Consider the following 144,179-nt stretch of genomic DNA (forward strand, 5'->3'; position numbering starts at 1 on the left):
TCCTGGGTCAGATGTAACAACCCAGTGTTTGGGTAGTTTTGTGTATAACACAGATCCTGGGTCAGATGTAACAACCCAGTGTTTGGGTAGTTTTGTGTATAACACAGATCCTGGGTCAGATGTAACGACCCAGTGTTTGGGTAGTTTTTATGTAACCCAGATCCTGGGTCAGACGTAACAACCCAGTGTTTGGGTAGTTTTGTGTATAACACAGATCCTGGGTCAGACGTAACAACCCAGTGTTTGGGTAGTTTTGTGTATAACACAGATCCTAGGTCAGACGTAACAACCCAGTGTTTGGGTAGTTTTGTGTAACCCAGATCCTGGGTCAGACGTAACAACCCAGTGTTTGGGTAGTTTTGTGTATAACACAGATCCTGGGTCAGACGTAACAACCCAGTGATTGGGTAGTTTTTGTGTATAACACAGATCCTGGGTCAGGCATAATAACCCAGTGTTTGGGTAGTTTTTGTGTAACCCAGATCCTGGGTCAGACGTAACAACCCAGTGTTTGGGTAGTTTTGTGTATAACACAGATCCTGGGTCAGACGTAACAACCCAGTGTTTGGGTAGTCTTGTGTATAACACAGATCCTGGGTTAGATGTAACAACCCAGTGTTTGGGTAGTTTTTGTGTATAACACAGATCCTGGGTCAGATGTAACAACCCAGTGTTTGGGTAGTTTTGTGTATAACACAGATCCTGGGTCAGGAATAATAACCCAGTGTTTGGGTAGTTTTGTGTATAACACAGATCCTGGGTCAGATGTAACAACCCAGTGTTTGGGTAGTTTTGTGTATAACACAGATCCTGGGTCAGGAATAATAACCCAGTGTTTGGGTAGTTTTTGTGTATAACACAGATCCTGGGTCAGGCATAATAACCCAGTGTTTGGGTAGTTTTGTGTATAACACAGATCCTGGGTCAGATGTAACAACCCAGTGTTTGGGTAGTTTTGTGTATAACACAGATCCTGGGTCAGATGTAACGACCCAGTGTTTGGGTAGTTTTTATGTAACCCAGATCCTGGGTCAGACGTAACAACCCAGTGTTTGGGTAGTTTTGTGTATAACACAGATCCTGGGTCAGACGTAACAACCCAGTGTTTGGGTAGTTTTGTGTATAACACAGATCCTGGGTCAGACGTAACAACCCAGTGTTTGGGTAGTTTTGTGTATAACACAGATCCTGGGTCAGATGTAACAACCCAGTGTTTGGGTAGTTTTGTGTATAACACAGATCCTGGGTCAGATGTAACAACCCAGTGTTTGGGTAGTTTTGTGTATAACACAGATCCTGGGTCAGATGTAACAACCCAGTGTTTGGGTAGTTTTGTGTATAACACAGATCCTGGGTCAGATGTAACAACCCAGTGTTTGGGTAGTTTTGTGTATAACACAGATCCTGGGTCAGACGTAACAACCCAGTGTTTGGGTAGTTTTGTGTATAACACAGATCCTGGGTCAGACGTAACAACCCAGTGTTTGGGTAGTTTTGTGTATAACACAGATCCTGGGTCAGGCATAATAACCCAGTGTTTGGGTAGTTTTGTGTATAACACAGATCCTGGGTCAGATGTAACAACCCAGTGTTTGGGTAGTTTTGTGAATAACACAGATCCTGGGTCAGATGTAACGACCCAGTGTTTGGGTAGTTTTTATGTAACCCAGATCCTGGGTCAGACGTAACAACCCAGTGTTTGGGTAGTTTTGTGTATAACACAGATCCTGGGTCAGACGTAACAACCCAGTGTTTGGGTAGTTTTGTGTATAACACAGATCCTGGGTCAGACGTAACAACCCAGTGTTTGGGTAGTTTTTGTGTATAACACAGATCCTGGGTCAGGCATAATAACCCAGTGTTTGGGTAGTTTTGTGTATAACACAGATCCTGGGTCAGATGTAACAACCCAGTGTTTGGGTAGTTTTGTGTATAACACAGATCCTGGGTCAGATGTAACAACCCAGTGTTTGGGTAGTCTTGTGTATAACACAGATCCTGGGTCAGATGTAACGACCCAGTGTTTGGGTAGTTTTTATGTAACCCAGATCCTGGGTCAGACGTAACAACCCAGTGTTTGGGTAGTTTTGTGTAACCCAGATCCTGGGTCAGACGTAACAACCCAGTGTTTGGGTAGTTTTGTGTATAACACAGATCCTGGGTCAGACGTAACAACCCAGTGTTTGGGTAGTTTTTGTGTATAACACAGATCCTGGGTCAGGCATAATAACCCAGTGTTTGGGTAGTTTTTGTGTAACCCAGATCCTGGGTCAGACGTAACAACCCAGTGTTTGGGTAGTTTTGTGTATAACACAGATCCTGGGTCAGACGTAACAACCCAGTGTTTGGGTAGTCTTGTGTATAACACAGATCCTGGGTTAGATGTAACAACCCAGTGTTTGGGTAGTTTTTGTGTATAACACAGATCCTGGGTCAGGCATAATAACCCAGTGTTTGGGTAGTTTTGTGTATAACACAGATCCTGGGTCAGATGTAACAACCCAGTGTTTGGGTAGTTTTGTGTATAACACAGATCCTGGGTCAGGAATAATAACCCAGTGTTTGGGTAGTTTTTGTGTATAACACAGATCCTGGGTCAGGCATAATAACCCAGTGTTTGGGTAGTTTTTGTGTAACCCAGATCCTGGGTCAGACGTAACAACCCAGGGGTTAAATTATTTATCACAGGCTTTTTGCGACCTCTTCAGGAGAGAGCAGTCAAATTGGTGCATGTCTTCGGTAAATTAAAGGTTTGTGAACATTTTATTTTATATTTAAATTCATTATTGTGCTGAATATTGTTTTATTGTTTTATGTAAAGCAACATACAGGGGCGCGATGTGAGTCACCTAAACGAGTGGTTTTTTTTTGTCATGGAAAGGCCTGGTGCCTTGCCCTTGCATAAGGTTTTATGATATTCAAGAAGATACAGAATATAAACACTTATGATGTTAAAACATGTTCTCAGAACTGTACACTGATTGTTTATGGACAGGTTATGGAGTCAGTCACCGTATATATTTTGGCTATGAGTGAAATGCAGGGCGGCGGTCTGAAGTTAAAAGTTCCCCCGCTGAATATGATACAAGCTAAATTTACGGTAAACTTACATTTTTTTACTTCTAATATCTAACAAGCTTAAATTTAGGTAATATGTAACAATTATAAAATATGCTATACTGTATCAAAAACAAAGGAATTATCATGCAGTGGTTGTGTCGAGTATTTAAAAAAATAGAAGATTTAAGTTCATCCGTAAACATTAATTATTGTATGAAGTAAAAAAATTAAAAAAGACTAGCATTAAAGTAAAAATTCATCAACCCATTATGATGGTTTAAATAAACAACCCAATTTTCTGGGTAAAATTAACCCAATATGTGTTCTGTCCTATATTTACCCAGCCCTTGGGTTGTTTTTTAAGTGTTTTTTTAGAATAAATCACAGTTTACAACACAAAACATGTTATTTTAAATTGTAAGGTATATATATTTACAATATTACTGCATTTTTGATCATGTAAATGCAACCTTGGTGAGCTTCTAAAACATTACAAAAAAATTGTAAATTCTTCCAGAACACTCTTACAAATCAAGGTTCTTTATTGGCATCAATGGTGCATGGAGAACCTTTAATGGACCCTTTCCATTCCACAAAAGGTTTAGAGTGGAAAATGGTCCTTTAGATTATTCAAATGTTCTTCACACTAATAAAAAAATATATATTTTAAGAATGTTTTACTGAAAGGTTCTTTATGGAACCCAAAAATGGTCCTATGGCATCACTGTGAAAAAAAAAAAAAACACTTTTGTAACCTTTATTTTTAAGAGTGTATGACAACTATTGTGGATCTATTTTTATTTTTCGTCAGGAATTTCAGAAGAAACAGAGTTGATACGTCCCTTAAATGTCCTGGGCTGAAAAAAAGCAATAACACTTTCCTCTGGGTGGGTGAAACTGTTTTTCGTGTGTTCATATCAGGCTCTTTATTGCTTCAATCATATCAGACCGCTGTCTGAACACACAGTGACCCAGCGAGAGGATGGAGTTGGTTGAGGGCCACGGCCCCTGACTGAACACAAATAAACAGAGATCTGGACTGCAGCTCCCTGAGCACAGCGAACACACACTCCTCTGAAGAACAACATCAATCACTAGTGCAGCAGCCAATACACACACACACACACACACACACACACACACACACGCACACACCGAGATGATACGCATTCCACAGCACTGTCTCTTCATTCACCGACTGAATGAAGCACAAACAAACACAAAAGAGTGCATAATTAGAAACTTGCAAATGTTAGGAGAATAGACTGAGTAACTGAGCATTATTAATGTGAATGTGTAGACTGACCACCACCAAAATCACATATTTATATGCACATATGCATATAAATCACTGTTACTGGACAGACAACTGGACGGATAGATCTATATTATTCTCATGGTTGATCTAGTACTGTTGGCCACTGTCCTCCTCAATTTCCAGTTTCAATATCAGTTTCCACAGCAACACTGACCCCTGCTGGCAGGGCAAAGCAGCAAACGTTGAGAGCATCCGTGGTTTTAGTTTTATTTTTTCTTATAATAATCTTGGAGGAGCCAACAATATCCACAGTACTCCGATGCTTTTGTAAACTTTCGATTAGATGTGTAAATGAAAAAGAAGAGAAATCATGTAAGAATATTCTGCTTTATTCACAGAGGCAGACAGTGCTTAAGTATTTTTACTTTCTACTCCAGTACATTTTGCAAGCATATATTTTATCAGTGTTTTTCTTTGGAAAACTTTTAATTCATTACATTCCAAAGCATAATTAATAATGTCATACTTTTTACTGCACTACATTTCATAAATAAAAGTTGTTGTTTTTTCTACCTTGAATACTTAATTACATTAAAACTATAGCACTTTCTTACTTGTACTCAAGTAAAAAAGTACACAATACTAAATTTTTAATGCAATTAAGTATTACATGATATTCAATATGAAACATAGTGCAGTAAAAAGTGCAATATTATGTTTTGGAAGGTTGTGAAGTAAAAGTTTTCCAAAGAAGAACACTGATAAAGTACATACACTTGAAAAATAAAATTAAAAGTAAAAAGTAAAAATACTTAAGTACTGTCCGCCTCTGTTTATTCAGCAGCACTAAATAAACTTGCTGACATTAACTGACAAATCTTTAGGAGCATGGCTGCTTATGTGATCTGAAAGAAGAAAATGTAATGTATTTCCAGCATCACGGTATACTGAAGCACATGTAATTTTAGAATTCTGCAAAACATTTGACAATAAAGATAAAATATCAAATAATGCAAGACAGACGATAAATAAAACACAAATGTGGTGGTGGGGAGTGTAGAATACATTCTGTAAAACTTTGTCAATTAAAATAATAATTATGTGTAGCATTGCAAGATTGGTTATTAAATGTTTTTTTTTGTTAAATATAAAAATAGCCATAGCACTCTGTCAAAGAGTCACTTTGTGTGACAGTAGACATGGTGTGCTTGACCTAGAAACTGTGAATTGGTAATTAACCCGCAAATGAAAACTGGTTAGAATGCATTAATTAGACTCTCCTCTGCCCGTCTCGCGGTGAAGAAGAGCTTTGAAAGCTTCCCGTGTAATTGATATTGAGAGAGATCATAAAGTCAGCCTAAATCAAATGAAAACGGCTAATTGGCAGAGTTATTACATTCAGAGTCCATCATTACCAACTACATTCAATAAAAACTCTTTACACTTTCCCTTTCACACGGTAATTGGATTCTTGATGAAGAATGAAGTTTGTAGAAATGGTCGTTTTTTCAATCAGAGCCTTTTAATTGAAAGTAAATCTTTTTTTTTTCCCCATCAAAAACTTTCTTATATACATCCCCGCGTGAAGAAATAGGACAGACGTGACATAAAGAGCCGACACGTGTCAAACAAGCTGCAGAATTACTGTTGCTATACAATCACAACGTGTCCATCTATTGTGTATAATCGGATATGAAAGACAGACGGAGCCTGTCAAACATTTAAACAGCAGAAGAGCTCAAAAGGAGACGCGGAAGTCCTGAAAAAACAACAACGTTTGATATAATTCTTATTCATATTTATTTATATTTTTTAAATGTCAATGTAAAATACTAAATCAACTATTCTATTTAAAATTTAATTTAGTCAAATTAGATAAATTGAATACCAGAGAAAGCAGAATTTGATTATATTATTCTATCACTTATGCATATTTAATTGGCTATATTTTAATTGAAGATATGTCATAATAGCACTACACTCTAAAAAATGCTGGGTTGTTTTAACCCATGGTTGGGTCAAATATGAACAAACCCAAGCATTTTTAAATGACATTTTTAAACCCATCGGTTGGGTATGCCCATATTTTACCCAAACGTGGGTTGAAACAACCCAGCATTTTTTAGAGTGTATGCAAATGTAATGATTTCACTCAACTAACTTGTATAGGTTTTAAAGGGCACCTATTATGCAAAATTCACTTTTACATGGTGTTTGACCATAAATGTGTGTTGGCAGTGTATGTACACAACCAAACTATAATGGAAAAAATCCACCCACTCTTTTTTTTTAAATCCCCATAAATCATAAGCAGTGTCTCAGAACAAGTTTGCAGATTCCTGACAAAGTGACGTCACATTTCACAGGCCCCGCCCACGAGTGTTGATGGACACTGCTGTATTAGCATAGACCCCGCCCTCAGAGAGCTGTACACAGTCCGCCATGTTTATCTCCTCGCCAGAGCATTAACAGCAGCATTCAAGTAAGAAATGCTACTAAAGTTCATTCAGTCAAGAGCAGTGAGATATTTTCTGTTTTTCTTTTGTTGTTTGATTCATATTAACAGCAGATATAGCAGTAGGTACTGTATATTACACTGCTTTCACTTTAGTAACGTTACACAGATCTAATATACACACAGGATTTCTGTACTTGCTGCATACGTGCACAGACATAACCAACTGTTTTCATGTGAACTTTGTGTGTTTCTGACACCTTGTGTGCATTTGACAGTTTAATCGCAATAACACATGAAAGAGAACTAACGTTAGTCTAGTAGTTTAATACTCACTGACGCACCAACATCCAGCTCTCTGTGCGCATGCGTCGGGTGTGTGCGCTCAAGTTGAGAGTGATAAGGCTTTAAAACGCATGCAGATGATAATATTTCATGGTGATGAAGAACTGCAATGTCACGTGAGAGTGTCCGCGATAGAGATGATCAACCAGATGTATAATGTTTCAGTTTTCATTCCTGTTCACGATCTGTGAAGGCTCCGCCCTCTGGGGCGGGAGCAGCAGTTAATTTGCATTTAAAGGAGAGGCACACAAAACAGCAAATTTTTCTCAAACCCCAAAATTGGCATTTTCCAAATGGTATATTAAATGATCTGTAAGGAATTTGGATCTGAAACTTCACAGACACACTCTGGGGACCCCTGAGACTTATATTATAAAAAGGGGCATAATAGGTGCCCTTTAATGGAAGTGAAGATGTCTGAAATGTACATCTAATTCATGGAAATACTAAAAAATAACCCCATTAATTACATTAATTATTACATTTAAAAATAATAACACTAGTAACAACATGCCACTCAGGACCTTCTGTGACAATTGTGGGTGGCCCATCTTACACCAAGGGTCTAATTTCATCTTTTTACTTCAAAATAAAAACTATAACTTTAACTCCACAAATCTAAAAACATTAACATGTCCACAAATCCCTCATTAACAAATAGACAAAAAAAAACCTTTGATACTCAATATAATATAATGTCATAGATCGCTAAATTAAATTAATAGGACATAAAATTAGATCAATTAACCTCAAAACTGTGTCGACCGACTAAATCCCACAAATGTTGATATTCAGATGAAATTAAAAATAGCATTTTGTGTCATCTCATTTTGTGAACATTCCATTTTATCATTCTGGAAACATTATGGGAATGTTACTTTTGAATGTTCTCTGAACATCCTAAAAAAAGGAGTACCATTTAAAAAAATGTTAAATGAACATCCAACTAAATGTTTCAGGGGGAAAAAGCATTCCATTTACTAAAGAGCAGATGAACACTTTGAACGATCAAACGTTTGTTCATGTGAGAGAACCTGTCAGAACATTAGGGAGGTTTCGAGAACGTTCCCTGTTAGCTGCGTAACTCTATAAAAATGTCTCATTTGTCTATTTTATTAGTCATTTTTGATATAATATCGATTACCTCATATTGCACTGGTGGGCGTGTCTAAATTAATGTCCAATCAAATGCTGTCTATAAAGACAACATCCCGATCTCTTTAACCACATGCATCTAATTCATGGTCAACACATGAGCTTTATGAAACTAAACACACACACTGTCTGGCTGTTTTATATATAAATATATAGTGCATAAGTCAGTTTGTTTTATGATTTTTGTTTTGTTTTGTTTTTTGTTTTAGAGCTGGGAAGATGCAGCATGAACATTTTTCATAAAGTCACATTGCGGGAATGACATGAGGGTGAGTAAATGATGATCGAATTTTTACAGTAGGCTAATACAGTATGCGGTTTTGCAATATGAGCTTGATTACATTTGATTGGTCTTATTGGACATGCAATGCTCCCTTGTAGGCCTACTGTGGCCAAAAGGGATCATGTCGTCTTCCTTCTGCCAACAGCCGTCACGTGGCTCTAAACATGCATATAGGTGGGTTTTTACTTTAATTTAGTCAATAAACCTAAAACACCTTTTTGAAACGACACAGATATAAAACAAGAAGGGATGTCTCCACTGCACAATAACCACACAGTCCGCGGGGAACAGGCCAGCTGTAATGCATTGCCGGCGCTTTAACAGAATCACTTTAATAAAGGGTCCGCGCTCGGGCCCCTCCGCGGGATTATGTCAACCCGAGGGCCAAAGCTCCCGCGCAGAGCACCAAGGAAGAGTGACAGCATGCAAACGGCAGCAGATAATCACTGCAGGAGGGGAGACTCGCGCGAGTTCCGCGCCGCTACGAAACAGCCCCCAAAACACGCCGAGCACTTGCATCTGATGCGACATGACTTCTGCTATTCTTAACCGCGCGCTCCTGTAGCGCTTCTCTCCGCGAGCCGTTTGAGAGGGTATGAGGACTGCTGGCGGGCGGTGACGTGACGAAGGCATGTCTGACATCGCCGTCTTCCTCTCTGATGCGCTCCGGGCTGTGTGAAAGCAAATCTGAGCATCTCCTTCACCCACAGCTGCTCGGAGTGCCGCGCCGGCCGCAAACAACGACTTCACACGGCCAGCAGCTTCCCGCGCTCGCGAACACGTGCGATTCTCACCGCTAACATTAGCACTGCTCATCTCTAGAGTGAATCGCGGTAGTTTCGTTTGGTGGCTGTGGGTAAATGTAGCGTATTTGTGACCGCGTGTGTGTTTGTTTTTGGGGGGGTGACAGACGGTAGGCCCTATCCTGAAATGTGACAAAACCTCAGGCCTCACACTGCTAATGTGAGAGAAGCGTTATGAAAAACACTGAGCTAAGACTATTAAAATCAGTTCCGCTCATTGAAATAAAATACTATGCAAGTGTTATATGAAAAACCTTGAACTTAAAAAAATGTAAATTCAAATGAGCAAGAACTAACTGAAATAAAATAAGTAGAAAATGACTAAAACTGAAATAAATAAGCTAAGAAAATTATATAAAATGACAAAAGCAAACAAACAAATGAAAACTGAAAACAAAAAATTATGAATAATTTATTATTAATATAATAGTAATAAATATAGGCCCATAATACTGATTAAGATACATTAATGAATCCAAACTTTTAAATTAAAGGCATTATAACTAATACCATCATCTATACATACATTTCACAATACAGTACAATTTAAATACAATATAAATATTTACTAAATGAGAATGTGGGAATTATTGTCACAATGCACAAAAAGGTAGTAGGCTTCATTTTTATTTAAGATGAATATGCTTTCTATTGTTTGGAATATAATATAATTAGTGCTGTCAAACGATTAATCGCATCCAAAATAAAAGTTTGTTTAAATAATATATGTGTGTATGTACTGTGTATAATTATTATGTATAAATACACACACATGCATGCATGTATATATTTATTAAAAAATGTGTTATATTTATATATTAAATATTTATATTTGTATATAATATAAATTATATATACAATATATACATGCAAAATATGCATGCATGTGTACACAGTACACACACCTATATTATGTAAACACACACTTTTATTTTGGATTAATTGTTTGACAGCCCTAAATATAATATATTATATAGCGCCCACCCCCCACATATTTGGACACTTCAAAATGCATCAATTTTGTTGCAAAATAAGTGTCATTTTCACATGAATGCGTCTCACTACATTATTCATTGTTTGGATTTAAATGTTTATTGACATTTGTTTATGTTGGATTTCTGCATGCTTGAAAGATTATTATTGGTGTTAGGTGTAAATATAACAAGAATGTGGAATATTCATCTCACGCATGAATATTCCACAGTGAGGTGCAAAGACATTGTTTGAGAGAAGAAGTCTCGAGTCCTTGGAGAATAGTGATGTAAAGCGTCACACATGTCAGGCAGTGGAGATGTCTGATGAAAGTCTGGCTATAGGACAGATGCAGACGGTGCGTTTCAGCCGGCTGCACTGGACACATGGACAAATGACAGTGTGAATCTGGACTTTGCATTGCCATTGCTGCATTCAAATTATTGTGACTTCATGTTTGAGCGTTTGGCTTTGAGTGAGGAATTTGATCAAGCTCAGACACTTGATTCTTTATACAATGGCAGTGATACAAACCACCTAACATCACAGAACTGATTGATAGTGCTGCTTATGGCTGTCATGTTGATTTCCCTCCAATATGATATGGAGGGTGATGACATTAAGAAACTGGCTTTTGTTAGTTATGGCCATTCTTTTATCCGCTGTTGTATGTTATATTTATTATAAAGGTTGTACATTTGCGATTATTTAAAAGACTAACAGGATGAAAAGTGATATTGAGGACAGAAATGTATTATTAAATCCATATTCATGTTTTGTTTGAAAAAACTGAACAGAAATAAAATGACGAAGATGAATATGAAATGAAAAAACAACCCAGAGATGTGACAAAAATGAACATCTATACTCAAGCCAAAGTAATTTATGATATTTTGCTATAATTAATATGATTTAAAATGTCAATGTCAATATATGATGGGGGCATGAAAGTGTCTTTTTATATATGTTAAAGTCAGGAAATGAAAAAGTCAGGGTTCACTGTGATTTACATTGTGGGCTCCTATAAACGGAGTAAAACACCTCGTGTGTGTGTGTGCGTGTAAGAGGTCGGTTAACCCGCGGCTCTGTGAACAGTAATGAACTCCTCCACATGTGGGAATTCTGACACTAGTTCTCGCTTACCATTTTTCAGGACCATTTGTTTAATTAAAAGAGCACTTTTTCGAGAAATTAATTGTCGGCTGCTGCCCCTGGCTCCTCTCTCACACGGGCTGTGCTGTGATGACATTCAGCTGACGGCTGTGTGTGTGTGTGTGTGTGTGTGTGTGTGTGTGTGTGTGTGTGTGTGTGTGTGTGAAGAGTAACTCTCTTCCTGTAGTGAGAGGAGACGTCAGTGCTGCTAATGTCCAGGATCAGGGATCGTTTGAGATCTCAATATGATCCTTTTTCAGGAAAATGAGATTTTGACTGAACCGACCAGACTATCTGTTTGGAAACCTGCATGAAAACTATGTTATTTTTTTGAAGTTCATAAAAGTAGCTGTTATCCTTCACCATGCATACAGTAGCAGTGTTGGGGAAGGTTACTTTGAAAAGTAATGCAATTCAATATTGCGTTACTCCCTTAAAAAGTAACTAATTGCATTACTTAGTTACATTTTAAGAACAGTAATGCATTACATTACTTTTGCGTTACTTTTTCTCATCTGGGGATCGTTCAAAGCTCAAACCGGTGCGCAACGTTTTGCTACGGTTTCCGGTTGAACGTCATGTTTCCTGTAAACGGTGTGCAACGGTGTGCAACAGGTTTGAGATGCGTTTTATCTCGTTTGGTGGGTGTGTCAAAAATGTCAGCCCAATCAGCAGCAGCATGTACACTCACCTAAAGGATTATTAGGAACACCTGTTCAATTTCTCATTAATGCAATTATCTAATCAACCAATCACATGGCAGTTGCTTCAATGCATTCAGGGGTGTGGTCCTGGTCAAGACAATCTCCTGAACTCCAAACTGAATGTCAGAATTGGAAAGAAAGGTGATTTAAGCAATTTTGAGCGTGGCATGGTTGTTGGTGCCAGACGGGCCGGTCTGAGTATTTCACAATCTGCTCAGTTACTGGGATTTTCACGCACAACCATTTCTAGGGTTTACAAAGAATGGTGTGAAAAGGGAAAAACGTCCAGTATGTGGCAGTCCTGTGGGCGAAAATGCCTTGTTGATGCTAGAGGTCAGAGGAGAATTGGCCGACCAATTCAAGCTGATAGAAGAGCAACTTTGACTGAAATAACCACTCGTTACAACCGAGGTATGCAGCAAAGCATTTGTGAAGCCACAACACGCACAACCTTGAGGCGGATGGGCTACAACAGCAGAAGACCCCACCGGGTACCACTCATCTCCACTACAAATAGGAAAAAGAGGCTACAATTTGCACGAGCTCACCAAAATTGGACATTTGAAGACTGGAAAAATGCTGCCTGGTCTGATGAGTCTCGATTTCTGTTGAGACATTCAGATGGTAGAGTCAGAATTTGGCGTAAACAGAATGAGAACATGGATCTATCATGCCTTGTTACCACTGTGCAGGCTGGTGGTGGTGGTGTAATGGTGTGGGGGATGTTTTCTTGGCACACTTTAGGCGCCTTAGATGGCGTCAATAAAACCATACCAATTTGAGCCTGAATCGGACCCAGACAATTTTAGTGAAGATGATCGAGCAGAACCTGTTCAGTCCTCAAGAATAAAGACTGCGGATCTATAGTGATCGCTACTGAATGGCACTGTTACTTTTGTATTTTTAGAACGATTATAGCCAAATATCTGTCGCAAGAACTATTAACCCAAAACGAACACTAAACATTGGCTTTACTATAGTAGACAAATCAAACACAGAACCATGTTTAGCATGCCCGTAGATAAACAATACATAAAAGCTCTAATCAAAGAATAATTTACACTAATGCCAAGTTCGCTGTTGAGATTTTTAAAAAGTTTGTAACGTTAGGTGTTTGTCGGATAACGTTAAGTATGAATGAGCATTTAACAAACTGGTTTGCAGAGCCAAACAGCGTTGTCATCTGTGTACTTCCTTGCTACAACGTACAATTAACAATACAAACTATTACAGGAAAACACATCAACGAAAAATAAATCATACTTACAGGTTGTGGCCCGTAAACAGCTAATGTTTTTAAATCCATCTTTCAGGACAAGCCGTTGTGCGAATCCTTCATTGAACTCGCGAAGATTGTGGAGACGAATATTGTCCATTCTGTCACATTTTCCAGTCTTCTCCTCCGACAACTGTCTGTCTCGTGCTTTGATTTATGATGGGCAGCATATATCTGCTGCAAATACGACCTGTTCCCCTCGGTCTCATACACACATGCATATAACATGTTGTATGTTAAAGGTCCTGTTCTTCGTGATCCCATTTTTCAAACTTTAGTTAGTGTGGAATGTTGCTGTTAGAGCATATATAATACCTGTAAAATTATAAAGCTCAAAGTTCAATGCCAAGCGAGATATTTTATTTAACAGAAGTTCCCTTTCAAAGCCTACAGCGAACGGCTGGTTGGGACTACAACTCTGTACATCCTGCTTTAATTACGTCAGTAGAGCAGTTTGTCGACTAACCTCCGCCCACAAGAATACGCGAAAAAGGGGGCGTGGTCTTGTTGCTCCCGCGTGGAGTAGAGGAAGTGTTGCGTTCGGTTGCGTTTGTATAGTGTTTGTCGCCATGTCGTCGAGACGCTGTTATTTTCAATCCGGATGAAAATAACAGCGTTTCGTCAGCATTGCGGCAACAACACTCCAGCCTACTAACTATACCACAACAACGCTTCCCGCAGCGATACAAAATGGCCTCACCCCCCCTTATTTAATATTCTCGGAGGAGGGGTTTATGTAAATATTGGGGCTGGTGATGTCAGAGACCCTGGAGGAATGTCTGTAGTCCCTACCGGCCGTTTGCTGTAGTCCTTAGAAATTGATTTCTATAAAAGCAAATATCTCCCTTTGCTTTAAACGTTGAACGTTGTAACTTTGCAGATGTTGTTTATGCTCAAACAGCAACATTACACACTAGCTAAAGTTAGAAAAGCGAAATCGTGGTTTACCACCCCTTTAAAAGATTGAGCTTGGTCTGGTGATAGCCAGATAAACTCAATGCCTCTGCACTTACGATTTCTCTCAACATTGGAACAAGAGAGCTGTCAGTCAATGAATGGGAAAACAAAGTAACTTGCGTTACACCGGAAGTAGTAGGTCATCTGAGAACTTTTTGCCTCCTCTTTTATGAGTACTGTGAATTCAGACATACTTCTTTTGTCACATACTGTTTTTGACTACTATATAGTAGGGAAGTATGCGATTTCGGATGCAGCCCTTCACTAAGGCTACTTTTGCTATGGTATTGCCATGTTTTTGTAGACATTGTACCATGGTAATACCATTCTCGGAAGTACTTTGGAGCTCAATGTAAATGCCATCCCTATATGAATAATAACTTCAATCAGCACATATTAAAACAAATGATATATAAATACTTTACAATTTAAATAATGTATGATTTTCAAGTTCTCCACGTTCAAGTAATGAGAATTAAACGCTGGACAGGTTTCATGCTGTTCATTTCTTCTTGACTTCTTTTCTTGTGTTCCCAGAGCTGCAGTAACACTGGCGGTGAAGGACAGAAAACGCTCTCCCTTCGTTTTAATTGCTTTCGCAGTGTCACAATAGAGTAATTTGAGAATGAACCACAAACCATCCTCCACTGACCTGTCCTACTTATCCTGTGTTAGAGAAAGTTTAATTCAAATTACCAGTGTAAATTAATTTTTTGATATGTAAAACAATTCCTTGCATACTAATAAGGCACTATTTTTATACAATAAAGAATGTTCATGGTGCAGTGATTAAATGGAGCTACCACCTTTTTAATATACAGGAACCACCAGGGATGGTTGTAACACTTTTTGTTTGAGCATCAGTAACTCCGTGGTTGTTTGTGCTAGATGTCTCAACGTTTGATACATGGTAGCCACATTTGTCTCCTACAAATATAACTCACTTGGACATGTACCACACAATCACAGATTGTGAGTTAATGTCAAATACAAAGAGTTCCGCTGTTGAGTAGTAACACTCGCTGGGGATAGATGTAACACTGAGAGGTCATTTGCTGAAATAACATCCACACTATCCAATTTTTTGCATTAACATCATTGAAGAACAAAGAAAAACCTGTTTTGAACAATTTAAACTGACAAAAAAAACACTTTGTGTGAGTGTGCTGTATTCTTGTCACATACAGGTTTATTCACTTGCTGTTTCCAAAATCCACCTGACTATGTGAATTTTGAGATATTGCATAAAAAACGCTGGATGGAAACATCAATATTAGCATAAATTCTAATAATGTGCACAAAAAACTTGTGCGTTTAATGGAGGCAGATAATTTTTTAGCTGGTAAGAAGACATACACATAAACTATAATAGAAACACATTTAATGAATAAATCCCTCGATACACAACAAAAAAACTCACATGATTTTTCCTCAACATATGGACTAATTGGAATCATCATAGGGATTGGATGTAACATTTTTAATAAACTGTTACAACTATCCCCACCCCAGCCATTAATGTTTTAGCATGTGGGTTTGAAGTTAGCATAAATACAAAGCATCAAATTAAAGAGAAATAGCTACTTAAGGTCGTAAGTTAAATAATGGTGTGCATACAATTCAATGATTGCTAGGCAAAAAATAATCTTGATGAAACATTTTAATTTCTTACCTGAAAATAATTTTTTTGGGGTCATAAAATCTACAAATTTGCTCACTGTCACATGCAATTCCTCCTTTCTTCCAACACTGATCAGGCATAAGATTATGACCACCTTCCTAATATTGTGTTGGCCTCCCTTTTGCTGCCAAAACAGCCTTAACCCGTCGAGGCATGGACTCCACTAGACCCCTGAAGGTGTGCTGTGGTGTCTGGCACCAAGATGTTAGCAGCAGATCCTTTAAGTCCTGTAAGTTGCCAGGTGGGCCCTCCATGGATCGGACTTGTTTGTTCAGCACATCCCACAGATGCTCGATTGGATTGAGATCTGGGGAATTTGGAGGCCAAGTCAACACATCAAACTCGTTGTTGTGCTCCTCAAACCATTCCTGAACCATTTTTGCTTTGTGGCAGGAGCATTATCTGCTGAAAGAGCCACAGCCACCAGGGAATACCGTTTCCATGAAAGGGTGAACATGGTCTGCAACAATGCTTAGGTAGGTGGTACGTGTCAAAGTAACATCCGCATGGATGGCAGGACCCAAGGTTTCCCAGCAGAACATTGCCCAGATCATCACACTGCCTCCGTCAGCTTGCCTTCTTCCCATAGTGCATCCTGGAGCCATGTGTTCCCCAGGTAAGCAACGCACACGCCCATCCACGTGATGTAAAAGAAAAAGCGATTCATCAGACCAGGCCACCTTCTTCCATTGCTCCGTGATCCAGTTCTGATGCTCACGTGCCCAATGTTGGCGCTTTCGGTGGTGGACAGGGGTCAGCATGGGCACCCTGACTGGTCTGCGGCTATGTAGCCCCATATGCAACAAACTGCGATGCACTGTGTATTCTGACACCTTTCTATCAGAACCAGCATTAACTTCTTGAGCAATATGAGCAACAGTAGCTCGTCTGTTTGATTGGACCACACAGGCCAGCCTTCGAACCTCAGGTGCATAAATGAGTCTTGGCCGCACATAACCCTGTGGCCGGTTCACCACTGTTCCTTCCTTGGAGCACTTTTGATAGAGACTGACCACTGCAGACCAGGAACACCCCACAAGAGCTGCAGTTTTGGAGATGCTCTGACCCAGTCGTCTAGCCATCACAATTTGGCCCTTGTTAAACTCGCTCAAATCCTTATTCCTTTTTTCTGCTTCTAACACATCAACTTTGAGGACAAAATGTTCACTTGCTGCCTAATATATCCCACCCACTAACAGGTGCCGTGATGAAGAGATAATCAGTGTAATTCACTTCCCCTCATAATGTTATGCCTGATTGGTGTGTATATAGTATATATACACACATTCACAAAACTGTCTGCTGGCATTTTTGATAGAGGTGAAAATATGCCAGTATAAACAGTATAAACTACTTTCTATAAAAGTAGGCTATATTACATTACTTTAGTATCTGATGGTGTCGACAGATATTGAGTGATAAGCCAGGAAACAATTCAGATAAAAGAAGCATAAAAATGCACCGAACACCTCTGAATATGTTGAACCAATTCACCTAAAATAATTCCTTGATTCCGAAATGTTTATTTTGCACTTCTGCTCTGTCTGTGGTTTCAATGTCTTTTCCATCCCTCACATTCACTTATGAACAAATGAATCACATGTGCACATCATGTTGAATTCATGTGCGTTTGTTTAATCACATGTGAACACGTGAAAATGATGTGAAACACGTGTAGTTTAGAAGAACTAAGGGAGATTCATCTGATGTGACGCTGTCATCTAGAGGCAGCGGACACAACTACAACAGTGTCGATTTAAAGGGATAGTTCAACCAAAAGATATTTCTGTCATTCACTGTCTATTCATTCTGTCTATTCAATGAAAGTCAATGAGGTTCAGTGTTGTTTGGACATCAACACTCTTCAAAACATCTTCTTTTGTGTTCCACACAATAAAGAAAGTTTTTTAATGACATGACAGCAACATTTGTGGGCAAACTGTCCTTCTTAGAGAGGATGTGCATTTAATTGTCTTCTCTCTATTGGTGTTGCTTCTTTAATAAGCTCTGAAAAATGAGCTCTGCAGCTTTGACAGTAAGTCTGCATTTACTGCTGAATATTTTGACACAGTCATTAACGCGTTCCCAAGGTGCAGCGGTGTGAATGAGTGTTAAGGCCTCTGTTTCGCACGTAACTCAACTCTTACATTTCATTCCATCTTATGTATCATTGCAGGTGAAAGTGTGAAAACAAGCTGCTTTTGCGATCCTCTCACTGATGGCAGGACTATTAAAGCCACCATGAAATCAAATTCTTTTATGGAATATTGAGGTATTTGTCTGTGGACATTTTTTTTAATTCATGTGCCTCGTAATCTTGAATTCAGTGCTTTAGTAGGGTAGAACTTCTTTACTTCACAAAACCTGGCAAAGGAAACACCCAATTACACCCAAACCTCCTAAATCTGAAAATAAAAAATAAAAAACTAATAGCAACAGTTAGTTACAATACGTGTTGTGATTTTCCCCAATTTGAAATGTAATTTACATGAATGTGTATTAATACTAATTTGACAAAATATTATTTTTTTAATGCAACCTTAAAATTTGCATTATATGAATAAAAATGATAGCAAGCTAAAATAAATAGTTTTAATTACATATGTATATGTTTAAACATGCTAATATTAATATAAGCTAATATTATTAATAATACCTTTTATTTAAAGGCACCTTTCAAGGCACTCAAGGACGGCGTACAATATAAAACAAGGCAATACAATACAAGCATACAAAACACAAACTTACACATCAATCAATCATTGCATTAAAAGCTATTCTAAACAGATTTTTTTTATATGAATCCCGCTGCACTCTAAAAAAAAGGGTTCTATATGGTTCAATATGTTCTATAAAAAAAGGTTCCCCTATGATTACGAGCCAAGAACCATTTTTTGTGCCATATAGAACCTTTTTTTTTAGAGTGTGGCGGATGTGCAGTGGTAAAGAATTCCAATAGCAAGCCTTTTTATTCATATTTATGTTTTTATGTTCCAATTTTATTTATATTGCAATTGCAACCCTGAACTTCAAAAAAGCTGTGTATGAATAAGGCTCAATTCAAATGTCTTCACTATTTTAGCTATTTAATGTGTTCTGTCCCATTTTATTGCCTTAAATTATTACTATATTATTTCTACCAAATGTTAATTCTTGGTAAAGAGACCTTAAGCTTGGGAGCGGCTCTATATAAATCAATATTAATAATCCTACTATATTACTGATAGTACTCTTGTCAGTAAAACCTGCTGCAGTCTGTTTCACAGCTGACGCTGACACCTGCACTGCTTCTGTTACACTACAGTCTGTGTGTGATATGAGGATGTCTGATCACTTTTTCCAGCAGAAGACGAGAAGTGGAAACACGTCCATCATAGATAGATAGAAGAGTGTGCAGTCCACCTTCCCAGAGGCAAAGCGCTGCAGTATGGCATCTTTCTGAGCCTCAGTGGTGTTGATCTAAGTACACACACACACACACACACACACACACACACACACACACACACACACACACGTTTCATGGGGACTTTCCATAGACATAATGGTTTTTATACTGTACAAACTGTATATTCTCTCCCCTTACACTAACCCTACCCTAAACCTACCCATCACAGAACACTTTCTGCATTTTTTCTATTTTCAAAAAAACATCACTGAGTATGAATTATAAACCGTTTTCCTCAGGGGGACCAAAAATGTCCCATATATATATATATATATATATATATATATATATATATATATATATATATATATATATATATATATATATATATATATATATATATATATATATATATATATATATATATATATATATATATATATATATATATATATATATATATATATATATATACACACACACACACACACATCATGATAATTATACATACGTATGTATAATATATTAGTATATAATGTATTCACAATATAATATACTGTAAACACCTAGCAGAACAATACTATAGTCAGTAGAAAAAATAATAATACAGACATATTTATAATTTTGCACAGTATACATTGGGTCTTTGTACACTATATTGCCAAAAGTTTTGGGACGCCTGCCTTTAGATGCACATGAACTTTAATGACATCCCATTCTTAACCCATAGGCCAGGGTTTAATATGGAGTTGGTCCACCCTTTGCAGCTATAACAGCTTCAACTCTTCTGGGAAGGCTTTCCACAAGGTTTAGGAGTGTTTTTATGGGAATTTTTAACCATTCTTCTAGAAGCGCATTTGTGAGGTCAGGCACTGATGATGGACGAGAAGGCCTGGCTCTCAGTCTCCACTCTAATTCATCCAAAAGGTGTTCTATCGGGTTTAGGTCAGGACTCTGTGCAGGCCAGTCAAGTTCCTCCACACCAAACTCGCTCATCCATGTCTTTATGGACCGACGCTTTGTGCACTGGAGCGCAGTCATGTTGGAACAGGAAGGGGCCGTCCCCAAGCTGTTCCCACAAAGTTAGGAGCATGAAATTGTCGCAAATGTCTTGGTATGCTGAAGCATTAAGAGTTAATTTCACTGGTACTAAGGGGCCAAGCACAACCCCTAAATAACAACCCCCACACCATAATCCCCCCCTCCACCAAACTTTACACTTGGCACAATGCAGTCAGCCAGACTCGTCCATCAAATTGCCAGACAGAGAAGCGTGATTGGTCACTCCAGAGACCACGTCTCCACTGCTCTAGAGTCCAGTGGTGGCGTGCTTTACACCACTGCATCCGACGCTTTGCATTGCACCTGGTGATGTAAGGCTTAGATGAGCTGCTCGGCCATGAAGCTCTCTACACACCGTTCTTGAGCTAATCTGAAGGCCACACGAAGCTTGGAGGTCTGTAGCTATTGACTCTAGAGAAAGTTAGCGACTTCTGCGCACTGTGTGCCTCAACATGCACTGACCCTGCTTTGTGATTTTACATGGCCTACACAAATGCTAGGTTAAAAACAAGTTGGGTCGAAAATGGATGAACCCAGCAATTGGGTTGTTTTAACCCAGTGATTGGGTTAAATGTTTGCTTAAACAATCGCTGGGTTTGTCCATTTTCAACCCAACTTGGGTTGTTTTTAACCCAGCATTTTTTTTAGAGTGTACCACTTTGTGGCTGAGTTTCTGTTGTTCCCAGTTGCTTCCACTTTGTCATAATACCGCTAACAGTTGACCGTGATATATTTAGCAGATGGCAACCCATCACGGTACCACGCTTTAATTCACTGAGCTCCTGAGAGCGACCCATTCTTTCACAAATGTTTGTAGAAGCATCTGCATAAACCTTTGGCCATGGAAGTGATTGGAACACATTAATTCAATGATTTGGAGGGGTGTCCAAAAACTTTTAGCAATATATTGTATATGCAAATATGTAATTGCCTTTTAAATTTTAGGATGGGGGTCCCTTGCACAAGGATGATTACATATGGCGGTCCCGTGCCTTCTAGAAGATTGAAAACCCCTGCTTTTAACATTGGTTACAAACAGTTACTGTTTGTACTATTTCTGGTTATTGAGGCAATTCAACCATACAAAGTATTACCACATTAGTCAGAATTAAATGTTCTGTTTTGTTCAAGTTCTGGATATTGCATCTTTACTATGTTACTTCTGATATACAATTAGTTAGCAAGCACTATCTAGCAGCTCACTTATGCTAGTTAATATAGGACAGATGTTATATAACAGCGTACCAAGAGCTTTGGTAAGAGATCTGAGTGGAGAAATATGTTGATGATGAGCTCAGCTTTATGGTGAAGCATGGCATAATCAACCTCGCTATACAAGCCGTCTGATGCCATCACATTGCCTGCGTCTGCCAAATGCCTGAACCTGTAAACTCAGAAAAGATCAGTAAACTACCTCAATCCCAGATACTAGACAGAACAAGGTCTTTGTCCTCCTGTTCAATTGCAAGCATAGAGCGCCCTCTACTGGACGACCCCTGACCTCTCACACTCAATGTAGAAGGAAAGATAAATGACTAAGAAGTCCACTACTGCCGTTATGTTGAAAATGTTTCGTATTTTCGGTTTAAACTTTTCTCCCTCGGTGTAGAAATCGGAGGTGTGCAGGGCCTTTGTGCGAACCACACAGGCTGGAGAAAAACAACAACAACAACAACAATGTATTTTACCTGCTTGCACAGCACTGATACATCTGAAGTAAACAGATGGAGCGTGGAGGAACTCACGGTCTGAGAAGTACTTGTAGTCCTGTATCAGATACTCTTCAAACTCAGCTCAGATCTCACGCTTGTCAATGACGGCTAGAAACCTCGAAACAATTTGAACGAACCTCCGTAAAGCCCTGAAATATTTTACCAGTTCCATCCCCAAGGGTCCTTTCAGGCTCAGTTCAGATGCATCAGGAGAACAAGTAGAAAATGATTCCTGTTATAGTTTGAACCTGTTTGAGATCAGATTTGAACTGTATGTAACCACTGTAAAAACCATCAAGCACACTCATAGACCTGGGTGATAATATAGATTTTTCGATGATTCATGCAATCAAGCAGTTGAGATTTGCTATAGAACACTCACCTAAAGGATTATTAGGAACACCTGTTCAATTTCTCATTAATGCAATTATCTAATCAACCAATCACATGGCAGTTGCTTCAATGCATTTAGGGGTGTGGTCCTGGTCAAGACAATCTCCTGAACTCCAAACTGAATGTCAGAATGGGAAAGAAAGGCGATTTAAGCAATTTTGAGCGTGGCATGGTTGTTGGTGCCAGACGGGCTGGTCTGAGTATTTCACAATTTGCTCAGTTACTGGGATTTTGAAAAGGGAAAAACATCCAGTATGCGGCAGTCCTGTGGGCGAAAATGCCTTGTTGATGCTAGAGGTCAGAGGAGAATGGGCCGACTGATTCAAGCTGATAGAAGAGCAACTTTGACTGAAATAACCACTCTTTACAACCAAGGTATGCAGAAAAGCATTTGTGAAGCCACAACACGCACAACCTTGAGGCGGATGGGCTACAACAGCAGATGACCCCACCGGGTACCACTCATCTCCACTACATATAGGAAAAAGAGGCTACAATTTGCCCAAGCTCACCAAAATTGGACAGTTGAAGACTGGAAAAATGCTGCCTGGTCTGATGAGTCTCGATTTCTGTTGAGACATTCAGATGGTAGAGTCAGAATTTGGCGTAAACAGAATGAGAACATGGATCCATCATGCCTTGTTACCACTGTGCAGGCTGGTGGTGGTGGTGTAATGGTGTGGGGGATGTTTTCTTGGCACACTTTAGGCCCCTTAGTGCCAATTGGGCATCGTTTAAATGCCACGGCCTACCTGAGCATTGTTTCTGACCATGTCCATCCCTTTATGACCACCTCATGACCTTATGACCTTATGACGTAACCATCCTCTGATGGCTACTTCCAGCAGGATAATGCACCATGTCACAAAGCTTGAATCATTTCAAATTGGTTTCTTAAACATGACAATGAGTTCACCAGATCTCAACCCAATAGAGCATCTTTGGGATGTGGTGGAACGGGAGCTTCATGCCCTGGATGTGCATCCCGCAAATCTCCATCAACTGCAAGATGCTATCCAATCAATATGGGCCAACATTTCTAAAGAATGCTTTCAGCACCTTGTTGAATCAATGCCACGTAGAATTAAGGCAGTTCTGAAGGCGAAAGGGGGTCAAACACAGTATTAGTATGGTGACCAGGACCACACCCCTAAATGCATTGAAGAAACTGCCATGTGATTGGTTGATTAGATAATTGCATTAATGAGAAATTGAACAGGTGTTCCTAATAATCCTTTAGGTGAGCGTATATAATAAGTTGGAAAATAAAGGTTCCAAAGGCAGTTTTCACAGTGATGCCACAGAAGAACCATTTTTGGTTCCTGTAAGAACCTTTCAGTGAACAGTTCTTAAAAGAGCCCCTTTTTCACTATAAAGAATTTTATAGGGTTTGTCACCAGTTACGCAACGTGTTTAAAATGACAAAATATATATACATTTAGGGTTTTATAATTAAAGGAAAGATTGCTTAATGCATACTGTCACTCTAAATGCTTTTTTTATGTGTAGTATCTCTATTTTACAACTAGATTATCTGCGTACGCATGCTCAGAAGTGTGCTTATATTGACACACATTTCTACGTATAAGTACAAGTTGGTAAATCCCACACTTTGCGTGAAACTGTTCTTAACCGTTCTTACGGTTGCGTACGCACCGTTGATAAATGAGGCCCCAGGTGTTTTCTATATATATTGAATTAGCAAGATGTTTCTCCTGAAGAAAACCCAGTAATCTCATGAGTTTCAAAAGAGATCTTTACATTGTCTCAACTTTATATCTTGCATTTTTCTATAACTTGCAATTAAATTTTTGTTCTCAGAATGTGAGGCATAAACTTATTAGTTGTGCCTTTTTATCTCAATATTCTGACTTTTTCCCTCACAATAAAAAGTGAGATTATATCTCAAAGGTGGAAACAAGCCTACATACTTATTTCCCTGAATGGAATTTTGGGAGAAATATCGGAGACAAAGTTGATTGTTAAATAAAACATAACTGAAAACCCCAAAAAATAGCAACCTCTGAGCAAATACATTATCCCATAAGTTTATCACAATACCATATGGCCTCGATTTGGCAACCAGATGCTCGATGGGGTAGATGACGTCCAGATGCGGAACCGTGTCCATCTGCACCACACTGGTGATGAAGTCAGCGCTGCACTGCAGGTAATCCGCTGCAGGGGGAGACAGACACCAAAACATCTTTTTATTTCATTATTTTTTTGGAGCATGCAAAACAATTGCTAATGTTTAAAGACCAGAATCATTTATTCACCCTCATGTCATTTCAAGCCTGGGTTATTATAGTTAACTTAAACAAAAACTATAAAGAAATATTGTTACTTGAAATATACTTGTTGTAACTGGAAATATAGCTGTGAGCAGCAATAAAGGGGCCCGGCACAAAAAGGCATGATACGTTGCACGCATTGGTTGGGAGCTTCAGAGCAACTGTCAGCAACAAGTAAAGAAATTTTTTGAATATTTGAGTCAAAATGGCTGAAAAATCACTAATACAATCATCTTGTAATATGATTAAATAGCTTATCACTTTTGACCAATAGGTGGCACTGTTACCAAATTGATGTTGTGTGGTCAGTGTGAGAAGCTTGGTGTCAATGTGGTCAAAAAGATTTTAATAACTTTTCCCGGCATGGTCTGAAAATGTTCTGAGACGATTCTGGCAACGTCTATCAGAGCAACGGTCTAGGAGTTAAAAAAAGTAGGATTTCAAAGAAATACAAAATGCCGAATAGCAAGTTAGACCATTGGTATCATTGTTCTTCGTAGGACTATAAGACCAGTTTCATTAAAGTTTCAAAGCAAAATTTATCAAAAGCTAATAGCATTTAATTCATTATACATTTTGACCAGTAGGTGGCGCTGTTCTGAAAATATTTGGCTAATTTCACAGTAGACACGTTTCCATTACAGATTTGCGCAAAACATTTGCAATATTTTCTAAATGTCGATAAAAAACAATTGCGAAATGACAGCGTTTCCATTGGGTGTATTTTTAATTAGCAATTTCAATTTGCGCAATTTGAAGGGTAATAGAAATGCGGCTTGTGTGTAGCATTGCACTGGACTGGCAGCGGCAGAACCATAGGAGGCTGGTACGAGCGGCTTTATTTTGTGCTGTCGTCGTGTTTCCATCACAGATTTGCGCAAAACTTTTGCAATATTTTGTAAATGTCAATAAAAAACTATTGCGAAATGACAGCATTTCCATTAACCGCTGTTATCCGACTAAAACGTCTTTTTTTTTTCTCGCGCGGTAAGTCATTCCAAACATGATGCCACGGATGTTGGTAGGTTTATTTATCTCATCCACCGCACTAGCCATTATTTTTAATCGGAGACGTAGGCATGTTATCCAAGCATTAATAGCAAGGAAAGCACCTTACACTTGTGAGCATCACGTATGAGGTGTTTGTGGGTGTTTCTCCCACATATCTGCTTCAAGGTCTTCGTGATAATGTGGCATTTCTTTGTTTAGAATCCAATATTCCTGTAATTCTATATTAATTCTGTCCACGTCATCTGTAAAGACGTAGGCCATACATCTTTACGTAGGCCAGGTGACCTGTAAATGCGGAAAAACTTTTCCATTGCAGTTTTGCAAAAATTTCCTTTTTTCGAATTGCCTGAAAAACCACCTCATGCAAGCATAAACACTTTGTTTGCGATATATGGGAATTTTGCAAAATTGGTGTGTTTCCATTGGGCGTCTATTCAATTTTCATTTTCAATTTGCGCAATTTGAACGCCTATTTGTAAAAACCACATTTCATGTGTTTTTTTGCCATTCACACTTGCGGATATGCACAAAAATTGAGAGTCTGAACGTAGTTTCGTAATGATACGCTAATGCGTCAATAAAATAAATTGTACGGCAAAAATTTTAATTGCAGACACCCAAAATGGCCATATGAGAAAATTGTATGCTTTGACACGGCCATGCTGCATTAATTAAAAGTTACGCTAAAAATACAATAGGCTTAAGCATTGCAGAGATATAGCCTTGAGTACATTTCGCTGTGCTCTTCTCCAAATTCGCTCGCATGTTATTTGAGAACGGTTGGGTTTATCAAAACTCTTTTAATAACTTTTTGCCATCATGGTCTGAAGCCAATTTGGGTGAAAATCAGACAAACCAGATGGACCGTTTATCTGAAAAATGGCGTCATAGGACGATTGAATCATCAAATCGGCTTGAGCCATAGCCTGGGAAAACCCAGACAACTTCCGGCAAATTTAGATTTGCTCTGCAAGTAGTCTGGCAAAGACCCCATTCAAACCCATTTCTAAACCCTAGAAATAGAATCGCGGCACCAATTAGAAACGTTGGGGCGGGCTTTAGACGATGACGACAGCGCAGCGACATTGAAGCAGATTTGCCGCTACTGTGGAGCGTCACTCTTTCGAATCAGCTATCGCGTCTGTTTTAAGCGATTTAAACTTTTCCTTTTCGTTAAAACCCGAGCAAAGAACAACACTCGAAGCCTTAATATCTATAAAGATGTTATCGCTGTCTTACTGACTGGATTCGGCAAAAGTCTGATACCAGCTTGGCCCTTTGGTGGCTAAACGAATGGGTCTTAGCGAGAGCCCTCTGGTAGTGTTAATGTTTTACAAAATATAGTTTTAAGTCCTTTTCAGGCGTGAATGTAGTTGTTTAAAGCTCAAATATGTGGTTTATTTATAAAGAGAGCGCCTTTTTTAAAATTTTATCTGCCGTTTTCGGAGTTGTGAGCGCCAGTGGTTCAGCGGCGCTCAATTGATCATTGAGCCCGCCGAGAGGCGCCTTTCCTCGGCCAGTCCTTCTGCCGTCTGCCGCTGGCTCTGATGTCTCTGTAGTGGTTAAACCGTCTCGTCTTGTGTAGATCTAACGGCTGATCTTTGCTCTCATTAATCTATAATTTGTTCCTAGACAGAACGTTTTGTCTGAGGGCAAAGTGAAGTTTCATAACTTTATATTTTTAAGATATTAAACTTTACCGTTGTAGTCTCCTAGCGCTGACTTTGACTGAATTGCTTTATTTATTGTATAGCTTCTTATACCTTTTACTTATACTTTTATGATTGCTATGGATGATCACGCATAAACTGACATTTAACAAAAAGAGACTGGGTTGTGTTTTGTGTCATATTTAATTTATTACAGTGATAATCATAGCCTATTGTGTGTGTGTGTGTGTGTGTGTGTGTGTGTGTGTGTGTGTGTGTGTGTGTGTGTGTGTGTGTGTGTGTGTGTGTGTGTGTGTGTGTGTGTGTGTGTGTGTGTGTGTGTGTGTGTGTGTGTGTGTGTGTGTGTGTGTGTGTGTGTGTGTGTGTGTGTGTGTGTGTGTGTGTGTGTGTGTGTGTGTGTGTGTGTGTGTGTGTGTGTGTGTGTGTGTGTGTGTGTGTGTGTGTGTGTGTGTGTGTGTGTGTGTGTGTGTGTGTGTGTGTGTGTGTGTGTGTGTGTGTGTGTGTGTGTGTGTGTGTGTGTGTGTGTGTGTGTGTGTGTGTGTGTGTGTGTGTGTGTGTGTGTGTGTGTGTGTGTGTGTGTGTGTGTGTGTGTGTGTGTGTGTTTTTTTTAAATGTAAACGAAAAGAGGCTGGGTTTTTTATATTTCGTTTTGTTATAAACATGCATTGAAGATAATATGCATTGCCTGCACTACATATACAAATACTGAGTGTGAATTAAATGTCAAATACTGAGAGTGATACTGTCAAGAACGCTGCTTGTCCATTAGCAGACTAGGCGGACTAGTTTTCTCCCGTCCTCGGGAGTTCATTCTCCGGAGTCAAACTTGGTAAGTCACGGAAGCGAGTCAGAAGTTCGCGTACGAAATATGTCATAAAAAACACCACTGCCTCATTTCATAAAAAAAAATAATAATAATTAAACATAATAATAGCCACACGAATGTGGTTCAGGCAACGCATAGCTAGGCCTACATCTTATATATTTATAATAAAACGAAGTATAAAACACCATGCCTCTTTTCGTTTAGCCTACATTTTAAAAATAATATATTAAACATTAATATGTGGTTTAGGTAAAGTGACCAGATTTCTGAAATGGAAACCGGGGACATTTCCTATTTGAGAACACAAGTACAGACAAGAACGCATATTGAGAAACGGCCAGAGTCTCAGATGTTTCTCCGTCGCTCTGCATACGTCATCTCCCTCATCGCTCTGATTGGTTTGAGGTCTATCCAATTGTGCCGAGAGGCATTTGAGCGACGCCCGTTGGTGACGCCCCTTTGGAAATGATTTGTCTATGAAGCTTTGCCAGACCATAACTCAGTTACTACTGAGAATGGTCTGGTTTTAACCAGGCTACTTGAGCCAAGGAATCAGAGGAAAAATGTTTTTTTTTTTCAAAATGTGTTGCTTGCCGTTTATTTGTAATTGTTTGTGAAATTTACCAGCAATTTCTGAGTGAAAATTATTTCTACACCAAATTATTTTCAGCCAAATAGCCTATATTCCCATGAAGATATAATAAAATAATACAATAAAATCACACAGGTTTGGAACGATGTGAGGGTGAGTAAATGATGACAGGTTATTAATTTTGTAGGTGAACCATGGGCGTCGGAAGCAAAAAAAATGTGGGTGGGTCCTCAGAAATGTTTTACTGGAGTAGATGCCAATTACATTAAGTACAAATATACCGCTTTACTTGGTAAACGTATAGGTCAGAAAGACAAAACTACGTAAATCGCCACATCATTGAGAGCGACTGTAGTGTAGGGGTAAGATGCACAGCATCTAGTTTTGACACCAGTAATCGACTCGCGGTTCGAGTCCGGCTTTCGCCGATATCAATCTTCTCCGTTTTCCCATCACATATCAAATCGGAAAGGCATTTATTTTCAATACAAATTAAGAAAATATTAGAAAAGTGCAAATAAAGCATTTAACATGTGTTTAATAATAAGTGTTTATCGATTAGGGGTAGGTAAACAGACATGTGCTGAATGTTAGAGACAATAAAAGTGAGTGGGTCCAATATCATTGATCGTAAAAAGTGGGTGGGTCTTGTCCCACCCACATACAATGGTTCCGACGCCCATGAGGTGAACTATTCTTTTAACATTGAATTAGAAAAAGTGTAATTATATCCATAAACAAAAGCAGTACTGGGATTTTCTCTTCGAAAGAATTTGTCTACGATGGCGCGGATTTTAGCCTTCTGTCGCTTGGGTTCGACGGAGCACAGAGCTTCTGCTTCCTGTATAAAGAGCAGCTCTCCATCCGCACCGTGCTCTCACAGAAACTGTTTGAAATGATTCATAGGCTAGTGAATTGTTATGATGGCCTCTTCAAATGACCTGGAATTCATCAGAAAACACAGACAACTTAGTCTCAGCTCAAGAAATCATTTACCCTGAGATAATTAAAATGCTTTAAGAAATATTCTTCCCACAAATATAGCTTTAAACTCATCTTTCCAAATAAGAACCTGGGTTTTGTAGATGGCTTTTCAAAAACAGTGGTGTCCTTCTTGGGAGTTTTGTTCTGGATAACCGTGGGTTTTTAGATACAGGCAAATCTGGACGTGAAGCATGCAATATAACACAATGTTTGCATACAGTCACTGATATCTGTACAAATAGATGACACTTAACGCCTTTGAGAATTTTGTTTTTCTTAACAGCATGTCCAAAAATCTGAGAATGTGCTGAAGTCAAAAATATTAATTCATTTGAGAGATTCAACCAACACAATAACAAATGTTTAGGGTCAAATCATGTATTCAACTCCTAAAAGTAACAGCTGCATGCTTTCACTTTTACAATGAACTAACATGGCAAAGTTTTGTTAAAAAAAACTAATATATATGCACTCTCAGGTGATTGATCAATGCAAATGAGTGCCAGATTTTCTTGCTTTCATTGATGCTTATTGCAGGATCTCAAATCAATAAAACAAAGGTTATTGAAGTAATTTTGTACTAAATACAATTTCAGATTTTCTGCTTCAAAATTTCGCATTTAATTCAGTGTGTTACTTGCCATTTCTTTGTAATAGTTTGTGAAACGTACCAGCAAGTTTTTTTCAGTGAACAAAGATGACTTTTTGGTCAAATATTTATCATTTACAAAACCTTGAGCAAGAGCTGTTATGATATCACTCTCTGTCATGAGCTTTGGCTCCTCGGATGCGTCTGCCCAATACAAACAAGAGAGAGTCATTTTGAGATTGTCATAAAAGTCAAGTAACCTTTATTTATATAGCGCTTTATACAGTGCATATCGTTTCAAATCATCTTTACTGTGATAAACATGAAAATAATGATCAATGATGCAAACAGAATTCAATTCTGCTGCAAAACAGCTCTAAAAAAAGACAATAGTGTTATTATTCGGTGTTGATTCAGTTCAGTTCAATAACTGTGAAGTTCATTTCATGTTACAACAGATCCAGCATCTGCTGTTTTCCACCAGGCCTTGGGCTCTCAGATAAGACCTAAAAAGGACCTCCAGCTTGACCCTCGGCAGTCAGGGCCGGCTGCAGATAGCAGTGGACATCTGATGGTGGAGTATGAATGTTCACACAGCAGGGAACCTGACACGCTGGTGTTTGGGCGCATGTGTGATGAACAATAGCTGTCGTATTCTCTGAGGGCTTCACCTGACAGTAAAATGTGTTAAATGTTTTGCCCAGTATAATATGGAAGCCCATTTCTGCCACATAAGAAAGATAATTATGGATAAGATAATTATATTAATATAATAAGATAATCAAAGTTAACAGAAAAAGTTGAAATTATGAAGGTCAAATTTTTAATTATGACTTAAAAAGTAAATTATGGCAAACAAAGTCAAAATTATGATATAAAAGGTCAAAATTATGACTTAATAAGTCATAATTATGACATAAAATCTCAAAATTATGACAGTCATAATAATGACGTTGAAAGTCAAAATATTTACTTTTTTATTTAATATCTCATAATTGTCATAATTATGACTTAGTATGTCATACTTTCATATTTTTGATTATGAATTAGTCAGAATGGTTTAGTATGTCATAATTTAACTTTTTATCTTATAATCATGACTTAGTATGGTATTATTGACCAAAAAGTCAAAATGATGACTTAGGATGTCATAATTTCATATTTTTAATTATGACTTGGTCAAAAGTATGACTTAGTATGTCATAATTTTGAGTTTTTATCTCATAATTATGACTTTGCGTGTCATAATTTATCAAAAATTCTAAAACTTACAAAACATTATGAATGAGTCAAAATGACTCATTATGACAACTATAACAGTCAAAATTATGGCTTAGTTTGTCATAATTTCATATTTGTATTTATGACAGTCAAATTATGAACTTAGAATGTCATGGTTTTAACTTTTCATCTAATAATTGTGACTAAGTATCTTATAAGTATGACTTAGTGTGTCATTATTTCACATTTTTAATTATGACAGCAAAATTACGTAGTCTTAATGTCATACCAACATGACTTATTTTGTCATAATTATTACTTTTTATCTCATAATTATGACTTAGTATGGCATAACTGACCAAAAAGTCAAAATTATGACTTAATATGTCATCATTTAATATTTTGAATTATAACTTTGTCATTTATCACATAATCATGACTCGTTATGCCATAATTTCGACATTTGATCTCAAAAATATCATTTAGGATGTCATAATCATTACGTTTAATATCATAATTAAGCATGATTTACCAAAGCATGATTTTTTTTCTTCTTCTTATGTGGCAGAAATGGCCTTCCATAAACAACTGTTATTGTGGTCTAGTTCATATTCTTATAAATAACACCCTACCTGAGCAAAGGGCACGTTTGGCCACATTAGCCACTTGTTTTCTTTGAGAATGTAGAGAGGGGTTTGTCCAAACACCTAAAAACAGGACGACATGCAGGATGAGTCCAGGAGAAGCTGCACATTCAAGGCATGGAGATGAGGAGCAGACAGAAGATTTCATCTTACTGGAAGACTTAAACATGTATTGAAGAAATCCACAAACACTTCATCTTTCAGGAGAAACTTGAGTTCCATGCTGATGCTGTCCTCTGCAAATATGAATGCAGTTGATGGATGACAGGGCCATTGATACATTTCAATAGCATTTATAGACATGATACTGTATATTAATGTTTACAACATGTAATTAATAGATTCGTTAATGTAGCTGTTGATTGTGTTTCTTGTCTGTTCTTAGCCTGCTGATTATCATGTATTTTGCTTTTGCGTTTTGGTCTCATTTCTGCCATGTTCAAAATTATGTTTAAACGGTAGCTTTTTTGTTGCCTTGACAACGCTATTATTTACTTGAATCGTTATACTTTTATAATTTGTATTGTATATACTGGCAAATTAAATACCAATCTAATAAATACAAATCTAATAAATAAAAAGTGTATCTGTCAAGTGCTATAGCCTACGTGGTCGAGATGTTTTATTATTAATAATACTTTTTATTATGCACTAATCATAAATATTTTGCAATGCTGTTATGCCAATCATATTTATGTAATTCTATATTTATAGCCAGTTTATTAGCGGGATTAATACATTATTATCTACGATTACGTATTTATGATGATGATGATGGAGGAGGAGAAGCGCGCACACGTGTGTGTCGTCACATCCGGTCGCGGCCTGCGGAGCGGTCTTCCTCATCCTGGAAGAAATCTGTACGCGAGCAGCGGCTCCAGAAACGAATTAAACACCATTTCAGCTGTTAAACTACATCTTCGCGTTCAGAGATCGATTTAAACATCACGTGTCTTCACACTGTGAATGGATCATGGAGTGTGTAAGTAGTGTGAGATTTAACAGGTTCAGGAGGCAGAGTTGATCTGACAGATTCAGTCTGCCTTAATGACACCGAGACAGTTAAACTAACTGCGGGGTTTCTTCAATTGTGCAACAATATTCAAAAATGACTAATAGCGATTAAAGTGTTGAGATTGAGCGTTAAGTGTTATTATTAGGGGGAACTATAGTGTCATGTAGTGTTTCTTATTCATATGAAGCCAGTTATACTTCTCCTGCGGTTTAACGTTAGTTCTGTGCTGCTAGTTTACTGCCATTACACTAAGTTAGTATGATAACAAGTTTACTGCTGTTTCACTAGTGCAATGTTAACAGGTGTACTGCTGTTACACTAGTACTGTTAACATGTGTACTGCTGTTACACTAGTACTGTTAACATGTTTACTGCTGTTTCACTAGTGCAATGTTAACAAGTGTACTGCTGTTACACTAGTACTGTTAACATGTGTACTGCTGTTACACTAGTACTGTTAACATGTTTACTGCTGTTACACTAGTACTGTTAACATGTGTACTGCTGTTACACTAGTACTGTTAACATGTTTACTGCTGTTACACTAGTACTGTTAACATGTTTACTGCTGTTACACTAGTACTGTTAACGTGTACTGCTGTTACACTAGTACTGTTAACAGGTTTACTGCTGTTACACTAGTACTGTTAACATGTGTACTGCTGTTACACTAGTACTGTTAACAAGTGTACTGCTGTTACACTAGTACTGTTAACAGGTTTACTGCTGTTACACTAGTACTGTTAACATGTGTACTGCTGTTACACTAGGACTGTTAACATGTGTACTGCTGTTACACTAGTACTGTTAACGTGTACTGCTGTTACACTAGTACTGTTAACAGGTTTACTGCTGTTACACTAGTACTGTTAACAGGTTTACTGCTGTTACACTAGAACTGTTAACATGTTTACTGCTGTTACACTGGTACTGTTAACATGTTTACTGCTGTTACACTAGTACTGTTAACATGTGTACTGCTGTTACACTAGTACTGTTAACATGTTTACTGCTGTTACACTAGTACTGTTAACATGTGTACTGCTGTTACACTAGTACTGTTAACATGTTTACTGCTGTTACACTAGTACTGTTAACAGGTTTACTGCTGTTACACTAGAACTGTTAACATGTTTACTGCTGTTACACTGGTACTGTTAACATGTTTACTGCTGTTACACTATGACTGTTAACAAGTTTACTGCTGTTACACTAGGACTGTTAACAGGTTTACTGCTGTTACACTAGTACTGTTAACATGTTTACTGCTGTTACACTAGTACTGTTAACATGTGTACTGCTGTTACACTGGTACTGTTAACATGTTTACTGCTTTTACACTATGACTGTTAACAAGTTTACTGCTGTTACACTAGGACTGTTAACAGGTTTACTGCTGTTACACTAGTACTGTTAACATGTGTACTGCTGTTACACTAGTACTGTTAACATGTTTACTGCTGTTACACTAGTACTGTTAACGTGTACTGCTGTTACACTAGTACTGTTAACATGTTTACTGCTGTAATAGTACTGTTAACAGGTTTACTGCTGTTACACTAGAACTGTTAACATGTTTACTGCTGTTACACTGGTACTGTTAACATGTTTACTGCTGTTACACTAGTACTGTTAACATGTTTACTGCTGTTACACTGGTACTGTTAACATGTTTACTGCTGTTACACTAGTACTGTTAACATGTTTACTGCTGTTACACTGGTACTGTTAACATGTTTACTGCTGTTACACTATGACTGTTAACAAGTTTACTGCTGTTACACTAGGACTGTTAACAGGTTTACTGCTGTTACACTAGTACTGTTAACATGTTTACTGCTGTTACACTAGTACTGTTAACATGTGTACTGCTGTTACACTGGTACTGTTAACATGTTTACTGCTGTTACACTAGGACTGTTAACAGGTTTACTGCTGTTACACTAGTACTGTTAACATGTTTACTGCTGTTACACTGGTACTGTTAACATGTTTACTGCTGTTACACTATGACTGTTAACAAGTTTACTGCTGTTACACTAGGACTGTTAACATGTGTACTGCTGTTACACTAGTACTGTTAACGTGTACTGCTGTTACACTAGTACTGTTAACATGTTTACTGCTGTTACACGCTGTTACACTAGTACTGTTAACATGTTTACTGCTGTTACACTGGTACTGTTAACATGTTTACTGCTGTTACACTATGACTGTTAACAAGTTTACTGCTGTTACACTAGTACTGTTAACATGTTTACTGCTGTTACACTAGTACTGTTAACGTGTACTGCTGTTACACTAGTACTGTTAACATGTTTACTGCTGTTACACTAGTACTGTTAACACGTTTACTGCTGTTACACTAGTACTGTTAACATGTTTACTGCTGTTACACTAGTACTGTTAACATGTTTACTGCTGTTACACTGGTACTGTTAACATGTTTACTGCTGTTACAATATGACTGTTAACAAGTTTACTGCTGTTACACTAGGACTGTTAACATGTGTACTGCTGTTACACTAGTACTGTTAACATGTTTACTGCTGTTACACTAGTACTGTTAACACGTTTACTGCTGTTACACTAGTACTGTTAACATGTTTACTGCTGTTACACTAGTACTGTTAACAGGTTTACTGCTGTTACACTAGTACTGTTAACATGTTTACTGCTGTTACACTGGTACTGTTAACATGTTTACTGCTGTTACACTATGACTGTTAACAAGTTTACTGCTGTTACACTAGGACTGTTAACATGTTTACTGCTGTGACACTAGTACTGTTAACATGTGTACTGCTGTAACACTAGTACTGTTAACATGTTTACTGCTGTGACACTAGTACTGTTAACGTGTACTGCTGTAACACTAGTACTGTTAACATGTTTACTGCTGTGACACTAGTACTGTTAACATGTTTACTGCTGTGACACTAGTACTGTTAACATGTTTACTGCTGTTACACTAGGACTGTTAACATGTTTACTGCTGTGACACTAGTACTGTTAACATGTGTACTGCTGTTACACTAGGACTGTTAACATGTTTACTGCTGTTACACTAGCACTGTTAACAAGTTTAATGCTGTTACACTAGTACTGTTAACAAGTTTACTGCTGTTACACTAGTACTGTTAACACGTTTACTGCTGTTACACTAGCACTGTTAACATGGTTACTGCTGTTTCACTAGTACCATGTTAACAAGTTTGCTGCTGTTACACTAGTACTGTTAACATGTGTACTGCTGTTACACTAGTACTGTTAACATGTGTACTGCTGTTACACTAGTACTGTTAACATGTTTACTGCTGTTACACTAGTACTGTTAACATGTGTACTGCTGTTACACTAGTACTGTTAACATGTTTACTGCTGTTACACTAGTACCATGTTAACAAGTTTGCTGCTGTTACGCTAGCACTGTTAACATGGTTACTGCTGTTACACTAGTACCATGTTAACAAGTTTGCTGCTGTTACACTAGTACTGTTAACATGTTTACTGCTGTTACGCTAGTACTGTTAACACATTTACTGCTGTTACGCTAGCACTGTTAACACATTTACTGCTGTTACGCTAGCACTGTTAACATGGTTACTGCTGTTACACTGGTACTGTTAACACATTTACTGCTGTTACGCTAGCACTGTTAACATGTTTACTGCTGTTACACTGGTACTGTTAACACATTTACTGCTGTTACGCTAGCACTGTTAACACATTTACTGCTGTTACGCTAGCACTGTTAACACATTCACTGCTGTTACGCTAGCACTGTTAACATGGTTACTGCTGTTACACTAGTACCATGTTAACAAGTTTGCTGCTGTTACACTAGCACTGTTAACATGGTTACTGCTGTTACACTAGTACCATGTTAACAAGTTTGCTGCTGTTACATTAGTTCTATGTTACCAAGTTTATTGCTGTTTAGTTTGCTACAGTATAAAAATAGTTTACGTGTTATTTATTCACTAGATTTGCAGTTTTATTTTGTCTTAAGTTTTGCTAGTAAGTTGACAAGATTCCCATATCTCCTCAGTGATTCCTGTCAGCTTTCTTAGTTATTGGTCAGTTAAAAGGCAAAGAAGTAAACTAGTCCATGGAGAAAAAGATTTAAGGATTTGAAGTGAAACTCTTAGTTATCTTAAGCTCTGGAGTTCAAAAACAAAAGTTAATCAGTGTTTAAGAACTTGAATACTTTGAAGCGACCAGAACTGTCCTTCTGTTAACTTCTCTGGCTAATATGTATTTTCTACTAGGGGTGTGCTGGTTTCAGAATTGGTGATGACGGTTATGATGTGAGTCAAATGTGACGGTTCGTAACATAACCGTCGTCGGGGGGGGGTTGATGTTCGTCTGTTATAGGACAACTTAGTTTGAATAAACGAGCAGACACTGATTAGCTACTTCCTATACTTCTATTTATATACACACAGTAAACTAATCCTTAACAAAAAAAAAACCTTTGCAATGAACATGCTTTGTTTTAAATAAATCACACACAGTAAACTAATCCTTTAAAACAAGTATGCTACTTAAATTCTATAAGAGCTGCATAAAAATGAATGAGTAGCCTAGGTCTAAATTACAAATGATAAAATCTACATACCTTTATCAAAGAAAAAGAAAAAAGTCGAACAACAACTGTTGTGATAATACCTTAATTAAACTAACTAAATACAGGAAACAAAAAAAGTGCAATGACATTTTAAATTCCTAATCTTTTTCGACTTCCAAGTTCCGTGACAGGAACACCAACATGTTCACTTTACTCGGTTTTAGTGACGATCTGACAGGGGTAGCTATGTTACCCGCAGTGCTAAAAACTCGCTCTGATGCTGTGCTTGCCTTGTAGTACAAATACACATGTATTTACGAGCCAATTTTGCTAAGAGCGGATAGCGTGTTTCATTGTTTCTCCACCATGCTAGTGGATTAGCCGTAGAGTCAATTGGTTGTTCTTGGAGATAGCGGGTTAACTCTGTGTCAGCGCGCGCTCTGATCGGTAAAGGGGCAGAGATTTCAGACCTCTGTTTATTAAAGGGTTAGTTCACCCAAAAATGAAAATTCTATCATTAATTACTCACCCTCATGTCGTTCGACACCCGTAAGACCCGTTCATATTCGGAACACAAATGAAGATATTTTTTTTGAAAGCTGATGGCTGAGAAAGGCTTCAGATAGGCCTCCATTGGCATTCAGTACATTTACACTCACAAGACCCATAAAAGGCACTTAAAACGCCGTTACAAAGTCCATCTCACCACAGTGACTCTACAATAATTTTACGATGCGACGACAATTTTTTTGTGTCAAAGAGTTTTTGTGCGCAAAAAAAAAATCTAAATAACACCTTTATCCAACTTGTTCTTGTCTTCCGTGTGTGCCTCCACGACGCATGTGCGAGAATATGACGTAGCGCCAGTGTTCGGGAATCCATGAAATGCACACTTAAGCCTTATTTTGAGAACTACGCCGAGACCTAAAGCACGATCAATGTAGAATCCAACAGCTTAGACACGCGCATCTTCCTCTGCTTGTAAACAAATCGCTTCTGGGTCATGTGTCCGAACGCCGGATCTGCGTCATATTCTCGCGCATGCGTCGTGGAGGCACACACGGAAGACAATAACAAGTTGGATAAAGGTGTTATTTTGATTTTTTTTGCGCACAAAAACTATTGTCGTCGCATCGTAAAATGATTGTAGAGCCACTGTGGTGAGATGGACTTTGTAACAACGTTTTAAGTGCCTTTTATGGGTCTTGTGAGTGTAAATGTACTGAATGCCAATGGAGGCCTATCTGAAGCCTTTCTCAGCCATCAGCTTTCAACAAAAATATCTTCATTTGTGTTCCGAATATGAACGGAGGTCTTACGGGTGTCGAACGACATGAGGTTGAGGAATTAATGACAGAATTTTCATTTTTGGGTGAACTAACCCTTTAAGGAGATCTCCAAGATTTCTCTTCTTGGTAGGGGGTGGTGCACAGACCTCTCCCGAATCATCTCCAGCAGTAGCAGCCTCCGAAGCACCACTAACTCCGCCTCCGTTTCCCTCGTCAGCTGAGGGAACCTATCTAAAAAATGTTTTTTTTTTTTTTTTTTTTTTTATGTTTGTAAAAAATATTTTAATAACACGGTTTTGCCGGTTATAGAGTTCTAATGACGGTGTTTAACTATAACCGTCGGTCTCACGGTTATATACTAACCGTCACACCCCTATTTTCTACACACATTTTAGCCTTTTGCTCAGTTTAGTATAACAACTCTAATTCAGCTTATTGTTAATCAGCGAGAACAGAAGAATGATCACATTTATAAGGGAAAACCAAAAGTTTTGAATGTTTACAATTTAAAATCTGTTTTTCAGGTTCCTGCTGTTCTAGATGAGTTGGATGGTAAAAAGGAGGCGTACACAGAGGGTAAGAATGTGAATAAATAAAAATGAGACTGTAGTCCTGCGATCACCTGCAGCTCACGCGCGAGATCTGAAGGCAGATCCGAGCAGGGGTTTGACTTCAGTGTTTGCAGTGAAATCTGAGACTAAAGTGACAACAGAAATATGATCCAGTGACACTTTGTTCTCTGACACTTTTTCTCTCATATTTTCGTTGGTTGTGTCTTAATGCTTGTTCATGATTTGGCAGTGCAGTTTCGAGCAAAACATTTTTTCCCTCTCTATCAAACCAGATCCAGAGTATAATGTGTACACCCGCTTCATGAAATCCCACCGCTGCTATGACCTGGTGCCCACCAGCTCAAAGTTAGTGGTGTTTGACACTTCTCTCCAGGTGGGAACTCAGAAGAAGACAAATGTTGTCAAATTTGCAACTTTGTTTACAACCAATTCACTTCCATATGTGACATATCTGTGTGAAACAAGAAAAAATGTTGGCCAGCACTAGATTTTACTTATCATGAATTAATTTGATAATGTAAAGTAGCCCTACCATACCAGAATACACTGAATGTGCATTTAATAAACTATGCCTTTATAGCCTTTTGGCTGTTTATGACATTATTTATATTATAAGTGTTGTTAGCAGAAATGCTAGGTTGTTTAAGAAGAAGAACAAGTTAGTACTTTTTGATAGAAGATTAACTAAAAAAAATGTTTTATTTGGAATACTGTGAACCGAATAATTATTAATAGGCACATGCATTAAGAAATAAGGGTCAGTATTGATTTCATGATGTTGACTTTAGGGATTGGTTATATTTGCTCTGTAATTTGTGTCAACATTCATGACATTTAAACTGTCCAACTGCCTGCTGGTTAATTTGTGGTTGTATGGTTACCAGGTGAAGAAGGCGTTCTTTGCTCTAGTGTCTAATGGGGTGAGAGCAGCGCCTCTCTGGGACAGCAAGAAGCAGTGCTTTGTTGGTAAGTAAGCTTTTTTGGAAATTTGAAATGTATCAAAATTGTGTTTAATTTATTGTGGTTGATTGATGGCATTGTTCAGTCATTTTAGACAGAGAAAAAAAACGTTTTTAATTTTTAAAAATCGCTACTTAATAGGAATAGTATGAAACTGCGGTGACGTTTGTGGCAGTCTCTATGTGACCACAAAAAATTGTGCTCTTTATTCAAAAAAGCTAAATGGTCGTAAAAATAGTCACATTTGTGTTGTTCGGAAGACAACCATAGGCAATTATTGGAAAATACAAAAAATATGAAAAAAGAGAGCAATTTTGGGGGGTTACAATCTACAAATCAGCCACAATGCAGAAAAAAGCACACAGCAGTGAAGGGGGGGGGGCACTCTAAAGTATCAAGAGTGCAAAATACAAAATTTGTATTGAACCGGGATGTTATTTGTAACAAAAGGCCATTCTCTGTGTTCAGGTTTGATTGTAGTAAAGTTGATGGGAAAACTGACACTTCAAATCAGCATTTCTAACTAAAAAATATCTAAACATAGAAAAAAAAATTATCTTTGAGAATGTCTAAGTACATGTCCAAATCCACAACCTAATCAAAGTACATTTCTATGAATAAAACAAGCTGCTCTATATAGAGCTATATAGGAATCTAGTGATTACACCATGGTGTTACAGATGTTTTTCTATTTTTACTCACACCAGATGAAACTAATCTGCCTTCAAAAATTGCCTTCAGAAAATAAATTCTCTATTTTCACATTAAAATTCAGCCTTAATTGAAAAATTATTCAATGGGAAAAAATGTATCATAGTTATTACATAAAAATTAATTAGTAACATAAAATTATCTTAAAATAAAAAATATTATTGAACAAAAATATTATGTAGATTTTTGCTGAAAATAAAAAAAGTAACATTTCAGGTGTTCTGTCACTTTTGACACTTTTGAACAATACCAGAGAGTTAAAGGGCTTTCACAATATATTTAACTTGCATAATGCAACATATTAAAGGGGTATTTCACCTCTGCCAATTTTTTTAAATATATGTATTTTTTTTTTAAATTATTTACAGTTTTTTAAATTGATGCTACTTAAAAATTACTATGATATAAATACTTACAATTAAATAATACATTTACAATAATGAATTCACAGTAGTTAATTGTAATAAAAGTTTACAAGTATTTCTGATTCAATGTATGCATGTCTTTCATATTTTTTTCCTATTGTAGGTATGCTGACCATCACAGATTTCATAAATATACTTCATCGCTATTACAAGTCTCCTCTGGTAAAATTCTGTCTTCACTACTCACGTTAAGACTGTTATTCTCCTATTTTGAGGAATAGGAATCTTTAAAGATCTCATGCATTTTTCTCTGTTTTAGGTCCAGATATATGAGTTAGAAGAGCACAAAATAGAGACATGGAGAGGTGGGGATAGTGTTTCTATGCGTCTTCATGATGTAAATGTGAGCCTATGACTGATCTGTTGTTTTTTTCTTATAGAGCTCTACTTGCAAGATTCCTTCAAGCCTCTCGTGAGCATATCGCCCAATGCCAGGTAAGAGTTTTATTGGTGCAGGCTGACTGAATGGGTTTTGTTGGCGAGATGTGATATGCCTGAGGTTTTTCTTTCTGTCTCAGCCTATATGATGCAGTTTCATCTCTACTGAAGCACAAGATCCACAGATTACCCGTGATTGATCCTCTAACAGGAAACACGCTCTACATCCTGACACACAAGAGGATCCTCAAATTCCTGAAACTCTTTGTAAGTCCTGCCTAGTCCACGCTCACGTGTGACGCATGAAATGAAGTATAGGCATTAATTGATTTGGTAATGCTCTGTCACAGGGCTGTTGCTGTAATTCTGTCACATCTGCAATGGAGCAACTGCTAAATTTCCTATTTACTCATCTACTAGTGCAACTTAAAAATTGCGCTTTCATTCTAGAAACACAGAGTTCCTGTTTATGACGATGTTTATATTCTCTTCCAGATATCTGAAATCCCCAAACCTGAGTTTCTGTCTCAAACGCTGGAGGAGTTGAACATCGGAACGTTCCACAACATCGCAGTGGTTCACGCCGATACGCCGCTCTACTCCGCGCTGGGCATCTTCGTGGATCAGAGAGTGTCCGCCCTCCCTGTGGTGGATGAAAATGGTGAGTGGTAGTAAATGTATTAAAAAAAATGTATATTAAAAATTGCAAATCTGTCTTTTTCTTCCCCTCTCACGTGATCATTGTTTCTCCCTCTCGTTTATGCCGACAGGACGTGTGGTTGACATCTATTCCAAGTTTGATGTTATAGTAAGTTTTGTGTTTTTATATCTGTGGTTTCTAACTACACAACAGTGGACATTGAGCCACTCTCTAATTGAGTTAAGTTATTGAATGTGTGTGTGATGATGTTGTTGGTTCGATTGGATTCACAGCTGCTACTGTGTGTTTAAAGCCTCTGGTTTTGTCTTATTGATCAGTTTGAGTGAATGCAGCCACTGCGGTAGATGATCTCATGCTCATGATGCTGTTTTTTACATTATGTATTTAATTTAAGATCTGAAAGTAAAGTATTTAAACCACACACACATACACAATGACAACACATTTTCAAAATGCATGATGCATGTGAGTTTACACAGTTGTATCTCTCTGTGTGTTTGTGTCTCAATCTGGTTTCCATATCATCACACAGAATCTGGCAGCTGAGAAGACGTACAATAACCTGGACATCACTGTGACTAAAGCCCTCCAGCATCGCTCGCAGTATTTTGAGGGAGTGCTCACCTGCCGAGCCACTGAGACCCTAGAGGCCATTATCAACAGACTGGTGGAGGCTGAGGTGAGGAACACGCGTGTGTGACGTAATGTGAATTAAAGGGTTAGTTCACCCAAAAATGAAAATTCTGTCATTAATTACTCACCCTCATGTCGTTTGACACCCGTAAGACCTCCGTTCATCTTCGGAACACAAATGCAGATATTTTTGTTGAAAGCTGATGGCTGAGAAAGGCTTCAGATAGGCCTCCATTGGCATTCAGTACATTTACACTCACAAGACCCATAAAAGGCACTTAAAACGTTGTTACAAAGTCCATCTCACCACAGTGACTCTACAATAATTTTAAGAAGCGACAACAATAGTTTTTGTGCGGGAAAAAAAATCAAAATAACACCTTTATTCAACCTCTTCTTGTCTTCCGTGTGTGCCTCCATTATGCGCGAGAATATGACTTAGCGCCGGGGTTCGGGAATCCATGAAATGCACACTTTAACCCCATTTTGAGAACTACGCAGAGACCTAAAGCACGATCAATGTAGAATTCAACAGCTTAGACACGCGCGTCTTCCTCTGCTTGTAAACAAATCGCCATGTGTCAGAACGCCGGATCTGCGTAAAATATTCTCGCGCATGCGCCGTGGAGGAAGTTGGATAAAGGCGTTATTTTGATTTTTTTTTTTGCGCACAAAAACTATTGTCGTTGCTTTGTAAAATTATTGTAGAGCCACTGTGGTGAAATGGACTTTGTAACGACGTTTTAAGTGCCTTTTATGGGTCTTGTGAGTGTAAATGTACTGAATGCCAATGGAGGCCTATCTGAAGCCTTTCTCAGCCATCAGCTTTCAACAAAAATATCTTCATTTGTGTTCCGAATATGAACGGAGGTCTTACGGGTGTCGAACGGCATGAGGGTGAGTAATTAATGACAGAATTTTCATTTTTGGGTGAACTAACCCTTTAACCCCAGCCTTTTGCTCATGATTGCATATATACCATTCAAAAGTTTGGGGTCAGTAAGATTTTTTAAAAATGTTTTTGAAAGTCTCTCATGCTTTAGAACAGCATCATTATTGCAATTTAATATGTAATGTATTCCTGTGATGCAAAGCTGAATTTTCAGCATCATTACTCCAGTCTTCAGTGTCACATGATCCTTCAGAAATCATTCTAATGTGATAAAACATTTCTGATTATTATCAATGTTGCAAACAGTTGTGCTGCTTCATATTTTTGTGGAAACCATGATGCTTGTTCTTTAGAAAGGTGAAAAGAACAGCATTTGTTTGAAAGTAATATTTTGTAGAGATGCTCCGATCAGCATTTTTGGGGCCGATTACCGATCACCAAGATCATGATCTGCCGATTGCCGATCACTGCCGATCACAGAATGGCAGGGGAATGGCAATCTTTTATCTATAATCTTGCAAAGTTTGCACCATTTGTAGAAATGAAACTAACTCTAAATTAACTGAGTTAAGATCTTGAAGAACCACCAAGTGTTTATTTTAGAAAATGAGATAACTTAAGGCTACTGTAGGCCATCTTTCCCAAATAAATGTATATAATAAATGTATATAATTATCTCACCTAAATATTTGATCATGCAGTGCATTTTTTTTTTAAACAATTTTTCAGGTAGGTTTAACATTAGTATTGAGGTAAGAAATACTAAAGACATTTAATAAGAAATCAAATGTAAATTAATATTGGTCTTCCCTGAATAAATTAAATTAGATTAATCCTTACACTTAAGGTTGCAAAAGTTAGTCATTCAAGAGCAGTGAGTGTCATAAAGGTTTATCAAACAAAGACAAAGACAAAGAGAAACTAAGAGACAGCAGCAGTTTATTCGACAGCTGTCACTTTAAGAGCGAACACGGATAGGTTACATGCAGCTGCACAAACGTTCACTCGTGAGTCACGACGGGGTTTACGTGCATACTCATCAAGACGGTCATTTAGTATACATTTGTGTGTATCTGACCATTTCAGCGCAATTTGTACTCGCAAGCTTTTTGTGAGGTGGCCTGTGTGTGTGTGTGTGTAGACCGTGAGCGCGAGTGCGGTTTGAACACTGGCAAGACTTAAAAATAAATGCAAATGATAAACTTTAGTGACGATGCGACACTGCCTTGATTGTGCAAAGTCGCAAATCCTGTGTCAACTGAGCAGCTCGATTTTAGTGCACATGCGATGCGCTGATGTGAAGCCATTTGAGCATTTTGAAAGGGAGAGAGAGTGCGCGCATGCAGTGATTCACGCGCGCTGTTTGTGAACTTGCGTACCACAGAAAGTTTTCAAATGACTGCGTAAGTTATTTAATATAGAAATATGAATTGTACCTCACCTTCAGCATTATAATTATTTTACCCGCGCTGGAAAGAGAATGAGACGGTGTCGCTGCATATCATGCCCTAGCTCTCACGGCAGGTGTGGGTTTTATGTGTCGTCAGCATGAGATAGGCCTTTTTAGAGACCGCCGATCAATCATCCCAAAGCGATTATCGACCGATCGAGATCGGTTGCCGATCAATCGGAGCACCCCTAATATTTTGTTACATTATAAATGCATCCTTGCTAAATGAAAGTATTCATTTATTTAAAAAAAATCTTACTGACCCAAAACTTACATGGTTGACTGGAGCTTGGGGGGAAAATGCCACCAAAATGAATAAAAAGGCCTACAAATTCAAGAAGTGGGCAAAATGTCCCTGCACAGTTAAAGGGTCAAACAAGTTCTGTAGCTTTACAAAAGGAATATGCTACAACTTCTGAAAAAATGAATAAATAACTTCCTGTTTTACAGAGGTAGCTATACAAAACAGACATTTGAGTGCTTCCAATGCACAAAGTGCAATCTCTTAAAGGGTTAGTTCACCCAAAAATGAAAATTCTGTCATTAATTACTTACCCTCATGTCGTTCGACACCCGTCAGACCTCCGTTCATCTTCAGAACACAAATGAAGATATTTTAGTTGAAATCTGATGGCTCTGAAAGGCCTCCATCGGCACAATGCACGGTTCATTCTCAAGACCCTTAAAAGGTACTAAAGACGTCGTTACAAAGTCCATCTCACTACAGTGGTTCTACAATAACTTTATGGAGTGACGAGAATAGTTTTTGTGCGCAAAAAAACCCAAAATAATGACTTGTATAGTGATGACGATTTCAAAACACGCCATCATGAAGCTTCGAAGCGTTATGAATCAGTGAGTCGAATGATGATTCGGATCTCGTGTCAAACCGCCAAACTGCTGAAATTTGGCGATCCAAACTGCTGAATCGACTACTGATTCATAACGCTTCGAAGCTTCATGATGCCGTGTTTTGAAATCGTCATCACTATATAAGTCGTTATTTAGGGTTTTTTTGCGCACAAAAACTATTCTCGTCACTCCATAAAGTTATTGTAGAACCACTGTAGTGAGATGGACTTTGTAACGACGTCTTTAGTACCTTTTAAGGGTCTTGAGAATGAACCGTGCATTGTGCCAATGGAGGCCTTTCAGAGCCATCAGATTTCAACTAAAATATCTTCATTTGTGTTCCGAAGATGAACGGAGGTCTTACGGGTGTCGAACGACATGAGGGTAAGTAATTAATGACAGAATTTTCATTTTTGGGTGAACTAACCCTTTAAACTAAATCTAAATGTGAAAATTAACAAAAAGTGTCGATTTGCTGCATTTAGATCGTTGCATCAGATTCCTTTTTTTATGTGCTTTTTTGCAGCATTGAGAATTACAACCATGTTTCTGTTGAGCTTTTGAATGTAATGGCCAATCAGAAGTGTTTAGATAATAAACAGCAAAGTACAGATATGATGTAAGAGATTAATTTTCGCTGTGTACACCGCTTCCGTTATTATTACAGGAGTATTTGTGAAACTCGCATTAGATGGAAGTCATGGACTGACATGTTTTGTCTGTGTAGCCAGAATATGACATGCTGTTTCCCCAAACACATAAATGTTTTTATATGCTTTCTATACATCAACATTTATAATTATTATTATTATCACTATATCAAGAGCAATCATCAACAATTACTTTTTTCATAATATTGCAGCTCTAAGGCAACACGGATACATGTAATAAGATCATTCTAAGAATTGCTTTTACGAAGGTAAAAATCCCCTGGAAATCAATTCCATCTTAATGGCCAGGGGTCTCCAAACTCGGTCCTGGAGGGCCGCTGTCCTGCAGGGTTTAGCTCCAACCCCAATTAAACACACTTGAACCAGCTAATCAGTGTCTCACAAGGGCTGCGTCCGAAAACCTAGGCAGTGACTTTTTGGCTCGCTGCTTTATCAGACAGACTCTGCAGGCAGCGTTTTATGCATGAAGGCACCTCACGAAACTAATTTCAGAAAAACTTCTTAGGCAGTGTAACCGTTTAATGATCTACAGCAAAATAGAGAGAGCTTTGGTGAGAACTAAACAAATATTGAATTACTACATCAGTAATTTCTGGCTAGAAATGACATCAGAAGTAGAAAATGTTGGTAAAAATACGTACATTTACACACAAACTGACCAGCAAACGGAACTTTCGGACGCCATCTTTGTTTCCCAGCTCGACTGTCACAGAATGGAAAGCACAGGATTGTGGGATATCAAAGGCAGCGAAGGATACAAATATGCTGCCTTCAAAATCAGATGAAGGGATCTCTGGAGACAGGAAGTAAGGCTAACATTAGATTCGGACGTGCCTTGGTGCCTTCCTGCCTTGAAATGTGTCCTCCGAAGCATTTTCCAGGTTTCCGACGCAGCCAAGGCCCTAGTTAGACTCTGATTAGTGTGTTCAGGTGTGATTCAACTCTTCAGGACAGCGGCCCTCCAGGACCGAGTTTGGAGACCCCTGTTAAGTTCATTTCTGATCCTGATATATACATGCAGGTTTTAAGATTTTAAATGCGTTGATCTTTGATAAATGAAATTACGCATGAGCACTTGGACGGACAGTATCTCAAAAATAACTGCATGTAAACGTACTGACTGATCGGTCTCATTTTCAGGTTCACAGGTTAGTGATCGTGGATGAGCAGGAAGTTGTGAAAGGCATCGTCTCTCTGTCTGATATCCTGCAGGCTTTGGTGCTCACCAGTGGAGACGACGGTAAGACTCGGTCAGACTGTGGGCCCTATCATACACCCATGGCAAAGTGTTTTTGCGCGGGTCTGCTTTTTTTTTACAACCTGTGGGTCCCTGTTTTATGGAATTATTTGTCTCGACCCGCACCACTGTATCTATTTTTACAACCCGCCTCGCCCCGCACCCGCGGCCATTAAATAGACAAACTAGGCATTGTTATGTAAATGAAAACAGCCTTTATTTCAGCCTGTAAGTGCTTGGAAACATCGCCTTGTAAACTGGCAACAACATACGATTATGAATATATATGAACCATAAATCAGGTCATATTAACAACAAGATAATGATAAACATTTTCAACATTTACAAATCAGCGTTTGTATTCATCTAATAGGCTAAACAATTTTTTATTTCAGATTTGTATAGGCCAACAGTTTACAGCCTACGCTACATAACCACTGAACTTTTGTTTAATTTCACACAGAAATGTTCATTTAGCGTTTTTACGTACGCTGTGCAAAAAAAGAGTGGCATCCACTGTTTAATCTATTTCGCCTAGACTCCAGCACCCAGCCAGCAGAGCTGAATGTGTGCTCGCTTGATGCACTTGTGGCCGGGACGCAGAGAATCATTTTTGACACCTTGGCAAACTGCAACTATTTCTGAGAACCGGGCCCAAACATTAGATTTAGCAGCCTGACCTTTTTTTTTTTTTTTTATTATGTAAATTCCTGACCTCAATTTCTCCCGCACCTTGTCTTCCATCTTCATCTTTTTATTTCTCTGTTTTTGTTGTCGTGGCTGGCGGCGGGAGCTGCTTGGCGTGTCGCTTTCGTGACCCCAAAGGTTTGGGGACAGCACGCAAGTTACATTGCTACGGCCTTCGTATTGTAACCTTATCAAAGAACCTAATAAAATATGAAAATGTATATTCCCAAATATTTAATATAGGCTATAGGGAATTGTACGCAACATACATTAATTTTTCTATTTATTTTGTTTTTAATGACCCGCCCCAACCCGCAGCACACAAACATTTTTAAATATTAAAATTAAAAGGATTCCTCTCTGGAGAAGCGTTCAGTCTTTCCGCTCACAAATTCCATCATGTAAATAGCGAATCCTCCATGGTGCAAGCGCAACTGGCTTTTAAAGGGAATGGGAGATGAGACTCTGATTGGTTTATTGCAAGTTACACCCAAAACAAACCCATAAATCATTAAGGGTGTCATGAACTGGCTTTTTAAATGTTTTTATACTGTTGTCTGAGGTCAACTTATGACATTCGCGTGGTTTTTACATTCAGAAACATCATAATGAATAAGTAATAGGCTATTTTCTGCCTTGGTTTTGAGGCTCTCTGAAAAACGGTCGGTTTTGATGGGCGTGCCGCACTGAAGATTTGGAAGTAAACGCCCACAGCTAGGATTGGATAATATTTTCATATTTAATGAGCTTCAGCTCCTCTCGGTACATGTGGGGATTGTTTTGAAAGCGTTTGGGGAATCGCTCACAGGACTCGCAAAAAATATCTTTATCAAACAAACACAAACATTCATCTCTCAGTCACCGGCGATTGATTGGAATGTTGCCCGATCAGTGAATATAACCGCAAACAGTACACACACACACACACACACACACACACACACACACACACACACGTGCGCAAGAAAGGAATGTTATTTCACTATTTAAGATAGCCCGTCGGCAGGCTGAAAACACATAGCCCCGGGGACATTGGGCTTTTTAAAAAAGTCCAGTTCGAGCCCTGGCCCATAATATTACAAGTCCGAGTATGATCACGAATTAACCAATAACACTTCAAATAGAGGATGAAATGAAGCAAACAAACGCATTGTCTTACGCACGTGAGCTGGAACCGTCATGTTTATTGCTCGGTAGCGCAACCCGCTTAGCTCCACGAGTCGGTGCATCCTATTACGTCAGTGGTCGACATATTGTGAGAGCTCTCGTTTTCTGGGCCTGGTGTCAATAAAAGCTTTTCTTTGACTAACAAGAAAGTTTTCATCTCTGAAACGTACAGGAAATTCTTATATCACGATGAACTTTTATATATCAAAGGCTCAAGGGGAAGTTGATTTCTCAATTCATCACCTCTTTAAGAGACTGGGTACAACCCTTTTGGACCAAGCGTCTGGCACACCGACTGTTTTTTCCGTCGTTAGAATAGCAAAAGTGAATTCAACACACCCTAAGTGCACCTGCGCCAGGTGCTTCAGACCATGTGCTCATATCGATAAAATAGGACCCCATATGTGTGAAAGGGGCTTGTGTTAATGTTTCAGGTGTAAATCAGCTCTTCAGAAGACAATAGCGTATTTATTCAGCTCAGTTTAATGCCTCTCATTCGATATTACTGAATATTAATTGCTTGTCAAGCGCCAAAAAGACAGAAATGTCCCTTAAAGTTGACGGTATAATTTCCAAATGTAAGCATTCGTTTAAAACCCTACAGCTAATGTTAGTTAGAACGATTCATTTATGTGTGGTTTTGATTATTTTGCTGTATTGACAGCCTTTTCCTTTCTTCTTTTTCCCCTCAGGCAGTGCTTGATAGAAGAGGAGTGAAAGAGTTTCCTTCTCTCTGTGAGCTGGATGGTGCTCCAGAAAAAGTAGGACATCTATGATATGCAACAATCTCAAAAACAGGAAGCACCACAGATTTATTTACAGAGATCCAGCTGCTCCAGCGAAGAAAGAGACATGTGCAAAAGATAATTGCTTTTCTGAGAAGAAACTCTTTTAATAATTGAGCCCTAAACCCTCTGTACCACTTCAGGGAGTGGTAAAGGAAATATCAATTCAACTTCAAATTATTTTAGTTATGCCGCTCCGCACACTCTTTTTGCTGATGAGACATCCGTCTTTCACATCGTTTCCTGCTTTTTCTGTCCTCACAGAAGGAAAACACACGAGCATTGGAAATGCAGATGAGATTGAGGTGAAGATGTGATTGTCTGGACCGCAGAAATTAGGCCTAAAGGCCAGAGCTTGAACCGGGAAATAGTGATTTACACTTTGCGCAGAAGAAACCGAGTGTGTGAATTCGTACTGAGAGACTGAAACATTCCGTTATTGTTTTGGACGTGGATTTGCAGGGTAATGTAGCGTGTTTTTCTAACTCATGGGCTTTTTGTTATTGAAGAGCAAGTTTGTCCTCTAAAGCCAGATTAAAATGTCATCTGATTGGACTGTTTCTACACTACACACACTGATGTGACACAAACCGTCACAGTATTCTGGGTTTCATCGCTTTATTCTGATCCAGTTTCTCTGACAATGTGAACATTGAGCAAAGGAAAAAGGCTTTTGATATTAGTCATTGAATATTTATATCATTGGAAAAACAATTACTGCTCAAAATTATTATCATGTATGTTATCATAGATAAATGTAGTTCTTTATCTTTGATTTTCCTCAGTTGTTTTGGGCCAGACTCCTTTTTTTTTATGCATTTCTAGTTTATCTTATAATGTTGCTACTGATTTTATTCTGCTTTAGTTAAGGTCCATTCATTTCTTTTAGGAATTATCAGCACCCCCCAAAAAAACCCTTTTCATAACACAAATTGAGAATATCAGTTTGCATCTCGATGACTCACACTTTAGTTGTTTTTATTGTAGCTTGTCTCGCTACAGAAAATCATTTGATTGTAATAGAGTTTGCTGGTATTTCTCTTTCTGTTATAATTTTTATGGCACACATAATGGATATGTAAATACACCTGAACTGTTTTCTAATTCTCACATGTCAAAGATGTTTTATTGAAGGCACAATAAAAATACAAATTTATTCAGTTTACAAGTTGTTGCAGTTCTTATGTTAGAAGGTAAATAAGCAAGAGAGATACGCCACTATAAACATTCTCACCGAGATGGCACGATTAAACTGATGCTGGTACGGTCTAATATTACATTAATATTATATACCGCCATGTCTAAAAATGTCTGTGCATAAGATTAGTAAGTAATAGCAAGTTTGCCTCTTGCAGCAAACTTACTCAGACTCATTTACCATAAACGCTTTTCTTTTAAAGCATCTGTAGTTATTAACTCTTTCCCGCTAAAATGGGGCATGAACTCCAAAAGTGGGCAGAACCATAGATATACATAATAAAGGCTAGATGTCTCGTCTGCGCTGCTGGCCAATGGAGGTCGACGTCTGCACATGGCGGCCATCTTGTCACAGTCAGCTCGCTCACTCGTAACATTGTGTTTTAATGGTGCATGTACTTTTTAAATAACCATAACTTGCTCAATTTTCTACTACCGACTTTCAAACTGTGACACTGCATACTTATGAATAATTATTCATAATTTGTTCAAGCATCCAGAATTATAGCCACGTTATTAACATTTGTAAGAAACCAAACCATTTGTAAATCTGTCAATATTTCAGCGAGATAAGAGTATTTGTGTTTGTGCAGATCACTTCCCTTACATCAGGTACCACAGAGCCCGCCAGAAAGCTTGCCTGTGACAAGATGGCCGCCGGTGATGACGTTAGAGACTCCGCCGTAAGACATCTAGCCTTTATTATGTATATCTATGGGCAGAACCTTCAAAAGGGGGTGGGGTCTCCAAGTGCAAAGACTTGCGCTATTGGCTCTGGCTTTATCCAATTGGCATTGACTTGCATTTCAAAATACATGTTTATAAATCAAACATTGTTTCTAGTTGATATTAGAACAAAAAAGTTAGAAAATATAAATAAATATGCCTTTATAGGAGCCCAGAGCTCGTGGCCTATACTATTTTGGCCAACTTTGTAACGGCTGCAAATGTGCTCTATTAAAAGATAAACAATTAGCCTAGAAATCTAGACGCACCCTTTTTTTATTTTTTATTTGCAGCCAGGGTCGTCTAGCAACTCTCCATTGGCTTGCGAGCTGGAAAAACCTAACTCTGGTCAGGCCAATCACATCGTGTATAGAGTTGCGGCGGTTCCGCGTGCTACTTGTAAACAAAGAAGCTGGTGAACAGCGGTCTTTCGAATCGGCTTGGGCCGCGACTCTGGAAGGCTTGGAGTTAGAACGGCTCTGAAGTCATTCTTAAGAAAGGAACATGTGTTCGGAGTTTTGCCGACCGGATACAGCAAAAGTTGAATCTATCAACTCCGCTTCACCTTCTTCGCTGCTCTGGTTGGTTGTAGCGCTATCCTATTGCGTGCAGAGGGAATTTGAAAGACAACCGTTTATCCCGCCCTTCGGATTGAGCCCTGCCAATGGTTAGGTCTGGCTTGTCAGGCTAATAAACAATTGTGGTTGGTGTGAAATATTTAATTTTATGATTTATAATAAAATGTTCTACTTCTCATTGATTTATTATTCTTACTCTCGTCCAGGACGCCCAGCTCTAGATGTTCATCAGCAGCAGGGAGAACTTCAGAAGTTATTTGAAACATAATTTTCTGTAAATATAGTCACGCAAAGCATGACTGGTTCAGTGTTTGACACTTTAAAGCGAATGAGAAACAGCGCAGGAACTGATTGATATTTTTTGAAGAGTTATTAAGCGCAATAAACCGCAAAAAAGAACCGTCTTGGCGAGTATATTGACTTAACACGATCGGCTATGTCTTAAGTGAAGATAAACAGTTGGAAGGTCTTAAAGCGACAGCAGCCTAATATACCTGGGGGGGTTTCCAGAAAGATGACATGACCCTGTCGCCGGTTCACCACTGTTCCTTCCTTGGAGCACTTTTGATAGATACTGACCACCGGGAACACCCCACAAGAGATGCAGTTTTGGAGATGCTCTGACCAACACAATTTGGCCCTTGTCAAACTCACTCAAATCCTTACGCTTGCCCATTTTTCCTGCTTCTAACACATCAACTTTGAGGACAAAATGTTCACTTGCTGCCTAATATATCCCACCCACTAACAGGTGCCGTGATGAAGAGATAATGTAATGCCTGATCGGTGTATTGTAGATATTTTCATACAACAAAATATTCTGGGGGCCATGACATTTTTGAAACACTGGCCTGTGTCATCCTGCCAGTCCAGCATTTGAATTATCTGAGGAACGCTGTGGCCCTTATTGGCCATTAAAGTCAGCCAGATCTCCAAGGGGAGGCGCTTGGGATGACAAGGCCAAAAGAAGCAAAATATGACAGTGAGATAGAGGTGGTTTTCTACTGAATTTTGCAACAATGACACTGTACAATAAAGTGTAACCCAGAGGGTTTTTTTTGTATCTATGAAACAATTTATAAAATTGTATCTTTGTTTAGTGGCAAATTTAAAGTGATAATGTCAATATATTATGTAATGCTTTTAAGTTATGGGATTTTTTTGGTGATACAGCTATGTCATAATTATTCAACGCTGCTGTTTTTAAGTCACTTATTTGTATGGTATGGTACAAAATTGTGTTAAAACACAGTTAAGCCTTTGGAAACTCCATAACAAAACTGAATTAGCTTGTGCTGTTACACATACATACATTTAGCTCATGCATGTGCAAAAGTTGAGTAGCAAATAAGGCCAAGTCAAAAGAGCTATAGAGAACAAATGGTTTTATTACATTAGGAAGTCTGTAGCTACAAGACGATTTCCAAAACACTAAAAGTTCCTAGAGACAGAGCTGGCAGCCTTATTCATAAGTTTAAAATCTGTTGTACCAGAAAACCATTGATAGGTTTGAAGAAAAAGTACAATATCATTAAGGGGAATAAAATGTTTGATCAGAGCAACTGAGAAAAACCCTCAATTTACTGCCAAAGACTTGCGAGATGACCTGATGAAAGGAGGAAAAAACATTTCAGTGCAGAGTAGAAGATGAACACTAGACACGCATGGGCTTCATGTTGGGACATCTTACCGAATGCCACTCTTGACCAAGAAGAACATAAAAGGCAGACTTGAATATGCTCAAATTCACTTGGATAGACCTGTGGGGTTCTGGAAAAATGTTTTATGGAGTGATATGACCACACTGGACCCATGGATCAGCAGTATGTCTGGTGCAAATAAGGCAAAGCTTATGAGCAGAAGAACACCATCTCCATGGTCAAACACGAAGGCGGTCCAGTCTTGTTGTGGGGGTGCTTTGCTGTTACAGGAAGTGGAAATCTTGACTGTATGAAGGGCATCATGAATTCTTTGAAGTATCAAGCCATTTTGGCAAAGATGGTGATGCCTTCGGTGCAGAGACTGAAGCTGGATGATCAATGGACTTTCCTGAAGGACAGCCATCCCAAAGTATACATCCAAATCTACTGAAGCTTGGTTCAGGGATCAGTCGTAGAATGTTCTTGAGTGGCCTGCACAGTCTTCAGATCTGAAGCTCATCGAAAATATTTGGTGGAGTTTGAAGAAAGCCGTGGTAACGTGAAAACCAAAGATTATCAGGGATCTGGAGGCTTTTTCAAGCGACGAATGGGCCGAGATTACAGTAGAGAGGTGACAGAAGGTTATAAAGAATAAAAGATTATGCACAAAATTTGACTTTTGGGGGGTGAATCATTTTGAACACGAATGTTTAGAAGCAATTTGATCAACTTTTCGTTCTCAGAATCACTCGAATGTGTATTAATACATTTTCTATAATAGTTTACTGATGCCTTTGTTGAATTACTTCGTCTCGCAGGATAATTTCGATTGCAACTGCATATGTAATTGGCCATTGTGATTGAACTAGTTTTGCATTAACATTATCTGATGAACTCTTGGTATTCCCTTTATATCGGCTCAATCTAAGCGAATGTCTTTGACCACATGATTACAATTGCTGGATTCCTGAATAAACACACACCATATTTACAGGTCTAAAGTGCCGTGTGGAAGCAAAAATGAACACGTGACAACAAATGTAGGAAAATCTGTGTTTATTACCATTTAATAATTACCCCCGTACATGATTGGAAACTGAAAATTCCTGAAAAGTCCATGTGGATTTGGGAAATACTCGCAGATTACAGGTAGGCTGTGAGGTCAGAGGATAGAGGAAACTTCCTTATGATAAACCAGGACTGGGACTGTTTGCACGTCATAAATCACACTGCTGCCATCTTTTATTCAGGTGACGGATGTCTGCTCTGGGGACTAGTCGTTCACGGAGCCCAAATCCTGCCAGCAGCTGAAACGCTTTCTGGAAGCTATAAATATATGTACAAACTCTTGTTTAACAGTACAAACAAATACAGGTCAAACCAGAACTCTTATTCTAAATTCTTAAAGATTTTCCTTATGATACTGACCGATTTGACGGTCAGCAGCTAGTGTGCCAGTGTAGTATTACGGTTCTCAGTAGTGTTGAGACTCAATCAATCCAGTGTTACAATCACATTTCACAAATGCTGACAGTTTGATCCTTTTAGATCCATATTACAAAAATAACATGAAAAAGAAAATCCTAAAGAAATCATCTTCCAACTACAAGCAATCATTTTTTGGCTTTCTCTGGACACATTTAGAGTAAGGTGACTTTGAATTGTTGCAAATGGACGAATGAGATATAACAGTACTTATTTCGATTGTCAAACATCAGACACATACTCTAGACATCAAGCCTGAAACGTCTGTGAGCGCTTGGGAGATGAAAAATCAAATAAAAATCAAATCAAATGAAAAACCACAGACCAAAACCCCAGTACAGCTGCTTCAAGACAATTCCTACTGCTAGAAGCGCTATACAAATTAAACCTGAACGGAGTCAAATAAAAAAACAACAACCATAAAACAGATTAAATAAAACACAGCTACAACCACACAATCGTCTACAGAATCAAAGTTGATTATTAAAAAAAGGTCATACATTATAGAAACTATATTTACATCTTGCATATTTCATACAGAAGCGGAGAGGGACAGAAGGGCAGTAGTATTGAGTATAAGAGAGGGAGTTTGGAGTCATAAATACAGTGTGTAATAAGAGTAAAGAGGCCTTAACGCCCAACTTTTCAAGTCAACTTACATTTTCAAGTCGTTTTTTCTCATTACAGGCCCAGTGCATGAAGAATGAGATCTACTTCCTCTAGAATCACTGTGCCTTTGAGGGATAGTTCATGCAAAAATTGAAATCCTGTTTTATTCACCCTCATGTTGATCTAAATCTGTTCGACTTTCTTTCTTCCATTGGAGTTGGAAGGAAAACAGGAATGCTCATGCTGTGCTTTTCTTTACCATGAAAGGGAATGAATTCTGGGAGTGTCAAAAGCATATATAAGGACTTGAAATATAGCACAATAGTGTGGATTTTTGGAGCTTTGATTTCATGGAAAAGAGCAGCATTCACATTCTACTCAATGTCTCCTTTTGGGTTGCATGGGAAAAAGTCAAGTCTTGCGGGTTTGGAACAATATGAGGGTGAATAAATAATGTTTGCATGAAGTGTTCCTTAAACAAAAGCTTACAAAGAAGTCTCCTCAACGAATAAAATGTGCGTTATTAGTGTCCTCGTCGGTTTTAGTGTCATTTAATGCTACAGTGAGAAGCAACAAACAAAAACAAACTTTAACAAAAGCCTGTACTTTACCCAGGAGTTCTGGTTGGGTGACCCGCACAGCTTCACATCTCAGACGATCCTGCTCCTGTCCAACGCTCAGAACGTATAAACACGATCAAGATACCAACACTTTAGCTTAGTCGAAGGATTCGGAAATGACAAAACGGGGTATGCTATTTACACTTCCATACTTTTAAAAAATATACTATGTACAGTAGCTTTATTTGCCCATGGAGGAGAGAAGGAAATCTAATGCGATTAAAAAAATAAGAACAATATGAAGGATCTACAAGCTAAAATAAATAGACATCCGTACCGTTCAGTAGTAAGAATAGACGTGTGTGTGCCAGTGTGTGATTCCAAAAATCAAGATGGCTATAATCCACGCTCACGAAACCTCCGTAATAAAGTGCAAATAAGGTTGTTTTGCTAACAGCTTTAACGTGGTTATGAAACACTGGCTAAGAAAAGGAAACAAGCAGTATGACTAGCAGTGCCATCGATTCACCCCGTTTACCAGCTCTAATCTGGAGTTTGTGTACGCCACCCAGTTTAGAGCCTAAACTGGTCAACCGAGGTAGCCCGCTAGACTGATCTAAGAGAAAGCAACAAGCCCGCGCCAAAAGTTCACAGCAACAAACGACTGTGTTCACCAGAAGTTAAAAGGGTTAAATCTGAAAAATTATCTTTGGGGAAAATTGATTTGAACAGAAATCATGAAAGTCACATAACAGAGTTGGGTAGTAGTAGTAGATGCGTGTCAGTATTCGCAGTCCGAGGTCGTTTCAGAGACGGTAGCGTAGGTTCAGTAGTTTTGGCGATGGGGTGAGGTAGGTCCCGTCACAACTTCAGTGGACGGAAATACTTTTTAAACTGGCAGGATAGTTTAGAGTGGGAGCAGATCTGTACACGTTATCTTTCCTAGGAGTGTTACGCTCATTCTCTCTCTCTCTCTCTCTCTCGCAGAAGGTAGTGTTTCCGTTCAGATTTTCATGTCTTCGTCCACGCTGAGTTGAGACAGGGTTTTCTTGATACGGAGAGCAGTCAGTCGCGCAGCGCCGTTCGCGTACCAGCACTCTCGCATGATCTTCCCCATCACACGCAACGCCTGGAGGGAGGAAACGCATCGGTGAGAGAATTTACATCATTCTCATACAGATATATTCACTATTGTAACATTGCACAGCATGACAGCTAGCCAATTTTTTAAAAAAGTTTAACAAAATAAACAGGGTTGAACTGTTTATTTTGTTAAACTTTTTTTAATTATGTGAAAAAATAAAAATAAAAGTTTGGGATCAGGGTTTTTTTTTAAATAATTTTTTCCAGCAAGGATGCATTAAATTGATAAAAAAGTGACAGTAAAGACATTTCATATACAATTTTTATTCATTAAAGAATCCTAATAAAAATGTATCACAGTTGTGCTGCACTATATTTTTGTGGAAATATTAGAATGATTTCTAAAGTGTGACACTTTGATCACTGGAATAAATTACATTTTAACATATATTCACATATATGTTCACCCATGTTATTTTAATTTGTTATATTTTAGAAGAAAAAAAAACCTTCCTGACCCCAAACTTTTGAAAATAGTATAAGGATTTTTGTATAGAAAATGTTTATTGCAATATAAAAAGCTTTTCCATCCGCTTGAGGTCGCCTATTCAAAACAAAGGCGTAGTTTGATGACGCCAAGTTGGAGGACAGAATCTTGGGACATGTGGTCTTCACCTCACAGCCGGTGGTAAAGAATCGGGATAGGACTCGGGCAGAAATCATGTTCATGGATGCGATTATTAACGTTACTGTAGTGTGAAGCAGAGCAGGACCTAGTGTTGTGGAGCTGAACAAGGCCACTGGAGCGATTGTTAATGAGATGAACGCAACACATGCCTCACGAGCAGCGGAACTTTTATTACGCCACAGTCGCCGGCACCACTTCTGCTTTTCCGGTCATGAGTATGAGGTAACGCAGCTCTGTTTATCATATCAGATACAGATCTGAGTGTGTTGAAAATGATGTTATGACGTTACTCTGTGCGTTCGCTCGGCGGCTGCTATGACACTTGTTGCCCACTGTAGTAAGAGTAAAGCGTTTCTGCAAAATACCGAGGGTAACACTGATATGACAAAATTGACAGGAGACTCCCTCACACATCCCGGTTCCTTGGTTAAAAGAGCAATTTTCTCACGATTTACAAATAGTTGGAAACAATTGGGATATTGTAAGTTCTCAACTTAACAAAATATATAACACTGGCCTAGTGGTTTTTGGATATTTTACTGCAAAAATGTTACACCTTTAACATCAAAATGACATATGAGGGTCACTGTAAGTGGAGTCTAGTATAGTCTAGTAGTAGCATGGGTTGTTGTGATCTCCCTCACCTCATAGCTTTGCCACCAGTTCGGTATGTTGGGTCGTAACCTCTGGTCACACACAACTTTCCTCATTTCCTCTATGGATGGATCGGATGGCACCAGGTCATAGTAGGGCAGTTGGTACTCTTCATGAATACCTGAAAGAGAACAGAAGAGGAGCATTAATAAGAACAAAAAGAATTTTCTGGCTATTATAAACACCTTCAAGTGCTTCTGTTGTGCAATGTGCCTTTGGTAAAAGCTTGGATTCATTTCAGTACCTCCAGCATTGCAGCGGCGTGCGATCTCCCAGTACACGAGTCCTAGAGCGTAGATATCAGCGCATTTAAACGAGTCGAAGTGACGCATGTTTATACTCTCTTCCAGAACCTCAGGTGCCATGTACCTGAAACACACACAACAGAAACAGACAAGCAGGATTACTTAAGCCCAAAGTATACTCCATTTGATGGCATGCACGAACACAGCTGGTCACCACGCTCTAGGAAGTTTCATCTTTGTCAAGTGTCTGCGCTATTTTTCTCCAGAAGTTATAACCAATAAAAATGTCTGTGTTCTTTTAAACTAAAGTTATGGCTCTCTCATAACCACTTGTCAAGTGCTCCGCAATATGTCTGTTGTTGTTGCACTCTCCGGTATTTTGTTTTTCCATCTCTTCAGTTTGGTTTTCTACTGTGAAACAGCCCAGGCCAGTGTTGGCACTAGGGCTGGTCCGAATAACATTTTTTGAGCTTCGGTAGTAATCAACATCGAATGCTCGAAGCTTCGGAGGGAAGGGGCTGAACATATTCTTCTCTCTAATAAAAGCAGGGATCTCGAGAAGCGGCACGCCTCACCTTACACAGCTTACATGCTCCGAGAACGGACACTGCACCAGTAGTGATACAAAACACACAAGTCTGTTACGTACCAGTTTTGATATATTAGAGTAGTAAAAATCATTTTGTTCAGTTAGAGAACAGATTAACTACAATTAAAAACTGAACGTGCCGCATGAGCTGAACGAGAGTCGCCACAGCAGCAAGAGTCAGATCTCATTCATCACGAGAGTGAGGAGCTGAATGACAAGATGATCGCTGAAGATTTGGTTTCAAAGCGAAATGTAAAAGCGCCTATTTAAAAGAGTTTGTCGTGTTTGTTGTCGTGTTTTTCATTAAGAATAATACGCTAATGAACCCAAAATTCAAGCAACCCGCCCCCGAATTGGCAAACCGAAAGTAAACTGTGCATAGCTGCGTTCATTCACAGCCCCTCAGTGCACAAGCACTGCAATGTGATGGTGAGGGAAAATGTTCTCAGTCACATCTCTAACAGGTAAAAAGGCTAATACATTTTGATTCTATTATTCTATTTTCCTCAATGTCAAACCAACACAGCTTTACCCAAAATACTAGCTCAGGCATGGCTTCTTCCATATAAGCTCATGCAGTTGTGCGCTCTAGACAGAGAATACTCTGTTGCAGGGAACACTAAGCAGCAAATATATTTTTATTAAGTATAACGAGGTTAGGTTTCTATTCAACTGTCCATCCTATTAAAAACGGCTAGGCTATAAAATAATTGTAAAAAAAAAAAATATATATACATTTTATTTCGCCAGATTTTATAGTGTAAACATATGCAATGAGATGAGAACCGTTTCGAGGGGGATGCCAGGTGTGCGCAAAAACCCCCCAGAATATTCAAATCCCAAATTTGAAAATCAAATACCAACCCATTGAACGAATATTCAAATATTCTGGTCCAGCCCTAGTTGGCACCTTGTGGTACAACTGATTAGTGCAAAACAAATTAAATGCGCATGTGCGACCTGTATGCATGGTTACATAAAGCAGACGGAGCGCAAAACTATTCTGGTGACGAAATTTGCATCACATGCACTGTACGCTTTGTGTATTTTGGGCTTTAAAGTATAAAAATTAGAAACCACAAACCACTGACCGTATTAGTAGACATTTTGAGTCACGTGTTTTTGTATACATGCGTTTTTTTGGATGTTATTTTTGCACTGTAATGTAAGGCGTACCTCTTAGTGCCGACGCGTTGGTTGGGGGCGATATCGATGGTGTCAGAGACGGACTCATGACGAACTGCCAGGCCGAGATCAGCAATTGCACATGTGCAGTTTTTCTTCACCAGGATGTTCTTGGACTTCAGGTCACGGTGAGCAATGCCAGGCTTACCTGCCGGGCAAAAATAACATTTATAGATTCATGTACACACAACATATTCCTGTTGGAGAGTCAGAAAGTGATAGCAATATCTCTGTTCCACAGCCTCAAGATTTTGAGTCATCATGACAGTGGGCCGCTAAAATTATGCTGCTTAAGTTGACCATGCCAGGATAGCAGAGATGACAGATGGAGTCAAGGGAAACTTTGATTTTAAATATATTTGATTCTTTAGTGATAAATATTGATTATTGTACCCAATATTTGTGGGCTCTCTCCTTATGTTTATTCATTCTTATTAAAGTCATTATTTTTTATTAAAGTCATTAACATGTCAGACTCTCCTGGTATTAACTGGGAAGTGTTAGTACAATTTTTGGCACTTTTAGTAGTTTCGGCAAATATATATACACACATTATTTGATAAAGTTTCATTGCCCCCCTAAAGTTTTTTTTAAATGTGCTCCTAAATTCTTCCACTTAGAAGCACATGTGCTCCTTGGGAAAAAGTAAGCGTCAAGCCCTGTACCACATCACATCGTGTTGCATGTTTGATGTTTGTTTGTTTGTAATTTAACAGAATGCCAACTTCCACGGCTATTTTCATGACAAAGAACAAGTTATAATACATAAAAGGCTGCATGACGTTAACTGTAGATAACAAGGCAGCTCATTTGCAGCTAATTTCTGAAAACTTTCCCCTAATAACCCTGACACACTCACCCTGGGTGCCCAATATCTCCATATGCAGGTGTGCCAGGCCGCTAGCCGCCGTCAGTGCCAGTTTGATCATGCCCTCGATGGTGACTGAATATCGGTTCAGATAATCAAACAGGGATCCATTCTCATGATAGTCTGACACCAACCATAACTGAGTCCATGTGCCATTATCTGTGACAGAGAGAAACAAATGTTATACCTAAATGACAACACCATACATGTTATAAAGAGTATTAAAATGCACCGCATATTCATTTGTTTACCTTTGTTGTCTGCAGCAATGAAGCCCAGAATGTTCTCGTGGCGGAGCATTATGGTCTGGTAGATTTCAGCTTCACGAAACCAGGAGCGTTCTTCACGAGAGGAGAAGATCTTCACCGCGACGTCTCCTCCTCTCCACTTCCCCCTCCACACCTCCCCAAAGCGGCCTTTACCGATGATCTCCTGCAGCACTATGGTACGGGCCACTGTCCTCTGGACAAACAGCGGCAGACCTGCAGCAGAGGCAGAGAGAGAGAAAGGCTTTATAAAACAACTGACAACATGCTGGAGGAAAACATTATCAGTGAAATCAGTGTTAATCTGTTCTTCACACAAAGCATTACATGGTTTCAGAAGATTTGTGCTGCATCCGATATCGCACACTATATAGTAGGTACTACATTTAGTTTGACCATTACAAAAGTATGTTCTATATAGTATGAATGTGTGTAGTATTAAAGCTACTCTGTGTAACTTTTTTTGTTTATTCTTAGCTAAAAACACTTAGTTCTTTCAAAAATATATGTGCACATTAATGTATATTTACTTCTTTCAAGTAATAAAGTATTCTCGTAAGTTTATAATATGCCATTTAAAATACATACGGGTAAGGGTTCGAATGCAGGTCGCCATGTTGCCCCTCCATCTTGAAAGTACATTAGCCAAAGAGGGACATACCCGTAAATTCAAGCTTCGCCTTCCGTGTTTTAACACTCGATGTGCGGCGACTTGTCTGGTGCATGTGCAGAGAGTTTTCATCTCAGCAGCGTCCAGTAACAGTTATACGGAGATTTCCTGGCTTGTTTATTCCAGGGTTCCTACACAATTTTCATTTCAAAATTCCATACTTTTCCAGACTCGAATTTCCAGACTTCCTACAGATTTTTCTGACCATATTTAACTTGTTCTGATAAAATGTTTTCAAATTCAACTGCTAACAAGTGTTACATTCTAAAGATTTAGTTTTGGCGTTTTTGCCTTTTATTAGGATAGGAAAGTAGCTAGACAGGAAGTAAGGTGGGAGAGAGAGGGGGCCGGGATTGGGAAAAGTCCATGAGGCAGGACTCGAACTCGGGTCTCCCGAAGCACAACAGCACTACATGGCGATGCACTTACCCACAATGCTATCGGCGCCGACAAGTATGTTACACTCTGAGTCAAAACCTCTATGTAGGCTATCTAATATTTAGAAATCCTATATTAAAATATTGCCTTTTGTGACCTTAACGATCAAAATGCCACAATTTTTTAGAAGGGTTATTAATTTACCCAAAAATTTTATTTCTATCATAATTTACTTACCCTAATGTCATTCTAAACTAATAATACTTTTGTTAATCTTGGAAATCTTGGACACATGAAGATATTTAAAGGATTAGTTCACCTCAAAATGAAAATGTCCTAATCATTTACTCACCCCAATGCCATCCAGAATGGCAACCAACTCACTGAAGAAAGTAAGTCAAGGATATCTTGGATGGCATTGAGGTGAGTAAATGATTAGGACATTTTCGTTTTGAGGTGAACAAGTCCATTATTAAAGGGACTGAAATCTCTCAGATTTAAAATATTAAAAATGTTAATATAATAAAGTCTTATGGTTTTGAAAGACATGGGGGTGAATAAATGACAAATTTTCATTTTGGGTGTACTATTCCTTTAAGAACTCCACCATCGACTCTGTTTTATCCTCAAACCCAACTTGCTTTCTCAAACTACAAAGTGCTGTGTTAACCACTGTTGAACTGTGAAAAGGAAGGAACACACAGGTCTGACCTTTACTGCCATAGCTAGGCAAGCTAAGTTTTTCATTCATTGAAAAAAACGATTGTGTATATTTTTATTATATACATTTAGAAATTCTTAATTTTATATTTAGAAAATGAAATAGGGACAATAGTCTGGAAACATAAATATTTTTCCATACTCTGATTTATTTTTTCCATACTTTTCCAGACCTGGAAATTACTCAAATCAAATTCCATACTTTTCCAAACCAAGTAGGAACCCTATTATTCCTCAAAAGTCTGTTTTTCCTTGTGTGGTATTTCTGTGCGTTAATAACTCCGTGAGTAATAATAGTTATTGTCATTGTAGATGTGTTTCAGAGTGTGTCATCGCGTAATTCAGTTGATGTCACCTCAGAAGTATTTTTGTGTCAACATACAATAGCGTAATGCTCACCTATTTGAATAATCATTCAGTTATTTTGTTATCAACAATGTTTATTCGTTTATAGAAAATATTTGCTTGTAATGTATGTTGATGGAAATATGTATCAGGTCTGATCGGCATATTAACAATTGTTATACAGAGCGCACTGCAGTGCTAAAGCTGCGCACACACTTTTGTAATGCGACACCGCTTGTTAGCAGCAGCAGCGGCAGCTCCGCTCCTTTTAATGCAGCTGCATTTAGTGCCTATTTATGGTACAATAAGCTCTGGTTTATGGTTACATTAAACAAATGTAACTTATAAGTATAGTTATACAGTTCTTAACTGTGTATCTTCTGTCATGTCATTATCATGTATATTTACCATCCTTATTTGTTCTCTCACAGAAACCACATTTATGTACATATCAACGCAAACCTGTTTATGCCTTGCAATTGGATGACTGAATAAACATTACTATCATCAAAGTTCACTCTGGATTAGCTGCAGTTCTTTCTAGCCGAATAATTAGGCCAGTTGAGTTCCAACCATCCCACTGCGCACAGAATATCCCACAGGCACCGTGTCAAATGTGGACGAGGTCGAACTGGAAGCCATGTTAATCTTGGACTAAATCGGCCACCGTAGGAGTTAAAACGAAATCGGAATTGAGAGGAACAGAAACTAAAATTCACTGGATGGTCATATACCTTTTCACAGCTAGATGGGGGAAAATATCACACAGTGTAGCTTTAATGAAACATCTGCCATGTTGTCACTGTCATGTGACCTACAGCGTCAGTTGTGTCGCTTGACTGTCATTTACAAATCCTCTCCCGTGGCCTCATAGGATAGTAAAGCGTCCATTGAATGGTCATCCGGACATTTTTTCCTACTGTTTTATGAATACTATGAATTCGGACATACTACTCAGCTCACATACTGTTTAAACTATATATAGTATGGAAGTAGGCATGTTCTTTCTGACACAGCATTTGAATACTGTGCACAAGCAGGGTTGTTATCATCAAATACACTATAATAGAATATAAATAATACGGTCGCATACATGCATAAATAAATCCTACACACCATGAACCACCTTTTCTCTTGCGATACTAACCTGACCCAGATCCTGAGGTGGAGAGGTCGTAGATGAGGTCCTGTAAGGTCTTGTCCTTGGCCAGGAACATGTGTTCAGTGCTGGGGTCCTCCACCTCCAGCCTCTGCCGGTGGCCATAGGCGCGCTGGTGGTGCTGGAAGAGGAAGAGACCCAGCAGAACCAGCACACACAGCACAAAGACTGGACCTGCCACCACTGCCGTGAGCTCCACCGGCCCCCAGTCCTGCCCTGCGCCCGGTTCGTTTGTCACTGAGAGAGGACACAATGCATTAGTTCCTTTTACGACATCTGGAATTTGCTAGATGTTGTTGGCATTGATTACAGCTGATGCATTGTATTGATGCTCACCGGTTGGCAGTCTGAGGTCAATGCTGTTGCAGTAATCTGAGTAGCAACAGTGTGTGTTCATCAGACCCTGTGCGCTGAGGCAGTAGAACGGCTGGCCCGGAGGAACCAGCTTCTCTTTCTGAATGCAGAGCCGCACATGCTGCTCCTGTCCTTCAATGTTCGAGGTGGAGGCCACGCACGCCCCGTTGGTCTCACACTTAAAACCATCCTTCTCACAGTGCGGTGTGGTGCAGTTACAGAACAGAGCTGCAGAGAGAATCAAACAAATATATTACATGAATTGTATATTATTTATGAACACTGCAGTGAATGGACCAGAAGATGTGTCTTTTCAACAGCAGGGGGTGACAGAGATCAGTAGAGTCACATACTGTGAATTAAGCAACATGTCTGTTTGTGTAGGGTTTAAACCAGAGGCAGACTAGACAATTGTTATCATTATTATATACTTTTATATGAATTATTTGTCATTGCTTGAGCATTTAACAAATAAAATGCAAGAGGCAAAAGGTTTCAAACGTGATCATGGTGGTATGGAAAGCATTCACAATCCAATCAATACCTGATTGATAAAATAAAGTCCCACATTGCTTTCTCCCCCCCACACACAATTTTTCATGGTTAAAGACCCAATCATCAGGTCTGTCCACTAAGAGCAGCCAGACAGAGATGATTCAATCACAAGGGAACCAGAACACATTTAAATGGAGGATGTAGACGAACCAAAGTGGCCCCAGACTCAATTCACCTGAGACACATCAAGCTTACATTATATCTTAAGATTTTCATTCAGTTCAAAACATTAAACAATATGTGCAAACGAATAATATAGGCCTAAAGTACAAAAGCATTATAAACTCAAGCAGCGCGAGCAGAAAAAAGCACTAATAAATAGGGCTGGACGATTAACCGAAAACTAATCGAAGCTGAAATTTAGAACCTCTAACCGACGTAATTTTCCCATGTCGGTTATTGCGGTTTTCACGTGACTCCGCCCCGTCAGTCACATCAAGTGCAGTTTGCAGGAACATGGAAAGATGCAGGAGCAGTTATCTTTGTTTATAGATGCTCAGTATTACTTTAGTAATTGCATGTTTTACACAGTTTATACACGCAAGTTAATCGCCGTTCTTATATGCGCTGATACACACACAGAGACGGCGCGCAAGCCCCGAAGCCAGATCATTTTCACTTGCGTCCTCATGAAGTTTGTTAATTAAATGAGTTTAAAGGCTTGCCAAAAAACATTAAAGCGATTGTGCACTATTCAAGAACAACGTTATGGAAAACTTCTCCGTTCAGTGCTCATGAGCTTTTTTCTGTGAGACAGAGAGCCGAGCGGTGACAGCGCGTGCGCCCTGAAGCCAGATCACTTTCACTTGCGTCCTCACAAAGCTTTGTCATTTGTATGTGTTTTAAGGCCTGCCAGTTAGAACATTGAAGCGATTTTAGACCATCAGATGTGCATTATGTTGAACTAATGCCTGATTGTGACACACGAACACTCAGACACTAGCTCGCAGATCGCGTGAAGACCGCGAGCAGAAACTCATTGTCAACACTGCCCTGTGATTGATCACTAAAGTCGCTTAGAAACTCAAACGTTATAGATTAATACCTACAAACCACAGCTTCATAATTAATAGAGACAATAGCTATGACTGATTCACACACACAATCACTCTCATTACTGCATTCAATTAAATGTAATGTGTTAATTTATCTGTATCTGATGTACAACAAACAGAAATCTGCCCCATAGACAATAACTGCTGAAAGTTGAACTGCTGAAACTACTTGAATTTCCTTCAAGTATTTTAAATAAAAAAATATCCCACCTTTAATAGTAGAAAATATTTACAGTAAAAACCTGATCAGTGAACTATCATTCTATTTTATCAGGCAAGAAAAAGGAAAGCAAAAAAAAGAAGAAGAGCAAAATAATCATTCATAAATCATAATCGAGGTACAATGTTCAATTAATCGTGATTTTTGTTTTTGGTCAAATCGTTACAGCCCTACTAATAAAGCAGAGCGCGCCAGTTATCATGCAGAACGAACATATACACTCAAGTCAGAATATGGTGATCGTGTTTATATTGTTTCACATTTTCATGTAGACAAAAACAATAATATCATGTGGATGATGAGAAAACACGCTCCGCTGACAAACGTTGCAGAGAGACAAAGATAACGGAGTTAGGTGAAGTGACAGCAGTCTTTCCTCATTTGCCTGGTTTTTGGATTTCATGTGAATTCTCATTGTGGTAGTGAACTCGTGATATGATAACTCAGTTTTATTTAATCATTTTATCAAAAGTAACTCCATTTTCAATTTTCATCTGAGTAATTCCAAACATCGCGAGGCAGACGACGACATTATGTGATCAAATACACTCAACTTATTAACACGCTCCACAGCGCCCCAGTGGATTTAGTTATAACTGCCAGTTTTAGTGGGATTTATCATGGATTCACTGCATTTACAGCCAGCAAAGTAATATAGTAAAATTAGAGTAGTATTTTTATTTTTCAAATATGAATTACTGATCGAATATTCAAATAATCGACTATTCATGCACTTCCCTAACATATTGAAATATTTTTTTAATCGACCAACAATATTCAGTGTTTCCCACACATAGACTAATTTGTGGCGTTGCGCCACAGAATCAACACCGGCCGCCACATAATGCGCGTTGTTATTCATTAAGTTTTTAACGCTATTTAAAACACGCAGCATATTCAATCATTTATTTTCCCTGCTCTCCCTCCATCTCTCTATCACTCATGCGTCTCTCCCTCTCTTTCTCTCAAACCTGCTTTCGATATGAAACTTGAAAGTCTAAGCTTTTAAAATTGAATACGAATTTCAAACAATAAATACCGTTTTGGCGCTAATGTGGCATAACACTCATCTCCCGCTGGCGCGCGGTCACGTTGTTCACGGAGCGCTCAATAGTTCCACACAAAGCAGCGCTGATACATTTGAATGGCTTAGCGTATACACAACAGCTTCACGATACAGGTATTTGCAGCAATTTTTGGTAATCAGTATTTTCAATTAAATAAATGTTCTATATTTTAGTTTAATAATATTTAATTAATATTTTGAGGATATCTCTTGGTACTAAATAGGCCTACTATTTGTGCAATAATTATGGTCCATTAATGACCACTACAAAAAAAAGTTTTTATTTATATTACAATTAGTGTAGTAATTAAGGTTAAAATAGAGAATTCCAATGCAAAGAGGCAAATTAGAGTCATTTTGTGGCTGGAAAAATAATAATTTTCATTTGTAATGCCATTACCCACTATAGGTGCCTGAATGGCTCTTTAATAATTGCTCAAAGTATTTTACTTACTTATTATACTTATTTTTAGGGTTTGCATTTAAATACATATTTAGACATGATCAAACACTAGATTTCTTTAAATGTGAAATTTTAAAAAGTTAATAACTTACATCCTAATGGTTTTAATGATACTTATACAAGCAGACACAAGTGAATATTAATGAATGCAAGCTGATATAATTTAACCCAAGAAAAGTTTAAAATAGTGCTAAAAAGGCAAACTTCCCTTATATGTACAATAGGCTATATGAATTGATACTGAATCAAGATCGAAATCGATATTTGTGCCAATCACCCCTCCACCCATGCCCCCGCCCACCCGCCACCACAAATTGGATTCTAATCTGTGGGAAACACTGACATTTACATAATCATAAAAGATTTACATATGGGAAAAAACAGGAAACCATGACTAACATTAGAGCTTTCCTTCAAATCTAAACTCTACAAAACTGTAAAACAAGGCTCCACTAATTACCGGCAGTCCTATAAGTCATGTAATAAAGTCGTGTAAAGGAGTTATCCAAGTCTCTGATGTGCAACATTCATTTGGCACTTGATTCACTCTCTGGTAAAGCTCCTACACAATGTCATTATGGAAATATATTTCATGGCATATGGATAATTAGAAAGTGTGAAGTGAAAGTTGAAAAATAAAATGCCAGCGATTGTGTCCAAAATGTTCTTGGCACGGCTTGGTTTTGACAGCGTTGAATGCAGGCTGTGGCGTGTTGCGTTCATGGCGTGACTGAACACAGCTCCAGCTCATGCCAACAGGACTCACTTCAAGCCAAAACTCTGAGTGATTAAACAAATAAAGCCTTGATCAATTCACGTTAAGAGGATCTGGTTTTACAGTGTACTCTTGCAGTATTGACCAGGTCATTTCTAAATGTTCCGCTTTCAGAAACAGATAAGCACAGTGTGGAAGATTTCTAATTTACTAATCATAGTGTTTGTCATAATTCGCATGCATGTAGGTTGTTGTAGAATGTTTAAATTTAGCATGTGGGCTTGGTTTTCAACTGAAGACGTTTCATCACATCAGCAGATTGGAAGTGTAGTGGGCATATGGGTTGATAGACGGGATTTCCTGTTACTGATATACTGATATATTTTTGCGTCATTCATACAATGTGACGCAAAAAGACATGTCATCACTGTGGGATCTTCCCCATGGGCTATAAACTGAGTGAAACTACTGCTTTACAGATGTTACGACATTACAATTGTGGTTGATGTTGCAACTGATGACAGTCTATGACACAAGTTAACAAATGATGAATCGCAGGTGTGTTCTGATAAGAACAGCAGGTGGGAAAAAAGCGAAATGCCAATAACTCGTATAATCATGCTTTTAGGATAGCAAAATAATTAGGCTTACCAACAGGGAGGAGAAAACAAATCCCAAATCTTTTGTTGAATTCACAGTCCAATCAAACTCTGCAGTATTTTGGTAAAATTCTTGCACAATTGGGAGCAAAATTGTGTATTTTCCCCTTTGGTTATATGCAATTAATTATTTTGCATATTGTCAAAATATGCCTCTGCAAATTAAATAAATGCAATTTTATTTAAAAACCATTTGCTCACTTTTGTATGCTAATTTTAGCACTGTGTTGGGTCACAAAAGATGCCCAACATCAATTCTTTTCATGTTTCTATTCGGTCTAGACCCATTTGAAAGCAACATTTAAAAAAACACACCAAAGAAAACTAAACGCAAATCCATTTAGTAAATAAAAGTACAGTAAATCTAATAGTCTCGTGAGAATGATTTCACTGCTAAAGTCTGGCTTCACAATGCCAAATCCTCAAACATGAACTTGTTTGTACTTGCACATGTACAGAGGTAAAATGTTAATACATTTCCAAACTAAAGTCCCTGACACTTTATTTGATTAGACCTGATGTTTAGGCAAAATTTGATTAACAATAAACCTTTTTATTTTCTAGACGGGACGTCACTTGCTGAATTAAACATGCACAATGGTAAAGTCATGTGAAAACAATACACATACTGCTGTTTGTATTGTGCTGTATTCTAGTACACAGTACACTAGTATTCCATTACAACCATATTTTTACTCACTGATAAACTGAAATTCATCATTACTGGACAAGATAAACCATAAGGAAATGTTTTTATCAATTAAATATTGGATAATAGGCTACTTCTTTCGAAAAAAAGGCTTTTTCCACGAGGAATAACAAGAACATAAAATTCCAACCTGGATAATGTCAAAATGCATAATTGTCCATAATTACAGTCTACACTGAACATTTTGAAGCAGGTTGAATTACCAATACGTCTTTTTTGAAGGACGAATGCTGCCGAAACCTGCTGAAAGATACAACTGAACAACCATAAACAGCATGTTTAGTAAATATGAGAGACTATGATTTAGTGTTAGTAATTTAAAGTCATGTGGCCAGCTCTTCAGACTTGATATGTGACCTTTTCTAAACAGCACAATATAAAATATCATTGCTACAAAGAATGTAATTTAGATTTGGAACGATATGAGGAGTAAATAATAGAGGTCGACCGATAGTGGATTTTACAGATACCGATAACTAGGTTGGAACGCACTTGCCGATAACCGATTAATCGACCGATAGTTTTTTAAATGGATACTGGATTTAAAAAAAACATAAGTAAAACAGTGCTGAACTTAAAGGGTTAGTTCACCCAAAAATGAAAATTCTGTCATTAATTACTCACCCTCATGTCGTTGGACACCCGTAAGACCTCCGTTCATATTCGGAACACAAATGAAGATATTTTAGTTGAAAGCTGATGCTGAGAAAGGCTTCACACAGGCCTCCATTGGCATTCAGTACATTGACACTTCCAAGATCCATGAAAGGCACTTAAAACGTCGTTACAAAGTCTATCTCACCACAGTGGCTCTACAATAATCATACAATGCGACGACAATAGTTTTTGTGCGCAAAAAAAAATCAAAAGAACACCTTTATCCAGCTTGTTATTGCCTTCCGCGTGTGTCTCCACGACGCATGCGCGAGAATATGACGTAGCGCCGGGGCTCGGGATTCCATGAAATGCACACTCTAACCCCATTTTGAGCACTACGCCGAGACCTAAAGCACGATCAATGTAGAATCCAACAGCTTAGACACGCGCGTCTTCCTCTGCTCGTAAACAAATCGCTTCTGGGTCATATGTCCGAACGCCGGATCTGCGTCATATTCTCGCGCATGCGTCGTGGAGGCATACACGGAAGTCGAGAACAAGTTGGATAAAGGTGTTATTTTGATTTTTTTTTGCGCACAAAAACTATTGTCGTCGCATTGTATGATTATTGTAGAGCCACTGTGGTGAGATAGACTTTGTAACGACGTTTTAAGTGCCTTTCATGGATCTTGGAAGTGTCAATGTACTGAATGCCAATGGAGGCCTGTGTGAAGCCTTTCTCAGCCATCAGCTTTCAACTAAAATATCTTCATTTGTGTTCCGAATATGAACGGAGGTCTTACGGGTGTCCAACGACATGAGGGTGAGTAATTAATGACAGAATTTTCATTTTTGGGTGAACTAACCCTTTAATAACAAGAAATAAAAAAAAAAAAAACAGTACCGATCTATGAAAATGTGCTAAATTAAAAACATATAAATATGAATATTAAAATGAGAAGTTCTAACAGAACAAATTCTTCAGAAAATAATTTAAACATTAAAATAATACAGGTCAAATTTGTTTCTTTACCTATAACCAAGAAACATGCATGTACATTTCATAGGTAGCACTATGCAAGTCCCTATGCAACAAGGAAGTATTAGCTTACATGAACTATATGCATAATGCATACATTTTTACAGCATTTACATACAGTATTAATATGAGCAATACAGTTGTACCTTGATCATTCTTATTAGTTCATAGTGCATTAACCAAGGTTAAAAGATAAAAATAAAAATTCTAACTCAATTTAATGTTGAAATTAACATACTAACACTTCCACAGCATTTATTAACTTTAGTTAATGTTACAAATGGAATCTTATTGTAATGTTACCATTTCATACAAATCCAAACAGTCTGCTTTTTTAGAAGGCGATTACCTAATAAAAAACGAATGCGTTTCTGCTTCGTTTATGTTTCTGTCAGCAGTATGACGATACAGTTTGCGTTCTCACATCACTAATTTTATATATGCAACATTTAGGTCTGACTTGTGAGTGTTTTTAATCACATTGTTTTAACTGCTTGAGGTACTGCTAATGTTAGCATCCTCTCAGCCTCGTTGACAAGCATACAAACTGCTGTTATGTACCTGTTAATGCAGCATCTAGTCAAGAAGTTAATTACTTTATAATTATTTGGCAACATGTACTGTAGTGTTCTGTATTCATACCGTTTCGCTGTCGTGTTTTAAACGCGCATCTGATGTATCAGCGCTACGCTCAGAGCCGCGCGCAGCATCACGTGTGAATGTAAACAACACAAGGTGTCCGTGAGTTTTTATTTGGCCTCTAGAGGCCGCTCTCATGCTATATAATGTCAGCAGACCCTTCTCAACGCTCTTGTACAGTGTAATGACAGCGCACCCGTCTCAGCCGCTCCAGCAAAGGACACAACACGGAAAAACTATCGGTGTGGATTTTTGCCGATAACCTATTGTTCCACCAATCAGCTATCGGTGCCGATTAATCGGTAAAACCGATTAATCGGCCGACCTCTAGTAAATAATGAGAAAAACTTAAACATTATAGTTAATCTTGCACAGGAAATCTGAAATGACCTGAAACAGATAAAGTCTTTGGTCCTCATACTCAGCTTGAAATTTGCTTTAATACAATTATGTAATACCAGTTGGCAAGGAAATATGGAAAACAGTAACGGGACTTTACGGGTTGATAACAGGAAACCATTCAAATCCGGATTGGAATATTGGCCGGTGTAATTTGTAGCTGTTCTTTAATCATGCAGCCCTAGGGGGGATAATTAGGAACTTTAGAGGTAGTGAAATTGGATTAGTCTGATTATTGCACACAGTATCATTCTCCAAAAGGGAAATACACAGGTTTGATTGAGCTTGCATATCCCCACTTACAGACCCATGCAAAGATTTAATAACTTAAGGTCTTTATTTTCTATTCAAAGGGCAATTAAATAATTTGGCATTTCCGTGCATTGCTCAATTAAAATGCAGAGAGACTCGCATATCAGACAAGGAATATCCACTCACATTCATGCAAAATGATTTGATCACATGAACACTATGGCGTCCCTCACATTGTCCTCTAACAACCAACAGTAAAGCAAGAGAAGTCACGCTGCACAGCAAGCCGGGTTTCTAAACAAGACACAAATATCATATGCCATCATATGACTGTTTTAGCATGGCATAACTCTAAAGTTCACTTTTACTCTGAAGACAACAGCTATAACATTCACAATGTGCTCCTTTCAGCACACGGTATACTTGCCAACCATGAAGAAGATATGACTAAGACACAAATGTGTCCAATTCCCCATTCACATCATCAGTGATTTGATTATATGCCACATGTTGTCAACCTAGTTCTGGTTGACAATGTTCAATTGACAATAAATCAGTTTTCATGCTGCTAAACAAAATTATTTGAAAGGACAAATATTGTGAATAAATTGCGCCAGTGGATAATGCATCATATCAAAAGACATCATTTTAAATGTCAACATATTTAAGCTTTTGAATGTCATGATCAAACCAATGCAATTCAATGCCTGCAATGCTGCCCAGGACCTAAACATACTCCTCCTTTACTGTTGAGATTTTGGTGCAGTGTTCGATTAACCAAGATATTTTGCCTCATCTATCCAAAGAACATTGTTCTCAGCAGTGCTGTGAAACATCCAGGTGGTCTCAAGCAAATGGGCAAGCAGTAATGTTACTTTTCTCTGAGAAAAATGTTTTTCTCTATAGTAACCACCCTGAGAATCAATAGCTATAGTGTTTTTATGGTAGACAAGCCCAGTTCCACCAAAGAAAAGGCAGTTCTGGCCCAGTGAAATTGTCTCTGCATTGGCAGCTTTAAACTTGCTTATCTACAACCAGGACCTGCAAATGCCAGTGACTGGAGAGGTCAGATAATGCCCTTAGATAATGTTTGTCTGGAAAACAACTCAGTCGGGTTATAAGTGATGCAAAGCAAAACTAAGGAGTTGTCCACACTGGAAGTGCCTGATGCAATACAATGTGACACGCATTCATTTAATGGACATCCTCTTGCAAAACTCTGACCACATTATTTTCCCTGTCCATCCGAAATTAAATGACAGAGGACTTCGGCACTGTTTCATGATCAACGATGGCGAATTTGTTATTTATAACATAAGAGACTGCAACTCAAATGACTTTCAGATGCGACTACATCTTCCTGCTTCTGCCAATTGCGGTTTCAAACTGACTAAATACGTAGCCTGACGTCGTCATACTCAGATTCGAGTCAGAATATGAGTGATACTGCTCCATTGGGCTGTGATTATGAGGCGTTTCAACCGAACCAGGAAAGAAAATGTCTCTGCACTCAATTGGATAGACCTACAACAAATCAGAGCAACGGAGTAAGGGACGTGTTGAGCGACGAATAGTTGTCAACAAAACTCAACTGCACGCACGCTGGAATAAGTAGAAGAATAAGATGAGTGTAAACTATCTTTGCCTGTGTTGTAAAAAGAATGTAAGGATACACGGAGTACTTACCAACAAGATCATCATTTATGAGAGAAATAGAAAAGGTGAATGCATATACGAACAAGTTCTCAGTTTAGAATAAGAACGAATTCAACCCAAGCGCTCTTTGGTGATGTGATTACGTTACTGTTGATCATCTGTCCATCATTGTAAAGCCCGCCCTGACAATTTGATCGGTCCGAACAGCTCCTGGTTCGAGCATAGTTACTCCACAACGGATCAAGTCCAGACCGAACTTCCCAGCCTCAAATGTTGTGGGCAAGGCTAAGTTCGGCTGGCATCCAGGCTAACTAATATGTAGTCTCAACATGAACCACTCATTTTAAAATATTCCCGTTCTACTGACATTTATGACATCCGCATCAAACATTACAGTGCTCATGACAACTATTGTTAACTCTACAATAAGTAAATCTACTTTACCGGCAAAATACTCTCTGACAGTGATGCCATAGAAATATACAGAGCAACTGCAAAAACATTCAAAACACAGAATTCGAAAGATGGCTGTGCGCTTGTTTCTCTGGCGCATAAGGTTATATGAGAAGAATCAGATGGCCTAGATACACAACATAAACGTAACATTACAACTAGGGTTGTCACTAATCATTATTTTGGTAATCGAGTAATCAGTCAATTATTTTGAGGAGTAATTGAATTACATCTGTTATTATATTATTATCAGAACCAAAAAATATTCCCCCATTGCATTACTATATATTAGTGTTGTCAAAAGTACCGACCGCAATACCAAGTCGTACTGAAATGTAAAAATGTGACGCTGTTGAGCTGGAATCATAAATCATGGAATCATGAACACCTGACTGGCCATTGTGCTCATGCACTCAACGGATTTGATTGACAACAATGACCAACGCATTAGAGCATTTGAAAGCACACAGAAGTGTTTGAAAAATGTTGGTGTGAAGTAAACAGTTATGGATATGTAGAAATTAAAGCTAAAGCTCCGATCTCCTCCCAAAAAAAGTCAGTTAGTGCCTCAGTGACAACTTCACTCAGAGAAGCCGTCAATCTCAGCTGTCAATCACGACGTCACACCCCCCGTTTTTATAGCATCAAATAACTCACTAAAACTAAACTTATTTAAAAAACGAACACTAAAATGGAATCATCGTGATAAAAACTGCCTACAATGACAGAAACCAACTTTTGTAAAAAAAATTATTTGAAGTGTAATTTGATTGTTTAGTTTGTCTCGCGTCCATTAGAAAACACGGAGGGGCGGGGCTTATGACCTATACTGGGACTAGGGCTGCAGCTATCGTTTCTTTTTGTAATCGATTAATCTATCACTTAATCGATCGATTAATCGGATAATTTTTTCCCCGTGTTTTTAAACAACCAAAACAAATAATGCATAACGAAAATGAAGAGGAAAAGCAATTTAATTTATTAATATGCACAACAGGTTTCATGCTGTAATCTAGCGCTGACATCAAAGTAAATATCTGTTTTACGTAGATTTCTACACCTGCAGCATTTACCATTAGGCTACTAACAAATAATATATCATATGTGGTGAGCCTATTTGCTATATTAACCTAGCAACCTGTGCGTGTGTGTGTGAGTGTGTGTGAGGCTTCATTGCAGTTTGGTACAGCAGAAATACATACATTCATTTTTAATAGAACGCTGCATTTGGCTTGCATCACTTGCATAGCGGTGCATTTAAGGTGAAGCATCCGTTCGAAAAATCGCGTCACAACATAACATCCCGGTGTATACAGTGAACGCAAGCTGAAATTATTGTTGCGTGGCTACATAAAAGTTTAAGTATATGTGATGCATTGCCATGATTGGTCTGACTGGCGCGAGAGAGAGAGAGAGAGAGAGAGAGGAGAGTGCATGCGTGTGTGTTACTGATTTTCTACTATCAGTTCTGTGCTGCTCTCCGCGAACTTCACACGAAAAGAGGTCTGCCTTCAGGGCGCGCGCTCGTTGTCAAAGACGCGACACGGCTCAACTCTCCGTGTCACAGAAAAAAGCTGAGCACTGAACGGATAAGTTTTCCGTATTGTTGTTTTTGAATAGTGCACAACCGCTTCAATGTTCAAACTGGCAAGGCTTTAAAAGCATTTACTTGACAAACTTTATGAGGATGAAAGTGAAAACGATCTGGCTTCGGGGCTTGCGCGCGCCGCGTGTGTGTGGCAGCTATAAGAACGGTAATCAACTTACATAAACTGTGTAAAACATGCAGTTACTATAGTGATTCTGGGCATCTAGAATCTAAACTAAATTCAAAATGTATCACGCGCTATGGTGTGCTTCCTGAACATAGAACAGCGGTCCGTGTGAATCAGATCCCTGTGCGTATAGTGCGCGTCATAGGAATTTAACGAAGCTTCGAGGCAGAATTTTTGCCTCGAGGAATTTTTGTAATCGAGTAACTCGATGAATCGTTTCAGCCCTAACTGGGACCAGCCACCTGGGGGCGATGGAGACGCGGAGGCTTCGGTTTCTGAGAGGAGTGCTACAGGCTTGGTGTGAGCACAATGGCCAGTCAGAGGTGTTTAAAGGCGTCACATATTTTTTAAATTTCAGTACCGGTCTGTCCTTTTGACAACACTACTATACATTATATTCAACATTATATATAATAGTTTAATGTAGTAACGTCTAGAGGTTGACCGATTTTAAAGATACCGATAACTAGGTTGGACCACACTTGCTGATAACCGATAGCCGATTAATAGTTTTTAAAATGGATACTGGATAATACATTTTAAAAATCATAACACTCCAAGAAAAACAGTGCTAAACTTTATTACACAAAATTTAAAAAAAACAGTACTGAACCAAAAATTGCTAAAAAAGACATGTAAATATGAATATATTAAAATTAGAAGTTCTAACAGGACAAATTCTACAGAAAATAATTTAAACATCAAAGTAATATTATAAATAAATGTTTCTTTAGGTATAACCTAGAAACATGTATGTAAATGTCATAGGTAACAGACTGCAAGTCCCATTTGTTAACAAGGATGTATTATCTTATTTAGCTAGCTTACATGAACTAAATGCATTATGCAATATACATTTTACAGCATGTATTAATGTTTGAGCAATACAATTGTACCTTGATCATTCATGTTAGTTCATGCATTAACTAAGGTTAACAGATAAAACTAAAAATTAATAATACCTCTACAGCCTTTATTAACCTTGTTGTTACAAATGGAATATTATTGTAAAGTGTTATCGTGAATAATATCGTTTACATTAACGATACAATCGTATTTTTATATCACGATATCTCGATATACAATGTATCGTTACAACCCTACAAATTACAGATTGATATTATAAATATTTACATTATTAGATGGCCTCCCATTGGCAGATGAAATAAAAACGAATTCTGTACAATACATTTTGGAAATTTGCTCATTATTATTGACTTGTACTTCAAGCAGAGTAATCCCTTGCACGATTCAGTTGTGTGTTAAGATAAGCCTATCACTTCTCTCATTAAATATGATACACAATCTCTGTTTGCTCTGTTATAAGTTAAGATTAAAAAGCATTAGCTGCTCTCTGGGGATTACTAATGTTATCAATGTTGCTGTAAAACTGGGTGAGCAACAACAGGCTTTATTAAAGTCAGAGGGAAACATCGCAGAAACAAACTGCCGGTGCAGAAAATAGCATTTGTTATGCATTTCTTAGAGAAACCAAAATATAAACCAACCAAATATTAATATAATACAAACCAAAATATTGAATATCATCAAAAGGCTATTAACTATATCACACAACCCCGTTGCTACTTTTTGTCCCAGTTCAGAATCTAAACAGCGTGTTGCCATGTATCAGCATTATACATATATTTTAAAGCATTTTAAATGATTATATACCTACATTTAAAGTATTATACATGCTCAGCAAAGTTTATTGCTACTAGAGAACACAATGAACTTATCCTTCTCTCAACAGGCATATTGATCAATAGAAAGATGCACTTTATTGTACCTTTAGGGGAAACTCAAGAGCTCTTAAAACTAGTGTGCATGTCCAAGCCTGTAAGCCTTTAATATGCAGAAAACATTAAGGGCCTTTTTACAGCGGGTAAAGGACAAACCTTAACAGTAATAAAGAAAGCCCCCGGGCTATGAGTTACCCATATCAAACCAAACAGAGACAAAGAATAACTGTATTATTTCTATATGACGTGGAGAGAAAGAGCCAGACAGACATATCCAAGAGAAACGGGGTCACTGTTCGGTCATATCCTTATTTTGTCCCCTCTTCACAATGAGCTGAGATTTAACCCCCTCATAGTCCCCTGGAGGAGTTCATAACAGGCTCCATAACCCACCCAACCATTATCATAACCTGTGCTCAGAGTTTATTGTTACTCAAAACCATATCATCATTCAAAGGAAAGCTGCAGACCTATACTTCAAGGTGCAGACCACACACACCTTCTTTCTGTCTCTACATTAACATGTCATTTCATACTTGATTTTCAACTGTACAGACGCAAAGAGCTTCTCTCCACTATTTAGCCTACATAAGCAACATGTAATAGAGGTATACAGTCTATTCCTGCCCTTATACTTCCTAAATACAACACATAAACATGATATTAATCATTAATTAACAAACAAATTACATTAACACTTTATTTCACATTGTACTTTATACATGTTTACCTTAGTCACAACAATAAATTATGCATAATTACATGCATATAACCCTCAACCAAACCCTAACTCTAAAGTAAATACATGTTAATTAATATTACTAGGTAGTTAAATATATAATTACACTGTAACCATGACACCTCAAAATAAAGTGTAACCCAAACATTTTGGAAGAACTTGGTTACACTTGGTCAGTCAATGTGTATCTGCTTATATAGGCTCTTCTGACTGTTAAACATTTTATTTAGACATAAATAAAAAAAGTTTAAATAACCTACCAGGGTTAAAATAAAAATATTTTTTGTTTACTGTAAACTGACTGAGACTGTGGTCATGTTAATTATAAAGCCTCTTATACATACCAAACCGAGATAAAACGAATAAACCCAAAATGAATAAACTTACAAAATTGCAAATAAAACACAAACAAGGAAAAGTGCACAGCAAATGTGAATAGTAAAGCGGTTTTTAAACAGAATTCACCCCCTCTGAATGTGTCAAATGTGGCGCTTCAGACTGTCTTTTAACTTTATGTCGTTCAACAATCATATTCAACTTAAATAAATGGATATGAAATCTTACTTTTACTTAAGTTTTCATCCGAATTTACAGCCACGTTAGTACTAAACTAAGTTAGCCGGTTAGCGTGCTAGCCCTTTACCTTTATGAGATTCCATCATAAGCACTGTCATCCTGCTGGATTATTGCTTTTTAACTACTAACATATATAAAATATAACTTCATATATCCATGTTACTGACAGAGAATGATAGAAAATCAGTGAAAAAAGCAGAGAGTTTAATGGGCCAGTCGTTAAATCCCAGCGCCATGTTGTTGTTGTTGTATTAAACGCCAAACATTCAGCGACCAAAACACAATTAAACGAAGCAAACTAACACAAACCTGTAAACAAAACAATGCTCAAATAAACAAACAATTCATTCTTACCATCACACGCTCCGTTCAACCCCGATAAAACGATCAAGAGTCGCAGTATTTGCCGTGGGTCCATCCTCACAGGACTCCCATCGCACTGAGAATGCGCGTGAACTCTGCTGTCGCTTACGCGCCAATGACTAGACGGGAGCGCGCGCCACAGAGCACGCGCAATACCCAGATAGATAGATAGATAGATAGATAGATAGATAGATAGATAGATAGATAGATAGATAGATAGATAGATAGATAGATAGATAGATAGATAGATAGATAGATAGATAGATAGATAGATAGATAGATAGATAGATAGATAGATAGATAGATAGATAGATAGATAGATAGATAGATAGATAGATAGATAGATAGATAGATAGATAGATAGATAGATAGATAGATAGATAGATAGATAGATAGATAGATAGATAGATAGATAGATACAGGCCTACAGTTATAAGTTATAGGGTGAGCTAAAGTTTAAAGTTAGCATCTGAATGACAGGTGTGACTAAACAAACACAAAGTGTGCAGTAGCGCCCCCTCATGCTGAACGTCAGTAATGACAACTGCGGATCATACTTCAATATAAAAACCTCATTAACCCCTCCACATTTATATAGAACTTTTTAAGACCGTAAAATCCTACCGGGATACAGTTTTTGATGGAAATGTTGAATATTTCATGTATCGCTTTTGTGACTGTGAGCGGAACCATTTACAGAGGGAATGTTCCAAACGTTGCACGCGGCGCGTGTGTTACATCGTGAGGTGTCCGTAGAAGAGTCATGGCAGCCTCAGGTCTCTTTAAAACTTTATTATACACAGTCAACAATCTCCTGCAACAGCACAAATATAAAAGTGCTCTGGCTGTCGTCAAAGGCTTCAGGAATGGAGCTGTGTGAGTCTTTTCAACAGCGGTTTGTTTTATGCATGTTTGTTAATAAATGCGTGTGCAAATTTATAATTCTAACCTTGTTTACATTTTGACATGGGGCACTTTTGATTATATTTCATCTTGCGTATGGAAATTATATAGATCATTTCTATTTTTCTCCTTATTTGAGCGTTAAAAATATAAAATTTAAAATAGGTATTATTATTGCTAGTTTTAGACATAGAATCACTGTAAACATGTAATTATTCACTGTTCATATGAAGAGATTCTGAGACTCCTGTCTTTATTTTATTCGTTTTTACAGATATGGGGCTAAAATTCGTGCTCCTCATGCCCTAGTGATGACGTTTCTCTTCAGAAGTGGCAGGTGAGATGAACTTTGAACTTTCAGATAACCAACTTCATGTCACTTTTATGTCAAATTAGTTTTAGTGTGGCACTTATACTTAGACTGCTGTTTTAACTTGTTGATAAATAGACAATATCATGTGGAACATACTGTTTGATATCATATTACACTGTCATTTCTCATTTATATTTACACTTTGGTCCAAAAGTATGAGATGACTAGTGACAGTGCTAATATTTTGCATTTTTCATGTGTGTGTGTGTGTGTGTGTGTGTGTGAGTGTATATATGACGAGTAATCAGATAAACATCATGATTTATAATATACATAACATATAATAAATGTAATACCATATGATCTTCCCACACCAACAGTCTGAGAGAGAAGTTTAGGGCGATCGCACAGGCCACATACACTCACTCCAGGAATCTAGCCTGCTTCGTGTTCACATATAAAGGCCTGCAGGCACTCCAGCAGCATTTGCAGGGGAAACAACTGCAGTCTCACTCTTTTCTTGCCGCGTGTCTTGGAGGCTGGCTGGTGTTTGGAGAAAATAACAACATTAACAGCCAGGTAACTGAGTAGATTATCTGATTTATCATTAATACCTAACAACCTTTGAACTGTTATTGTTTAACATTGTAAAGCCTGATGTATTAAATAATAGTCTTTTTTAACGGAACAGTTTATTGAACCTTCTAAATTAGGCCCATATTTTCTTCAGAGGCCAAATTGAGCAATAATATGCCATTTGGTGGAGATGCTGATAGTTATATGGGCAAAACGTAAGCTGGAATTCTGATATCTTGTCATGTAAATCAATGAGAACTTTATGACAGCATAAAATGCATACAGTACCTGTCAAAAGTTAACATTACGATTTTTCAATGTTTTTGAAAGAAGTCTCTTCTGCTGATCAATGCTACATTAATTGAATCAGTAAAAAAACAGTAATATTGTGAAATATAATTACAATTTAAATTTAAACAACTGTTTTCCATGTGAATATGTAAAATGTAATTTATTCCTGTGATCAAAACTGAATTTTCAGCATCATTACTCCAGTCTTCAGTGTCACATGATCCTTCAGAAATCATTCTAATATGCTGATTGGATGCTCAAGAAACATTTCTGATTATTATCAATGTTGAAAACAGTTGTACTGCTTCATATTTTTGTGGAAACAATGATACCATTCCAAAAATTGTGGTAATATAAAAAAGAGGGAAATTTATATTTTATTAATCAAGGATGCATTAAATTGATCGAAAGTGGCAGCGAAGACATTTATAATGTTCTATTTATAAATGCTTAAATAAATGTAATAAAGCAGATAAATGCTGTTCTTTTGAACTTTCTATTCATCAAAGAATCCTGAAAAAGTATCACCATCATCAACTGTTTTCAACATGAATAATACAATTACAATATATTCATATAGAAAAGAATTATTTTTAATTCTAATAATATTTCAAAATATTACTCTACTTATGATCAAATAAATGCAGCCCTGGTGAGCAGGAGAGACTTCTTTCAAAAACATATAGAAATTGTAAAAGCAAACTTTTGAGAGGTACTGTATAAATATCAGTTGTCACACAAGTCTTATAAGGTGATATTTAAATGCTGAGATTTATGATTATATCAAAGCTCTGTAGTTTTAAAACATATAATGCAATAAAAAAAACAGTGATTGAGAGATGAACCTTCCTCAAAAGCCTGATTTGATACTCACATTTGAACATGAATTTTAAAAAATAAAAAAATAAATAAAAGATTCTTGGATAATCAAATAAACCTGAGTTCCTTCAGCCCAGTAAATATAACTAACAATATCAGTTATTCTTGCATTTAAATCAGTAAAGATTCCACACCAAAAAGACCACGAGAACCACATTTGTACAACTACAATCCCACTAAAAGGCTTTTCACTTGTAAATCAGACGACAGAAGGATTGTAGTAGATTGTGTGCGACAGGTTTATCAGCAAAGTTTTGCTCATTTGGAGGCCTTAGAAAATTGGTATTAAATATGATGCAGTATAGATAAATAAAACAAAAAAAAGACACTTTCTTTGATATTTGTGGTCTAATGCAAAGACATTGATTCACTTTGGGTGTGACTTCTCTTTATATGATTTCTGTTATTTTGCTCAGATAAACATGTACCTGCTGTCCAGGATTCTCTTTGCCTTGTCTCGATTAGCGGTGGAGAAGGGCTTCATCCCGCAGCCCAAAAAAGACCCGTTCCCTCTGTTTGCCACGCTGGTCTGGGGCATCGTGCTCTGGTTGTTTGAGTATCACCCTCACACACTTCAGCCTTCCCTCCAGTCCTCCATGAACTACCTCTACCACGACAGCAACACATGGCATGATATATCAGACTTTCTCATCTATAACAAGCCCAAAACCAACTGAGGTACCTGCAGGGACAGATCTAGGCTCCTGCATTCAATGGTAGAATCTAGCCAAATAACAGACCACTAGAGTTTTTGAAGGGTTAAATTACTATTCCATTATTTGTGGCACATATAGAAATCAGTTCTCAAAAGTGTGCTACCTTTAATGGTTAGAGGTCGAACTACATGAATTATTTGCACATCGACTGTAACAGATTGTGTTCGCTCCACTTTTACTCTCAGCTGTACTTGCACTTCATGATAACTTTGATAAATTATCATGTAAGGACAGTTTATGAATTTCTCAAAAACAATGTCCAGGCCACATTTCACCCGAAAGCAATTCATTTGCTTTAAGAATTACATTTTGTGTAATAAAAATGTCATTCGATTTTTAGGACCATTAAGATTGTATGCATTGTGACATTATTTCATGACGTATTCTCATTACTGTTATACGTTCACAGACTCCTCATATTTTATTATTGCGGTTTCCTATAATTCCCATTTTTGTCAAAGCTGGTTAATGTCTCTGCTAACACTTTGCAATAAGGTTTCATTAGTTAACATTAGTTCACTGCATTAGTTGGCATGAACTAACAGCATTTATTAATCTTAATATATCAACACTTTACAATAAGATTGTATTAGTTAACATTAGTTAATGCATTAGTCAACATGAACTAACCATGAACAACACCTCTGGTCAACATTAGTTAATCTTTGTTAACGTTAGTTAATAAAAATCCAGCTGTTCATGGTTTGTTCATGTTAGTTTATAGTGCATTGACTAATGTTAACAAAATTTGAATAATGCATTAGTAAATGTTGAAATTAACATTAACAAAGATAAATAAATACATTATAAGTGCAGTTCATTATTAATTAATGTTAACTAATGTAGTTAGTTTATTGTAAAGTGTTAACATTATCATTTACTTATGTTAACATAATGCACTGTGATCTAACATGAACATTTTTATTAACTGCCATTAAAAAAGGTTAATAAATGCTGTAAAATATAAATAAATGTAAGTTTCTCATTGTTTGTTGATGCATTCACTAATGTAAACAAATGAGACTTTATTGTGACGCAATACAATTTTTCTGATTGTACAAGTAATACTGCCATGATGTGTAAATGTATAATTTAAAAGGACAGTCCTTTCAAACAAATCCTATTTTTTGCATCATGGTAATGAGGATTGGGAATCATAAAACCTGTCAACTTGTTCTCTTGTTTTTGGGGTGAAATATGACCCAGGCATGTTTTGTAAGATAGCACAAAAAACATAACATAACATAAAAAAAATATGCTAATATATTTAGACACTTTTTAATTATAAATAATGGGTCCATAGTTTATTCCTGATTCTCACCACAGCATTGATAAAGTGATGAAGTGCTTTATATATTTTATTCTTCTGCTGATTGAAAAACTTTTAATAATTGAAATGCAAGAGTCAGTAAAAGCAAAAATTCAGTAAGTTGAAATAGAAACATAATTTTTTTTCCATGTGTTATGTTGGTGCAGGCTTGATGGAAGAATGTATCTATTAATTGATTAAATACAGTACCAGAATATATATGTGTGAGTCATTAATAATGTTTGATATACAGGTGCTGGTCATATAATTATAATATCATAAAAAAGTTTATTTATTTAGCTAATTCCATTCAAAAAGTGAAAGTTGTATATTATATTCATTCATTACACACAGACTGATATATTTCAAATGTTTATTTCTTTTAATTTTGATGATTATAACTGACAACTAAGGAAAATCCCAAATTCAGTATCTCAGAAAATTAGAATATTGTGAAAAGGTTCAATATTGAAGACCCCTGGTGCCACACTCTAACTGTGCGTTCACACCGCCGCCGGCGAGAGCGTCAAAGTGGCCGGAAGTCATTCATTCTCAATGGGAGCCCGGCGGCGAGCTCCGGCGAGAGCGGCGCGGCGCGTCTTGGACGATTTGGGCGTCAAGGAGAGTTGAAGTCAGGTCAACTTTATGGTAATGAGCTATGACGCGGTTCGGCGGCAGCCGGCGGCAACCAATGGGAATGTAGAAGTGCTCCGCTTGAGATGATTCTAGAGAACGCAGCGCTGTAAACTTCGGTTCCGACCACATTAGTTCCCAAGCAAAATAGAGGAGGTTGATCACTGCTGGTGCGGCGGGTTTGATAAGAAGACGTGCAACATTATTTATCCACCACACAAATGGCTTTTAATTGGTTTATTTCGTTAGCAAACATGTAACTATAATTGTTAAGTTCTTTCCATCGATCTGCTTTTTTTAAACTTTCACATTTAAATGATTTCATGAGGTTATATTATACGGTTATACCCTACCTGTGGTTAGTCTGCACAAACGCAGATCAACATGAGTGTTTGCTTTGCAGCCCCTTTAAATGCCGTTTCAAAAAAGACCAAGCATTCGATCTACGTCAGAGCGGCAGCGCGTCCACGAATCTTTCTACAGCGTCGATGGCAGAGCGGCCAGAGCGAAGTTTGACGCTCTCGCCGGCGGCGGTGTGAACGCACAGTAATGAGCTAATTAACTCAAAACACCTGCAAAGGCCTTTAATGGTCTCTCAGTCTAGTTCTGTAGGCTACACAATCATGGGGAAGACTGCTGACTTGACAGTTGTCCAAAAGACGACCATTGACACCTTGCACAAGGAGGGCAAGACACAAAAGGTCATTGCAAAAGAGGCTGGCTGTTCACAGAGCTCTGTGTCCGAGCACATTAATAGAGAGGCAAAGGGAAGGAAAAGATGCGGTAGAAAAAAGTGTACAAGCAATAGGGATAACCGCACCCTGGAGAGGATTGTGAAAGAAAAAAAAAACATTCAAAAATGTGGGGGAGATTCACAAAGAGTGGACTGCAGCTGGAGTCAGTGCTTCAAGAACCACTACACACAGACGTGTGCAAGACATGGGTTTCAGCTGTCGCATTCCTGTGTCAAGCCACTCTTGAACAACAGACAGCGTCAGAAGCGTCTTGCCTGGGCTATGGACAAATAGGACTGGACTGCTGCTGAGTGGTCCAAAGTTATGTTCTCTGATGAAAGTAAATTTTGCATTTCCTTTGGAAATCAGGGCCCCAGAGTCTGGAGGAAGAGAGCAGAGGCACACAATCTAGTTGCTTGAGGTCCATTGTAAAGTTTCCACAGTCAGTGATGGTTTGGGGTGTCATGTCATCTGCTGGTGTTGGTCCACTGAGGTCCAAGGTCAACACAGCCGTATACCAGGAAGTTTTAGAGCATTTCCTGCTGCTGACCAACTTTACGGAGATGCAGATTTCAATTTTCCAACAGGACTTGGCACCTGCACACAGTGCCAAAGCAACCAGTACCTGGTTTAAGGACCATGGTATCCCTGTTCTTAATTGGCCAGCAAACTCGCCTGACCTTAACCCCATAGAAAATCTATGGGGTATTGTGAAGAGGAAGATGCGATATGAAGCTGATGAGCTGAAGGCCACTATCAGAGCAACCTGGGCTCTCATAACACCTGAGCAGTGCCACAGACTGATCGACTCCATGCCACGCCGCATTGCTGCAGTAATTCAGGCAAAAGGAGCCCCAACTAAGCATTGAGTGCTGTACATGCTCATACTTGTCATGTTCATACTTTTCAGTTGGCCAATATTTCTAAAAATCCTTTCTTTGTATTGGTCTTAAGTAATATTCTAATTTTCTGAGATCTTATGCGTCATAAAAACGTCACATAGAAAATGTTAAGAAATTGTGGTAAATTTCTGAGCCAATATTGTAGCCTATTGAAAGTCAGCATATAGCCACATTTAGTAATCACAAATATATGTTCAATTAAACTGTACACAAAAATATTTTAATGGGCTGTTTTATTTAAATAAGACAGATCAAATATAAACTTTTATAAAGGCAAAGACTTAAGTCCTCAAGGCTGAAACATGTACTTTGAAGGTTGAATTAAAATGTTTATTAAAAAAGTGAATTACCATTTGGTTTCAACACTTCTTGAGTAAAGTACAGAGTACTCAAACATAATATAGGTCATTTCTGGGTTTCGCTGAATAATTAATTGGTCCATTAATAATTTTAAGTTGTAAGGCAGGACAGAAGCATCAATGGGATTCGTTTCCTTTCACTTTTTTTGTGATTTTAGTTGGAAAGCTGCATGTGTAAAGAGTAACAGTGCTGTACACTATAGGACTGTTTTTATAAATGCCAAAGAGTTTAGCAAGGCCGTTATGACCCACTGAAGTATCAATAGCCTTGTTTGAAAAGGAATGAGTCATTTCAGAATCCTGCATTATGAGACGCAACACTGAAGGTGTGGAAGGGCCTCAAACTAGCAACGGTCCAGCATTAATAACTGGATTATTTCCATTCACAGCCTTTAAACTGACCGCTACTTTTGTAAATGTCTATTCTTGTTAAATCATAAAAACGGCATAGATGAATTAGTTTATATACACACACACACACACACACATATACGGTATATACATTCCTATTAGTTAACGTAAGTAGTATTTTTAACTTTTAGTTTTAGTGTTTTTTTATTTAAAAAATGTCTATATAGTTATTCATTTTTGTTTTAGTTACTTTAGTACATCAAGTTAAACTAAATGAAAATGAGAAATGCTGAAATAAAATCCTTTTTCATATTTCAGTTAACATTTATTTTATTTAAAGAAACAACCATGTTTACAAATATAAAAGTGCTCTGGCTGTCGTCAAAGGCTTCAGGAATGGAGCTGTGTGAGTCTTTTCAACAGCGGTTTTATGCATGTTTGTTAATAAATGCGTGTCCATATTTGTAATTCTAACCTTGTTTACATTTTGACATGGGGCACTTTTGATTTCATTTATATTTCATCTTGCGTATGGAAATTATATAGATCATTTTCTATTTTTCTCCTTATTTGAGCGTTAAAAATATCAAATTTAAAATAGGTATTATTATTGCTAGTTTTAGACATAGACTCACTGTAAACATGTACTTATTCACTGTTCATATGAAGAGATTCTGAGACTCCTGTCTTAATTTTATTCGTTTTTACAGATATGGGGCTAAAATTCGTGCTCCTCATGCCCTAGTGATGACGTTTCTCTTCAGAAGTGGCAGGTGAGATGAACTTTGAACTTTCAGATAACCAACTTCATGTCACTTTTATGTCAAATTAGTTTTAGTGTGGCACTTATCCTTAGACTGCTGTTTTAACTTGTTGATAAATAGACAATATCATGTGGAACATACTGTTTGATATCATATTACACTGTCATTTCTCATTTATATTTACACTTTGGTCCAAAAGTATGAGATGACTAGTGACAGTGCTAATATTTTGCATTTTTCATGTATGTATGTGTGTGTGTGTGTGAGTGTATATATGACGAGTAATCAGATAAACATCATGATTTATAATATACATAACATATAATAAATGTAATACCATATGATCTTCCCACACCAACAGTCTGAGAGAGAAGTTTAGGGCGATCGCACAGGCCACATACACTCACTCCAGGAATCTAGCCTGCTTCGTGTTCACATATAAAGGCCTGCAGGCACTCCAGCAGCATTTGCAGGGGAAACAACTGCAGTCTCACTCTTTTCTTGCCGCGTGTCTTGGAGGCTGGCTGGTGTTTGGAGAAAATAACAACATTAACAGCCAGGTAACTGAGTAGATTATCTGATTTATCATTAATACCTAACAACCTTTGAACTGTTATTGTTTAACATTGTAAAGCCTGATGTATTAAATAATAGTCTTTTTTAACGGAACAGTTTATTGAACCTTCTAAATTAGGCCCATATTTTCTTCAGAGGCCAAATTGAGCAATAATATGCCATTTGGTGGAGATGCTGATAGTTATATGGGCAAAACGTAAGCTGGAATTCTGATATCTTGTCATGTAAATCAATGAGAACTTTATGACAGCATAAAATGCATACAGTACCTGTCAAAAGTTAACATTACGATTTTTCAATGTTTTTGAAAGAAGTCTCTTCTGCTGATCAATGCTACATTAATTGAATCAGTAAAAAAACAGTAATATTGTGAAATATAATTACAATTTAAATTTAAACAACTGTTTTCCATGTGAATATGTAAAATGTAATTTATTCCTGTGATCAAAACTGAATTTTCAGCATCATTACTCCAGTCTTCAGTGTCACATGATCCTTCAGAAATCATTCTAATATGCTGATTGGATGCTCAAGAAACATTTCTGATTATTATCAATGTTGAAAACAGTTGTACTGCTTCATATTTTTGTGGAAACAATGATACCATTCCAAAAATTGTGGTAATATAAAAAAGAGGGAAATTTATATTTTATTAATCAAGGATGCATTAAATTGATCGAAAGTGGCAGCGAAGACATTTATAATGTTCTATTTATAAATGCTTAAATAAATGTAATAAAGCAGATAAATGCTGTTCTTTTGAACTTTCTATTCATCAAAGAATCCTGAAAAAGTATCACCATCATCAACTGTTTTCAACATGAATAATACAATTACAATATATTCATATAGAAAAGAATTATTTTTAATTCTAATAATATTTCAAAATATTACTCTACTTATGATCAAATAAATGCAGCCCTGGTGAGCAGGAGAGACTTCTTTCAAAAACATATAGAAATTGTAAAAGCAAACTTTTGAGAGGTACTGTATAAATATCAGTTGTCACACAAGTCTTATAAGGTGATATTTAAATGCTGAGATTTATGATTATATCAAAGCTCTGTAGTTTTAAAACATATAATGCAATAAAAAAAACAGTGATTGAGAGATGAACCTTCCTCAAAAGCCTGATTTGATACTCACATTTGAACATGAATTTTAAAAAATAAAAAAATAAATAAAAGATTCTTGGATAATCAAATAAACCTGAGTTCCTTCAGCCCAGTAAATATAACTAACAATATCAGTTATTCTTGCATTTAAATCAGTAAAGATTCCACACCAAAAAGACCACGAGAACCACATTTGTACAACTACAATCCCACTAAAAGGCTTTTCACTTGTAAATCAGACGACAGAAGGATTGTAGTAGATTGTGTGCGACAGGTTTATCAGCAAAGTTTTGCTCATTTGGAGGCCTTAGAAAATTGGTATTAAATATGATGCAGTATAGATAAATAAAACAAAAAAAAGACACTTTCTTTGATATTTGTGGTCTAATGCAAAGACATTGATTCACTTTGGGTGTGACTTCTCTTTATATGATTTCTGTTATTTTGCTCAGATAAACATGTACCTGCTGTCCAGGATTCTCTTTGCCTTGTCTCGATTAGCGGTGGAGAAGGGCTTCATCCCGCAGCCCAAAAAAGACCCGTTCCCTCTGTTTGCCACGCTGGTCTGGGGCATCGTGCTCTGGTTGTTTGAGTATCACCCTCACACACTTCAGCCTTCCCTCCAGTCCTCCATGAACTACCTCTACCACGACAGCAACACATGGCATGATATATCAGACTTTCTCATCTATAACAAGCCCAAAACCAACTGAGGTACCTGCAGGGACAGATCTAGGCTCCTGCATTCAATGGTAGAATCTAGCCAAATAACAGACCACTAGAGTTTTTGAAGGGTTAAATTACTATTCCATTATTTGTGGCACATATAGAAATCAGTTCTCAAAAGTGTGCTACCTTTAATGGTTAGAGGTCGAACTACATGAATTATTTGCACATCGACTGTAACAGATTGTGTTCGCTCCACTTTTACTCTCAGCTGTACTTGCACTTCATGATAACTTTGATAAATTATCATGTAAGGACAGTTTATGAATTTCTCAAAAACAATGTCCAGGCCACATTTCACCCGAAAGCAATTCATTTGCTTTAAGAATTACATTTTGTGTAATAAAAATGTCATTCGATTTTTAGGACCATTAAGATTGTATGCATTGTGACATTATTTCATGACGTATTCTCATTACTGTTATACGTTCACAGACTCCTCATATTTTATTATTGCGGTTTCCTATAATTCCCATTTTTGTCAAAGCTGGTTAATGTCTCTGCTAACACTTTGCAATAAGGTTTCATTAGTTAACATTAGTTCACTGCATTAGTTGGCATGAACTAACAGCATTTATTAATCTTAATATATCAACACTTTACAATAAGATTGTATTAGTTAACATTAGTTAATGCATTAGTCAACATGAACTAACCATGAACAACACCTCTGGTCAACATTAGTTAATCTTTGTTAACGTTAGTTAATAAAAATCCAGCTGTTCATGGTTTGTTCATGTTAGTTTATAGTGCATTGACTAATGTTAACAAAATTTGAATAATGCATTAGTAAATGTTGAAATTAACATTAACAAAGATAAATAAATACATTATAAGTGCAGTTCATTATTAATTAATGTTAACTAATGTAGTTAGTTTATTGTAAAGTGTTACCATTATCATTTACTTATGTTAACATAATGCACTGTGATCTAACATGAACATTTTTATTAACTGCCATTAAAAAAGGTTAATAAATGCTGTAAAATATAAATAAATGTAAGTTTCTCATTGTTTGTTGATGCATTCACTAATGTAAACAAATGAGACTTTATTGTGACGCAATACAATTTTTCTGATTGTACAAGTAATACTGCCATGATGTGTAAATGTATAATTTAAAAGGACAGTCCTTTCAAACAAATCCTATTTTTTGCATCATGGTAATGAGGATTGGGAATCATAAAACCTGTCAACTTGTTCTCTTGTTTTTGGGGTGAAATATGACCCAGGCATGTTTTGTAAGATAGCACAAAAAACATAACATAACATAAAAAAAATATGCTAATATATTTAGACACTTTTTAATTATAAATAATGGGTCCATAGTTTATTCCTGATTCTCACCACAGCATTGATAAAGTGATGAAGTGCTTTATATATTTTATTCTTCTGCTGATTGAAAAACTTTTAATAATTGAAATGCAAGAGTCAGTAAAAGCAAAAATTCAGTAAGTTGAAATAGAAACATAATTTTTTTTCCATGTGTTATGTTGGTGCAGGCTTGATGGAAGAATGTATCTATTAATTGATTAAATACAGTACCAGAATATATATGTGTGAGTCATTAATAATGTTTGATATACAGGTGCTGGTCATATAATTATAATATCATAAAAAAGTTTATTTATTTAGCTAATTCCATTCAAAAAGTGAAAGTTGTATATTATATTCATTCATTACACACAGACTGATATATTTCAAATGTTTATTTCTTTTAATTTTGATGATTATAACTGACAACTAAGGAAAATCCCAAATTCAGTATCTCAGAAAATTAGAATATTGTGAAAAGGTTCAATATTGAAGACCCCTGGTGCCACACTCTAACTGTGCGTTCACACCGCCGCCGGCGAGAGCGTCAAAGTGGCCGGAAGTCATTCATTCTCAATGGGAGCCCGGCGGCGAGCTCCGGCGGAGAGCGGCGCGGCGCGTCTTGGACGATTTGGGCGTCAAGGAGAGTTGAAGTCAGGTCAACTTTATGGTAATGAGCTATGACGCGGTTCGGCGGCAGCCGGCGGCAACCAATGGGAATGTAGAAGTGCTCCGCTTGAGATGATTCTAGAGAACGCAGCGCTGTAAACTTCGGTTCCGACCACATTAGTTCCCAAGCAAAATAGAGGAGGTTGATCACTGCTGGTGCGGCGGGTTTGATAAGAAGACGTGCAACATTATTTATCCACCACACAAATGGCTTTTAATTGGTTTATTTCGTTAGCAAACATGTAACTATAATTGTTAAGTTCTTTCCATCGATCTGCTTTTTTTAAACTTTCACATTTAAATGATTTCATGAGGTTATATTATACGGTTATACCCTACCTGTGGTTAGTCTGCACAAACGCAGATCAACATGAGTGTTTGCTTTGCAGCCCCTTTAAATGCCGTTTCAAAAAAGACCAAGCATTCGATCTACGTCAGAGCGGCAGCGCGTCCACGAATCTTTCTACAGCGTCGATGGCAGAGCGGCCAGAGCGAAGTTTGACGCTCTCGCCGGCGGCGGTGTGAACGCACAGTAATGAGCTAATTAACTCAAAACACCTGCAAAGGCCTTTAAATGGTCTCTCAGTCTAGTTCTGTAGGCTACACAATCATGGGGAAGACTGCTGACTTGACAGTTGTCCAAAAGACGACCATTGACACCTTGCACAAGGAGGGCAAGACACAAAAGGTCATTGCAAAAGAGGCTGGCTGTTCACAGAGCTCTGTGTCCAAGCACATTAATAGAGAGGCAAAGGGAAGGAAAAGATGTGGTAGAAAAAAGTGTACAAGCAATAGGGATAACCGCACCCTGGAGAGGATTGTGAAAGAAAAAAAAAACATTCAAAAATGTGGGGGAGATTCACAAAGAGTGGACTGCAGCTGGAGTCAGTGCTTCAAGAACCACTACACACAGACGTATGCAAGACATGGGTTTCAGCTGTCGCATTCCTGTGTCAAGCCACTCTTGAACAACAGACAGCGTCAGAAGCGTCTTGCCTGGGCTAAGGACAAATAGGACTGGACTGCTGCTGAGTGGTTCAAAGTTATGTTCTCTGATGAAAGTAAATTTTGCATTTCCTTTGGAAATCAGGGCCCCAGAGTCTGGAGGAAGAGAGCAGAGGCACACAATCTAGTTGCTTGAGGTCCAGTGTAAAGTTTCCACAGTCAGTGATGGTTTGGGGTGTCATGTCATCTGCTGGTGTTGGTCCACTGAGGTCCAAGGTCAACACAGCCGTATACCAGGAAGTTTTAGAGCATTTCCTGCTGCTGACCAACTTTACGGAGATGCAGATTTCAATTTTCCAACAGGACTTGGCACCTGCACACAGTGCCAAAGCAACCAGTACCTGGTTTAAGGACCATGGTATCCCTGTTCTTAATTGGCCAGCAAACTCGCCTGACCTTAACCCCATAGAAAATCTATGGGGTATTGTGAAGAGGAAGATGCGATATGAAGCTGATGAGCTGAAGGCCACTATCAGAGCAACCTGGGCTCTCATAACACCTGAGCAGTGCCACAGACTGATCGACTCCATGCCACGCCGCATTGCTGCAGTAATTCAGGCAAAAGGAGCCCCAACTAAGCATTGAGTGCTGTACATGCTCATACTTTTCATGTTCATACTTTTCAGTTGGCCAATATTTCTAAAAATCCTTTCTTTGTATTGGTCTTAAGTAATATTCTAATTTTCTGAGATCTTATGCGTCATAAAAACGTCACATAGAAAATGTTAAGAAATTGTGGTAAATTTCTGAGCCAATATTGTAGCCCATTGAAAGTCAGCATATAGCCACATTTAGTAATCACAAATATATGTTCAATTAAACTGTACACAAAAATATTTTAATGGGCTGTTTTATTTAAATAAGACAGATCAAATATAAACTTTTATAAAGGCAAAGACTTAAGTCCTCAAGGCTGAAACATGTACTTTGAAGGTTGAATTAAAATGTTTATTAAAAAAGTGAATTACCATTTGGTTTCAACACTTCTTGAGTAAAGTACAGAGTACTCAAACATAATATAGGTCATTTCTGGGTTTCGCTGAATAATTAATTGGTCCATTAATAATTTTAAGTTGTAAGGCAGGACAGAAGCATCAATGGGATTCGTTTCATTTACATTTACATTTAGTCATTTAGCAGACGCTTTTATCCAAAGCGACTTACAAATGAGAGCAATAGAAGCAACTACAACAGTCAGAGGCTACAGTATGAAAGTGCTGTAACAAGTCTCAGTTAATCTAACACAGAACACACAGGATTTTTTTTTTTTTTTTTATAAATAATTTAGACAGACAGAAAAATTAATATAGTGTTAAGTGCTATTCTTGATTGGTCAGGTGCTGCTGGAAGAGATGCGTCTTTAGATGTTTTTTGAAAATGGCTACAGACTCGGCTGCTCGAATTGAGATAGGCAGGTCATTCCACCAGGTGGGGGCGGTCCAGGAAAAGGTCCGTGACAGTGATTTCATGCCTCTCTGGTATGGCACCACAAGGCGTCGTTCACTGGTAGAACGCAAACTCCTGGAGGGTGTGTATGTCTGAACAAGCGAGTTAAGGTAAATTGGTGCAGAGCCAGTGGTTGCTTTGAAGGCGAGTACCAGTGCCTTGAATTTGATGCGATCGGCCATTGGTAGCCAGTGGAGTCTGATGAAGAGAGGCGTGACGTGCGCTCTCTTCGGCTCGTCAAAGATCACCCTCGCCGCTGCATTCCAGATCAGTTGCAAGGGTTTGATAGTGCATGCCGGAAGGCCTGCTAGAAGAGCATTACAGTAGTCCAGTCTGGAGAGAACAAGAGCTTGGACCAAGAGTTGTGTGGTCAGCTCAGATAGGAAGGGTCTAATCTTCCTAATGTTGTATAATGCAAATCTGCAGGACCGGGTTGTTGCAGTAATGTGGTCAGTGAATTTTAGCTGATCATCGATCACAACTCCAAGATTCCTGGCTGTCCTGGACGGAGTTATGGTTGAAGATCCTAGCTGAATGGAGAGATTGTGATGAAGTGCTGGGTTGGCTGAGACCACAAGCAGTTCAGTCTTTGCAAGGTTGAGTTGCAGGTGATGCTCCTTCATCCAGGCAGAAATGTTTCCTTTCACTTTTGTTGTGATTTTAGTTGGAAAGCTGCATGTGTAAAGAGTAACAGTGCTGTACACTATAGGACTGTTTTTATAAATGCCAAAGAGTTTAGCAAGGCCGTTTTGACCCACTGAAGTATCAATAGCCTTGTTTGAAAAGGAATGAGTCATTTCAGAATCCTGCATTATGAAACGCAACACTGAAGGTGTGGAAGGGCCTCAAACTAGCAACGGTCCAGCATTAATAACTGGATTATTTCCATTCACAGCCTTTAAACTGACCGCTACTTTTGTAAATGTCTATTCCTGTTGTTAAATCATAAAAACGGCATAGATGAATTAGTTTATATACACACACACACACACACATATACGGTATATACATTCCTATTAGTTAACGTAAGTAGTATTTTTAACTTTTAGTTTTAGTGTTTTTTTATTTAAAAAATGTCTATATAGTTATTCATTTTTGTTTTAGTTACTTTAGTACATCAAGTTAAACTAAATGAAAATGAGAAATGCTGAAATAAAATCCTTTTTCATATTTCAGTTAACATTTATTTTATTTAAAGAAACAACCATGTTTAGGGCTAATAGTGTTTATTTTCTCACTTTCACCTATGCATTTTAGATGATGATTATTATATTTTTTGGAGGAAGTATAATTTATTTATTATTATTATTATATTTGCTTGTTTATGTGTTAATGAGGTGGGTAAAAAAATAAGGAATTTTGTTGTTTTTCAGCATATCCTGCATAATACACACTCTTCAGTTATTCATGCAATAAAAGATATTGAAACCATTTTTTTATGATTTTAGTTTTAGTAATAAATAGATAAATTCATAATGAATTCTTGCAGACATCACATACCAACGTCAAAGAGTTCATGAACTTTTTCTCAAGTTGGCTTTCACAGTCTTTGTTTATTCATCACTTGTGAAATCCTCTTCTCTGTAAATACTATACATCTTTTATATATCGTTAGCCTCATAGCATAATTGCCTAAGTCATATTTCAATGTTTTTGGTAAACAAGAAAAAAAAACATTTTTAGGTATTTTTTCACAATAAAGTTAGGCAGATATCTCAATTGGGCCAACAAATGACTTAGGCAATTATGCTATGAGGCTAACGATATGCAGGGGTTATGATGGCATAGTATTTCAAAATCCTCTTACTGAATGAGACTGTCTTAATCTGAGTTCTTTGGAAAATAGAGTACAGGAGTGACTTGGCTGAGGGATGAGGGGGCTCATTGTGAAACACACAAAAAATCTGAACACAAATTCTACAAAAAAAGAGATTTTGATTATGAGGTGAGATATTTGATGTTCTTAACAGGTTTCATGAAATTCACAGAGGGATGAGTTCTCAAGTTGGCTTTCACAGTCTTTGTTTATTCATGAATCATGACTTGTGAAATCCTCTTCTCTGTAAATGTTTTATATATGCAGGGGTTATGGTGTCATAGTATTTCAAAATCCTCTTACCGAATGAGAGTGTCTTAATGAGAGTTCTTTGTAAAATGGGTGGAGTAGAGGAGTGACTTGGGTGTCACTCGACATGTAAGCACCACACCTTCTGCTTGGAAGATCTGCTGTATGATGGATGCTATATTCACCATGTTCACAGTGAGGGTGTGCGATCTCAAGCCCTTTCCATGACTGTAGAGCGCAATGTCGGGCTTTATAGAATGCAGATTTATTATCAGTGTTGTGCGTGAACGAGTTCAAAAGAACGCGTTCATTGAACACGCTCATTTTTTCGTGAACGTTGAACTGAACGCAACACATTTTTTAATAAAGAACTTGAACGTGAATTAGTTCACATTATGTGTCATGAACGGCAGACATCACTGTAAATGAACGTTGGAATTTGTTTTCCATTGAAAACTGAGTGACATCTGTTTTCTCTTTTGAAACGCAACGAGAGAAAGTTCCTCCCTCCTGTATTCTCGCTGGTGCCGCTTAAATCATGTATCACCGGACAGAAATGGTTTTGACATTGTGTGCGCAATGCATTGCGGGCAACGTAGAGTCCGGCTGAGAATAGTTGAATAGCATACTGGCTTCCGCACAACGTTACCCGTGATGAATTGCAGCAGAGCGGGGTAGGCATAGCAACGCCGCGTAGCAGGCAACGACAAGAGCGCGGAGGGCTAGAGGAGCGAGAGAGAGAGAGAGAGACAGACCAAAGACGAGAGTGAGAGAAAGCGCTGCAATTTAAAAAAAAAAATGGCTAGTGGAAGTGATGGCACGGAGACGGACACCGACAATTGCAGTGTCATGAGCAAATGTCTACAATGAGCAGCTTCAAAGAACGTATAGTGATTTCTAGCTAGTAGTGTGAAAAAAAGTATTTATTTGAATATCTCACGAAAAAAGTAAAATGAACTGAACTTTGAACTAGTTCAGAATTAAAATTGTGAACTTTGAACGTGAACTGTTCACTTTGAGCATGTATGAACTGAACTTGAACTAGTTCAGAAAAGCTGTGAACTGGCACAACACTGTTTATTATGCACTTATACAACAAAGAAAATATCGTGATACCACTTCAGGACTCATTATTAGTCATCTATGAGGGTGAATTGCATGAAACCTGTTAAGAACATCACATATCTCACCTCATAATCAAAAGAAAGATAGCATTGCTTAAATTAAGCCTCTTCTTTTGTAGAATTTGTTTTCAGATTTGTATTGTTTTCACCATGAGCCCCCCTCATCCCTCATATGCAAAAACAAACAAAAACTGTTATTTGAATTGTAATACATCCTTGTAATGTTTGTTATACTGCCTGTGATGTATGCTGATTTACAATCATTTCACAGTATTGTATTAATGTATAAATGTAGGCTATATGTATGTTTATATAGGCCTATATTTGTTTGTTTGTGTGTGTGTGTGTGTGTGTGTGTGTGTGTGTGTGTGTGTGTGTGTGTGTGTGTGTGTGTGTGTGTGTGTGTGTGTGTGTGTGTGTGTGTGTGTGTGTGTGTGTGTGTGTGTGTGTGTGTGTGTGTGTGTGTGTGTGTGTGTGTGTGTGTGTGTGTGTGTGTGTGTGTGTGTGTGTGTGTGTGTGTGTGTATTTGTATATACACTGAACAAAATGATAAACGCAACACTTTTGTTTTTGCCCCCAATTGTCATGACCTGAACTCAAAGATCCAAGACTTTTTCTATGTACACAAAAGGCCTATTTCTCTCAAATATTGTTCACAAACCTGTCTAAATCGGTGTTAGTGAGCACTTCTCCTTTGCCGAGATAATCCATCCACCTCACAGGTGTGGCATATCAAGTTGCTGATTAGACAGCATGATTATTGCACAGGTGTGCCTTAGGGCAGTCAGGTCAAGACCCCGATGAGGACGACGAGCATGCAGATGAGCTTCCGTGAGACGGTTTCTGACAGTCTGTGCAGAAATTCTTTGATTTTTGCAGCAGCTGTCAGGGTGATGAATGCTGGAGATAGACGCTGGAGATGAATGCTGGAGATAGACATTGGTTATAGACGCGGATGAACACTGGAGATGAATACTGGAGATGCACGCTGTAAATAGACGTTGATGATAGACGCTGGAGATGAATGCTGGAGATAGACATTAGACGCTGGAGATGAATGCTGGAGATGCACGCTGTAAATAGACGTTGATGATAGACGCTGGAGATAGACATTGGTTATAGACGCTGGAGATGAATGCTGGAGATGCACGCTGGAGACAGACATTGGTTATAGATGCTGTAGATATACATACACACACGCACACATATACAGTAAATATACAGTTGTGTGAAAAAGTATTTGCCCCCTTGTTAAATATGATCAAAGATGGCTGTAAAAAATAAATCTGCATTGTTAATCCTTTTGATATTTTATTTAAAAAATGTACCCTTTCGTTGAAGTAAAAGAATTGAAAGTGGGGGGTAAATCACATTATGAAATAAATGTTTTTCTCCAAAACACGTCGGGAACAATTATTTGCCCCCTTTTATTAAATACTTTTTGCAACTAGTGTTTAGAGAACACCTGACAAGAGATCAGAGACCAAATAATTGTTCCCAACTTTCAATTCTTTTACTTCAATGAGAGGTTCGATTTTTGCTAATTTTTTAGATAAAATCTCAAAAGGATTAACAATGCAAATTTATTTTTTACAGCCATCTTTGATCATTTTTAACAAGGGGGCAAACACTTTTTCACACCACTGTATGTATGTAATATATATGTGCATATATTATATAAACACAAATATTTATGTTAAGTGCAATTAATCACGATTAATCAATTTGACAGCACCCATTTCTTTACATTACAAATACTCAAAAGTTAATGAGATTTTGGAGTGTTATCTGTTACAAAATGTGAGTTTAATATTTTCTTGAATGTTGCAAGTATGTCGAGGACATGAAAATATACTGCATTGTAGGAATGAGCCATGATGTGCTAAAATTGCAGGATTTCATTGTTTGTTAACCACAGATTTGCATATCCAGTAAACCAGTCTGTACCTTAGCATGTTGGTTAAACTGGTTGGTGGTGCAACAACTCACTGATTTATTTTAGGGAACAATTATTCAATGAACAGATTGCATCATGTTGGCAGGATTTTTTTTTTTAATTTCTCTGAACAATTTATTTTATATATGCACAAAAACTTGCACTTGCACTTGCACTTTTCGTTTACCCGCATCACTTTCCTGATCTCACCTTTGTTCCAATGAATGCAGATTTCTGATCAATACAAATCTGTATTATTACTCATTGTGTGACGCAACATATCCACCCGCACAGTGCTTAGCGATTGCGTATTTAGAGGTGTTGGTTCTTCTGGTGGTAACCTTTTTGCATTTTGACTTTCACGTGAATGTGGTCTGACGACTCAGGGAGGGGCAGAACTTCAGAAGAATGACATAAAAAGCACAATAAACGTAGGATCTCAATCTGACTGCTAAAGACAACAGCCGTTTCTCATGGATGGTAAGCTTCCGGATTATTGCTGCTATCCTTTTTAGACATTTATAATAGTTGTTTAAAAATTGTTATTTTTTTGTATATAATTTTAAACCCTTAAATATTTGTATAGTAGATAATTCTGAAATCGTTTACTTGAAAAAAATAGGATTGAAAGTTGTTATTATTAATTATTTCGTTTTAATTTTTATATTAAATATTAATTCTATTATCTACATACATATTTAGTCATTTGTTATTTTAAATGAGCTCTATTTTTCTATCAAAAATGTTCAGCTGCCTCACAAATCATTTCACATTTGCTAATTTTTTTGTTCAAAGAGTTCAAGATCCGAAATGTTCACCTGCAACAGAGCCAGAACCAGATCCGGCACAAGACGGACGGTCTGAGCTCCAGCACTCTGGTGCTGCGGAGAGGACAGCCGTTCACCATTCTCATCAACAATGATGGACGACCGTTCGATCCACTGAAGGAAAAACTGGTCTTCAAAATCGTTCTAGGTGTGTGTGCAAAATAAACGTGCAACCTCACTCCTTCGCCATTGTGATTAATCAGTAAACGATCATAAATGCAGTTATTCAAATTGATTAGAATCAGCATGAATCTGTGAATTGTGAAAGGAAATTTTGTATTCGTTTATAAATATTCAATTAGTTCAAATGAGGGAGATTGGAAGAAGTTTTATATACACACATATGTATAAACCTAGATTAAAACACATTCAGTTTATTAGTAACATTTAAGAAATCTTTATGTAGTATGACTGACCAATATGCATCACATTAAGTTTATTAGTTTGTTCATGTTAAAACTGTGTAATTCAATTTGATATGCAATTCGAATACATTTAAAATTTAGGCCTACTGTAAATATTTTTTTTGTTTTTGTTGAGTGAATTATGCTCAGTTGTGCTTATGAATTGAAAGCAAAAATATTTTATATACATTATCATTTTTATATAGATTATATTAATTATGTTTCATTTTACGTGAGAATTTATTTATCCCATAATAAAGCATTGCAATTGATGTTATTACATGGCAATGCTTTAACTAAAATTGAAATCGTTGAAAAATTAATCTATTTACTATAAGGCATTGATGAAAACAAAATATTTTAAGTTCATTCGTATACATTTTGTAAAAGTTTTGGTAGCACTTTATTTTACAGCCAAGTTCACCATGTACATACTATGTACTTACTATAGTAATTGCAATAACTGGATAGGTACTAACCCTGAACCGACCCCTAAACTTAACTTTAACCCATGTAGTAACCTTATATTACCCTGTACTTTCTTAGGGAAGTACACTGTAAGTACACATACTGTAAAATAAAGTGCAATCAGTATTTTGAGTGTAGGACCGATTGTTTTATTGCTTCTACACAAGTATACCCTATTGCTTAACAGCTCAGAGCTCATAGTAAGTCAGTCTTGAAAGGTTATTGATAAAAACTAATTCTGGGGAAAGTATTTGACTTCCAGGACCATATTTTTGTGTTCAATTCTGAAACCCACTCCACTCTGCTCCCGCAGGGCCGCTGTTTGTGGAGGTGCCTGTCTCCGTGTCTGGACAGCCATCTCCGTCTCAATGGAGTGCCTTTCTGGAGAGGAGCGTACTGGACCCAAACGCACCCCGTATGCTCTCCATATCACTGTTCAGCCCTGCGTCTGCCTCTGTAGGAGTCTATTCACTTCAGCTGAGAGTCGAGACCCGCTGGAGTGTCAAAACCCATTTGCTCGGCCAGTTCACGCTCCTCTGCAACCCCTGGTGCCAAGGTGAGCAGGAGTAAATGAATAGTAGGTCTGCGTTATGACTGCGCTAAAGCTAAACACATTTACAAGTATTTGAAGACAATATGAGTGTCAGTGCAAAACTAGCTGCCTTGATACTAGGGTGATAGTTGTCAGGCTGAAAGTAGCCTAGTCACTCCTTAAAGGAATAGTTCAGTCTAAAAAGGCTGTCATCATTTACTCACCCTCAAGTTGTTCTAAACCCAGTAGCGCGGGAAGGGGGGTGCTGCGGGGGCTGCAGCCCCCCTCGTTATAACTGGTGGGGGGCTGTGGACTAAAATTATATTGTATTTAAAAACATGAAATTAAATAAAATAAATTAAAATAGACTGACATAACATTTGATATGGGATTAAAATAATGGGCAGTGGATAAGATATAAACTAATGATTAATTATTTTAATAATTCCTCAGGAAGTGCTTTCGTCACGTCACCTCGCTCACACACTCGTTTGGTCATGGCTAGCAATAAGCAGCAGAAACGCATTTCCGACTTTTTTTTGTGTAACGATACCCCAAATCAGAAAAAGTTGGGACAGTATGGAAAAACGCAAAAAAAAAAAAAGAAGTGATTTCTAAATTTACTTTGACTTGTATTTCATTGCAGACAATATGAACACAAAATATTTCATGTTTTGTCTGGTCAACTTCATGCCATTTGTAAATATGCATCCTTTCCTGTCATTCAGACCTGCAACACATTTCAAAAAAAGTTGGGACAGTAAAGCATTTACCACTTTGTAATGTTGCCATTCCTTTTCACAACATTTAAAAGACGTTTAGGGACTGAAGACACCAGGTGATGAAATGTTTCAGGTGTAATTTTGTCCCATTCTTCCTGCAAACAAGTCTTAAGGTGGGCAACAGTACTGCTGTTTTGCGCTTCAAAATGCGCCACACATTCTCTATTGGAGACAGGTCGGGACTGCAGGTAGGCCAGTCAAGTACCCGTACCCTCTTCCTCCGCAGCCAGGACTTTGTAATGTGTGCAGAATGTGGTTTTGCATTGTCTTGTTGAAATATGCATGGACGTCCCTGGAAAAGATGTCTTCTTGAAGGCAGCATATTATGCTCCAAAATCTCTATGTACTTTTCAGCATTAATGGTGCCTTCACAGAAGTGCAAGTTACCTTTGCCAAGGGCACTGACACAACCACATACCATGACAGACCCTGGCTTTTGGACTTGTTGCTGGTAACAGTCTGGATGATCCTTTTCTTCTTTGGTCCGGAGCACACGGCGTCCATTCCTCCCCAAAAAATACCTGAAATACTGCTTCATCTGACCACAGTACACGTTTCCACTGTGTGATGGTCCATCCCAGATGCCTCCGAGCCCAGAGAAGTCGACGGCGCTTCTGGACACTGTTAACATAGGGCTTCCTTTTGGCACAGTACAGTTTTAACTGGCATTTGTGGATGTAACTACGTATTCTGGTACTTGACAAAGGTTTGCCAAAGTAGTCCTGAGCCCATGTGGTGATATCGCTTATAGATGAATGACGATTCTTGATGCAGTGCCGCCTGAGGGATCGGAGATCGCGGTTGTTCAGCTTAGGCTTGCGCCCTTGTCCTTTACGCACTGAAATTCCTCCAGATTCCTTGAATCTTTTGATTATGTTAGGCCCTGTTGAATGTGAAATATCCAAATCTCTTCCTATCTTTCTTTGAGGAACATTGCTTTTAAACATTTCAATAATTGTCTCACGTATTTGTTGGCAAACTGGCGATCCTCTGCCCATCTTTGCTCCTAAAGGATCAGACCTTTCTTGGATGCTGCTTTTGTACCAAATCATAATTACAATCACCCGTTGACATCACCTGTTTCAAATCACATCATTATTTAACCATTTTACCTCATTACTAGCCCTAAATTGCTCCTGTCCCAACTTTTTTTGAAATGTGTTGCAGGTCTGAATGACAGGAAAGGATGCATATTTACAAATGACATGTTGACCAGACAAAACATGAAATATTTTGTGTTCATATTGTCTGCAATTAAATACAAGTCAAAGGAAATTTAGAAATCACTTTTTTTTTTTTTTTTTTTGCGTTTTCCATACTGTCCAAACTTTTTCTGATTTGGGGTTGTACTAGAAAAGAAAAAAAAAACTTTAGTCAGGGGCAGCCCTAACTATTTATTTCAGATAGACCTATACCTATATTTTATCCAGCATGTCACAAATTGAGTTCTGGGTTGAGCATGCGGTGCTGAGCGGAATGAGCTTCAGAAATGAACGGAATCGTTTTAAAAACATAATTCAACAAATAAATAATAATTTTTAATGGGCCACTTAAAATGTTTATTACAAATAAATTATTACATTTTAAAAATGAATAAAATGAACAAAAATTTGCATTGCATTTGCAATCCTTTGCAGCACCCCCACTTCCTGCGCCCCTGCACCACTTAGACATGCTACTTTAAAAAAATGTAAAACCAGTCAAGGTGTGGCCTGCTATTTTTATATGATGAAAAAAACGTAGTTTGACGGGAAAACACTATTCCGGTTCTTCAAAGCTTCAAACGGATTCAGTGTTTTCGTTTTGTCATCTTAATTTGTTAATTATTTAAGTGAAAAATATTTAGTGTAGGCCTATTTATTTTATAAATAGCTGGATTCCAGCTGTTTAATAATTTTTCTACCTCAGAACGAAAAAAAAAAATCAAGCTGAATTCTTGTTTTTCGTATTTTAAAAAGAAAAGAAAAAGGAACCGTTTTCTCATTTTTCTGCTTTCAATATTAAATTAAATAAAAAACGACAGAAATGATAATAAGAAAAATCGAAAGGAAATCACACACCAGAAATAGCCTCGTTGAATCCTACATTTATTAGCATCTTGAATCAGATAATGAGGAAGTGTATACAGGAACGCCATCCAGAATCACAGCCTTATGGACACGTTGGATCATGTGAGATGATTGACAGCTTTACAAGCTAATGATATCACAGCTGCCGGATCAGAGGGGAGTCATCGCTAGCTCTGTTAGCTGTTTGAGCTCTTCAGATCGCATAATTCAGCAAAGTGAATAGAAATGTTATTCTGTATGACGAAATATTTTACAAACGTGATTATGAATCATTATTTCTCCAAATATGCGCACATGGACTAAGAGCCCTGGCAGATGCTGGATATTGTATGTAGCCTATGAACACAAATAAAAAGAATGCTTTATGAGTGATGATTAACCCTTTGTGCAGATCAAGTAAGAGTGTCTGTGTATGATCAGGTTTTAACAAGTAATTAATTTTAAACAACAATAATCTGCGGCGGTGGGGGCTGTCTGTGCTCTTTGACGCGAAAGGGGTGGTTCCACTAAAACACCTGTCTGCTCACCAGCGACAACATGGCGCCACCCCCCCCCCCCCCCCCCCCCCAATGAGACGGCTTCCAGCGCGCCTGTCTAAACCTGTATGAATTTCTTTGTTCTGTTGAACACAAAAAGAAGATATTTTTCCAAACAGTTGCTGGCCTTAATTGACTTAAAAAAAAAAATTTCTTTCACACTATGGAAGTCAATGTGGGCCAATAACTGTTTGGTTACCAACATTCTTCAGAACAGAACGAAGAAACTAGGAATGCACAATATATCGGCCACCATATTGGTATTGGACGATATATGCTACTTTTTAATGTTATCGGTATCGGCCTGATAAGAAAATTTTAGTTGATGTATTAAAGCCGATAAATTATGGATTATTTCCTTCAGCTGAGACACTTCAGATGCACACGGTTCGCCATGATGGTTTTAAATTTCTTGGACTATGATTTGAATCACTTCAAAATAGGAAAATACAGTGAAGTGTAACATGTGCAGCACAAGTCTGTCATATAGGCTACATAAAATTATAATGAGAACATTATAATTGTGTGCTTGGGACATGGCTTTTAATGGTGAGACTTTTGGTTTTGTAATCAGGCTCTCAAAAATGTATATATATAGATTATATATATATAAAAAACAATACATCTGCCGATATAATGGCTATCTGCCTTCAAATATAAAGAATTATCGGTTATCATATCGGACAAAAAAATTCATATTCACTATTTGTTGAATTTACTTTAATAAAGCAGGGTCAAGTGGTTCCACACATTAAGTCATTTTTACAAATAACAATTTAGTTATGAACAAAAGAAAGTCAAGTAAAGCTGACAAAATATTTATTTGTCACCGTTACATAATATTTATATGTGCAGTTTACTTAATAATGTTATGTTAAATGTATAAAAGTTTATTATGTTAGGTGAATACATTTATTGATTTAGTTTACCTTATTAAATTAACTACTTGCTCTACAAGTGTAAGTGGAACACTATTAAATATAACAAGAAGCATATTTTTAGAAACAAAATTCAAAAATATAGTTAATAGAAGGAAGTCAATACAATAAATGAGTGTATGAGTGGCCACAGACTAAACACAGGCACCACTCTTCTGCATTATGGTAACAATTACCACAAAATTACAGAAACTCCTCTAAATGTCCAACATAACTGCACATAACACTAACATAAACTAACAACATCTTTCCCTTTACTGAAAATAACAAAATAACACTTTAATCCCTAAATTTGCTCTCCTAATGCAGTCCCTTGCAAAGCATGCTGGGAACTACAGATCCACTGCCTAGTTGACCGAACAAACACTTATTAAGTAAAGCTGACAATACTCATTTTTCGTAGAAACAACTCAGTAAATCTAAATCTAGCTACATGCGTTTTTTAAGTAATGTGAACAAAGATGATTTGAGTGCAACTAACAACAGTGAAAGTTAATTTTTTTGAGTATTAGTGCATGCCAGGAAACAAGCACATTCAAGTTGCTATGATATTCTGGTCTATATAGATATAATAAGTCTGAAGGCTAAGAAAAGTAAATGAAACACACCTATCCTCAACAAGACACATGCTTTGAGAAATATTCATGTTTGTAGGACTTGAATAAGAAAAAGGCTGAATCTTATGCTAAGATTTACATTGGAACAATTGTACATTTGTATATAAATGAATAATTTCTGCTTTAAAATCTGATTGGTTGAGCCTTGGTCAAAGTTAATATACACACTGTCAGCTAATAAAGTATATTGCATAAAGTATATACAGTAAAAACAGTGAAATATTATTACAATCTAAAATAGCTGTTTTCTATGTATTTCTATATATTGTAAAATGTAATTTATTCACTCACAAAAAATGGTGCTATACACTCTAAAAAATGCTGGGTTAAAAATAACCCAAGTTAGGTTGAAAATGGACTAACCCAGCAATTGGGTTGTTTTAACCCAGTGGTTGGGTTAAATGTTTGCTTAAAACAACCCAATCGCTGGGTTAAAACAACCCAATTGCTGGGTTAGTCCATTTTCAACCCAACTTGGGTTATTTTTAACCCAGCATTTTTTAGAGTGTATGGCACTAGAAGTGGTTCTTTGTCGTAATCATAGGGGAACCACTTTTGGTGCTATATAGCACCATATCTTAACATTTTCTGTATATGGTAGCGGTGCTATATAGCACATCAGCCAAAGAACCGCTGAAGAACCGCTGAAGAACCAATGAAGCACCAAGATTGGTGCTATACAGCACTTAAAGAGGTTCCCCTATGATTACGACAAAGAACCACTTTTAGTGCCATATAGCAGCTTTTTTTTGAGTGTTCATGTGATCAAAGCTGGATTTTCAGCATCATTATTCCAGTCTTCAGTGTCACATGATCCTTCAGAAATCATTCTAATATGCTCAAGAAACATTTCTGATTATTATCAAGGTTGAAAACAATGTTGCGCTGCTTCAGGGGCGCCGCTAGCAATTTTGGGCCCTATGAAAGAAAATGATTTTGGGCTCTCTACCGCACCAACCTAGCTATCCAAAATCTTTGTCTGCTATTTAATAATACTGACCAATTAAGCTCCGCTCGCTCAACCCAGAATACCCCAAATGGCTGATGAAACATTGATTAAAATGAAGATAAAATTTATACAAAATGAAATTAACTTTAAAGAAAGGCTTTCTACTAAACAAAACTTGATGAAGCGGTCAAAATCATGTCTGACCCACTCCGTGTCTCCTGGCATTGCGCATCTTACGATGTGTCCTTTCTCACTCATGCTGTTCACTTTTCATAATCAACATAGATAGACATAAAAAAAATAACATTACAATATTTAAACATAAATATAAAACGAAATACCTTTTCTTAATGGCTACAACAATATATTAGCCTACTACAATACCGAAAAATGTAATGTCGAAGTGGGATTTGAGCAAATGTCGTTTTACCCGTGAGCGGTTCATGAGTGGAGCGTTTTGCTGGATTTTGCCGGAAATGCAGAAATAAGCCATAATTTTGTTATATTTGTAACTGTTTGGTATACATTTATAATTTCTATTACATTACTACTAGTACTGTTACTACTAATAAAACCAATCTCTGGGGGCCCCAAAAGTGTGTGGGCCCTTAGAATCGTCCTAACTTTCCCCCCCTTAGCGGCGCCCCTGCGCTGCTTCATATTTTTGTTTAAAACCGTGACACATTTTCAGGATTCTTTGATGAATAGAAAGCTCAAAAGAGCAGCATTTCATATAAATAGAATCTTTCGCAACCTTATAAATGGTTCACTTGTGATCCATTTAATGTGTCCTCGCTGAATAAAAGTTGAAAATTAAATATGAACGCTAGTGTATGTTGAATAGTGATGTCTTTCAATTGCATTTTATAGAACTTCCCATGCGTACAAAACCCTTAGCTGTGGTAAAATCACTATAATGCACGGCTTATTGCTTTCATTTGCTGTCATTATACAAAGCTCACCCTCTTCTGTTATTCTGCAGCTGATTCAGTGTTCCTACAGTCGGAGGAACTGAGGAACGAATACATCAGGAATGACTGCGGCCTGCTGTTTAAAGGCAGCGCCGGTAACGTCGTCTCCAGACCTTGGTCTTTTGATCAGGTGAGATGTTTGCCTGTTCACTCTGATGGCGCAGCGCTGAATAACTGCTTCTCGTTAACGCCACTGTCACACATCAATGCATTTTCAGTATGAAAAAGGGATACTGGACATCTGTATGAAAATGCTGCAGTTGAGTCCTCAAGCTCAAGCCAACGTGGAAAGAGATCTGCTCAACCGCAGCAATCCGGTGTACATCGGCCGCGTGGTCTCAGCCATGGTGAGGCGGATCTCCTGCCATTCTCTGCTCTCCGCTCCCTCTCTCCGTGTGCTAAAGTATTCTCTCTGTCTTTCTGAACAGGTGAACTGTCAGGATGATAAAGGGGTGTTAATGGGGAACTGGTCTGGAGACTACAGCGATGGCGTCAGCCCTTCGAAGTGGTCCGGCAGCGCGGATATTCTCAGGAAGTGGTCAGAAACACAATTCAGCCCTGTGAAATACGGACAGTGCTGGGTGTTCGCTGCCGTCATGTGTACAGGTGTGACCAATACCAGTTATTACACTGCCGTTCAAACGTTTAGGGTCACTTTTATTTAGCAAGGAGGCATTACGTTTATCAAAGGTGACAGTAAAGGCATTTATAATGTTACAAAAGATTTCTGTTTCAAACAAATGCTGTTCTTTTGAACATTTGATTCATCAAATGCATCGCAGTTTCCATGAAATTATGAATCTGCATAATCAGAAATGTTAATTGAGCAGCAAATCAGGATATTAGAATGAGTTTTGAAGGATCATGTGACACTAAAGACTGGAGCAATGCTGAAAATTCAGCTTTGATCACAGGAATAAATTACATTTAAAAATAAATTCAAATAGAAAACAGCTATAATATATCACAGTTTTTACTGTATTTCTGATCTAATAAATGCAGCCTTGGTGAACTTGGTGAAAATCTTACAGATCCCAAACTTTTGAATGGTATTGCATGTCATTTAAAAGGTTTATTCATCCAAAAATCTTGGATGAGAAGTTAGGGAGAAAGTTCAATCCGCTCTTTTTCACACAGTGAAATTATACAGCCAAGCTTCTTTCATGGATTGAGTTTAGTAAAGTAATCTGTGTTTGAAACAGCATGGGGGTGTGTAATTGTTATGTTTTAGGGTGAAGTAATGGGTCATTTTGGTAATTGAATTAGTGCTGTTGATGATGGATATCTAATGCAGTTGTTTTGTGTAACAGTAATGAGAGCCCTCGGCATTCCAACTCGAGTGGTCACCAACTTTAACTCCGCTCACGACACAAACACCAACATGGTGATTGAGGAATATTACTCCGAGATGGGGGAAAAACTGTCTATCGGCCGGGATAGCATATGGTGAGTTGTGCCCTGAAAGTTAAAAAGTCTTCTTGTTATAGTTATGTTTTAGTTAAAGGGTTAGTTCACCCAAAAATGAAAATTCTGTCATTAATTACTTACCCTCATGTCGTTTGACACGCGTCAGACTTCCGTTCATCTTCGGAACACAAATTAAGATATTTTAGTTGGAATCTGATGGCTCTGAAAGGCCTCCATTGACACAATAGCACGGTTCACTCTCAAGACCCTTAAAAGGTACTAAAGACGTCGTTACAAAGTCCATCTCACTACAGTGGTTCTCTAAAATAACTTTATGAATCGGCGACAATAGTTTTTGTGCGCAAAAAAAACCTAAATAACGACTTACATAGTGATGACGATTTCAAAACACGGCATCATGAAGCTTCGAAGCGTTATGAATCAGTGAGCCGAATGATGATTCGGATTGCGTGTCAAACCGACAAACTGCTGAAATTTGGCGATTCAAACTGCTCATTCGACTCAATGATTCATAACGCTTCGAAACTTCATGAGGCCGTGTTTTGAAATCGTCATCACTATGTAAGTCGTTATTCAGGGTTTTTTTGCGCACAAAAACTATTGTCGCCGATTCATAAAGTTATTTTAGAACCACTGTAGTGAGATGGACTTTGTTACGACGTCTTTAATACCTTTTAAGGGTCTTGAGAGTGAACCGTGCATTGTGTCAATGGAGGCCTTTCAGAGCCATCCAATTTCAACTAAAATATCTTCATTTCTGTTCCAAAGATGAACGGAGGTCTTACAGGTGTCGAACGACATGAGGGTAAGTAATTAATGACAGAATTTTCATTTTTGGGTGAACTAACCCTTTAAATAGAATGGTAGGAAAGTTATATCAATATATGACCACACAAAAAAATAGTGGACTTAATGGATGTAAAAAAAAAATCCCACTTGTGTTGTTCGCGGTCAAATACATGTAAAAATACGAAAATACAGATAATTTTTTGCAAATGCGTGTAACAAAAAATAAATAACGTAAAAAATGGACAGCAAGGAAGGGGTTGCACTCTAAACATCAAGAGTACACAACAAACTCAACCACTCACTCACTTACACACACAACACACTATTGTACACACACAAATGAACTGGTGGGACTGTAACAATATGGCAAAATTGAGCCAGAAGACTCAAATAAGAGGTTGATATCAGGTTGAATAAGCTCGGGTAAAGCGTTCCTGAAAATGTTTTGTTATTGCATTTTGATTCTTTATCTTTGTTCGGATACGACTGTAGAAAAATTTATACAAAAACATGACACTTCAAATCAACATAACAAACAAAAAATCTAAACCTTGACAAAAAGTAGTCATTGACAATGTCTAAATAAATATCTAAATCCACAGCTTAGTCAAAATAAGTATTTATGCCTAAAACAATTTATGAGCCTCTTTATAGGGCTAGGAATCTAGTCTAAACCATGGCGTTACATACGTTTTTCTTTTTTTACTCCCACCAGATGACACTAATCTGCCTTCAAAAATTGGATTTTAAAGGGTTAGTTCACGCAAAAATTTAAATAATGTAATTTATTCCTCACCCTCATGCCGTTTCACAAGCGTAAGACCTCCGTTCATCTTCAGAACACAAATGAAGATATTTGTGTTGAAATCCGATGGCTCAGTGAGGCCTGCATAGCCAGCAATGACATTTCCTCTCTCAAGATCCATTAATGTACTAAAAACATATTTAAATCAGTTCATGTGAGTACAGTGGTTCAATATTAATATTATAAAGCGGACGAGAATATTTTTGGTGCGCCAAAAAACGAAATAACGACTTATATTGTGATGGCCGATTTCAAAACACTGCTTCATGAAGCTTCGGAGCGTTATGAATCAGTGTGTTGAATCATGATTCGGAGCGTTTTGAATCAGTGTGTTGAATCATGATTCGGAGCGTTATGAATCAGTGTGTTGAATCATGATTCTAAGTGTTATGAATCAGTGTGATGAATCATGATTCGGAGTGTTATGAATCAGTGTGTTGAATCATGATTCGGAGCGTTATGAATCAGTCTGTTGTATCATGATTCGGAGTGTTTTGAATCAGTCTGTTGAATCATAATTCAGAGCGTTATGAATCAGTCTGTTGAATCATAATTCAGAGCGTTATGAATCAGTGTGTTGAATCATGATTCGGAGCATTATAAATCAGTGTGTTGAATCATGATTCGAAGTGTTATGAATCAGTGTGTTGAATCATGATTCGGAGCGTTATGAATCAGTGTGTTGAATCATGATTCGGAGCGTTATGAATCAGTGTGTTGAATCATGATTCAAAGTGTTATGAATCAGTGTGTTGAATCATGATTCGGAGTGTTATGAATCAGTCTGTTGAATCATGATTCGGAGCGTTATGAATCAGTGTGTTGAATCATGATTCGAAGTGTTATGAATCAGTGTGTTGAATCATGATTCGGAGCGTTATGAATCAGTGTGTTGAATCATGATTCGGAGCGTTATGAATCAGTGTGTTGAATCATGATTCGAAGCGTTATGAATCAGTGTGTTGAATCATGATTCAGAGCGTTATGAATCAGTCTGTTGAATCATTATTCGGAGTGTTATGAATCAGTGTATTGAATCATGATTCGAAGTGTTATGAATCTGTGTTGAATCTTGATTCGGAGCGTTATGAATCAGTGTGTTGAATCATGATTCGGAGCGCTATGAATCAGTGTGTTGAAACATGATTCGAAGCGTTATGAATCAGTGTGTTGAATCATGATTTGGACCGTTATGAATCAGTGTGTTGAATCATGATTCAGAGCGTTATGAATTAGTCTGTTGAATCATGATTCGGAGCGTTATGAATCAGTGTGTTGAATCATGATTTGGATCGCGTTTCAAACTGCCAAACTGTTGAAATCACGTGACTTTCGAGCTTCGAGCCACTGTTTCGATACGCTGATTCATAACGCTCCACTAATGTGCTGATACGCTGATTCATAACGCACCACTAATGTGCTGATATGCTGATTTATAACGCTCCACTAATGTGCTGATACGCTGATTCATAACGCTCCACTAATGTGCTGATACGCTGATTCATAACGCACCACTAATGTGCTGATATGCTGATTTATAACGCTCCACTAATGTGCTGATACGCTGATTCATAACGCTCCACTAATGTGCTGATACGCTGATTCATAACGCACCACTAATGTGCTGATATGCTGATTTATAACGCTCCACTAATGTGCTGATACGCTGATTCATAACGCTCCACTAATGTGCTGATACGCTGATTCATAACGCACCACTAATGTGCTGATATGCTGATTTATAACGCTCCACTAATGTGCTGATACACTGATTCATAACGCTCCACTAATGTGCTGATACGCTGATTCATAACGCTCCACTAATGTGCTGATACGCTGATTCATAAAGCCCAACGCTAATGATGTCTGGGGTGGAGTGCCCTCTGGTGGTAATCAGGGGCACGCTCACTGGTGAATCTTGATATACGCAAACAAACATTAATTGATTGTTGTCATTTTTAATCTGACGGTTAAAAGTGTTTGGCCTTTTTTAGGAACTTCCATGTGTGGGTGGAGAGTTGGATGAAGAGGCCGGATTTGGGTGGAGGTTACGACGGCTGGCAGGTTCTTGACCCCACGCCACAAGAACTGAGTGGGGGTCGGTCATTACATTCATGCTTTTTAGACCAATTGCTTCAAAGCATGCTGTTTTTTCCCAGCAGGGATATGACGCTGTTCATGTTAAAACATAAACTGAATGTGGCGATGTTCTGTCACAGGAATGTACCGCTGCGGCCCTGCTGCTGTGAAAGCCATTCATGAGCAGAAGGTGAACACGCCATACGATGTACCGTTCGTTTACGCAGAAGTGAACGCGGATGTGCGCACAATAATCATCAGAAATGGGAAGATATTATCAACCAGCATTGACAAAGACAAAGTCGGAGCCCTGATCTGCACCAAACGTCCTGGACCATCCATGCTTATGCAGAACATCACGGAAGAATACAAAACTGAGACATGTAAGAGAAAGAATACTTACTGTTACGTAGATTTTCTTTCACTTTTAGAAATGGTATCTTGTACGTTCAGAAATTATGGTAGTAGTCATTTTATCTTTTCAAGTGTGTAATAGGCCTAATTCATCTGGTATCAGCATCACAAACATATGAAAAATGATGGTTGTTGTTAAACATGTTTCCTGAAGACGTTAGAAATATTTGAACAAACTCAATGTCAACTAAAATACATTTTAATATTTTTAATTGAACTCTTTTTTTATTGATGCTTTTCAACAAGAGAGAGAAACTGTTGAATAGATTTTTATACAAACAAAATGTAATTTCTTTCACATTTAGATCAACCAGCAATTTGTATGTTCAGATCTGATGGTAAGTCATTTTATCATTCCATTTTTATAAGATAAAGTGTCATTCATCTGGTATCAGCATCACCAAAATATATAAAAAATAATTGTTGTTGTTTAACATGTTTTATGAAGACATTAGAAATGTTTTAACATAAAATTGACGTCAACTAAAATCTGTTTTAATGTTTTTAGTTGAACTCTTTTTATTGATGCTTTTCAACAAAAGAGAGAAACTGTTGCACAGATTTTTATACAAAAAAAAAAAATTCTTTCACATTTAGATCAACCGGATTCTATGGCCAGATCTGATGGTAAGTCATTTTATCTCTTCATTTTTTTATATGAAGTGTGTAATTCATCTAGTATCAGCATCACCAGCATCTTATGTTTTTCAATAAGAGAGATAAAATAAGGAAAAAGATAATGTATAGTTTTTTTATGTTAACAAAGATATCAAGATGAGAAAAGTATTTCATACTCTCTGAATACAATTGTGTATGCTCAAGATAAACAGAAATGAGAATAAAAACGAAATATACGCAAAAATATATATAAATGAATACAAAAGTCATTACAATATTAATAACTTAAAATTAATAATAAGCCAAAAGTGACGTTCAGCCTAGGAAAATGAACATCTTCACCCTTTATTCAAATTTTAATAAAACTGTTTTAAAGATTTTGTAATCATATTGCTTATTTGTGCTTGGAGTCAATAGATTTATTTGTGATAACGCAATGAAACATGCCAAATTGTGTGGACATAATTTTTGGCTTAAATCAGGCTGTTTTTGCATGTGATTAACTTTTTCCTGTCTCAGCTCTTTGTGTTTCTATGCATTTTTATTTTGCATAGTTAAATAAAACCTATAGCTGTAGTTTGCCTTTTTTTTGCCAAATAATTTGGTCAGATAAACACCTTAACCAAGTTTTGTTCTTCCCTCATATTTAACATATATTTTCCTCATATTTTAATGTTTTAATCAAACTTGTGGGGTCATTATCTACATATGACATTTTATGTATATTTATTTATTATATTTAAATATTTTTGTTATTCATCTGCATTTAAAAAAATACTCTCTTCCAGTTCGAAGTGGTGATGGTGCTACTGAAAGAGTCGGTATGTTTTAGCATTCGTTTTTTTCTTCCCACATAAATACTGCTCTTTGATTGTTTGAGTAAAATGACAGTGATTTTTTTTATTTCGCATGTCTTTTCATGCAGCCCCTCAGAGCATTGGAGTTTCTCTCCAGTTTCTGAAAGCCCCTGTAGTCGGAGAAACCCTTTCTTTCAGTGTCACAATCGTGAACAAAGTGGCAGTTCCAAAATTGCTGAAAAAACATGTGAACGCTCAGAATAAAGAGTACCACCGCAATCCCACTGGAACCTTCTGGGAGGCTCACGATGATCTGAAGATCGGCCCGTATGAAAGTAAGAATTCTGCCAAGAGGACCTATTATGCTTTTTTCCATGTTCATCCTCTTTCTTTAGTGTGTAATGTTGCTTTTTGAGCATGAAAAAGCTCTGCAAAGTTACAAAACACAAAGGCAGTTATCAGTGTCACTGTTTCTGAACTCCCTGAAAAGTAGTTTCTTGGGACTACGTTGTAGTCTTGAGTTTTCTTCTGGGAACAAACATGTCACAATATACCTAATTTAAATATTTCCCGCCGAAGGCATATGCAGAATAAAGGGGCGGGGCCTGGTTGAGTTAGTTAAAGGGTTAGTTCACCCAAAAATGAAAATTCTGTCATTAATTACTCACCCTCATGTCGTTGGACACCCGTCAGACCTCCGTTCATATTCGGAACACAAATGAAGATATTTTTGTTGGAAGCTGATGGCTGAGAAAGGCTTCAGATAGGCCTCCATTGGCATTCAGTACACTTATACTCCCAAGACCGATAAAAGGCACTTAAAATGTCGTTACAAAGTCCATCTCACCACAGTGACTCTACAATAATCTTACGATGCGACGACAATAGTTTTTGTGCGCAAAAAAAATCAAAATAACACCTTTATCCAGCTTGTTATTGCCTTCCGCGTGTGCCTCCACGACGCATGCGCGAGAATATGACGTAGCGCCGGGGTTCGGGAATCCATGAAATGCCACTCTAACCCCATTTTGAGCACTACGCCGAGACCTAAAGCACGATCAATGTAGAATCCAACAGCTGAGATACGCGCGTCTTCCTCTGATTGTAAACAAATCACTTCTGGGTCATCTGTCCGATCTGCGTCATTCTCGCGCATGCGTCGTGGGGGCACACACGGAAGACAAGAACAAGTTGGAAAAAGGTGTTATTTTGATTTTTTTTGCGCACAAAAACTATTGTCGTCGCATCGTAAGATTATTGTAGAGTCACTGTGGTGAGATGGACTTTGTAACGATGTTTTGAGTGCCTTTTATCCGTCTTGGGAGTATAAGTGTACTGAATGCCAATGGAGGCCTATCTGAAGCTTTTCTCAGCCATCAGCTTCCAACAAAAATATCTTCATTTGTGTTCCGAATATGAACGGAGGTCTTACGGGTCTCGAACGACGTGAGGGTGAGTAATTAATGACAGAATTTTCATTTTTGGGTGAACTAACCCTTTAAGCCGCGTTTCCACCGCAGAAACTTTCCCCAGGAACTTTGGGGTGGTACTTGGTATGTTTCGACCGCAGGAGCCAGGGTCTAAATGAAGTACCGGGTAAATATTTCCCCCTCCGAAAGTCCCTGCTCGCAAGGTAGTACTTTTTCAAAGTTCAGGAACTTTCGGGGGTGGGACTTGGGCGCTGAACAATGCTGATTGGTTGAGCTCACGCAGCATTTTATTTCAACCGCCATTTTTAAAAGTCTTTTGCGAGGTTCGTTCTGCGTTCAGTAAATATCAGTCTTGCTCTTTCTGTCCGATGGCGTGCATTCGTCTCATCCATCTCGCGGTCAATGTCCGTAATAACTGATAATAACATACGTTGTCTTATTTAAAATCTAGCTTTACTAGCTTTCATAATACGCTTTAGTATCAGTGCTCGTCTCTTTTCCGCCGTTTTGTTCATTACCTCTTTAGTAAACCAATACATAACCAGCAGCACTGCTTGAATCTCCTCCATACTTGTTATTGTTGCCGACAGTATCGTACAAAAATTATTACTGTCCGTCGGTGACTGGGAGGAGCAGTCGCGCGCAGTCCCACGTCTCCGGACTAATTTGCCTAATTTTCACGGTACTTTAGACCGCAGTGGAAACGCAGACAGTAGCAGGTCTGGGGGAAAAAAGTTCCTGGTACAAATTGTTCCGGGTAATTTCGGTGGAAACAGGGTTTTAGTTGTGTGTTGAAACTCGCAGTTGTGGTAAGGGGCGGACATTTCCCAAACACGCTGACAACACACTGGTCCAGCCGACCAATCAGACACATAGTGTTTTTCAGAAGGAGGGGCTTTATAGAGACCGGAACTAAACAGAGCATTACTGACAGACTGGAAAGAGTCAAGTCACCTTTACTTTTATAGTGCTTTGTTCAATACAGATTGTTTCAAAGCATCTTTATAGTTATAACAGGGAAATGTTTTTATGATGCGAAATGATTCCTGTTTGTTGTACTCCATCAGCTGTGGTTGTAAAACATGAGATCTCCTTCAACGAGTACATGATGGTGGAGGTTGCGGAGGATAGCCTGGTTAACCTGGCTGTGGTTATAGAGGATGTGAAGTCTCAGGAGAGAGTGCTGGCTTCAGAAGAGTTTAACATCTGCAGCCCTGACCTCAATATACAGGTATTGGTGGCCCATCATAGACATAATATATATACATATTAAGGATGCACAATATGAAAATTTTGGCTAATATCGATAACCGATAATTCTTTATATTTGAAAGCCGATAACCATTAGAATCCATGTCCATATTCTAATATTCAACGGTCAACTGTTAGTGGCATTATAACAAAGTGGAAGCAACTGGGAACAACAGCAACTCAGCCAAGAAGTGGTAGGCCACGTAAAAAAAATAAAAGAGTGGGATGCACAGTGCGCAGAAGTTGCAAACTTTCTGCAGAGTCAATAGCTACAGACCTCCAAACTTCGTGTGGCCTTCAGATTAGCTCAAGAACAGTGTGTAGAGAGATTCATGGAATGGGTTTCCATGGCCGAGCAGCTCATCCAAGCCTTACATCACCAAGTGCAATGCAAAGCATCGGGTGCAGTGGTGTAAAGCACACCGCCACTGGACAGAGCAGTGGAGACGTGTTCTCTGGAGTGACCAATCATTCTTCTCTGTCTGGCAATCTGATAGGTGAGAACGGAGAACGGTACTTGCCTGACTGCATTGTGCCAAGTGTAAAGTTTGGTGGGTGGGGGCCTTGGTTGGGCCCCTTAGTTCCAGTGAAAGGAACTCTTAATGCTTCAGCATACCAAGACATTTTGGACAATTTCATGCTCCCAACTTTGTGGGAACAGTTTGGGGACGGCCCCTTTCTGTTCCAACATGACTGCAAGCCCAGTGCACAAAGCAAGGTCCATAAAGACGTGAGTGAGTTTGGTGTGGAGGAACTTGACTGCCCTGCACAAAGTCCTGACCTCAACCCGATAGAACACCTTTTGGATGAATTAGAGCTGAGACTGAGAGCCAGGCCTTCTCGTCCTCGGTCAGTGCCTGACCTCACAAATGCGCTTCTAGAAGAATAGTCAAAAATTCCCATAAACACACTCCTAAACCTTGTGGAAAACCTTTACAGAAGAGTTGAAGCTGTTATAGCTGCAAAGGGTGGACCAACTCCATATTTAACCCTAGGGTTAAAAATGGGATGTCATTAAAGTTCATGTGCATTTAAAGGCAGGCGTCTTTTGTACCAATCAATTCCCAATGGACAAAACAAGAGCCTACAATGAGTTGCAAATGCATTTTCTTGTTGACTTTAAGAAACAACACAATGTATGTTTTGTGACTGAATTAAACTGTTTTCAGATATTTATAAACACATGTATCACTCCAAAATCATAGGATATTATAATGTTTTTTGGCATAACTGAACCCTGTGTTTTCTTCCAGATTCAAAATGAGCAACTGGTCATCATTAACAAACAGGAAGTTGCACTGGTGACCTTTACCAACCCGTTCAAGGTTGCAGTGAGCGGTGAACTCACCGTATCGGGTTCAGGACTGTTGGAGGAGAAGGTTGAGATGAGGTATATGAGGTGTTTCATTTCAGTTTTTGGGTGATCCCCGTTAAATGACTTTTTTCCAATAGGTTTCCCAAACATACCCAGACAAACATAGCTCTGCCCCAAACACACACCATTGGTTGATACAGTGTGTTGGGCTGATCGGGATGTTAAAACAAACTTTTCAAAATGTACCATGCTGACCATAATACCATAGTGAGTTTGCTTAGATAAATAATACAATAATAATCATTAAAAAGTCATTAAAATAATATAAATATTCTTACACTGTTTAAAAAGATCCCATATTCATTTAGTTAGATTTAACAGTAGAAACAGTCAGTCACTGTATAGTATCTTTGGTATTTTAGCGCACACATGATTCCCATGGTGAATTTGGCTCACATACCTGGGAAGTGACACTGTAGAGCGTCAAACAGTCGAGTACAGTTTATATCTGTAAAGTGGGAGGGGTTGTTCCTGACATTTTTGACATCTTTATCCTTCTTATCTTTGACATCAGTTTCGCTGCAGCTGTGTCTGTAAAAGTGTCAGAACACACTTGTCGGTCAGCATTTCTGAAGCACCTCTGCGTATGGTGTAATCATTATGCATATCACAGAAACTCCTGTGTACATAATCTGTGTGTTAAACCTGCAAATTTTCCATATGCAATTTAAACTGAGATTTAAAGTAGTGGAGGAACAGAATTAAAGTTAATCTATCTTAAATGTAAATTAAAGCTAGGATCAAAATTATGGTTTAAATGCAAGTCTGCTTAAAGGTGAACTATGTAGGATTTTTGCAGTAAAATACCCAGAAACCATTGGCCAGTGTTATATATTTTGTTCAGTTGAGTACTTAGAATATCCCAAATGTTTCCAATTATTTGTAAATCGTGAGAAATTGCTATTTTAACCAAGGAACCGGGACGTGTGAGCTATGCGTGTGAGGGCGTCGCCTGTCGATTGCGTCATATCTGCGTCACCCTCGGTTTCCGGTTTTATTCAGTGACTCTCACTGCAGTGTGAACAAGTGTCATAGCAGCCGCCGAGCGAACGTCATAACTTCCTTTTCAACACACTCAGATATATCTAATACGATAAACAGAGTTGCGTTACCTCATACTCATGACTGGAAAAGAGGAAGTGGTGCAACAGAATTATTATATAACATGTGATTTAATCTAGATTTAAGATTAATCCTCATTGTTTTTGTGTGAATTACTAACCCTAAACAGGAGCAGTAGTAACAGTGATTTAAATGCCCTGTGCTTTATGTCTCAGCCTTACGATCCAGCCACGAGAAACCATGAGGAGGGCCGTGCGTTTCATTCCCAGGATGGCGGGTGCCAGGATGCTTCAAGCTAGCTTGGTGTTGAGGGATCTGTCCACCGTCCTCCGTGGATTCAAGACCATCAGTGTTCAAGCTTAGAGTGAAACACCTTTAGAGATGATTGTGAACCCGCAACATGACAAATAATTTTTTTATACCACTGTAATCGAGTCTCTCTGAATGGTAACACTTTAATTAGCATGCATATTACTAGGATCTTGTCTGTTTATTGGCACTTATTAATGCCTTATTCTGCATGACCATATTCTACATTCATTAATCACCCAATACCTAAACTTAACAACTACCTTACTATTAAAAAGTAGTAAATTAAGAGTTAATTGTGGCAAAAGTCGTAGTTAATAGTGAATATATGTTTTCCGTACTAAAGTGTTACCCTCTGAACTGGGTGTGCCTAGTTTATGTTGGCAAAAGCTTGAAAATAAAGTATTTTTTATATTATGTCCATGCATTATGCTTGTTTGCAATCTGTCCGCATGCATTTGCCACCAGAGGGCAGAATAGTTCAGCCATTCACACCAGAGATTCAGGTTCAGTGAGTGCACACTTACTGCAATAAAACATTTCAAATACTGGCATGTTGAAACACATTACAGGTATTTTAGAGAATGTCTGTTAATTTATCATTGAAAAAATAAAAAGTCCTTCTTTAACTTGAGGTCGCTTTGTCCCAGGGCTGGATTTCTAGTAACATATTTTGACTTTTGTTTGTTGCATGTCACTGCCCTTTTTACAGTGCATTCATCATTTTTACTACTTTTAAAATGTCTTTTATGCATATATTTTATTTTTCCTACCATTGTCCTAGACGGTGTTAAAATATGAAACTGGTTTCACAGACAGGGTTTAGATTAAGATTAGGTCTTGGTTAAATTAGGACATTTATACCTTTTATAAACGTGTCTTAGAGGAAAAAAAAAACATTATTGGTGTGCATCTTGAGACAAAGTGGAACTGACATATTTTAAGATATGTTAGTAAAAGCTGCATTCAGTTAAAACGGCTCAAACATGCATTTTAGTCTGGAACTAGGCTTAAAGGAACACTCCACTTTTTTGGAAAATAGGCTCAATTTTCCAACTCTCCTAGAGTTAAACAGTTGAGTTTTACCGTTTTCAAATCCATTCAGCCGATCTCCGGATCTGGTGGTAGAACTTTTAGCATAGCTTAACATAGATCATTGAATCTGATTAGACCATTAGCATCTCGCTCAAAAATGACCAAAGACTTTTGACATTTTTCCTATTTAAAACTTGACTCTTCTGTAGTTACATCGTGTACTAAGACAGACGGAAAATTAAAAGTTCCGATTTTCTAGGCCGATATGTCTAGGAACTATACTCTCATTCCTGCGTAATAATCAAGGAACTGTGCTGCCGTACCATGAGTGCAACGGCGCAATGATATTACACAGCGCCTGAAAATAGACTAACGTCCGTCAACACAGTGGCGCAAAAAGTGGGTATGTGCTATATGCGGCGCAGCACCTTGGGGGGCGCCAAAGCGATGGTATGAAAAAAATATAAATACATTTTGGTATTTTCTATATGTAGCTGCTGTTGTGCGTTTCTAAATAATTTCTTTATATCCTCAATATTATATAACATTTTAGTGGACTAACAGGCCAGAGTAGGCGCCCTCGTAAGATTCCATAATAGAATTTTGGATAATAATGGAATATCGCGCCGGTGGCAAGCCAAAGTGTTCATATACGCTTGGGCGGTCATCTGATTGCGCACTGACACGTCAAAAGCGTCAGATTTGACAGCAAAACGTGCGCCCTTGACGCATGATTTACCACAAAAACGTGTGTTCTTAACGTGCGATTTGGGGTCAAGAAAAACGTGCATATCCGATGTGTGTTTTTATATCAAAGCGCACGTCCTACGCACGACGCGCACTATGAGTCGGACAAAACGCACGTTATTATTAACGTGTAGGCTACACAGGTAAACCAAACAGCGAGTGCAAACTTGAGGATAAACACCTCTTATAAAGTAAAGTTACATATTGTTGACCATCTTTTTAAGTATTTACACTATTTACCATGATACACTATGGCTGTTATAAGAATTAAATGAAATCAGTATCAACAAAATCCATCTTACCATTTATCAAAATCCACTTACACTGTAATTACAATTGCCTAAATAATGTAATGAGATTTTAAGATTTATGTTCTAAATATAATATTTTAATTATAGAAATATTAAATTATTCCAGGCCTATGAAACTATAAAACTGCCAGTATATTTGGCGGCGTGAGTGGATTCTAGAATCATTCAACTAATTCGTTCCTGTTCAAAAACGGTGAATTATTCGAGAACGAAACCTATACTTTGTTTGAATCTATTTTTGTTGGAAAAATAGAGCAAAACTGTAAAAAATGACAACTTGTTGTTTATTGAACTGTTGTATAAAATTAATATCGCATTTTTGCAATCGTGCTGATATATAGGCTACTCTGGAAAATAGCACTCTTGCTCGTGATATTGCTTAACTCATAATTTCTTCTTTAATTACTTTCAAAGGAATGTTTATTTTTATGTTTGTTATTAGCCTATTTTTAATGAAAATACAACAACAATACAATAGTACTGTAAAAAACTCAAAAATTGTTGCTGCATACTCCTCTGGGACTGGGTAGTTGCGCCCCTGCGTCAACATAACCAACGTGAGAACACAGAGAGCGTGCTGGGGACTATTTTCAGGCGCTGCGTAAATATCAACCTGATCTCACGGCAATTCGTACATATTTTACGAGGTGGCTAATTCGTACGAATTTGTACGACCTCAGTCGTACGAATGTATACGATTTTTGCTAATTGGTACGTATTTGACGAGTTGACAAATTTGCATGAATTCTTACGAATGACCTACCTCAAACCCCGCCCCTAAACCTACCCGTCACTGGGGTTTAGACAAAACGTACAAATTCGTAAGAGTGAGGTCGTATAAATTCGTACGAATTAGCCACCTCGTAAAATATGTACGAATTGGTCGTGAGATAGCGTTGGTAAATATCATTGCACCGCTGCACCCATGGCACGACAGCAAAGTTCCTTGATTATTATATAATATAGTTCCTAGCCATATCAAGTTTTAAATAGAAAAATATTGAAAGTCTTTTGTCATTTTTTAACAAGATGCTAACGGTCTAATCATATTAAATGATCTATGCTAAGCTATGCTAAAAGTGCTACCACCAGACCCGGAGATCGGCTGAATGGATTCGAAAACGATAAAACTCAAATGTTTAACTCTAGGGGAGTTGGAAAATGAGCCTATTTTCAAAAAAGTGGAGTGTTCCTTTAAGCCTGGTATAAATCTTAAATACTCTCAAATCCGTATGAGAGGAAACCGTAACAGTGATGCTAGTTCTGCTAATTATTGGCACCATGAAGTTTTCCCCATGCCTCTGTAGCAACACTGTTTTCTTCTCTCTGTGTTTCTCTGGGGTTTGGTGTTGTTGTGTTCTCCTCTGACAGCAGCTGCAGCATTTATCGATCCGTCTAATGGAGGAGTAAGAGGAAACTGCTCAGTGCTACTGCTCTATTGTGTTTCTGTCCCTGCAAGGCTGACAAACGCTCCTCGTGCAGAAAGTAGCAGTCACTAACACAGAATAACAGTAACAAACTCACAATAATGATCTGGTACAAAACGTGTGGCCTTTTATACAAGGACGGATGAAGATATGCTGTTATGAATCAAGTATAATAGAACATAAGAAATGCATTATGAATGTCACACAACACAAAGAGACATATTGAAACACATCTAATGAATGAATGTTATTGCAACAATAGTAAATACAGATATGTCTCCTTTATCCAAATCTCATGCATGCACATATGCACAGTTTGCAAGCTTCCCTCCAAAACAGTATGCATGTGTATGACACATTGCTGCAGTTAAAACATGATTTCAAATGTTGTTTATTATTCGCAAGCCCATTCAAACTGAAACGAGGGGGGAAATGTATATTTGATGGTTGTATTGTTGTTGTATGTGGCGTTCACAAGTCTAAATTTGTTCAGTCAAATCGAGTCGCACCTGCAGATCATAAACTTGCAATTCTGTCATCATCTTCACACCCTCAAAACTCCCATGGCTGTGTGTGTGATGCATTGTCATTGCTGGCGGGATTTCATCATGAAATAAAAAGTTACATGCAAATATATGAGCACACACCCACACATGCACAAATGTATTTTTGTAATGGTTCTGTCATGTTTCTGTGCTATATTTACCATCATTGTTACACACAGGCAGGGCGACGTATTGACAGGACCCATTGCAGTCTCAGAGCAGAACAAACTTTTTCTCATGCCTTTACTGAAATTGCTGTGTTGCTGAGGTAAATTATTGAGAATTCAATATTTTGTCAATTTTTCCAGTAGGCAGCCCTTGGCTGTGGCCTGACAGTTAGCATACGTGCTTCAACACATTCAGAATGCCTACATAAATTACATTTACGTATTTGGCAGACATTTTTATCCAAAGCGGTGCATTTGTGTCTTAGAAATAAACCTCAAGAACTAACTTTAGGACTCAGCGGAACGGCTCAGAGTTATAAGGGCATCTAGTGGCAAGAGTCATGAAATATCATGTTATATATATTTTTTTCCACAAGAGGTCGGCAGAGACACACAGTATGATATATTCTGAGCTGAATTAACAGGGTTATGCATGAAATGTTGAGTTATTTTGAATTTAAGTTGAAAGAATGTGCTTAAATTATTTTATTTATTGCTAAAATCTTGTAATTTAAAATAACAATAAAATAAAATTGAAATAATAAAAAATATTATAAAAATGAAATTATATAAGCTTTCTGGACCAAAAATAAAAAGTATAATTTCAGGGCTTCGGGTCATTTTGACCCATGAGGTGTCATTGATTTATTACAGAGCGCGAGAGACAGGTAAGGGTTAAACCTCTTTTTTTTTTACTTTTCTAATTATGACTTATGACACAATTATGACACATTCTTAAATGTTTGTTTTTGTTCACTTAAAACATAACTGACTATGTTTCCATGGATACTCGCCAAGACAGGAATTTTGACATAATTGGCCTCATTCATAAACCCTTCGTAAATATATGAGCAAATTCTGAGTAATTTGCGCGTAAAATTAACATTTACGAAATGTCCATCCCCGCCCATGAGTTACAACTGCAAATGACGTGTGCAGGAACGCTGTGGAATCTTCTGGACTTCTTTCTCAGGTTTGGCTCCAGTATATTGCATAAATGCTAAAGAGACTAACTGGCCATATGCCTAGCAATAAATATTAAATTATCATGTGTCCATCAAAGCATTTTAGCCAGCTATAAATGCCTGCTGCTCTTCTGAAAACGGCCCTCTGGTGGGATGCTAAGTGGGATGATTGGTCTGTGTAGTTTTTGTCCCGACTCTCCTCCACTGTGATTGGACGGCCGGGTAAAAGTGACAGTAACGAGCTGCCACTTTTACCCAACGTTGAACAGTAAAAAAAAAAAACGGGCATATCAACTCTTGAAATATTATTATGGTAGTAACATACATGGTATGGTACATATGGTACATAGTCGTCAGTTTGCCTAAATGAGAAGACAGAACGTTCAAATGTTTTACCCACCATTGGCACGTGGTGAGGAGCAGGTGTACATTTCTTTCGTACCAACTAACATTTTGAAAATACGAAAATTTTTGTGAATCGGAAAATTTACGTCAGAGTGGCTTTACGAATGATTTACACACAAATTCGTTCTGCTCGTGTTTCATGAATGAGACCCAATTTGTGTATTTTCTCAAGAAGACATGAAAGAGATACTGCATTAGTTCTCTTTTGCAGCATCTTGCGCTTCAATGGTTTAAAATCCCTTGAACGTTTAAACTGACAAGACTTAAAAACACGTGAAAATGACAAACTTCCTTCAGATAGGCCATTATAGTTTTAAAAGGGCTAAGACCCCCTAAAAAAGCCTAGAACTGCCCCTCCACCTCCCCCAGCTCCACCTGCCTAGACCTGCTATGGGATTTATCTGTCTATTTATGCAACAGCAGCATATCTTAAATGCTCACAGCAGCATGTCTGTGTATCTATAAGCAGTAGCAAGTCCATACTTGCTCTGCAGCAGCAGCAGCTTTAAGACAAATGAGCCTGCAAACAGATATCTCTCTCCAGGTATTACACAGACCTCTTGGCTCTACAGGCGATGCTCCCCCCTGTGGCTGCTCTTTTGTAGTGCACTGAGGATGCAGACACGGCCGGCTGAAGGACGACTGGTGCTCTGAGGCCTCCAGGTGCCTGTGATGGATGTCACGGCTAATTTTAAACACCATGAACTAAATCACCAGTCACCATCTCTCACGCTGCTGGAAGTGGAGCACAGTTCGGCCATTTAGAGAGCACCTGGAGTGCACTACATTACCTTCGTAACACTATCTTTCTCATATCATTACTCTCATGTACTATTCTGATATGCAAACAATACAACAAATGAATCTGTCACTTGGTAGAAGCTCAGATGTAAACATGGACAGGTTGTGCGACATGCCCTCATCCTCAAAAACTAAAGCACTCATGGTATGACCCATTTAAGAATAAGCTGTGGCACAATAATACTTGATTTGAACACAAAACTTCTTGATGACAGAAGAGTATCTTCCCATTTTACCCATTATATTTGAGATGTTAGCCGTGTGTAATCACAGTATGGTGGGCTGACAGCCTGGGGCCATGGTGATTTTTGCCTTAGTTGGTCCTCTGTGGTGTCAGTTCTCTCTGACTGTTTCACACGGGTGAGAACAAACCCTTCTTTGCCGGGAAATGGTCATCCCACTGAGAGCTCCAGTCCTCCTCCTAAACAACACTGATGAAGCCAGACGTGTGTGTGTGTGTGTGTGTGTGTGTGTGTGTGTGTGTGTGTGTGTGTGTGTGTGTGTGTGTGTGTGTGTGTGTGTGTGTGTGTGTGTGTGTGTGTGTGTGTGTGTGTGTGTGTGTGTGTGTGTGTGTGTGTGTGTGTGTGTGTGTGTGTGTGTGTGTGTGTGTGTGTGTGTGTGTGTGTGTGTGTGTGTGTGTGTGTGTGTGTGTGTGTGTGTGTGTGTGTGTGCGCTTGTTTATGTGATTTATGAGGACACAAATTTGTATAATGACATGGGTATTACACTGGTATTACAACATCAAGGTGGTTTATGAGGACATTTCAAATGTCCCCGTAAATCAAATTGCTTTAAAAACATATTAAACAATGTTTTATTAAAAATGTAAAAATGCAGAATGTCTCCTGTGAGGGTTAGGTTTAGGGGCAGGGGCAGTGTAAGGGGATAGAATATACAGTTTATACAGTATAAAAACCATTACGCCTATGGAGAGTCCTCATAATGCTGTTGCACCAACATGTGTGTGTGTGTGTGTGTGTGTGTGTGTAAGAGAGAGAGAGAGAGACAGTGTGTGTGACCTGACCAACACAAGGCCTGTACATATGGGATTACAGAAGAAAAAGCAGGAGAACTTGTTAAAATGCATGTATTTTAGAGGACCTAAAAGGGTGATGTAGTTACAAGTTACTACATGTACTTACTATAGTAATAACAGTACATTTAGCACAAGTACAAGACTGAACCCTAACCAAACCCAAACCCTAACCGTAACCCTGTAGTAAGTATATATGTAGTTAATAATATTACTCTGTACTTATTTGAGTAAGTACAATGTAACTACATCACCTTAAAATAATGTGTAACCAGATATTGCCCTAAAATGTCAATAAAGTAAATAGCTTAAAACTTTAAAATATGACGTTTTACTCCATTTAAAACTGTTTTAAAATATATTTTTTCTAATCGTATACCTCATATTAGTGAAGTCAAGCCAAGTAACCTTTATTTTTATAGTGCTTTAACAGAAACTGTTTCAAAGCAGCTTTGCGTTAATTGACAGGAAAGTAACAGAATTATCAAATGTAATACAAATTCTGCTGTAAAGCAGCGTAGTAGCAAGATAATAGTGTCATTATTCAGCTCAATTCTGTTCAGAGCTAATTCAGCTCAGTACAATAACTGTTCATTATGAAATATTTTTTAAATAATTGTTTTTATTGCAAAAACAACATCTAAAGGCAAAAAGTTGACAAAACTTACAAAACACACTTTCCCAATACAATTTTTTTTTTTTAATTCCTCAACCAAAATAAAGTACATTTATGCTCTCTGAAGATGTTTATGCAAAGCAACTCATTAAAGGGGACCTATTATGTCCCTTTTACACTACACTCTAAAAAAAATGGTGCTATATGGCATTACAAGTGGTTATTTGGCTCGTAATCATATGGGGAACCACTTTAAGTGCTGTATAGCACCAACTCTTGGTGCTTCAGCGGTTCTTCACCAGTTCTTTGGGATGACTGAGGTGCTATATAGCACCGCTACCAAATACCGAACATGTTAAGAGATGGTGCTATATTAGACCAAAAGTGGTTCCCCTAAGGTCCAAGAACCACTTTTAGTGCCATATTTTTTTTTTTGAGTGTATGTAATATAAGTCTTAGTTGTCCCCAGAATGTGTCTGAGAAGTTTCAGCTCAAATACCCCATAGATAATTTATTATACCATGTTGTAAATGCCCCTTTTTGGGTGGAAGCAAAACACACTGTTTTTGTGTGTGTATCTTTAAATGCAAATGAGCTGCTGCTCCCCTCCCCCCTTTCCATAAGAGGGCTGTGCCTTTACAGCTCATGACTTGCTACTCTGGCAACAACAAAACAGGAGAAACAGCATGAGGCCGTTTCCACAGAATGCATTTTTGCAGACTTTGTAAAAGATACGAGAACGCGTCCGTCTAGCTCGTTTACATATAAAAGCAATTAAAAAGTAGTTAAGTGGAATGGAAAAAAAGCGGTCTGTGATCATTGATAGTCTCGCGTAGCCAGACCTGCAGACTGACGCCAGAAGGTCTGGACTCTATCGCAGCTTTCATTGGTCGAGGACCGCCCAAGAGGACCGACTGACATGTAATGCAATCAATCACAATTTGTTTTGTTCCGCGTCATGTTTAGGGGCGTGAAAATGCAAAGTCTATGTCCTTGCAATAACAGGACATCTACAAATCTATACATTTTTAGTAGTCTATAGATTCATCTATACATCTATAAGTTATTAATTCAAGAACATTGTTCACGTTTACTGTAACAATGGAGCCGTGAACCTCACATACTTTTGAAAATCCAGTTTTTAGTTGATCCTGGTAAGCGCTTATTGTCACAGTTGTAAGCACGACGCCGTTCTGCAACACACATCCTGTAGAATTCAGCCGATCAGATGACGACTTCGATACTCCTGCCCATACCTGTCAAGTTTTGGATTTGAAAATAAGGGAAATTTTTCAGCGCCCACTGCAAGCAGTCCCACCACCCCAACCAAGCTCCAGTATCCCTTACATTTTAAGACAGGTGTTATAGCCCAAATGAAAACACAAAAGGGTATATATAATGAGCATTTATTTAAAGCCTTATTTGCATATTTTCTGTTCATTTAAAATTGCTTGTCTTTAGATTTTATTTTCATTCCACACATTCTTTTCATTTCATATTGCTTTTCTTTTACAGTTTTTCTTTTCATTTCACACAACTTTTCTTTACTCTTTTAGTGAGTTATTGTACACATTTGTTGCAGACTTTGCATTTTTTAAGACTGTTTTGGAAGGAGTGTATTTGTGGGCTGGGCCAGAGTGGTTCATTTTACATGAGAGTAGAGCACAAACAGTTCTGTTGTCTAATGTCATCCTATTCTCTGTAACAATCTTTCGTACCATGCTAAATACCCTTTCTGAACTTGCATTGCTATGGGCAGGGCTCGAGACATGAACGCTTGTACGCCGGGACAAGTGGATTTTTTGAAGGGGCAAGTGAAAAATAATTGTACTTGCCCAACAGACAAGTATCCTGAGTAAAATGTAAAAACAAAAAAATAACCAGGGAATCACCAAAGTGCAGTAATGATTCTGCATTCAGTTAGTGTAAGTGGCGATCGATAGTGGATAATAATATAAAACAAACTGACAACAAGGTTGTGCTGTTGAGGCTCGCGCAGCCTCTCGAAGAGAAAATCGAAAACAAATGAGCGGCGCTCACACACAGAAACTCAGTTAACATACACGGTTAAAATGGTGTAGTTATTATATTTATAACATATGATACAGTTAAGCAACATTACACTAACAAGAGTGTTGTTTTCCAGAATACCATCACGACTGGAAATGACACTGATTTCATACGCCAGTTCCATAAACAATTAATTAACATTAAGTCACTTACATTTTATAATTAGATTCGCTGTCCCATTGATCACGGTATTTACACGAGGGTTTTTTTTTTTGTCTGTTTTGGCAGGAGAGCCTTAATCCGTCTCTATCGTTATGTCCATCATCTGTCTCTGTTTTGTTTTTTTCCCGCGTTGTCACTCGTCATCTGACCTCAGTCACACACTAGCCTCGCGACAACTGGCACCTATACTGTAGGCTACTGCAGATGCCAGTTATCGCGAGGCTAGTTACAGAGCTCAGATTGGAAATGTTTTTGTTTTTTTACTCCGGTATTATTGTTTTTTAATAACGCAGGTTAAAATACGGGAGATTTACAGGAAAATACTAATACGGGAGGACGGCGGGAAAGAAGGGTAAAATACGGGACTTTCCCGGCCAAAACGGGATACTTGACAGGTATGCTCCTGCCATATGTATCAGATGTTCACCCAGTGGTCCGTGGGCGTCTGAGGCTGAGACTAGATCATTGACAGAGCCAACAACAGAACATTTAAATTGTTTATCACATAGCCGAGACATTCTTGTGTTTCCACTAGCTGCTCTAGTGAGGAGATAAACATGACGGATTGTGTAGGGATCACTCAAGGGAGGAGCTAAGCTACCAGGGCACATTCTGTTACCAGTCGTGGGCGGGGCTTGTTGCGGTGTGACATCACAGATGTATAGAAAACGTGAACAACTCAATTTGAGATACTGTTTATGATTTATGGAAATATAAAATAAGGATTGGAAGGACTTTCACAATTTAGGGTTGTCATGTGTACACACACTGCTGACTCATTTATGTTCTATCATGTAAAAGTGAATTTTGCATAGCCTCCTTTAAAAAGTGCTCGCATTGTATAAGTGGCCATCAAAGCACACTGTGAAGAATAAATGTCAAGTGCTCATGTCATGTCTCCAGAAACAAGCATACGACAGCACAATAGCGCGTACACCACAACACTTGAGTTCTATATTATAGAACATATATATTAAAGAGCACCTATCATGGAATTTTGAAATTTACCTTTCATGTAGTGTGTAACATAGATCTAAGTGGACAAAAACATCCTGCAAAGTTTGAAATATGACAGTGCACCGTATATATAGTTATTTTCTTTCACAAGTAAGAGTCGACTAATTTTTAAGAATCGTTAGAAGACCGAAGCTTTTTCTCTGACTAGATGACGTCAACTTGTCAAGTTATTTGAATACGATACGCCCACTTATTGCGCTCCAAGACGCCAGTGAAAACTAGAAAACATCATGGCGACGAGATGCTATGTCCTGAAGTGCGACTCAAAAGCAAACTTTTTTCATCTGCCCAAGGATGAGCATTTGAAGACTAAGTGGCTTGAAGACAAAACATACATCGTCGCGATTGTGTGTTTATTAGTCTTCAAATGTCTCTATTTGCATGTTTCGCGATCTCAGGAAGCTTTTATTATGGACTTCTATTATGGCACATGGTATCTTCTTCTTCGTCTGTCTGTACCATATAAGGATGACCAGTATGATTTGAAAACAACACATAAGAGACTCAATCGCTCATGATTAGGCTACATCTGCGCATTTTGAGGAAGTATTGAATAAAAAAATACTCCTCTGTTTAGAAATTTGACACAGACATATGAGAATCTATCAATATGTCTCCTCATTTGCACACTTTTGAACTAAAAGCCCTGAGGGATGTTGATTTGTCGCGCGAGTCTTCGAGAATAGAGGAGTTTTTTTATGAATGAGATCAGCTGAGGCTCATATTACAATCAAACGGTATCGACGTGGTTTTTTCTTATTCATAACTCCTGACACATATTAACAAATTACTGTCACTGTAAGACTTTGATGGGCGTTCCGTTTTCCGAAAATATCTGCACAGACTATACCAATCACAACTGACTGGGTCATCGGACCAATCACCGCAGATTAGCGTCACGTAAAGGCGGGGTTTTGAAAAGTGAATCACTAAAGGAATCATTTGAGAATCACTGTCAAAACAGGTAAAAATAAATGCATATTATAAGAAAACTAAAGTCTTTTTTTGTCATTGCATGCATGCAAAACTGTTGTTGGGGACTTCTAAAACAATATTTTGAACATTTTAATGCCATAATGCCATAATAGGTGCTCTTTAACATTGGCATGTCATTTACCATGCTATACACTCGGAGAGTTGCCATTATAGAGCTACAAGTCACATCTGGTCATGTGATTTGGAGAGACTCGCCTTATGTACAATAAATATATATTAGTCAATTTGCAGAGAATATTCCTCATAACACACTGCTAAATATTCAGGCCTTCAATTGAATTCAGCCACCTCAAAAAACATGCACGCATCACATGCAGAGTTGTGAACGAGTTTTTGCATGATGTTCACTCATTTTCATTCTAGAGCATCTTCTGACCTTTTAAGGTCTGCATCGATGGCGGCAAAATGAGTGAACAACAAAGCTGGGAGGAAGTCAGGGGGAAGGAGAAAGATGAAGGCTTTCATTTCATTTGAGAGATGGATGAGTCGGGTGGCATTTCCACCGCTATCGAATCAAATGATGAAAGATTCAGGCGGCCTTGGGACAAAATGGTCTGTGTAATAGAGTTGGTTCTGGGGTCGCTGTGCCGCATAGGCTAATTGGTTTCTTTTGCTCCATCTTGTTCTATAGTTTCTTTGGTTTATTTGATTTCTCTTCTACTTTTCTCTCTCTCTCTCTCTCTCTCTCTCTCTCTCTCTCTCTCTCTCTCTCTTTTGACATTGTTGCTACAGCACATGTAGTGTATACAACATCTGAATTTTCTTTTAGGCAATAGAAATGGCCTTCTCCATGCAGTTGATTAGTCACAGTACAAAAATACAACTGTTTTGAAATGGTATGTTTAAATATGCAAATAATGCATTATCTCATTAAATATGCATACAAGAGATAAAGGACATTGGATAAAGCCAAATTCAAATTTGTTGTTTTATTTTGTTGGCATATTAGAGTTGAAGGTTTATACAGAGAGGATTTTGGATATCTCTTTTATCACACCATATCAGAAAATACTGTCAACAGCCAGAAAGAAAAAAACATTCACCATGTTTTAATTTTTTTCATTTTTATAAATCAGTATCAATAATTGATAAATTAACAAACCCCTCTGTATAATCCTTCAGAATATATAATAAAACCAATATATATATATAATAAAGTTTGGAGTATGTAAAGCTGTTGAAGTGGAAATTTCTGACTAATATTGAGAAAATGCCCATTTGTAATTGAACTTTTCAGATGCAAATATATAAAGTGTAACAAAGTAATCCCTTAAATGTCTATTATAATTTGTTATGAAAGTGAAATAGCCCAAAATCTCAATGATTCATTCATAACCTCAGTCACTTATTTTGTTCCTGAATGAATCTGTATTTCTGAATGAATAGTTGAGTGAGTGATTCAACGATTAATTCATAAATACAGTCACTTGTTTAGTTTCAGAATGAATCAGCATTTTTGAATGAGTTGGTTAAATAATTCAACGACCCATTCATAAATACAGTCACTTGTTTTGTTCCCGAATGAATCAATGAGTTGGTTGAATAATTCAACAACTTATTCATAAATACATTAGTCTCTTGTTTCGTTCCTGAATGAATCAGCATTTTTGAATGAGTTGGTTGAATGATTCAATGATTCATTCATAAATACATCAGTCACTTATTTTGTTCCTGAATGAATCAGCATTTTTGAATGAGTTGGTTGAATGATTCAACGATTCATTCATAAATACAGTCATTTGTTTTGTTCCTGAATGAATCTGCATTTCTGAACGAATAGTTGAGTGAGTGATTCAATGACTCATTCATAAATACATTCTCTTGTTTAGTTTCAGAATGAATCAGCATTTTTGAAAAAGTTGATTGAATAATTCAAAGATTCATTCATAAATACATCAGTCACTTATTTTGTTCTTGAATGAATCTGCATTTCTGAACGAATAGTTGAGTGAGTGATTCAATGACTCATTCTTAAATACATTCTCTTGTTTAGTTTCAGAATGAATCAGCATTTTTTTTAAAGTTGATTGAATGATTCAACGATTCATTCATAAATACATCAGTCACTTATTTTGTTCTGAATGAATCTGCATTTCTGAACGAGTAGTTGAGTGAATGATTCAACGACTCATTCATAAATACATTCTCTTGTTTAGTTTCAGAATGAATCAGCATTTTGAATGAGTTTGAATGATTCAATGGTTCATTCATAAATACAGTCGCCTGTTTAGTTTCAGAATGAATCAGCATTTTTGAATGAGTTGGTTGAATGATTCAACGATTCATTCATAAATACAGTCATTTGTTTTGTTCCTGAATGAATCTGCATTTCTGAACGAATAGTTGAGTGAGTGATTCAATGACTCATTCATAAATACATTCTCTTGTTTAGTTTCAGAATGAATCAGCATTTTTGAAAAAGTTGATTGAATGATTCAACAATTCATTCATAAATACATCAGTCACTTATTTTGTTCCTGAATGAATCTGCATTTCTGAACGAGTAGTTGAGTGAATGATTCAACGACTCATTCATAAATACATTCTCTTATTTCGTTCCTGAAGGAATCCGCATTTTTGAATGAGTTTGTTAAATGATTCAGCGACTCATTGATAAATTTTTGACCAAAGAGTTGACTAAAAGATTATATGACTCCCTCATATAGATAGTAGCTGCTTCCGAAATCATTCTATATAGTATGAATGTGTGTAGAATGAATGTAAACCGGACGCATTACATCTGCCATGTTGTCATTATCATGTGACCTATGTCAGTTGCATCAGTTCACTGCCATTCATAAGTCCTCTCCCGTAGCCTTGTGGGATTGTAAAGTGTCCATATGCACACTTCAGAATCTCGATGCAAGCAGTAGGTCATCCGGGTACTTTTTGCCTACTCTTTTATGAGTACTGTGAATTTGGACATACTTCTTTTGTCAAATGTTGTTTTTTCGCCTAAGAATGAGATTTCGGATGCAGCCAATCACTGGATTATTTCGATTCAATTAATCAGTCAAATGACTTATAAAGATGGTCACTTGTCGCCACCTACTGGTGTAACAGTGTAACCTGCAGAAGGATCCAAAACACTCTTTATCCTAACATTAAAAAAAAAAAATTCTGAAAATGTTTGCAGAAATGATAATAAAACCTGCCCAAACACAGTCAATGACATCTTCCAAAACCTATTCGTCTGATAAGGAACTCTCATTCTGTCCCTGTGTAATGTATCATGCAACAACTACATTGTGTCTTATTTCCCAGGTGTACAATTCTTGCTTGTACGGCAACTCACTGAGAACGTCGTGTTCTGGATGATTTGAAAGCTGATGTTTTTCCATATGCAGAGGCATAACAGAGCTCCATGACTGTTCGAGATGAGAAACAGAGAGAAGTGGCTCTTGGCGCCCACACTGAATAAAATTAGCATTTCTGCACATCATCATCATCTCTGGTGTGACGGTAAACAGCACACAATGTGTCGGGTGCCTCAACGGATTTAGTTACTGTTATATCCGTGCTCTTGTGACCAAAATAGTTTTAATGTGTTCCTGAGTTTCTCTAACATAGTTTGGAGAGAATGTGGCTATTTTGATGGGGAGATTTGCAGGTTTTGGTACTTGTTCATCTTATTTTTGAAGGCAGATTTTTACTCTTTTTCTCTTTTGTTGTTACGATGCAATAAAATACAGTATACACAGGCATTTTATTGCATGACTTATTGTCTATGTGAATCACTTCAAAAGGTGTTAGCAATGTACAATATATTAGTGGTTCTCAACTGGAATGGAAGTGTGATTTGGTCAGAAAAAGCAGGTGTAAAATTCATATAAAAAATGCAGCTAATCATATAATCTTGCATAGTTAGGAAAGAAAAATAAATAGGTCTATCAACTTCTAAAAGTGAGGAGAAATCATATTAAACTAGCTGAGCAAAACCCACTGAAAACCAGTGCAAAATATGATTAAGGGAAGCTGTTGGCATTCATTATGTGCCTTTGACACTTGAACATTATGTGCGAGATACATCCTTTGTATCACTTTGATTCTGTGAAGGACATTAATTGATGCTGTTGCCATGGTGAATTAGAATAATTGAGTGGGTTTGAAATGCACATTAAGATTAGTTGATTCACAGGAGGGTTATAGAGTGGGTCGCACAGAACCTGCTATGAACATTTCTGTGTGATTCAGTGTCATGTTCCCATCGCTGCCTCTTTATGCTACATTTTATTTCACACAAGACATTTGCAGCGGCACACAGATCATAATGCACAAGTTTAAATGTTGATGACATTTTACGCAGAAAGTAGAACAAAATTTATTGACATGTTCACTTACAAAAAAGTACCAGGGTAGGCTATTATCTGGCATCAGGGTTGACAGATCTGGGGTGCGTTTCCCGCACAACGACGTAACTCACTGCTTAACTACCATAGTACATTGCTTCGTTGAAGAAATCAACTATAGTCGCGACTGTTTCCCAAAACCGTATTGTCGCATATCTGATGTTCAACCACGTTGGTTAATGATGTCATGCAGGTGGTGGAGTAATAACCCTAGATATACGTATACAAGTCATATGGTAATAACTGCTTTTAATTAATTAGTTTGAGATCGAATTCATGCTAGGTTTTTTGCTATAAATTATGGACATTGCATCTGAGGACTAATTCTAATTTTTCTTTATTAATTTGCTTTATTTCCAGATTCAATCATTGGCTCGTCCTTACTAGAGCACGTACGCACATGCGCACTCTCTTGAATCTCTTGAAAAGCGAAAAGACATAAATGACATTTGTATGTATTCGAAATAAAAGATATTGTGAGATTGTACTGAATGTCAGCGTGCTTATTTTGCTCAAGATAAGGATTTATTAAGTCCACATGTCATTCAAACAAGAAACTATGCCTTTAACCACAGGTCAAGATCTGTCGTTGCAACCACACAAGTTTGTGATGCTGTTTGCGAATGTTCGTTGGAACTATGGTTTTGGGAAACACAGACTGGTTGAACTATGTTGATAACTACGGAACTTGCGACCGTAGTTGGCTAACGATGCTTTTGGGAAACGCACCCCTGCAGAACAAAACTAGCCCAATGGCCAATCAAAAGTAGCCTAAACTCAAAACATGCCACTTCCACACCTAAAATACATATTTTACAGTCATTGTATTCATTATACACAACCCAGCCTATTCATAAACACAGTCTGTTTTCATAAAGGAGCTACAAGTGCCCTTCCTCACAAAGTTCCAGTTGTATCATTGTTCAAATGTAAAATGGATTAAAGGGTTAGTTCCCCCCAAAATTAAAATGACCCCATGATTTACTCACCCTCAAGCCATCCTAGATGTAGCTAAATTGCTCTTTTTCCATAGGCTTTTGGATTTTCGCTTAAAACAAGCTCTGTGATCAACAAAAGTTTATGATATTTACACGTTTTGTCCATCAAGATAATTATCACAGATGAACACAGCTTTTATTAATTTTGAAGCCTAAATGCAGTCGCCAGAAGTAAATAGCTAAAGGTAGGCTATAAACGAACTACACCGCGGTCCCAATTTCAACGTCACCATCACTGATGATGTTTAATCTCAACTGCCTCTGTAGTCCCATTTAGCCACTTGTTAGCCACCGCCTTTTTCAAGACACTTTTAACAGCTTCAAAAAATCCAGAGTGGGGTAATACGGATGTACTGTATTTTATGTTGTAGAATAAAACGTTAAAGAGCTTGTTAAAGGCTCTAGAGCTTGTGTTCACCACAGACCTTATTTCAGCCATTTAACCAAAACCCAATTCAAAAAACCCTTCGCGAAAAATTTACTTTGCGACGAGGGAACCGGAAGTGCTAAAATGCTAACTTGCTTTCATGTTTTGGCCTATAAAGTGATGTCATACCTGCACCACTCTATAGAGGATTTGATTTTGAAGCACAAAAAAGTGCATCCATCCATCATAAAAGATATCCACATGGCTCAGGGGGGTTAATAAAGGCCTTCTGAAGCGCAGCGTTGCTTTTGTGTAAGAAAATTATCCATATTTAAAACTTAAAAAATTAACTCTCAAATAACTAGCTTCCGACTGACGGCCAGAGACATCGATTATGGCGAAAGAGTAACCCTTGACCTTGCGCATGGCGTACTTACGAACGCGGAAGTGCCAGAGTATAGAGCACAACAAAACACCTGTCATGAATTAGAAGTCTAAAACGAGAATTTTTAAAGAGAAATGTCAGAGGATTTCGATATAAGAGAAGAGGAGCTTCAATTTGTTGCCTAGCCCTATGTGTTTGAACCGCGAGAGGCTTCAAAGCTTACACTACTCCTACATTGGATCAGGGGTTTCTTTTGCCGTAAGTCGACTTGAGTTGGCCGTCTGACGGAAGCTAGTTATTTTAGTTTTTAAAGTTTTAAATATGGATATATTTCTTACGCAAATGCATGGCTGTGCTTCAGAAGGCCGTTATTAACCCCCCGGAGCCATGTGGATATCTTATGATGGATGGATCCTCTGGATTCACTGCCATTATAAAGCTTGGAAGAGCCAGGACATTATTATATAATATATATCCGATTGCATTTTTCTGAAAGAAGAAAGTCATAGGATGG

At 37.8% G+C, this 144,179-nt stretch overlaps 5 protein-coding genes across 7 annotated transcripts; 4 read left to right on the forward strand and 1 right to left on the reverse strand.

Moving 5' to 3' along the window:
• Positions 1 to 33,279: 33,279 nt before the first annotated feature.
• On the forward strand, positions 33,280 to 52,607 carry prkag1 (protein kinase, AMP-activated, gamma 1 non-catalytic subunit). Of its 3 annotated transcripts, none has more exons than XM_079841420.1 (14): positions 33,308 to 33,469; positions 37,774 to 37,829; positions 39,886 to 39,937; positions 40,206 to 40,306; positions 40,818 to 40,899; positions 42,133 to 42,191; positions 42,289 to 42,334; positions 42,410 to 42,464; positions 42,548 to 42,674; positions 42,903 to 43,068; positions 43,178 to 43,215; positions 43,601 to 43,747; positions 48,707 to 48,806; positions 51,350 to 52,607. In XM_079841420.1, the coding sequence occupies exons 4-14, from the start codon at positions 40,235 to 40,237 to the stop codon at positions 51,358 to 51,360; spliced, it is 903 nt and encodes a 300-aa protein (XP_079697546.1). In that variant the 5' UTR covers positions 33,308 to 33,469; positions 37,774 to 37,829; positions 39,886 to 39,937; positions 40,206 to 40,234; the 3' UTR covers positions 51,361 to 52,607. The 3 variants fall into 3 exon arrangements, with proteins under 3 accessions (XP_079697545.1, XP_079697546.1, XP_079697544.1); XM_079841418.1 differs by having other exon boundaries at positions 33,310 to 33,469; positions 37,774 to 37,812; XM_079841419.1 differs by lacking the exon at positions 37,774 to 37,829 and having other exon boundaries at positions 33,280 to 33,469.
• Positions 52,608 to 56,622: 4,015 nt separating this feature from the next.
• acvr1bb (activin A receptor type 1Bb) lies at positions 56,623 to 83,234 on the reverse strand. The gene is made up of 9 exons (XM_079841421.1): positions 83,105 to 83,234; positions 67,424 to 67,669; positions 67,076 to 67,324; positions 63,801 to 64,031; positions 63,541 to 63,708; positions 62,673 to 62,829; positions 60,907 to 61,031; positions 60,653 to 60,783; positions 56,623 to 59,366 (listed from the first exon to the last, which is right to left on the reverse strand). Exons 1-9 carry the CDS (start codon positions 83,166 to 83,168, stop codon positions 59,241 to 59,243), a joined length of 1,497 nt encoding a protein of 498 aa, XP_079697547.1. The 5' UTR covers positions 83,169 to 83,234; the 3' UTR covers positions 56,623 to 59,240.
• A 597-nt stretch (positions 83,235 to 83,831) lies between these two features.
• On the forward strand, positions 83,832 to 88,318 carry LOC307140680 (peroxisomal membrane protein 4-like). The gene is made up of 4 exons (XM_079840337.1): positions 83,832 to 83,989; positions 84,291 to 84,353; positions 84,710 to 84,908; positions 86,492 to 88,318. The coding sequence occupies exons 1-4, from the start codon at positions 83,877 to 83,879 to the stop codon at positions 86,750 to 86,752; spliced, it is 636 nt and encodes a 211-aa protein (XP_079696463.1). The 5' UTR covers positions 83,832 to 83,876; the 3' UTR covers positions 86,753 to 88,318.
• A 3,124-nt stretch (positions 88,319 to 91,442) lies between these two features.
• LOC307141157 (peroxisomal membrane protein 4-like) lies at positions 91,443 to 95,212 on the forward strand. The gene is made up of 4 exons (XM_079841137.1): positions 91,443 to 91,485; positions 91,790 to 91,852; positions 92,205 to 92,403; positions 93,987 to 95,212. The coding sequence occupies exons 2-4, from the start codon at positions 91,827 to 91,829 to the stop codon at positions 94,245 to 94,247; spliced, it is 486 nt and encodes a 161-aa protein (XP_079697263.1). The 5' UTR covers positions 91,443 to 91,485; positions 91,790 to 91,826; the 3' UTR covers positions 94,248 to 95,212.
• A 7,471-nt stretch (positions 95,213 to 102,683) lies between these two features.
• On the forward strand, positions 102,684 to 125,323 carry tgm5l (transglutaminase 5, like; the record flags this gene model as incomplete). The annotated part of the gene is made up of 13 exons (XM_079840049.1): positions 102,684 to 102,732; positions 104,615 to 104,794; positions 105,832 to 106,074; positions 112,924 to 113,042; positions 113,131 to 113,259; positions 113,341 to 113,518; positions 114,223 to 114,358; positions 117,929 to 118,032; positions 118,154 to 118,396; positions 119,971 to 120,177; positions 122,340 to 122,503; positions 123,777 to 123,913; positions 125,176 to 125,323. The coding sequence occupies 13 exons, from the start codon at positions 102,684 to 102,686 to the stop codon at positions 125,321 to 125,323; spliced, it is 2,037 nt and encodes a 678-aa protein (XP_079696175.1).
• Between the last annotated feature and the right edge of the window lie 18,856 nt (positions 125,324 to 144,179).

Source organism: Gobio gobio (assembly GCF_949357685.1).
Source record: "Gobio gobio genome assembly, chromosome: 17".
Classification (NCBI taxonomy): domain Eukaryota; kingdom Metazoa; phylum Chordata; class Actinopteri; order Cypriniformes; family Gobionidae; genus Gobio; species Gobio gobio.

Coding starts and splice junctions, on each gene's coding strand:
- acvr1bb (XM_079841421.1), bottom strand. CDS start 83,168: ATGGACCCACGGCAAATACTGCGACTCTTGATCGTTTTATCGGGGTTG. Junction 67,325..67,423: donor TGACCTCAGACTGCCAACCG/GTGAGCATCAAT, acceptor GTCCTCTCTCAG/TGACAAACGAACCGGGCGCA. Junction 62,830..63,540: donor GGAGATATTGGGCACCCAGG/GTGAGTGTGTCA, acceptor TTTGCCCGGCAG/GTAAGCCTGGCATTGCTCAC.
- prkag1 (XM_079841418.1), top strand. Junction 40,900..42,132: donor CAAGAAGCAGTGCTTTGTTG/GTAAGTAAGCTT, acceptor TTCCTATTGTAG/GTATGCTGACCATCACAGAT. Junction 43,069..43,177: donor CCCTGTGGTGGATGAAAATG/GTGAGTGGTAGT, acceptor TTATGCCGACAG/GACGTGTGGTTGACATCTAT.
- LOC307140680 (XM_079840337.1), top strand. CDS start 83,877: ATGGCAGCCTCAGGTCTCTTTAAAACTTTATTATACACAGTCAACAAT. Junction 83,990..84,290: donor GGCTTCAGGAATGGAGCTGT/GTGAGTCTTTTC, acceptor TCGTTTTTACAG/ATATGGGGCTAAAATTCGTG. Junction 84,909..86,491: donor ATAACAACATTAACAGCCAG/GTAACTGAGTAG, acceptor TATTTTGCTCAG/ATAAACATGTACCTGCTGTC.
- LOC307141157 (XM_079841137.1), top strand. CDS start 91,827: ATGACGTTTCTCTTCAGAAGTGGCAG. Junction 91,853..92,204: donor TTTCTCTTCAGAAGTGGCAG/GTGAGATGAACT, acceptor CCACACCAACAG/TCTGAGAGAGAAGTTTAGGG. Junction 92,404..93,986: donor ATAACAACATTAACAGCCAG/GTAACTGAGTAG, acceptor TATTTTGCTCAG/ATAAACATGTACCTGCTGTC.